The 121,896-nt window shown below is 34.6% G+C and overlaps 1 long non-coding RNA gene across 5 annotated transcripts; it reads right to left on the bottom strand.

Moving 5' to 3' along the window:
* Positions 1-274: 274 nt before the first annotated feature.
* LOC112671690 (uncharacterized) lies at positions 275-114,180 on the bottom strand. 5 transcript variants are annotated; one of them, XR_003143793.3, is made up of 5 exons: positions 112,276-114,180; positions 109,319-109,388; positions 105,201-105,295; positions 96,125-96,199; positions 275-480 (listed from the first exon to the last, which is right to left on the bottom strand). It is a non-coding gene; the product is annotated as an uncharacterized LOC112671690 (long non-coding RNA). The 5 variants fall into 5 exon arrangements; XR_003143789.3 differs by having other exon boundaries at positions 105,208-105,295; positions 112,276-114,174; XR_004811399.2 differs by lacking the exon at positions 96,125-96,199 and having other exon boundaries at positions 112,276-113,958.
* Between the last annotated feature and the right edge of the window lie 7,716 nt (positions 114,181-121,896).

The raw sequence follows: 121,896 nt of genomic DNA, 5'->3' as shown, positions 1-121,896 counted from the left end.
GACCTCTGCAACGTGGGTGGCATCTATATGGTTAGGTCTGCTGCATATTTACTGCCTTGCACTGGAGCTCCACCAGGGCCTGTCACATTTGCTACCTCGCACCTTCTTCTTCAACAACATCAGACCCCACATTTTCTCCATCTCCTACCCTGCGAAGGCAGGAGACCTTTCTGGGGTGATTCTTCTTTATGGCAGTCTGGTGCAGTCTGGCGTTCTGGCTCAGGGCTCTCTGGGGTCGGATCAGTTTTATCCTGTATTGACTGTATTGAGAAAGTTATTTATTTATTTATTTATTTATTTATTTATTTTTAAGATTTTACTTATTCATGAGACACACACACACAGAGAGAGAGAGAGAGGCAGAGACACAGGCAGAGGAAGAAGCAGGCTCCATGCAGGGAGGTGGGACTCCATTGGAGGACTCCAGGACCGCATTCTGAGCCAAAGGCAGCGCTAAACTGCGGAGCCACCTGGGATGCCCTGAGAAAGTTAAAGACAAATAAGGTAATCAGAATAACAAAGAAGAGAGATGAAAAATCTCTCCACTCTTGCAGTTTAATAAAGATGCAATTAAATCTGTTCTTATACGTTCTTTCACTTTTATCAAGAAAAAGGAGCACATAATAAGTTAAGATCAACGAAAAATACTTATCATATCAAGTAGTATAAAAAGGATAAATTACTCTGTTAATACAACTAGATTGGATCTAAAAGCAAAAGCCAATAGTAACCTGTGTACAGGAGGCAAAAATTAAAACAAGTGACCCACAAGAATCGAAAATAAAATTACCATTTTTATTCTCAATGTAAAAAATAAATGCAATAAAAAAAGGTTGGGATATTAATATTAGGGTAGAAACTAAAGCAAAAATATATGAGACACAACAATATCATTAATTGTAAATGGTAACCTTTACAAAGAAGATTGTATATATTTATCATATGATTAAATAGGATGTCAATATATAAAGCAAACACTTCAGGAAATGCAACTGAAAATGAAGGATTAAGAACAATGAGATATTTTAACTCACCTTTTTCAGCCACTAAATAATCAAATAGATTTTTTTTAAGAGCAAACAGGAAGTCTAAATAACATAACAGAGTGGATCAAAAAGATACATTAACCTCTATATTCTGAAAACAAAGAACATACCTTTCTTTCAAGTTCTTATGTAGTATTTTAAAATCTGACTCTATATCATTCGAAGAAAATATAAATTTATTATAAAATGATTAATGATATAAAATTATCTGATCATAAATTAATACAAATAGGAAATAAAAAAAAGAAAATACCAAAAACATCTTTTGCCTGGACAGTATTTTTATTTTGATTCATAAAGAAAGTAACTGAAATAGCCAACCATCCTGAAAACATAAAATATAAAAAAAAATCATAATAATAACATATAGAGAAAAAAATCTGTGGATTTAGGTGCTAATTGTAGCAGAAAAGAAAGTCACTAAGTGAGTTAATCATTCAACACACACACACACACAAATAGAAAAAGTTAAAAAAATAAAACCTAAAGAAACAAAATGAATTTAGGGGAAAAAAAGAATAAATCAATCGCAAAATACTTCTTTGAGAAAAACAAGCAAGCAAGCAAAAAAAGAAAAAAAAAATTAAGCCCATATCTAACCTAATTGAAAAAAAGAAAAGATACAAAACACAGAGACATACATGTGAAGAAATTATTATAGATAGGAAAAATTAAAATAGTAAGATAGTTTGCTCAAATATATTTAATTAAATTTGACAACCTGGAAGAAAGTAGATGCCCCTTTCCTTAGAAAATTGACTACAAAAGAAATAGACACTGAATATTATCTAACATTTGTCGAATGAGAAAAATAACAGAGCTGTTCTGTAAAAATCATAGAGATGAGATAGTTCACAAGTGAAGTCCATTACACTTTCAAGGAACAAGTAACTCCAATTATCTAAAATGTTCCAGAATATGTCAGAAGGAAAGCTTCCAAATGCTGTCTACGAATTAACTATAACATTGATCACAAAACTAGATGAAACAGCAAAGAAAGAAGAAAAAAATCACATTTACTAATATTAATGCAAAATATTGGCCTATACCTTTGACTTGGAGAGTAGAAAGATAATATGATCTTGGATTCATTCTAGAAATGAAAACTATTATGATATTACAAAGCTCTCTTAATATAATTCACTATATTAATAGTGTGGCAGGTTTTGTAGACTGCCTCTCTCAATAGCCACTTAAGCTCTCTTTGGGGTATGCTTTCCTTGTACTTCAGAGGCTGAGAGTCTAAAATCTGCATTTCCCAGGCACACTTGAACCTATGAAACAGGTGTGATTTTTGGTTCTACTAATCAAGCATGCAAATGAGATTTTTGAGGCTTGAATTTGGAACCTAGTTAAACAAGAAGAGAGGCAGAGAATGGGGATTTGTGCTATAGTTTGAAGTAGAACTTTGTGGACCAAGGGATACCAGTTTCCCGATTCACCTTCAGTTAAAAGGCATTGGCAGCTGCTTTCCAGCTGAGGGCAGCAAGTATGATACAAAGAGATGAGACCTTACTTGGAATCTCAACCTTGAGCCAGAAACTCTAGCTCTTTAAAAGATTTTGAAAGCCATGAAATATCTGGTGTGAAATCCTTTTCTGCTGCTTATACTAGCTAGAGTAATATCTGTTGCTTACAATTGATAAATAGGTCAAAGAAAAAAACAAAAACAAAAACATAGGACCAGGTTTCTTGATGTCACAAAGACTGAGAAAATGCAACTATCTTAATTCCTGTTAGAATTTCTTAATGAAATTGTGGTATAGATGGATACTTCCTTAAAGAAATAAAATATATGTCTTTAAATCAAATTGATATTATGCTTACTGGATGAACACTAAAAGTATTTTCATTAAAGTATAACATAAGATTGGCCATCTCTGCTAGAATTTTTTTTTTCTTTTCAAGAATTTTTTAGTTATTTTTTCTAGAAGTACTAGCCAATACAACTAGAGATGTGAAAGGGAAAAATGCATAAAAATTGAACAGAATAAATAAAATGTTTATTTTCATAACTAGAAAATCCAAGAGGATCAACTAAAGTTACTAGAAAAAGATTATCTAGTTATTAATATATAGAAGTCCAGCTTCTCTATTTACAAATAACTACACAGAAAAAATGGGGGGAAATCTCATTTATAAGCCACCAAAAAACAAAAAACAAGAAAAATAAACAGAACCTAGAAATAAACTTAACAAGCAATATGGCAATTCTAAATGCAGATAACTTTAAGACTCAGACATAAAAGACTTGAATAGACTTTTTTTTAAGAGATCTTATTTATTTGAGAGAGAGAGAGAGAGAGAGAGAGAAAATGAGCAAGGAGAAGAGCAGAGGGGAGAGAGAGGGAGAGAGAGAATCTGAAGCAGACCCCTACTGAGTGTGGAGCCCTACTCAAGGCTCCTTTTCAGGGCCCTGAGATCATGACCTTCATGGAAACCAAGAGTCAGACACCCAAATGACTGAGCCATCCAGGTGCCCAAATAGATAGTTTCTTATTGCATATTATTACTCAGTATTTTAAAGACTTCTAAACTGTAATCTGCACATTTTATATGACTCCAATAAAAATAACAGAGTATTCAATATCCATTTTTTGAAACTAGTTTAACTGATTAAAAAGTTTACAGTGAAAAAACCATTCAAGAAAAACCATAAAAATTCTGAAATGTTAGAGGTAATTTATGACAATACTTAGTAGTTATGAAAACACATTTGGTGGTGACAGTCATTAGATATGAAGTACTTTTATGATTAGATGGTGAATTTTTAGAAATAGCCCTAATAGAAATGCCAACAGTTGGTGTATGATAAAGGTGGCCCTGCCAATTAGGGAGAAAGATTTTTATTTATTTCGTAAGTTTTATTTATTTAAGTAATTAAGAGTCAGATACTCTTCCAACTGAACCAGCCAGAAGCCCTGGGGGAAAACAATTTTTTAAAAAATTTCAGATAGAATAATAATTTAAATGAACAAACAAAAAACCCACAAAAGTACTAAAACAAAAAAATGAGGAAACTTTAATGCAATCTTGAATTAAGGAATTCCTTTTTTAAATAAGACACGATACACAAAAGCCATAAGGAAAATTATTGATAATTTTAGGTAGATAAAAATTCTATATGTTAGCAGCATTATAAACTAAGTACAAAGTCAAGTAACAAAATGGAAAAAATATAATCATAGCATTAGTCAAAGTACAAAGTGATATTTTTACAAGAACATTTTTTCAAAAACTTTTTAAAGATAGAATTCATATACCATACTGTTAACTATTTAAAGTTTTTAGTATATTCAGGGAGTTGTGCAACTTCAAAGCAATCAATATTTTCATAACCCCAAGAAACTTGCATCTATTACAGTCACTCCTCCATTTCATCCCAACTCAGCTCCCTCAGCCCTAGGCAACTTTCTGTCTCTATAGATGTAGGCTATTCTGCACATTCCATTAAAATGGTGTAGTATTTTGTTGTCTTTTATGATTGACTTTTTATATGTTTTTGAGGTTCATCCATGTTGTAGGGTAGCATGTGTCAATACTGCATTTCTTTTACTTGATATTTCTTTTTATTAATGACAATGTTTCATTGCATGAATACAACCATAGTCTATTTACCTATTCATCAGTTGATGGACACTTGAGTGGTTTCCACTTTTTAGGAATTATGAATAATGCCACTAGGCACATTTTTGTACAAGATTTTGTGTGAACATATGTTTTCATTTATCTTGGGTATATATCTAGACACAAAATTGCTGGGTCAAAATTGCCATTTTTAAACTTCTGAGGAACTGCCAGAGTATTCTCTAAAGTGGCTGCACCCATTTTACATTCCCACTGGAGTGTAGAAGGGTTCCAATTTCTCCATAAACTTGAAAACAATCGCTATTATCCATGTAAAATGTTATGTGGTTTTAATTCACATTTCTCTAATGGCTAATGATGTTAAGAATTGGTTCATATGCTTTTTTGGACATTCATAAATCTTTGGCGACATATCTATTCAGATTTTTTTGCCCATTTTTAAATTATATTGTTTTTTTGTAGAGATAAAAGAGTTCTTTAAACGTTCTATACACTAGTCCTTTAACAGAAATATGATTTGCAAGTATTTTCTCAAATTGTGTGGGTTGTCTTTTCCCTTTCTGGATAGTGTCCTTTGCATTTGTTCTTCTGGACTTGCCTTTCCCAGCATGAAACCACCCTATGAGTGACCTGGGCTGCGGACAATCAAAGTCCCAGTAACCTGGGCCTGCCTCACTTGGGGTAGAGCCTCCATTCCATGCATGGGGAGGGAATGAAAGAAATGAACCCCTAGCCTCTTGGTTACATTTTTTTCAGAATTTTGCCTCTTCACCTTGGTGTCAGAGGGAATGAGAAATGCTGGCAGCCAACTCCTCCAGGTAAGATACTGTGTCTCTTGGTTAGAACTGAGAACACCTGAAGCCTAATCTAGTTGGCCACACCCACCTGGAGGGGGTGAGCAGGAAAGCAGTAGGTCATGGCTCATGTGTCACAGACATTCTTTTTACTAAGATTTGGCACATTTTTTTTCAAATAAATGTTTCCTCATTTGCTGTATTTGCTTAAGACAATTTCAAGAGATTTTAATTGGTTGGTTTTTTTTTTTTATAATTTTTATCAATTATAGTTATTTCCCTAGGGTCTGATCCACAGGGTTCCTAATGTCACCATTCAGGAAGTGGAACTCTACTAGTTGACTTTTTAAAAAGGTTCAAAAAAATTGTTTTAAAGAAGGTAACAGCCGAGGTGCCTGGGTGACTCAGTTGGTTGAGTGTCTGGCTCTTGATTTTGGCTCAAGTCATGATCTCAGCATCCTGAGATTGAGCCTCATGTTGGGCTTTATGATGGGCATGGAGTCTGCTTAAGATCCTCTCTCTCCCTTTCCTTCTGTCCCTCCCCCCCCTTAAATAAATAAATAAATAAATAAATAAATAAATAAATAAACAAACAAGAAAGATAATAATTCTCTATCTTTAATTTGGCTATTCTACCTATTGCATCTGAATCACAGAATGTTACATTTAAAAGGAACTTTTGCAATTTAGTGTTACAGTCACCTCATTTTAATAGATAAAAGACTTTGCTAAGGTTCACATAGGTACTCAATGCCAGAAGGAATACAGGATCTGTTGCCACTTGATTTACACATTTTTAATGTCAACATGAGAAGGAAGTCTCTATGTAACCAACTTTCTAAGCCCAGGCATCCTCATTGCCTTCTTTATGTGTGTATCATACCTTCATCACGTGCAGTCCCTTTGTTTTCTTTGCAGAGTGTTATGTGCTATGAAGACAGGAAAGCAAAGCAGTGTCCAGGATGCATGAGAATGTGTAGGAGGTGGTTGGAGCCACTGCTGCTAACATTTTTGTCAGCAGCATAGCTGATATTTTTTAATAGGTATTTTGGACAGATGAGATAGTAATCCTTTCTTAATGAGAACATGAAGGAAATTATTTTAGCCACTAATTTTAATCTTCTTTTTAAGTCCAATTTTAGTAATTTGAAATACTCTCCTGCTACTTTTTCTGCAATCAAGTTTAGTTTGTGATTTCAACATGTTTTGTACTAAAGATTTTTTCTGATCCACGAAGAAATCTTAGGTTTGACTGGCAGCATGAGGGTAGTTACATAAGTACAAGCAGGACCAATATGCTGGGGATTTAAATGTGCCTATAACTAAATATTAATTGCTAAAGATAGCAAGTAGCATCACGGATAGGATGCAGATAAATATATGTTTTAAAACCTCACCAAACTTCCGACAATTTTATCAGCCCACTCTTAATGGTCTGATATTTACTTTCCCATTGCTATCTCTGATCTGAAAGAACATAAGCATATGCCTACAGATGAAAAAAGTCATAAAATCTTCTCTTCCTCCAAATCTCTGACTCCCTCAGCCAGGCAACATGCCCAGCTGCCTGACTTTGAGGTCAGGTTGCAACACATATTTATGTAAAATATCTCCTTGAGGCTAGCAGTTTTAATATAATATTTCCAGTTTTGAATTACTGCTGAGTTTTGTTTTATTTGATCCTTGATGCAGTTTTTGAAAAGATACAATCAAAAAGCAACTAAAATGTAATATAAAAGAGGTAGAATGGGATAAGATAAAATAATGACAAAGCACATTTAAAAGAAACACATTATTTGAAAGAAAGAAGACAGAGAAAATTGGAAATAAAAAATACAAAAACATAAGAAGGGATAAAATGACTAAGAGCAAAGCAGACAACAGAAGTGAGAAAAACTGGAAAAGATGAGAAAGCCAATAAAATGACTGGAAAGATGCAAACCTGTAAATAGTATAGTTTCAACTGCTTAATTGTATACTTCCCTGTGCTCATATTTCTACTCCTGTGAATCATCATCGCCACTGTTATTTCTGTCTATTATTGGCAAGAATATAAAGACTTGTAGATATAAGCAACAAAGAATGCCTTTTGGATAACTTTGTGTTATCATTCCCAACTTCAAAATAACATTCATTGCTGATTCAAAGTAAAAACTTGTATAGATAATTAAATGATATAATGTGTTTAATATTAGGCTACATATTAAACACATAGGAAGGAATTTTCTTTATAAAATATTTAGGTTAGAGTAATTGCCTCTCTCTCCCTGCACCAATTCTGACCTATGTCAAGGGGTGTATTTGTTCTTGAATCAAGGAATATCTTTGGACAGTAAAATGTAAATATTAATAAAATCTGGATAGATGCCTGAGAGACTCACCTATAAGCTAAATACAGGAGCTCTGTGGCATGATCTTTCTAAGATTTCTTTTTGCAACTAAGATAATTTTCCTGCAAAGTTATAAGAATAACAATGTCCTTGCTGCATCTTCCAAATTAAGAGATCTCTGCGTATGTGAAGAGCCACTGAATTCTTCCCAAATTGTCTCCTGTCAATAGGTCAACAGAGCTTGGTCATCTGGTTTTCCTACCTACAACAAACTAGAAGACACAAATGAGAAAGCGGGAGATAACACTTCAAAACAGACACAACTGCTCAGGGATAGGTGAAAAGTGACAATGCAAGATGTGAAAAAAGACTCTCCTGGAAACTAATCAGGGGGGCAAATTTTTTTAAAAAGTATGGAACTCTGGGAGAAATGAGACATAGTACTTTATAGATAGCCAGATGATAGATAAATGAATAGATAGGTGAAAGAGAGAGAAAGAAAGAAATGAAAGAAGAAAGAGAAAGAAAAAAGAAAGAAAGAAAGAAAGAAAGAAAGAAAGAAAGAAAGAAAGAAAGAAAGAGAAGAAGAAGAAAAGAAAGAAAGAAAGAAAGAAAGAAAGAAAGAAAGAAAGAAAAAGAAAGAAAGAAAGAAAGAAAGAAAGAAAGAAAGAAAGAAAGAAAGAAGAAAGGAAGGATGGAAGGAAGGAAGGAAGGAAGAAAGAAGAAAGAAATAAAGAAAGAAAAGAAAGTAAAAAGAAAGAAAGAGGGAGGGAGGGAGGGAGGGAGGGATGATGAAAGAGAGGGAGGGAATAACCTCTGGAAATAGGTTCATATCCCCATAGAATGAGGAATTTCATGTAGTTCATCCATGGAGTGACTGGCTTATCAACTCTAACCCTTTGCTGTTTCAAATTCTCAACTATTGCCTATAGCTTCAATATTTTCCAAATTTCTGGAATATATCATTTTGTTGATCCTTATTTGCTTAATAGGGATCTGAGAAGCCACCCTAACTTTTTAATTCCATTCTTACCTTTCCACTGAGGATTTAGTCTTATGTTCCACTTGACCCATGTTCAGTGATCCAGATCCTCTGAGACCCTGCCTCATTCTCTAGTTTTCCAGGCTTGATCCCTCTCTGTGGCCAAATTCCTATCCTTTCTGGCCAGAACTCCCTGCTGCCACAGTCTCATCTACCTGGATTTCAAACTACTGCTTCCTGCCAGGTTAGCTTGATGTGGCTTCTCTATCATTAGTAGGCTGTTTACTGTGGCTCATCACTGATTTCCATGTCCCTTTGCCTTCTCCCGCTACTGGCAACAATACTCATTCTACCCTGACGGGTCAGTCTGACCTTAGACCTCTGGCCATCCCATCCTGCCATCACCTGGATTATAACATACTGAAACATGGAGAAGAGCTCATTTCCAATTTTTAAAAGGCAATGATCAAAGAAAGCATTGTCGTAAGCTGTCATTAACAAATATTAAAGAAAACATAAGGATCTTCAGTGAGTGCATTTCCAGATCTCTGGAAAAAAACATTCATGCAGAAAACTTCAATCTTCAACAATTTAAGTACAAGTAAATTGACACATTTGTTAATTATTCCATTTGGCACAAACATATTTAAGATAAGCACTTAAAGTACCACTTTCATATAAGTCTAGTACTAGGTACAGAGACATTAAAGTCCTCTTTCACCTCTAGGGCTCTGGCCTGAGCAGGGAGCCAGGGAGGAGTTGTTTCTCTTACAGAAATAGAAAGAATATTACCAGAAGCAAAAGTCTCACTGTTCACATTATCTATTGCACCTAACCCAACATTTATGTGAAAGACAGAGGTTACACCCTAAATCATCCAGTCTAGATACTTTTCCATATTTAGTATTTTCTCTTTTCAATGTCTTCACAAACTGTTCCCAGGAAAAGCCCAGCAAACAATCAGGTCATCCTGCCACTAATGGCTACACCATTAGGCTGTGCTCAGGTTTAACAGATTTGACAAAAGTTTTCTGGTAAGTACACCCCTGAGGCTGCCCACATGAGTCTATGGCCTGCACAGTGGCCTACTTCAGGTTTCAAGCACCTTTATATTATTAGAGCAATGTGCCTTGTCAAGAAAGTAGCAACAGACAAAAGCCAGTGATCCTATTACTTTTGCATTGCTCTCCATTCTAAGATGCAAAATAGCACACTCCTCAGTGAAGAAAAAATAATTCAAACATGTGTTATGATGAAGTCTTTTATTGAGAAAAAAATCATTACAAAGCCACTTAGAGAATATCAAGAATTTTCTCCCATATTTGGAAAGAAATGCATCAAAGAAAAGTTTGTCTTATTTCTTTTGGTCTCTATACTTTTGGTTTTGGTCTATATTGGTCATCTTTATTTTATTGCTGTATTCACCTGATTGGAGGATCACCAATAAATCTCAATTTTGTTCAGAGGTAGCATCATGATTGAGAAGATTGAAAAGTAAGATCCATATCATATGATCAAGGCAACCCATTTATCAAAAATATTCTAACAGAAAAGAAAGTGAACTATTTTGTGCTATTAATCATGACCATTCAGGGTCAATGCCAGTTAGTCTTGAATTGCTCTTCAAGGAAAAAACCAAGTAAATTAAATAACCTAAACAGAACACATTAAATGCAATGATGAATGCAAATATTCTCCCTGTCTCATAAATAACTTTTACAAATTTGTAAACATGTCCTCTTGAGCTATTCTTTGAGTATTAATTTACTATATATTTTTTTTAACTTTTTCCCTTGTGTCCTTATAACATAGTAATAAGATGCCTAAATACCAGACAGAGACAGAACATGTACTACCACCAAACTGCTATGTCCTTCACACTGATGAGACATAGAATCATCAAATGACTGACTGATTAGTGAGCTGATAGAGTCCATGCGGACTTGATGCCAGGCACTGTACTATTTACACCATGACACGTTAGGAATTGCGCTATCAGCAAGACAGAATTTTGCCTTTAGAAGGAGAATTTCACTTTGACATGTCTTTGACAGCAATGGTGGATTTTTAATTCCACCCAACGTGTCTTCTGTTGTCTGAAGACAAATATCAATGCCAGGAAGAAGACTCATTTTAGCTAGAGGATGAAGTTTTTGATTGACCAAGCTTAAGTAGTATTATAAGATACTCTTCGAATAAGAAATATACTGAATTTTAGTAACTCTAAGCAGATTTTTTTTAGAGTTTACATTATGAATTATGCATTATGCATACTTCATATTGATGTTCTCAAATTTAATGAAATGAGTCAATATACACTAAAATTGCCTCATAAACTCTAAAGCTTTGCAGGTAAAAATGTGTCTTTGTTATGTTGGCTTTCATAAGAGAGAAAAAATAGAACAGTTATACTTGGTTAGTCAATACTGACAGTCATTCAATCATTACAACACATTACAGGCATTCAGATTTATAAGCAGCTTCATAAGAATAAACATGCTGAAGGGTTCTGCTGGAAGAGTGACAAGTTGTCTAACATCTGCAAAGATTCACATATGGGAACTCTGGAAACCAAGTATTAATGGTAGAGCCACTGCATCAATATGTGACTACTTACCTCTGGGTTTTTATTTAAGAGACAAACTTTCATTTAATTTGAGTCTCTGTATATTGAAGTCCCTTTATCATAGCAGTTTAGCCTGTCTCTTAACTCATACAATTTCTAATCAGCTACTTATTTATTTAAATATGTTTATTCTGGTGCAGCCACTGTAGAAAACAATATAGAGGTTTCTCAAAAACTTATAAATAAAAGTACGCTGCAATCCAACAAATGTACTAGTAGGTATTTACCCAAAGGTAACAAAAATACAGATTCGAAGGGGTGCATGTACCCCAATGTTTATAGCAGCATTATCAACAATAGCTAAACTATGAAAAGAGCCCAAATGTCCATTCACTGATGAATGAATAAAGAGGTGGTATATGTGTATATTTATACACACACATACATATATATGCATATATATAAAATGGAATATTACTGAGTCATCAAAAATAATGAAATCTTGTCATTTTCAATGACATGGGTAGAGCTAGAGTTATTATGCTAAGTGAAGTAAGTCAGTCAGAGAGAGACAAATACCCTATGATTTCACTCATGTGTAGAATTTAAGAAATAAAACAGATTGAACCTATGGGAAGCAGGAAAAAAAGAGAGGGAAACAAACCATAAGATACTCTTAACAACGGAGAAAAAACTGAGGGTTGATGGAAGGAAGCGGGTGAGGGATGGGCTAGATGGTTGATGGGTATCAAGGAGGGTACTTGTTATGATGAGCACTGGGTGTTGTAAGTGATGAGTCATTGAATTTGATTCCTGAAACCAATATTGCACTGTATGTTAACTAACTAGAATTTAAATAAAAATTTGAAAAGAAAAAAATATTTATTCTAAAAAAATATATAATGTCTTATACATGGCTTTGGAAATACACGAAGATTATTGTACTACAGACATTATTCTATTTTTATCTGTTGACCCAATAACAGTGTAGTGAACATTTTTGCATAGTCTTAGTGTGTATCTTTCTAAGAGTTTTGGGTTTTTCAGTTTATACTAAAGATTTTTTTTATAGCTAACCATTTATTACTGATTTTTAATCACATTACATTTTGGTTAGGAAATTAGCCTGTATAATATTGGGGTTTTTAAAATTATTGGAGCTTTTCTGGAAAACTAGCATTGTCAATATTTATAAATATTCTATACATGTTTGGAATGAACATGACTTTGGTATTTATTGATTAAAAAGATAAATTTATATGTATCCATGAATACACACAAATGCATACACAAGCTTATTGATTTTGCTATTGAATTTTTCTGTACCTTTACATATATTTGTTTGTTTGATATATCATTTTCTGAGTGAGTCCTCTAAAGAGTTTTCAGTTCTTATTCATAACCATAACCTGCATGCACTATTCTCCATGACAAATGGGATCAAACAATGGCTTCCAGAAACTAAAAGCTAAACTTATACTAGCTATGTATTCTAGTACATGTAAATTTTTGGCCAATATTCTTAAACACTGTCTATGATATGTACCTAAAGATTAATTTAACTGTCCCTTTGAGGAGATGGGAATTCAGTTGTTCCATTACTACAACCATTTTTTAATAAAAGAAATTTTAAACGTATCATTTAATTAAGAAATACTCTCTGGGAAGACCCAGTTACTATGAAACAAAATAACACTTTTAGATTGAAAAACATTATCTATGCACTTTAATAAGAAAGAGTTGAAAAAGGAAAAGTAATTAGATGATATATTAAAATGTCTTCATATTGATTTCTTCTTTGCATTTTCTAACCAATTTCCTATAAATTATGGTAGCTTCATGGTAAAGAAACCTTAATTAAAATGCCAAGTACAAAAGGACAGGATTTGGCTGACATATGTAAATGCAAATAAAAATGACTATAGGGAAAGTGAGACTTCATCGAAGGTGACATGATTGCGGAAAGAAGATGTGCTGAGCAAGCACCTCAGCAGAACAAGCAATTTGGGGCAGTGCCATAAGCTGCAGGCATTTCAGAAAAAATACATTGAAAATGTAATTGAGAACAGCTTGGGTAATTAGACCCCAAAATGGCATCAATCTTTAGGACTGCAAAGGCAAAGGAAAAGAAATTGGCAATCAATAAAAAATGGAGATAATGCAGAAAAAACAACAAACACATATGTAAGGAGAGGCACACCTTGCTTTAACTTTTGAGTAAACCACATTATAAAAGTCTGTTTTTACATTAAATGTATATAGATGTAGATTTATACATATTTGTGTGCCCCTTTGTGCGTGTGTATGCAAATGAAACAGATATGCTAGCGTAACATAAGCTGTCTTATGCAAAGTGGTGTTTTGCAGCCCTCAGATTTTGTAAAAATATTCTGAAAGGATGTCTTTTCTCTGTAACAGAAGTTGGGATGGGGAATCAAGACAACAAGACTTTACAGTGTAGGAAGTCTTCCAAAAGAAAAGAAGTCATTCTTGTTAGTAGTTCTTTTCCTCTTAATTAATGAAGTCTTGTTACAGACAAAACAAAGAGAAAAGGGAAATTGTTATTGTTTTAAAAAATAACATGGAAGCTATTAAATGAAAAAACGCAATCAGTGACAGAAGGAAGACTCAATAAAAGAGGTGCTTTTCCATTCAGTTTGCCTAAATGGCACCTAGTTTAGAGACTAAATAACTCTGTTTCTATTTTAGAAAATGATCAAGCCACAGATATAATTATATAATCCTAGGGCTTGTCAAACACAGACTACTTGAGAATATCACATCTTTGACTATACTTTCCATTTGACATTTCCCACTTAAACTCTTTATATTTCCTTTCTCAGATGTGGGTATATCTGAACAACAGTTAAAAGTCGTATTCCAAAGGTGCTTTGCCCAAGGCTAAGCACATAGTATAACAATAGTCACTAGGGTAGCCCAATAAATAAATTATATACTTCTCTAAAACTAGAGGTAGCATAAATCCCCTCAATGAAATTGGCATATCTTCCCTCTCTCAAGTATGAGATTATCTATGCCATCTACTCTAACAATTCACTCATTCAAAAACTATCTATTGAACTCTTAACTATGTTTCAGGTACTATGATAAATTCAGGGGATAGAGAGCAATGAAAAAAGAAAAACAAAAATCCCAGTCTGTTTGGAATTTATATTCTATTCTAGTGGTAGACAGACAGTAAGTGAGAAAAATAAGAAAAAGTATCTAGTACATTAAATGATGATTATTAAGGAAAAATATTAAAAAAGGATGGAGATGGGCAATAAGGTAACAGAAATTTAATAGTAGCTATGTTTAGGATGTAAAATATAATTGGCAAAATAAAAAACAAAATTAAATAGAATGAGTAAAAATGGATATGGTTAAAGAATGAGCTAGTAAGTTAGAAGATTGGAGTAAAAAATTTCACCCATAAAATGGTAGAAAAGGACAAAAAATGAAAATGTAATAGTTACGCAGTAGAACAGATATAGATCTGCTTATATCTGCATAATAAAGTCCTATAAGGAGGATTATTTCTTGAAAAAAGGAAGAAATCTTTGAAAAAATAATGAGGATAAACTGTGTTCAAGTAAGGGTTACAATCAACAACTTCTCATTGCTCCCATTACTACAACCTTAATTCAAGCTATCACCTCGGTCTGGATAACTGTCATAGCCTCCTAATAAGCCAAATAGCCTCCTAATACCTTCCACTCTTTCCTTCCTATAATCTAGTCTAACACATTAGTCACAGGAAACTTTTCAAATTATAAATCATAATATATCACTCTTCTCTCAAAACCCTCTGCCAGTCTGATAAAAGTCAAAATTTTTACATATAGTATCCAGATTTGGTTTCTAAACCATTCCCCAATAAAACTAACAAGGGTCCCATGGAGAAATGGCTGATTCTAGAACTGGGGCAAGAAACACACAAAATGAACTTGAAGCATCTTATAGTGCCAGAAAGTAAGGAAGTATTCAAATTAAACACAACAGGGCAGCCCCGGTGGCTCAGGGGTTTAGCGCCACCTTTGGTCCAGGCTTAATCCTGGAGACCCGGGAACGAGTCCCATGTCGGGCTTCCTGCATGGAGCCTGCTTCTCCCTCTGCCTGTGTCTCTGCCTCTCTTCTCTCTCTCTCTCTCTCTGTGACTATCCATGAATAAATAAATAAAATCTTAAAAAAAAAATTAAACACAACAATGGAGGCCTGTCAAAGGGACAAAGGAGCCAACTGGAAGAGTTCTCAATGGCCAAAGTTAGAATTCAATACTACATTATTTTTTTTTGCATAACAAAAAATTTAATGTAGTATTGACTTATAACCTAACGTGAAAAAAATCTAGGAGTCCACACTGATATAAATATTTGAATAAACAAATAAAGTAGAAGAAATAGATTTCAGAAGAATCCCAAGCAATTTATGCAGATATTTGCCCTCAGGAAAGATGGAACAGGTGAGACATAACAATAATATCAGGTGGAACATAACTTCTATTCTTTAGATGTGGGCTATGCACAGTGACTTCCTAGCAAAGGGTACAGCTTGGTTATGAGAGAGAAAAAGAATAACTTTACAGTTAATAGACCTGATAATCAGTACTTCAGTCAGGTGATCAAGATCGAAAGCAATAGTGGTAAGTCATGTGGATACAATGTATCAGTAATGTGATATAAAAATGGACTTTATTTCTGTGGTCATATTCCCCAAACAAATAACCTAAATCTAACCATAAGATAGACATCAGAAAAGTTCCAATTGAGGAACATTCTACTAAATACCTGACCTAGACTCCTTGAAATTATTTAATTTATCAAAACAAGGAAAGCCTAAGAAACTGTCACATCCAGAGAAGCCTAAGTAATTTTAAGTGTTGAGTAGATGTGTTGTGGTAACCTGCAAGGTATCTCAGAACAGAAAAAGAACATTAGGTAAAAACCAAGGCAAACTGAATAAAGTATGAATTTAGTCCTTCACAAGTTGTTCTCATTATCCAGAACTCTCTTTCCCATCATCCCACGGCTTACTCTCTTACTTTGTTCAAATCTTGTTCAAATGTTACCTATTCCATGAAGCCTACCCTGATCACTGTATTTAAATTGTAATCTGGTCCCTCCAACAATTTCAGACTACTTTAACCTTAATACTGTGTAACAAACTATATACTATACTTATTTATTATGTTTATTTTCAATCACTACTCCTCAACATCTTTCCTCTCAATCAAATTATAAGTTCAACAAGTGAAAGATATATAGGGCTGTTTTGTTTATAGATCTATTTTAAATACAGAACAATGACTAGATAGAGTAGGTGTTTAATACATATTTGTTGAATAAATGAATAGATTGCCAAACAGATGGTATAAGAAAAAAACACACATAGAACTAGTCCAGAATTTTTTTTTTCTTAAGTAGTCTTCATGCTGAATATGCGGCCTGAACTCATTCATGACCTGAGATCAAGAGTTGCATGCTCTACCTACTCAGCCAGCCAAGTGACCCTATTTCAAAAAATTTTAAAACATCACTATGGTTTGACAGTTTGTCTCCCCAAAATTCGTATGTTGAAATCCTAAACTTCAAAGTAATGATATTAGTGGATGGGGCCTTTGGGAGATACTTAAGTTATGAGGACAGAACCCTCATGAATGGAATTAGTGCCTTATAAAAGAGGTTCCAGAGAGACCTGTAGCCCCTTCCATCATGTGAGGATTCAGAGAGAAGGTGCAAGCCATGAATCAAGAAAAGGGACTTCACCAGAATGTGACCATTCTGGCATTATGATCTTGGACTTCCCAGCATCCCAAACTGTGAGGAATAAATTTCCGTTGTTTACAAACTATCCAGTTTGTATTTTGTTATAGCAGCCTGAATAGACTAAGACAAATATCAAATACAGTAAAGAAGATTCTAAAAAATTCAAGACCAAAAGAGAAAAACAACTACCAGAGAACAAGAACTAGATTAACATTAGATTAACTCCATGAAGAGCCACCTAGAGCATAAGACTACAGTGAGGAAATATGTTAACTATTAAATGAAGAGACCCTTGAAACCACAATTTCACATTCTGCAAAGTGTCAGTCAAATGAGAAGATAAATAAAAATATTTTCAGACATTTAAATTCTTTGAAAATTTGCCATTTGAAAAGAACATTTAAAATGGTTTCTGAGGAACTGTACCAATAAGAAGAGAAAAAAATATCTAAGAAATGCTGCAATACTTAGGGAAAGGTAGTAATAGTGATAAAAATATAATTGGGAAATCTGTCACTATCTAAAACAAACAAAAACAATTATGAAGAAAAGGAAAGAAGGAAAAAAGGAAGGAAGGAAAGAAAGGGAGGGAAGAAGGAAGGAAAGAAGGGAAGATGGAAAAGAGGGAGGAAGGAAAAGACAAAAGGAATTTCAAATAACCCAGAATTAAAATTCCAAATGATACTAACATTATTGAAGTGGGAGGGGGTTCATAGAATCCTGAAACATACCAAAAATATTTTATCATTCTTGTTTTCCTAGATGCAGATATAAACATAAATATAATAATAGCAAAGAAAAAAAAGGAGAAAAGAAATTTTGTAGAAGAGGGACAAACTGAAATGAAAAGTAAACAAGTCAGAAATAAGTCCAAAATATCTGCAATCACAATCAGCATAAGTAAATGCACTAAACTTATCCGTTACAAAATAGGAACTGTGGATGGCTGTTAAATTTCCAGCAACAGGACGCCTGGGTGGCTCAGTGGTTTGAGTGTCTATTTCAGCTTAGGTCACAATCCTGGGATTCTGGGATCCAGCTTCACATCTGGTTTCCTGCTCAGTGGGGCATCTGTTTCTCTCTCTCCCTCTGCACCTCCCCCTGCAGTTCTCTCTCTCTGTCAAATAATTAAATAAAATCTTAAAAAAAATTTCCAGCTACAGTTCAGTTAGAAGAGACTCAAGTGACACTTAAGGACATAAAAGCTAAAAGTAAGAAAACCGAAGGTAGGTACACACTATTCAAAACAAATCTGGTATAATCATCTAATTATCAGACAAATTCAATTTTAAGGGAAAACCTAATATTATAGATGTGATTGCTTCATGAAAATGAAAATTTCAGTTTATTAAAAATTATAACTATAAGTATACTGTACCTAATAAAAATCTCAGAATTTATAAAATCAAAATTAATAGACTTATGAGGAGAAATTGGCAAATTTGCCAATCAGGGGACAAGACTAAAACACAGCTTTTTAAAGGAAAAGTAGTTACCTCAGGATTATGGAATAGGTATCATATAGACAATATTATTTGACTGCAACATAATCAAGGTAGCAGTTAATAAAAATACAAATAAAAGTGTCTTCATATTTGGAAATGGAAAGAGCATACTTTCTAGGTAACTCTTCAAAGATAACAGAATGAAAACTGCATGATCATGAAAAAACTATATGGCAAAATTTGAAGCTACAGCAAGAACAGTATTTAAATACTGTTTATCGCAAATAATTACAAAATAAACTAACAAATGCCAATAATTAATAAACTAAACATACAAAGTAGATAGAAAAATTATTAAAGATAAAAGCAAATATTGGTGAAACAGAAGTGAGTCTCAAAAAGTGAAATTTTGGTTGTTCAAAAAGATAAACCACAAGCCTCTATCAAAACTGATAAAGGTGAAGAGAGAAAAAATATATATAAATAACATTTTGAATAATATGGAGAAGATATTAGAAATAAAACAAATATTAAAGATGTAATAAAAATATCAATACATTTATGAGATTAATTTTAAAACTTAGTTACATTGGATAAATTATTTAAAAACGTAACTTACCAAAACTGAGTCCAAAATAAAAGAATAATGAAGACTCTATTGAAACCATAGCTTAAAATCATCCTATAAGAAAATAATAGTCTCAAATGATTTACAAGTGAGTTCAACCAAATTTTCATGAAACAGATCATTACAATCTAGTGGAAACTCTTCTAGGCAATGGAAAAAAAGAGAATATATTTCATACCTGTAAAATCTTAATGCAAAATTTAACAAAGAAAATTGTAGGTTCTTCTCATGAATACCATGAGAAGTATTCTCATGAATACTATAGGTAAAAAAGCTCTAAATCAAGTAGTATATTTGAGTTGCATCTATGAGAATCATACATGACCAGGTAGGATTTCTTCTAGTAATGTAAGGATGGGTTAACATCTTATATGTAAATATCTAACATAGGAATAATATATAATAATATATAGTACTAATATATAAATGACATTGCTGATTATTTCAATAGAAAGAAAAAATTCATAGAAATTTAATAAAGTAAATTTAATAAAATTTAGCATGAATTAATAATAAAAACTGTTACTAAACTTGAGGAACAAAGCTGGAGGTATCACAATCCCACATTTCAAGATATGCAACAAAGCTATAGTAATCAAAACAAAATGGTACTGGCACCAAAATAGACACATAGAGAAATGGGACAGAATAGAGCCCAGAAATAAACCCATGCACATATGGTCAATCAATCTACGACAAAGGAGACAAGAATATACAATGAGGAAAAGAATACCTTCAATAAGTGGTGTTGGAAAAACAGGACAGCTAAATGCAAAAGTTTGAAACTGGACCATTTTCTTACACCATGCATAAAAATAAAGTCAAAATGGAATAAATACATAGAGATGAGACCTGAAACCATAAAATTCCTTAAAGAAAACACAGGCAATAATCTGTTCTGTTAGACACTGGCCTTAGCAACCTATTTATGGAAATGTATCTGCAGGCAAGAGAAACAAAAGAAAAAATAAATTGTTAGTACTACATGAAAATAAAAAGGTTTTGCACAGCAAAGGAAACCATTAACAAATCAAAAAGGCAATCAAGTGAGTGGGAGAAGATATTTGCAAATTATATATATCTAAGAAGGAGCTAATATCCAAGATATATAAAGATTTTAAACAAGTCAAGCCCAAAAACATCCAATTAAAAATGGGCAGAAAATCTGAATAGATATTTTCCAAAGAAGACAGACACATGAAAAGATGTTCAACATCACTCATCACCAGGGAAATGTTAACAACGGAATATCAACTCACATCAGTCAGAATGGCTAAGTAACAAAAAGATAAGAAATAACAAATATCGGTGAGGATGTGGAGGAAAGGGAACATTTGTCCATTGTTGGTGGGAATGTAAATTGGTATAGCCCCTTGAAAAATAGCATGAAGTGTCCTCAAAAAATTAAAAATAGAGGTACCATATGATCTAATAATTCCACTACTGGGTATCTACTACTCAAAACAAAAACATTAATTTGAAAAGATATATGCACCCTTATGTTTATTGCAGCATTATTTACAATTGCTGAAATATGGAAGCAACCCAAGTGCCTATTGATAGATGAATGAAAAGAAGATGTGGTATATGTATACAATGGTTTATTATTACTACTTAAGCATGAAAATAAATGAAAACTTGCCTTTTGTGACACTGATGGACCAAGAGGATATTATGCTAAGTGAAATATCTCAGAGAAAGATAAATATTATATAATTCCACTTACATGAAGAATCTAAAAACAAAACAGATGAACAAACAAATAAAAAACAGACTCTAAAATACAGAGAACAAACTGGTGGTTGTCAGAGGGGAGGTGGATGGAGGGATGGGCAAAATAGGTAAGGCACACTAAGAGGTACAAACTTCCAGTTATAAAATACATAAATCACAAAGATGAAAAGAATAGCATAGGGAATATAGTCATAACAATGTAATCACATTGTATGCTGACAGATTGCAACTATCCTTTTCATGGTGAACACTGAGTAATGTATATAATTACTAAATCATTAAGTTGTATACCTAAAACTAACATAACATTGTGAACTATACTTCAATGATAAACATTTTTTAAACTCTTAAAAAAATAAAATATAAATAAAAATAAAATTACCAGTCTCAGAAAGAAAATAATTAAAAAAATAAAACTACAATTTTGATTCAGAAGACTTAAAATTAACAACTTTATCACAGGACCATAACTTTGCTATTAATAGAGTGGTCCACAGTCTAGGATCTATAGCATCAACATGACCCAGGAGCTTGTAAGATTTTCAGAATCTCTGGGACCACCAGGACCTGTATTTGGTTGGTTTGTGTGCACATTGCCGTTAGAGAAGTCCTGGTCTAGAATAGATTTTCTTGCCTTCTCACTGTTGACAGTTGGGGCTGGATAGTTACTAGTGTTGAGTGCTGTCCTGTACATTTTTATTTTTAAAGAAAACTCTAAATGAACTTGAATTTACTCAAGAAGAGGAATATCTCAATAAATGTATGTTATTGTCAGGCTTATCCAACATTCATGAATGTTAACTATATTATTAAAAATTTAAATGTAGCCATGCATGGCTCAGGGATGATAGTGTACCACAAATCATATTTATTATTAAACTAATTCTAAATATCTGATATATACATTTTCAAAATAAAGGGAGTGTGGAGGCCAATGCTCTTTCCACCGAACTTTTTCAATGAGAAAATAGGGTAAGAGTGGCGGAGAGATGTTCTTCAAAACAGATAATAAAAACAAAAGTAAATACAAGGAAAGCTTCCTAATCATTGACATAAAATTATAGAATCAAAAATATGTCAGTTGTTCAATACAGTAAGATGTGCTCTGTAGATGTAATATTATTAGTGGTATATCTAAATTTTCTAACGAATCTGGCCTTCACTGAATTCAACTACAAAGAAAAAATGGGACAATTTTACTGTGTGACATGATGGGATATCTCCTACTGAAAGGCAACATCTATATTATTTAATACACTTTGTAAAGAACCTAACCCTCATGGTGGCACTTAAAAAGATATTTTGTTGCTTATGCCTTTAATAAATGGAACTCTAATCATATTCTCAAGCTGTAACAAAATGACATCCTGGCAGAGAAAAACCCATAACAAGTGTTTTTCTTTTCCTTCTTAAGGAGTCATATTTTACACACATCCTACTGAAAATGCAGTCTTAGTTGTCAAGATTTTTCTGTGCATAAAAGCCCATCTTTGTTTTAAGACTGAAACAAACCCTTGTGCTCACTGAAACTAGATTCCAACCACAAACTTCTCCATAATTGACTTCCTGTAAGGACCACCTATTAAAGTTCATGAATCTTATCCTAAGTCTGGATTCACTAGAAATGACTGGATTCACTAGAAATGACTATATCATTTTGTTGATTATACTGAAGTGGTCAGAGGACAAATTAAATCAGAACCAGAGGAAAAAAATAATGTGAAATAAAACATTTGCTCTTCTTTCTCATTAGTTTTCATGAATCTTTTTAATTCTTCTCTAATTTCCTGGTTGACCCTTTCATCTTTTAGCAGGATGTTCTCCAATAAAAATAAATAAATAAGGGATCCCTGGGTGGCACAGCGGTTTGGCGCCTGCCTTTGGCCCAGGGCGTGATCCTGGAGATCCAGGATCGAATCCCACGTTGGGCTCCCGGTGCATGGAGCCTGCTTCTCCCTCTGCCTGTGTCTCTACCTCTCTCTCTCTCTCTCTCTCTCTGTGACTATCATAAATAAAAAATTTTTTTTTAAATTAAAAAAAATAAATAAATAAAAATAAAAAATTAAAAAAAATTTGCTCTAAAAACTTTCTTCAGAAAACTGTATGTCTATACTGGATTTTCTTCATTAATATTCCAGAAATGACCACTTTTGGCTTTTTCTCCTGTCATTTTCTGATACTGAAAATCTTTTTTTGCTGTTGCTTTTTAATATTTTATTTATTTATTCATGAAAGACACACAGAGTGAGGCAGAGACATAGGCAGAGCAAGAAGTAGGGTCCTGAGGGGAGCCTGATGCGGGGACTTGACCTGAACCAAAGGCAGATGTTCAACCACTGAGCCACCGGCACCCCATGCTGAAAATCTTAAATTTTATTTACCACAATAGCCATTTCATCAGGATTTCTAAAAAAACTGACAGTCTAAACTGAAGCTCAGATATATGTAAGGAAGAAAAAGAATTTTTGATGCCACAAGGGGAAAGGCACTAGAAAGATTTCTCTAAACACTTCAATTTTTTAATTTTTTCCTGATTGAATATTACTAACTATAATCTGTTTCATTCTACATTACATATGATTTGAGTACTATCAAGTACATTTGTAGCCTAGGATTTAGGGGACGTTTTATCATCTTGGGTTTGTTGGTCTTTGGAGAAAATCTTATAAGCAAGAATAGTCCATGGCATTCTTATAGTTTGACCATGCTGATCAATAAAGGTATTCTCAAAATCTCCAAAAGCAATAATGTATTTTTTCAAGTCACAGTGTAAATCAAACTTTTCCTAAGATACTGTAAACAACAAAAGCTTTAAACAAAACTGCAGTTTTTCTTGCAACTTTCCTTGCTGCTAAGACTAGTCAATGAGATCCAAAGTGCTTTAATTTAACATGATATTCAAATATTGCTAAGGTGAGCAGGGCACATCAGAATATTCCAAAACTAGGCATCATATATTGAAAATGATATAGAACTTAAACAGTGGATAGAGAATAATTTTTAGGAATAAAAGGAAGTCTGTAGACTCAGCAATCATCTGAAAAAATTAACAAAAGATAGATAACTAAGATTATTGGGAAACATAAACTTGAACATCATGCATTTTATAACTGTTAACATTGCGCATAGCTATAATACAGTATCAAAACCAGGAAACTGACAGGGTTGCATAAACCATAAAACTTATTCATATTTTACCAGCTGTATATGCAGTTGTGTATGCCTGTGTGTGTAGCTGTCTAGAATTTTATCACATACGTAGCTTCATATAATCACCACAACTTTCAGTAATTTAAATGGGTTCTCCCCCTGCTTTCCAGACTTCACGATTTCTGATCATAAAACAGCTGTTGATCTTACTGAGGTTTTGTATGTGATAAGCCACACTTCTCTGGCTGCTTTCAATACTCTACCTTTATTTTTGGCTTTCAACAGTTTATGATGTCTTTAGGGGAGGATAATTTTGAGATTGTTCTACTGGAGTTCATAGAGCTTTTTGCATGTGCAGATGAATTTTGTTCATCAAATTTGGAAAATGATCAACCATGATATTCAAATATTCTTTTTGAATCTTTTTCTCTCTTCTTCTGGGACTCCCACTATACTTTTGTTGGTATGCTTGATGGTGCACATGTCTTTGAGTCTCTGATCTTTTTCTTTATTCATTTATCTTCCTGTTCCCCAGACTAAATAATCCCAATTGCTTTATCTTCTATTTCACTGATTCTTTCCTCTGTCTGTTCAAATCTTTTTTGGGCATCTCCAGTAACTTTTTCATTTCAGCTATACTTTCATCCACATCATCTATTTGTTTTTTAAATATATATCTACCTCTTTATTGATATTCTCTATTTGGGGAGACATCGTTATACTTTCCTTTGGTTCTTTGATAGCTCATTTATAGTCTTCGTCTAGTGAGTTGAACATGCGGGCTTCCTTAGGGACAGTTTGTATTGACCACTTTTCTCCCCTGTGTATGGGCCATACTTTCTTGTTTCTTTGTATGTCTTGTAATTTTTTTGATGGCAAAAAATAAACATTTTCAATAAAATGTGACAAATCAGGAAATGAGCTTGTTGGTTTTCAAGGCTATTATAGAACTGGAGAGGGAGAGAAAAGGATGGAAATTGGGCAAAATGAAATGCCACTAATTTGATACCAAGGTTCACTCTTCCTGAATAAATTCTCCACAGATAGTTGTTAACCTTGTTAATATTCAGAATTTGGAAAATTTTTTGTTGATGTTTTTTGCAAATGTCCTGTTGCTTTTGTGGAGGAAGGGATTTGTACAGGATTTCACTCTGTTATTCCTCAATCTGTCACCTCCAATTACTAAAATTTTATTGAGCATTTTTACATATATTTTAATAAGAGATATTGATTTATGGTTTGGTTTGTATGCATGCAGGTCCATTCACATATGCACAGTATCTTTTGTTGCCAAGGCAATACTTGCCTTATAAAATTGGAAGTTAGAAAGTGTTTCCTCCAGTTCCATTTTCTGGAAGATGTTGCATAATATTTTAATAATTCTTTGAACGTTTGCTAAAATTTTCCATTAAAACCACTTGGGCCTATATATTTCTTGTCAATAGCTTTAAATTATAAATTCAACATCCTTAATAGTTATAAAACTATTCAGGTTTTCAATTAATCTTGGCTGAGATTTGGTAGTTTGTGGTTTTTGAGGAATTGGTCTATTTCTTATAAACTGTCAAATTTATAAGCAAAAAGTTATTTGTAATATTCCCTTATCTTTTTAATGGCTATAGGATTTGTTCTGCTATCCTGTTTCATTTCTGACATAGCTACTTGTGTTTTCTTTCATCTTAGGTGTGGAAATAAAACTTTCCTAGATTTTTCAGTGTTCTTCCAAAAGGAATTAGCCTTCTGATATGTTTTGCATTTTATAACAATGATATTTGTATCCATTTGCCTTCTTAATTACAGTGATCAGTGAGTATAAAAAAATGTCTTTTGTTTTATGGAGAAAGCCAATGGACTAGATTATTAGGTTAAGTTCCACAGTGTAAGAAATTCTGTAACCTATCCCGTTCAGTATTTACATTTCAAGGAGGAATGAGGTTGGAAACAGAAACATCTATAGTTCTGAGACAAATGGGATTAATTGACTTTGGAAAATATTTTAATTTACATACCAAAGAGCTGTAGTAAGAAGGGACACTCCAAAGGGAGGTGGACAGCTTTCTCCTTTCCCTGTATTAAGCAATTAAAAAAAAAAAATCACTCTGCCTTTTCTCCCTGTGGAAGTATCCAGCTAATCAAGTAAGACAATTTACCTGACTCTTATCACATTGACCTAAGGATAAACACTACAGTAAAGAATCAGGAATGGTGAGAAAAACAAAAAAGGCTTATTATTTGCTAAAGGTGTTTAATAAAAACTCTCTGACCCGAAGCTCTCCATGTGCATACATTCAGGATAAAATAAATGAAGATGAATATTAAAAACCCAACATTTATCTTTGTGAATCTTTGTAGAGATTTATCAGTCACTGACTTATTTTTTGAGAACTAGCTTTAGATTTCATTAAAGTTCTCTGTCATTTTCCTGTTTTCAATGTTCTTTATTTTTATAATTATCTTTTTAATGTTTTTCCTTCTTCTTGTTTTGATTTTTCTTTTCTTTTTCTAGCTTGTTAAAGCAAGAAATTATTGATTTGAAATCTTTCCAATGTTTTAATGTAAGCATTTGGTGTTATAAATTTCCCTTTCAGCACTGCTTTAGCTGCAGCCCACAAATTTTAATATGCGTGTATTAATCACAGTTGAATCAATCAGTTCAATTTCAGGTGTAAAATATAACGATTCAACAATCCCATACATTGCTCATTGCTTTTTCTTTTTTTTTTTTTTAAAGATTTTATTTATTTATTTATGAGCGACACAGAGAGAGGCAGAGACATAGGAAGAGGGAGAAGCAGGCTCCCTGCAGGGAGCCAGATGTGGGATTTGATCCCAGGATCCTGGGATCACAACCCGAGCTGAAGGCTGTTGTTCAACTGCTGAGCCATTCATGCGTCCCTCTCAGTGCTTATCAAGATAAATTTACTCTTAGTCTCCTTTTTCTATTTCATCTATCGCCCCAACCCTCTCCCTTCTGGCAACAACCAGTTGGTTGTCTGTATTTAAGTCTTGTTTTTGCTTGTCCCTTTTTTTTCATTCTTTGTTTCATGTATTTTACTTCTTAAATTCCACATATGAGTGAAATCATATAGTATTCATCTTCCTCTGACTGCCTTATATCACTTAGTATCATAACCTCTAGGTCCATCCATGGTACGGCAAATGCAAGATCTCATTCTTTTTTATGGCTGATATTAATTCCATCAAAAATGTAACACATCTTCTTTATCCATTCATTTATGGATGGACACAGGTTGCTTCCATATTTTGGCTCTTGTAAGTAATGTTGCAATAAATGTAGGAGGGCATATGTCTTTTTGAATTAGTGTTTTCATCTTCTTTGAGTAAATATCCAGTAGTAGAATTACTGGATCATACGGTAATTCTATTTTTAATGTTTTAAGGAACCTCCATATTATTTTCCACAGTGGCTGCACCAATTTATATTTCCACCAACAATGCATGAGAGTTCCTTTTTCTCCACATCTTTGCCAACCTTTACATCTTGTCTCTCTTTTTTAAAGATTTATTTATATATTTCAGTGAGAGAGAGAGAGAGAGAGAGCAAAGGGTGGAAGGCAAAAGAAGAGGGAGAGAGAAATCAAGCAAACTCTGCTGAGGAGGGAGCCTGATGTATGCCTTGATTTCATGACCCTGAGATCAGACCTGAGCTGAAACCAAGAATCAAACACTTAATGGACCATGCCACCCAGACACCCCTTTTGTCTTTTTGAGACTAATTAGCTATTCTGACAGATGTAAGGTGATATCTCACTGTGGTTTTATTTGCATTTCCCTGATGATTAGTGATGTTGAGCATCTTTTCAAATGTCTGTTGGCCATCTGCATGACTTCTTTGGAAAAACATCTGTTCAGGTCCTCTGCCCATTTTTTAAATTGGATTGTTTGTTTTTTGATGTTAGGTTTTTTGAGGTTTTTTTCTATATTTCAAATATTAAACTCTTGTTGGATATATCATTTGCAAATATCTTTTCCCATTTAGTAGATTGCCTTTTTGTTTTGTTGATGGTTTCCTTCACTGTGCAGAAGCTTTCTACTTTAATGTAGTCCTAATAGATTAATTTTTTTGTTTCTCTTGCTAGAGGAGATATATATAGAAAATATATTTTGCATGTTTCTTTAGTGTTAGATTTCCTGTTTGACACATAGATTATTTAAAACAGTGTTGCTTACTTTCAAGTGTATGGAGATTTTTCTGTTGTCTTTATCATTGATTTCTAAGTTGATTCTATTATCACTAGAAAACTTATTCTCTTTGATTTCAGTTCCTTTAAATATGTTAAATTTGTTTTATGGCCCAGGATTTGGATTGTAGTGAAAGTTCCATTGGCACCTCAATTTAATTTTTGTTTGGTGTAGTGTTCTATAACTGTTGATGGTATCCTATTGATGGTGTTTTTTTTTTTTTTTAAGATTTTATTTATATACTCATGAAAGACACACAGAGAGAGAGGCAGAGACATAGGCAGAGAGAGAAGCAGGCTCCACACAGGGAGCCCGATGCAGGACTTGATCCCAGGACTCCAGGATCATGCCCTGGGTCTAAGCCAGGAGCTCAACTGCTGAGCCACCCAAGTGTCCCATTGATGGTGTTATTCAATTATCTATAGCCCAGTTGATTTACTATTATTTCTCTGGTTTCCCAACTATAGTTGTGGATTTCTTAATCTTTCAGATCTATGTTTTTGCTTCAGGTGTCTTAAAGCTCTACGTTTGGTGCATACTAATTAGGAATGCCATATATACTTTATCTCATATTAATGTAGTTACTCTTACTTTTTTATTTTTTAAATTAATGTTTGAGGGACACTTGGGTGGCTCAGCGGTTGTCATTCTTCAAGTCCAAAAGTCCCTAACTTGTCCATATTCTTCTTTCAAGCTTTCCAGTTGGAATTGTCTTCCAAAGTATAACCTTGCCAGAGGCTGATGAAGTGACTAGTCTAAGATTATTGACTAGGGCAGCCGGGGTGGCTCAGTGGTTTAGCGCCGCCTTCAGCCCAGGGTGTGATCCTGGAGACCTGGGATCGAGTCCCACATCAGGCTCCCTGCATGGAGCCTGCTTCTCCCTCTGCCTCTGTCTCTGTGTCTCTGCCTCTGTCTCTCATGAATAAATAAATAAAATCTTTAAAAAAATAAGATTATTGACTAAACCACTCCCATCTAGGTTTTCCTATCTTATGGCTTAGCAACCTCACATACATACTTTGAGATCTTTAAATAGATTGCATTTGATTCTTTTAATGAAAACATTAATAGATCTGGTAGATTGCTGTGATATCTCTATTAACAAAATTAATCTTTTTTGTGGCCTCTTATGTACTCTGTAGTGATTACAGAGGGTGTCAAAGAAGTGAACATGTTTGTTACTAAGTACAAATGTATATGTTTGTTAATATTTGATACCTTCATCCAAAATAACCAGAATATAAGGCTCCACCTTTTAAGATAAGTTTAAAGATGTATGTGTTTTATAATTAACAAAGTTCTGGCCTCTTTTCAAATTTTTTACACAGGAAAACAAGACTTTAAGTTACGAATACCAAGAGAAGATATGTGGTGCTATCTGGAATGACACAGCTCCCTGGCCAGGCAGTATTTAACTACCCACTTTAAAATGTTTATAGTTTCAAGACAGGCATCATTATGTGAAGGTACTGGCATGGAATTAAAAAATATTTACTTTCATGCCTCAAGAATTACTGCATTTCAAATGTGCCCTGCTGCTAATGAATTAAAATTAGCTAATGTTGAAAGTTAACATAGAAAACAAAACAAAAAAATCTTTATATTTTCTTAATATTATTATTGTAACTCTTTCAGGCTATCTTATTATTTTTGGAAGTTTATTTTGAAGAGACTATCTTTGAACAATAATATTACTGAATACTTTATATGTGCTTTTTGCACTTAGAAAGCAAATGGGCACATAAGTAAGGGATTTAATGAAACATGTTTTTAAATATTTTAAATGGCCACTGTAAGTCCTTTTAGTTTTTAGTAATAATTTAGCTAGGTTTTCAGGAAGTAAGCCAAGACTTAATAGTAAAAGGGTCTGACTAAACTATTCCTTCAGCTTTTGAAATCCACCCTGAAATAACATTAAGTAGCTTTAAAGGTTCAAGTAATGAGGCATTAACAAGCCAAATTCATGAGAAATAAAATGGAATGTTTCAAAATGGTAGATATTTTAAACTGAAGATGTAAAGAATGAAATACACTCAGTGAATTTATCTTTTATAAGTTTTCTTAATGTTTAGTTGATGTAGAATAAATTCTACACATTTAACTTGTCCAATGTGACAAATTTGCATATACATATACATCCCATGAAACCACTGCTGCAAAGTATTGAATATTTTCATCAACTCCAAAAGTTCCCTCATGTCTTGTAATTTCTCATTCCCCCATAAAAAAATTCTTTTGGCTATTGTAGGTCCTTTCGATTCCCAGGTGATTTTAGAATCAATTTGTCAATTTCTACTAAAACAAAACAAAACAAAAGCCTATTGGGATTAAGTTGAATTTATAATTAATTTGGAAGGAACTGACATGGTGATAACTCTGTGTTGTACATCTGTGGATGTGGTATATCTGTTTATTTAGAACTTTAAATCTCTCGCCAGTACTTTCAATTTTAAGTGTGTATGTCTCAAATCTTTTGTCAGATTTATCTGTAAGTATATCATAATATGATGCTATTGTAAATGGTGTTCTTTATTTTAATTTTAATTTCAAATTGTTCATTGCTAATACATAGAAATACAATCTCAGAAAACTGATGGTAGGGAGGAAGTTACTTCTTCAAAGTCACATGTAGAATGTGGCAGAGCTAGGATGACAACTCAGTTTCTGAGTGTTCTTTCCATCACATTTCACATTTTCACAAAGCAAAGCATGGTTAAGTGGAGAAGTCAGGTTATGAAGTAAAATTACCTAGGTTTCAGTTCCATTTCCAATACAGTGAACTCATTTAAATAATCATGGGCAAATTATCTTGGAAATTAAACTTCCTCACTTGAAACACAGGGATAATGACCCCTTCCTTATTCATAAGATAATGGTTAGAATGAATTGAAACTATGAAAATAAACGAGAGGGAGGTGGGCAGGGGAATTAGGTAACTGGGTGACAAGCACTGAGGAGGGCACTTGATGGGATGAGCACTGGGTGTTATACTATATTTTGGCAAGTCAAACTTCAAGAAAAAATAAAAAAAGAATAAATAAATATATGTGATCAGAAAAATAAATAAATAAATAAAAACAAATAACCAGCCTGGAGGTGTAAAGCACTATGAAAAATTATGCATTGCCATTATTCTTTCCTCTTCGTTTTACTTTTTCCCTAAAAAGTAATTAATAGTCCACTGAAAAAAATTAGAATTACGATAAAATTAAGATTATGGTGTTTGAGGATACCCCAAAGCATTTTTGACTGCCTTGGAAATGCTATACCTTCCTTTAATTTAAATCTTAATTGACCTTATTCTTATGTGAATTACCTATAAAGTCCCAAAATAGAAGGTTATCATTGGCCTTTATTTTTGTCCATATGTTGAGTTCATGATCTTCTATAAAATTTTTGGTTTATGAGAACAATAGTTTATGAAATAATAATAATCAGAAAAAATGAAGCTTGATCATTGCAAATATTTTTGTAACTATAAAATTTAGATACACAATGAAAACATTTATAACGGAAGTAAATATGTAAACATCTACATTCCAGCCATATTCGATATGGGCCTGTTAGAAGTTTTAATTTTCCCAAGGTCAGTTTGAGTTAACAAACAGCAATTATTTTAGTTTTTGAATAACTAATTTAGGAACAATAACAGGAAATTTCAAGTCCCAGTACTTTCCTTAAATCACCAGAAATGAAACCAGCAAAAGGTTAACTTCAAAAAAGTATTCATGTGTTTTCGACCTTAGGCTGATTCAAACTAAATTTTTTTCCTAAAAAATTAAACAAACATACTAAGGTGGATGCTTGTTTTTAAAAATGCCAATGCAATTATGTGCCTCAATAAGTGATATATCAAATAATAAGCCTTCTCTGAATTTGTTTTGGACCTAACAATTGTCCTGCAATGCATTTTAAAAATGCTTATTTATAGCTTTCAGACTTTGTGGTTCTCATTTGGAGGTAAATAAAACTGTTTTTGTGTTTGCTTACCAACTATATTTCAACTTTAATTTGTTCACCTGGAATGGCTCTAATATTTATTACAATGTCTTTATTTCACATGAAAATTCTTCAGCATATATAGTGTGATATTGTGTGTGTGTGCATGTGTGTTGGGAAAGGGGTTTGTTAGATCAAGCTATGCTCCTGGAACATTCTAATCCTCAATGTACATGTACAGTCTACTGAGACATGTACAGTCTACTGAGAAACTAAGGGCATTCGAATCCAAATACACAGTCCAAAAATTTATACATCAAAATGAATGGTGATAGTAACAGATTATGTAATCCATAGAACAAAATAAGGGCCACAAATCCATACTTATAAAAGTAAATATGAAATGAACAATTTAATAGGGAGGAGAGAATGTTCTTTCAGTAGAAAGAATAAAGGATTAGAAAATCATTGGCCAACAGCAAAGAAACAAACAATCCAATCATGAAATGGGCAAAAAACATGAACAGAAATCTCACAGAGGAAGACATAGACATGGCCAACAGGCACATGAGAAAATGCTCTGCATCACTTGCCATCAGGGAAATACAAATCAAAACCACAATGAGATACCACCTCACACCAGTGAGAATGGGGAACATTAATAAGGCAGGAAACCACAAATGTTGGAGAGGTTGTGGAGAAAAGGGAACCCTCTTCCACTGTTGGTGGGAATGTGAACTGGTGCAGCCACTCTGGAAAACTGTGTGGAGGTTCCTCAAAGAGTTAAAAATAGACCTGCCCTACGACCCAGCAATTGCACTGCTGGGGATTTACCCCAAAGATACAGATGCAATGAAACGCCGGGATACCTGTACCCCCATGTTTCTAGCAGCAATGTCTACAATAATAGCCAAACTGTGGAAGGAGCCTTGGTGTCCGTCGAAAGATGAATGGATAAAGAAGATGTGGTTTATTACAATGGAATATTACTCAGCCATTAGAAATGACAAATACCCACCATTTGCTTCGACGTGGATGGAACCGGATGGTATTATGCTGAGTGAAATAAGTCAATCAGAGAAGGACAAACATATGGTCTCATTCATTTGGGGAATATAAATAATAGTGAAAGGGAATAGAGGGGAAGAGAGAAGAAATGGGTAGGAAATATAAGAAAGGGAGACAGAACATGGAAAACTCTTAACTCTGGGAAACGGACTAGAGGTGGTGGAAGGGGGGGTGGGGTGACTGGGTGGCGGGCACTGAGGGGGGCACTTGACGGGATGAGCACTGGGTGTTATTCTGTATGTTGGCAAATTGAACACCAATAAAAAATAAATTCATTATTAAAAAATATTTAAAAAAATCATTTGGCAAACATCTTAATAATAATTGTTTTCTTCAAAAATTAACCATAGATGTTAAAATTAACAACTGAAATTTTATGAGAAGCAAGACATTTTTATGGGCTCAAATCATCTAGCTACAAGACACATATTAACTACAAAAGGAAAAATAATAATTTTACAATGGAAACACCGGACAGACACCACAAGATTAATTCCTGATATAATGCATTGAAAAGGAAACAATATCACAATATCAATATACCAAAAATGCATAATCTGAACCTAATCATGAGGACACATCAGACAAACATAAACTGAGGGGCAGTCCACAAATTAATAGTTAGTACTCTTCAAAATGGCAAGATTATAAAAGACAAGGAAAGACCTAGAAATAACCCTGGTAAAAGAAAACCAAGATAAATACTAAATGTAAAACCTAGATATAACCCTGGTGAAAGGAAATGAAAATAAATACTAAATGTAAGAACATTTTTTTTCCCTTTTGCTATTAAGTTCATTAGTAACACAACTGGTCAAATTTGAAGAATCTAGGTAAGATGAATCATAATAGCAAGGTTTAGATAATTATGTATATATATTATAGAGAATGATAAGAAAATGTGGTAAAATATCAGCATTTGGAAGATCTGGGTAAAAGACATACAGGGATTCTTTATACTGTTTTTTCAGTCTTTATTAAGTCTGAAGTTATCTGAAAGTAAAAAGATATTTTAAGAGGAAAAATTCAGTCCAAATATGGTCTGTAAGTGTTCTATCAGAAAGTCTATTGTACTTTGTGGAAGATTGCTGCAGCTCTTTTTGCTTTTGTATCTTGGCTGGCACCAAATATTGCATTGTAAAGATTAAGGGCATTTTATTGGTAAAACTTATGGCCTTATAAAAAGCCTGCTGAATGTTCACTGGTAAATGAAGGGTGTTAATATGAATCAACAAAACAATTTTAGACTTTGCCTCACCAGCATGGAAAAAGTACAAAACTTCAATAAGATGTTATCTAAATTTCTAAACAAGTCTTTGCTTATCCACAAACAGGAGTTTGGTTGCCTGGTACTCAGCTATAAGGATGAAAGCATCATTTGGAATTTTGGCTTTTATTTCTAGTGAGCTTTACTGTAAGTTGATTTTCAAATACCTAACTGACTAGAGAGCTGATACTTACAGAAGAGGTAAATAAACTGTTTTTGTGTTTGCTTACCAATAAATGTTTAGTCACTGTTTGTGAGATTTTTTTAATTTTTTATTTTTTTAATAATAAATTTATTTTTTATTGGTGTTCAATTTGCCAACATACAGAATAACACCCAGTGCTCATCCCGTCAAGTGCCCACCTCAGTGCCCGCCACTCAGTCACCCCCACCCCCGCCCACCTCCCCTTCCACCACCCCTAGTCCGTTTCCCAGAGTTAGGAGTCTTCCATGTACTGTCTCCCTTTCTTAGATTTCCCACTTATTTTTCCTCCTTTCCCCTTTATTTCCTTTCACTATTATTTATATTCCCCAAATGAATGAGACCATAAAATGTTTGTCCTTCTCCAATTGACTTATTTCACTCAGCATAATACTCTCCAGTTCCATCTGAGATTTACCTTTATTATAACCTGTAGCAATGGGGAGTGGCTTGATTCTCAATCACTTCAAACTCCTTTGGTGGCTAATGTTTATCTATGGAAAAAAGCTTAAAATTGTAGGCACCCAAATTGGCTTAGGAGAGTTTGCAACAATGTTGAAGTCAGAATGAAAATCTCAAAGTACATTCCCCTCTACTCTGCACCTACAACCTCTGCAATGAGAAGAAAAGAAGTGGATTCCTAACCGCCAAATTACCAAGTAAGATGCGGGACCAAAAGAAATGGGGATTTAAAGGTTTAAGCTCACAGAGACTCCGTATTTTCATAGGATAATGGAAGAATTAAACATTTATAGGCAAAATAGGGCTATCAGTTCAGCATTTTGCTTTTCTGCATGTTAGGTAGCTTTTATTTCACTTACGGTTTTATATAACAGAAGTGCTCATGAATGGGTTTATGTGTCTATACACACACACACACACACACATATGTCCTCTTTTGTCTGAAGAATCTAGGTAGTTTAATTTCTGTTTTAAAAATAAGGAATTATAACATGATATTTCATTCATTTATTTAACAAATACTTATTGAGAACTTACAATGTTCCAGGGATTATTCAGGTATTTAAGATAAATCTTTTATAAACCAAAAAGACACAAATTCTAGCAATCATGCAGTTACATTGTTTTTTTTACTTAAGAAAAATTTTCCAGCCTGGAGAGGGAAGAAGGTATTCAAGTAGAAAGACCCTAGGCTCCCCTCAATCCACAAATATAACTAGAGAACTATCTAATCATTCAATACCTTAATTGACCTAAAGACTGGCAGAACAAACTGTACAACTAAAGGTAGAGAAGAGGCCACATTAAAGTAGGAAGTAGAGAGACATGGTTTAGGACAGAAATGGATATGGTCACTGCAGTCATAGAGAAGGGCAAGAGATAGACTAGTACACAGGGGAGGTGACACAGGAAAAGATGAATCCCATATAAATCGGCTTGGGAAGTGAGAGGAGCCGAATTTCATGAGTTCTTGCAACCAGTGGAGCTTAAAGCCTGGATTTTTAAATTCAGTGGGCTTGGCTTGGGGAAAGCCTGGGACAATGGGGCTATTTTTAGAGAGAAGGCAGACAAAATGGCCCACAAACATACATCGTGGAAACAGTGATCTGAAGAGCACCTGAGACATTGTGGGGAGGTTATTTGCTCATCTTGAGCATGTCCCAGAGAGGCAGCATTCATGGAGAGACCTGTCCAGGAACAAAGGAACTGGCTAGTGCCATTTCCTTCCCTCACCCCTCAGCATAAGCATAGGGCCACCAGTGGGAACCAGAGCATCACAGACACTGCTACCTAACTTGCTTACACCAAGCCCCACCCCTCACACACTGGTGGAATGGCTCTTCTCGGTCACACTTGCCTCAGTCACAGTGTGGCAGATCTCCTCATCAAAAAGACCAGCCCAAACCCCTGCAAAAGCTTCATCTCCGGGCCCAGGAGTTTAACAGAGCTTTGGTTCAGCAGCAGTAGTGACAAATCTAATTTCACAAGCAGACCAGAGCACATCCAGTTAGAATTCACCACATTCAGGCTAGGGACCAAATACTGCCCGCAGTGAACATCATACCCAATGAGAGAAAAACCAAGAGCTTTCCTCTAAGGTCAGGAACATGACAAGCATGTCTACTCTCACCACTGTTATTTAACATAGTACTGGCAGTCTTAGCCACAGTAATTAGGCAACAAAAATAAAGGCAAGGCATAATTCTTGGTAAGGAAGAAGTAAAACTTTCACTATTTGCAGATAACATGATACTATATATAGAAAACCTTAAAGACTCCACCAAAAACTGCTAGAACTGATAAATGAATTCACTAAAGCTATAGGATACAAAATTAATGTGCAGAAATCTGTTGCATTTCCATATACTAATAATAAAGTAACAGAAAGAGAAATTAAGAAAATAGCCCCATTTACAATTGTACCAAAAATAAAATACCTACAAATAACTTAACCAAAGAAGTGAAAGACTTCTACTCTGAAAAGTATAAACATTGATGAAAGAAACTGAAGATGACACAAGAAGTTCCATGTTCATGGATTGGAAGAACAAATATTATTTAAATGTCTATACTACCCAAAGGAACCTACAAATTTAAGGCAATCTCTATCAAAATACCAACAGTATTTTTCACAGAACTAGAACAAAAATCCTAAGATTTATATGGAATCACAAAAGACCCTGAAAGGCCAAAGCAATTTTGAAAAAGAAAAGCAAAGTGGGAGGGAACACAATTCAGAATTCAAGTTATATTACAAAGCTGTAGTAATCAAAACAGTATGATACTGGCACAAAAATAGAGACAGATCAATAGAATAGAACAGAAAATGCAGAAATAAACTTACAAGTATATGGTCAATGAATCTTCTACAAAGCAGGGAAGAATATCCGATGAGAAAAAGATAGTCTCTTCAACAAATGGTATTGGGAAAACTGGACAGTAACATGCGAAAAAAAAAATGAAATTGGACCATGTTCTTTCACCATACATAAAAATAAATTCAAAATGGATGAAAGACCTAAATGTGAGACCTGAAACCATAAAAATCCTAGAAAGGAGCATAGGCAGTAATGTGTCTAATATCAGCCATAGAAACATTTTTCTAGATATGTCTCCTGAGGCAAGGGAAAATCAAGCAAAAATAAAATATTGGGACTTCATGAAAATAAAAAGCTTCTGCACAGCAAAGGAAGTAGCAAAACTAGAGGCAACCTACTGAATGGGAGAAGATATTTGTAAATGGCATATCCAAAAAGAGTTAGTATTCAAAATATATAAAGAACTTAAAGAAATCAACACCCACAAAAAAACAAATATTCCTATTGAAAATGTGCAGGAGAAATGAAGACATTTCTTCAAAGAAGACATTCAGATAGTCACATGAAAAGAGATGCCCAACATCACTCATTTTCAAAGAAATGCAAATAAAAACTACAGTAAGTTATCACCTCACAGCTGTCAAAATGGCTAAAATAAAACACACAAGAAGCAACAAGTGTTGGCAAGGATGTGAAGAAAAAGAAACTCTCTTGCACTGTTGGTAGTAAATGCAAAGTGGTGCAGCCACTGTGGAAAACAGTATGGAAATTCCTCAAAAAAAGAAACCTATGACCCAGCAATTGTACTACTAGTTATTTACCTAAAGAATACAAAAAAAAAAAAATACTAATTCAAAGGGATACATGCATCTTGATGTTTATAATATATACTTGTATATCTTATATATAAATAGCCAAATTACAGAAGCAGTCCAAGGGTTCATAAACAGATGAATGGAAAAAGAAGAGTTGGTATACAATGGAATATTACTCAGCCATAAAAATGAATGAAATCTTGTCATTTGTAAAGACAGGGATGAAGCTACAGCGTATAATGTTAAGTGAAATAAGTCAATCAGAGAAAGACAAATACTATACGATTTTACTCATATGTGGAATTTTTAAAAAGCAAATGAGCAAGAGTAAAAAGAGAGACAAGTCAAGAAACGGACTCTTAATTATAGAGAACAAACTGATGATTACCAGTGGGAGGTGGGTGAGGAGATGGGTGAAATAGGTCATGGGGATTTTTTTTATTGTATAATTATTACATGTATACATGTATGTATAATTATTTTTTATTTTTTTTGGTCATGGGGATTAAGGAGCATAATTTTCATGATGAACACTAGATGATATATGGAATTGTTGAAAATTGTTGAATCACTATACTGTATACCTGAAAGTAATATTTATGTTAATTATAATGGAACCAAAATGTAAAAAATAAAAAAAACTTTTGCCTTAGAATCAAATATGTTATATAAATATGTTAAGTTTGTTATAAAAAAATGGAATAATTCTTCTTCCTATCCTCCTCCCCCTCCCTCTTCTTCTTCTCCTTCTCCTTCTCCTTCTTCTTCTTTAGAAAACTGAAATTCTTTTAGGACTTTTAGTAATCCCTGTTACTTTGGGATTCCATGCCAATAAGAACAAGATAAAGTTAAAAGAAGGAAGAGGAAGGAGAAGAAGGGTTAGTGCTATTGTATCTCAGATATTCAGTGGTCTAGAACCTATAAAATTAATCAGACAACCAAACTGGGATATGTAACAGAAGTAAAAACTGATGAATAATAATAGTAAGACTAAAATAGAAAGGAGATTAGAATTAAATACTTCAATTGGCAACTTCTGGACCTGGGTAATTTGGGAATACTTAGGGTCAAAATGCCTCTAAAATTACCTTTACATTAGGGATGTAGTGATGCTGACCTCCGTCTGCCATATTCACCTGAATTAAGAAGCCTGAATAGTTCATTGCAAATCGTACCAGGTACCAAAACATCAGGTTGTTTCTGCTTCACTCAAAGAATTCAGAATGGAAGTGAAGTTTCAATCATGTGGAAAATGCAGAGATAGAATTAAATTTTGTTTCATTATTTCATATCCCATACCTCTTTCAGGATGTATAATTGAGATTATTAATCTGTAGATATCAGCTACAGTAAGTCTATAAAAAACAAACTGCTGACTGATTTGAGTTTACATTTCTCATTTAAATGCCATTACTAGGGGAAATGTACCTTTTTATTCAGATGTTCAATTACTAACATTACAGTAACTTTTGCAGCAAAAATAAATGTTAAAATTAGTGGACAAAGTTTGAAGAAAAACAGGATATTTGCATAGTCTTCGAGTGTCTCCCTCAAGATAGTTATCAATTACAAGGAAAAGAATAGTGACACTGAAGACAGCCAGTAGCTTACCTCCTTAATCAAATGATCTAGGTTAACATTGCCAGTAAATAAAATGTACCACCCCAATGTGCTTTTGATAAGACACAGTGAGACAAATGGACATAACATTATTCCTGGAGTATTCTTACCAAAATTGTACAGTCTCAATCTAATGAGAAAACATCAAATAAAGTCAAATTGAAAGACATCCTACAAAATAACGCACATATTCATCCAAAATATCAAGGTATGAAACAAGAAAAAACTGAGGAGCTTTCACAGACTCACAGGCTGGAGAGTATGGATACATAACAAGTAAATGTAGTGTGGAATTTTAGATTAGACTCTGATATGAAAAAAGGATATTAGGAAGAAAAAATGTTGAAATGTGAATGTTTTCTGCAGCATAGTTAATAATATTGTACCAATATTAATAATAATTATTCTGTGATTAAAATTTTAACATTAGAGGAAGCTAATGTAAGGGTATATATAAAATCTGTCATTTTTTCACAATTATTTTATAAGTCTGAAGTTATTTAAAAAAAGAAAAGAAAGAGAGTGTATTAAATTGTGGAATATTTAATCCAAAGCAAATTATTAATTCAATAACATATATTGTGGTATTATGCTTTCTAGAATAACCCTGAACAAGTTAAATTTTCTCCCTTGGATTCTTCCAGATTGAGACCTGATATGCCCCAATTTTCATTCAGCCACATATTTGTTGACTCAAATACAAATACTCCTTTGTAATGGCAAATACATCTTTAACTAAAGTATGATTTCTGTTACTATAATCATTTTGTATCATTATCAAAGCAAGCTACACAGATCAAACAAGGGGTTTACATGCTGAGGTGTCCATTTAGCTCTTTCCAGATAGATTTCATTTTGGCAAAGAGAATATAGTACCTAAACCTTATAATTACTTTTATTGTAAGCACATGATATATATGTCAGAAGGTTCTCTCTGAAACTTCTTGTGTTTCAGCCTTAACGGAGCCTGTTAATACACATTGAAAGTGAAAATTTCCTCCTTAAAAAAATACCATAGAGACTTTGCACTGAAGAATATCTGAACCCTAATAATCATAGACTTTAAATATTACTCTTCAGGGAAGAGCACTGCTTGGAGGACTGTAATGAGAAATCTTAAGACTTGTGAAATGATCTGAACTCCAAATAAACTGGGATCTGCTCGCCTTTTCTTTAATAGCAAATATTTAGTTTTTTATTACATTTTTTCTCTATACATGCTCAGCACCAAGACACTTAGATAATTTAGGTTACTCAGTAGGATCCAAACCTCCAAAGTAACATAGACAGTATCTGATTTACAGCTCTTGATCATTACTGTCTGGTAATTTCACCACTTCTTAATTTACCCATATCACAAGTTGAAGACCACAACATTTCGACTTGGTCATTGTGATAATCTGTGTATGTTTCCTTTCAGAGTTCATGGTACTACCACATTTCCATTCATCTAGATTTAGTGATAAAGAAATATATGTCCCTTTTCAGCTAATATTGTCAATCAACATATCCAGCCAATTTTAACATAAAAACATTTTAAGATTTGACACTTTCAATCTACTCACTTTTTATTCTCTCAGATACTTATTATACATACATTTGTTGATCTAAAACCAGAGCTTTTTCTAAAGTGGATTATAACCCCTGTCCCATTCATTCTTTCTAATGCCTTTTATTTTTTATCATCTAAAACCTAGATCTATTCTATATCACAACTATTCTTCAAAAAAATGGAGATAATTCACATTACAAAAAAATAGGATAATTTTTTCACAGATGAATTTTGGGTGTGTGACCTAAGCATAGTCTAACTGCAAAAGTTATCATCTGATATACCTCTTATGCTACACCATAATCTCTAGCCATGCTGAACTTCATTTATCTGCTACTGTCCTTGTGCATATACTCATGATCCTTTTAGGATCACATCCTCCTGTTACATCAAAGCCAATTTTTTTAAAGGTTTATTTAATTGAGAGAGAGAGAGGGAGACAGCACAGGCGGAACAGAGTGAGGGGGAGAAGGAGAGGGAGAGAATCTCAAGCAGACTCCTTGCTGAGTGCAGAGCCCCATGTGAGGCTCTATCACACAACCCTGAGATCATGATCTGAGCCAAAATCAAGAGTGAGAGGCTTAACCTACTGAGCCACCCAGGCATCTCCAAAGCCAACTTTTTTTTTTTCAGAGCCAACTTTTAATACTCAGATTAAATGTCTTCCAGATTCAAATTTGTTTTATGATAAGGGAGTACGTTGTACAACATTATAGAATAAGCCCAGTTTACCTTTATTGGAATTTTGTATGCACTGGTGGTCCCATATGGGATTGTCACTTTCTGAGGACATATGTTTTGATACAATTATTCATATTATGACCTATAGACTGGCTGCATCAAAATCACCTGGATTGCTTGTTAGAAATCAGATCCTGGTGTCCCCTTTTGAATCTAGGGGACTATCTCTAGAGATAAGGACCCAAGAAACTGATTCTTAATAAATTGGTATTTATACACTAAAGTAGAGCACTATTAATGAACTGAAATAGCACTGACTTTGGAATAAGGTACATCTTTGTCTTTGGATGTATTACCTCTCAGCATAGATTTTCTTACCCATAAAATGAGAATAAAAATAATATCTAGCACATGAATTAGGTGGGAAAAAACAAATATAATAACATATGCCTAAAATAGCATAGACATTTAATGATACATAATTTTCCTTCCCTAACTCCATTCCCCAAACCCTATATACTCAGAAATGACATATTGATATTTTAAATACATTTAGCAAATAATATCTATTATAATAGCTTATATATCAGAAGGGCTATAAAAGTTTACTTTCAGAGATGGCAGTAAGGAGAGAAAAATTCTCCCTAGAAATACTGTATTAGTATGCAAGACACTGGGGCACCTAGGTGGCTCAGTTGGTTAAGCATCTGTCTTCGGCTCAGATCCTGATCCCAGAGTCCTGGGATCCAGCCCCTTGTCAGGGCTGTTGAGCAGGGAGCATGATTCTCCCTCTCTCTCTCTGCTGCTCCCCTGCTGTGCTATCTTGCTCTGTCAGATAAATAAATAAAATCTTTTTTAAAAAAGTATGCAAGACACTGTAATTAAGGCAAATTTTAGAAGACTAAAGATCATTTGTGAGTACTTATGAAACCTACCAATGATAATGAGAAATAGTAATGAATCACTACCAAAAGTCATGGAAAAGTACTTTCACTTTATAAAAGAGTATTGTGGGACACCTGGATGGCTCAGTGGTTGAGCGGCTGCCTTCAGCTGGGGGTGTGATCCCGGGGATCAAGTCGTGCATCAGGATCCCTGCAAGGAGCCTGCTTCTCCCTCTATATCTCAGCCTCTCTCTGTATGTCTCGCATGAATAAATAAATAAAATCTTAAAAAAAAACCCAGAGTATTGTACATTTAGATATGGGTGATGGCAAATACACCGTGCTTTGTGGCTTAAGCAAGGCATTTAACAATAATAGAACAATTGCCTTCTAGGTATAATTGAGAAATACAGGTATGGTGATTGTACTGCTGGGTATATTGGTAGATGCCTAAACAGCTGTTTTATAAACAATTAGATATTGCATAAGGGGTAGCCACTGGGCATTTAAAAAATGTACTTTGAATCATGGCACTTGGGAGATAAAGAGATTGAAATTCAGCTCACATTCAACATAGCAAGCCATGTGCCTAAGGTGGTGCTATACCCACCTGCAAGAAGCACATCTACAAAAGTGTATTTTTGCTTTCACAGCTCATCTGACCAAAGGGAGTGCCATTCTTTAATATGTTCAAAACTCTGTAAGGGGGTCTTATAGATTAGTCTCAAGTTGGCTCCTACAAACAAAAATGTGGAGATGTGGGAGACAGTTTCCCATACACAAGGAACAATATGATTCTGTATATCCCAGCACAGTCACCAAAGTGATAACCTTAGTCAGATCCATAGTTTCCTGAATCCCTAAACAGTATAGGGAAGGAACGGAAGTAAGCTGGACGACTGGCAAGGCATAGTGCTTGGGATAAAGGATGACCCAGTAGCTACTTACAGAGACCAGTAACTAAAGACAAAATGGTAATGAGGATAAAACTGCCGCTGCCACAAGGATAGAGAGGACACTAAGTAACAGACATCCTCCCCTCCAACGGCCACCTCTGTAAACCTCCTGGAACTTAATGGAAGTCCAGGCCAAAGCGTGGATGAACCTGAACTAAGATTAAATTTTTGCCAGCTGGCAAAATAGGAGATGAACATAAAAATTAATTTAAGTAATTAAAAATTAATTTAAGTAAAACATTGCATGGCCTGAGAGTCATACCTGCTATACAAATGTAGATTGAATTTGACTATTTTAAAGCTAAGGTAAATTGGACTATATTTATGTAATCATTGCACTTATCACAATTAAAAGGAAAAACAGACAACTCAGAGAAAACTCCATATAGTTGATTGGCTTAACTGCTATCTTGGAATATATAGACATTTCTAAGAAATGCCTTTATCAATATTACTCCCTGTACTTTCTTGCCTTGTGCAAAAGACTATCCTTGTTTTGTTTTGTTTTTAAGATTTTATTTATTTATTCATGACAAACACACAGAGAATGGTAGAGACATAGGCAGAGGGAAAAGCAGGCTCCAGGCAGGGAGCCTGATGCAGGATTCGATCCTAGGACCCCGGGATCATGACCTGAGCCAAAGGAAGATGCTCAACCGCTGAGCCACCTAGGCAACCCTATCCTTGTTTTTAAGCACCTGCAAAATATACTTTTAAAAGGATCTGTGCAATAGCACAACTGTTTTACATCAGTGATTTTATTGCATATGAATGGAAAATTAAGTGAAATGTAGTGCTGCAAAAATTCTAAAGAAAATTAGACTTGCAATTATAAACTGAACTTTCAATATTACACTTTCTACTGTTTCCAAGATTATATAACTAAGTCTTCAGCTTTTAGCTAGGAATGTCATTCCCTTTAGGGCCTGACATATGCCACTGGTTAGATCCTAAATCATTCAAAGAAAGATGCAGAAGCCTAAAACCTGGTCAGTCTCAGTCCTGCTTTTCTGTAACTTGAAGATAATTAGTTGATGTTGTATCTGGCCTCTGTACCAAGGTTACAAATTGAATGGAGTACTTATGGTTCTTGCTTAAATGGCAGAGACACCCAAAATTAATGTCTCCTCATTGCTTTATGCTAGAATTATATAATTTGACTCACTCCCTGTACATGAGACAAGATTTTTTCTTTACTTGTTTTTCTAAAAACTTAATTACTTAAATCTGAATGGAATAAAAATAACTCTCTAGCATATGAAAATTAAAATGATGTGGTTAGTAGCAGTAGAAATTGCATAAAGGAAAAGGATCATGATACTTTGTCACAGAAAGGCAAAAATGAAAGTTCTGTGAATCTGAGAAACTTATCTTATAAAACAAAATATCAATATTTCCAGAATATCTTTTATCTTTTAAAAATGACAAATACGTGGGTGACTGGGTGACACAGTCCGTTAAGTGTCTAACTCTCAGTTTCTCCTCATGGTCGTGATCTTAGCATTCTGTGATTGAGCCCATCATGCACTCCACACTCAGTGGGGAGTCTGCTTAGGACTCTCTTTTCCTCTGTCCCTCCCCTACCCCCCGGGCACTCAGGGTTCTCTCTTAAATAAATAAACAAATAAACAAATTAATTAAATAAAAATGACAAATACTTTTTTGCTGATTACAGAAACATGTGAAAATCCAGAAAATAAACTAAGTAAACTTACTTATAGTTTACCTACAAGTATAAAAATTCAGAAAATAAACTAAGAAAATTAAACATAGCTTACCTGCAAGTGATAGAATTCCATATTTTGATGAGTTCCATTCCATTCTCCTCTCAGGGAGAAAAAGTACACAAAAAGTACATTTAAAAAAGAAACAGATTTATCTAGTTTGGGAATTTTTTTCTTGATAATGTATTATTAACATCTTTGAGTATAATGAAATATTTATCCACAGACCATTTTTAAAGGCTGCACTAGATAAAATACCATTGTAAAATTTTAACACAAATTGATTAGCCCATCTCTTATTGTTAAGCTTAGTTGGTAAATTTTTTAGCTCTGATAAATCAGGCTTTGATAAATAATTGATGTAATGGAATATTTATGAGCATCCATAATCAAAATTCTTAAGGATCAACTCTTAGGGCTTAATAGCAAACCACAGAGTACCCACTTTTATTGTTTTCTGTTATTGTTGTTATGGCCAATTCATCCTCAAGAGACTCTCTACCAGTATTAATCCCCTGTCCAATATTTCAGAGTGTTCAGGTTTCAGAAACTTTACTGACATGGAGCACTTCTCTCATTTTACTCCTACTAGTTTATGATATATGCCATATCCATTTTACTTTGCACTTGTTTACTTACCAATGACATTTAACATTTTGTAAATATTAATTACTTGTGTATATTCATATATAATTTTTAAAATTTTTGTTCTTTTTACATATTAAGTGGAGTATTTATCTTTTTCTACATTTTGAAGAGCTCTCTTTGTTAATTAATATTTTGTGTAAGGTATATTGCCAATATTATTTTTACCAATTTATTATTGCTCTTTTGAACTCTTTATTCAGGTGTAGTATAGGTACAGGAAAGTACACAGCTTAATAAATTTCACAAACTGTATCCATTGGTGTAATTAGTAACCATATATGGAAACTGAGAACCCTGACAGCAGAGACCTTTCTGCTCCTTCTAGTCCTTATTCTCTCCTCCAAAGGTGATTAATATTCTGACTTCTTTGTTTTTAATATTCTGACTTCTAACAGCTACTTCTGTTTGTTAGTTTATCTCCATTTGTTCGTTTCTTTTAGCTTCACATAATTGGAATTATACTATATATGCTCTTTTGTGCCTGGTTTCTTTTACACAACATGATATTCCTGAAATTTATCCATAAGGTTGCATTCATTCCACTGAATCCCACTTCATTCTACTGTGTGACTTTATCTTATTGGTGACAAGCATTTGGGTAGTTTTCTTTTTGGAGCTATTAAATATAATGATGGATATTAAACATATATGATTGTCACAATTCAAAATAAGTAAAAGAGTTTAGGAAAGCTCCAAGAAAGTGGAAATAAAATTAAGAGATAAAAAATGTGAGGAAAAAACATAAGAAATCCAGAAGACAAATCTACGAGATGCAACAACAGAAAATAAAACAACCCCCGCCAAAACCCATCAAATTGAGAAGATAAAATCATTTGAAAAATAAAATAGAATTTCCCCAGCAGAAGAAAAAATAACCATTTGGATTAAAAGGGACTACCTTGCAATAGTAGGACATGTGGAAGCTGACCCATAATTGGACATAGCAGTATGAAATTTAACTATCTCAAGAATAAAATCATCCTTAGGAGGCAGGGAGGGTGGTTGGGTGAAATGGATGAAGGGGGTCAAAATGTACAAACTTCCAATTATAAAATAAGTAAGTCATGGGTGACTATAGTTGACAAAACTTATTATATATTTGAAATTGCTGAGAGTATATCTTAAAAGTTCCAATCACACACAAAAAAATTGTAACAACACATGGTGATCAGTTTTAATTAGACTTATTGTCATGGTATGATAATTTTGCAATATATACAAATATTGAATTATGTGAAACTAATGTTATATATCAATTATCAATACATATGCATAATCAATATATCTCAAGTTTTAAAAAAGAATGACATCATCTAAAAAGACAAAAACACATTATGTTCAAAGCAATAAGAAAAACACTGGCATCTTACTGTCCAACTGACCTACTGCAGGTAGAACACAATGAAGCAATGCCTTCAAAAATGTAGAAAAAGCTCTATCCCAGAATTCTGTCTCCGTTAACATCATTACTAAATATGTAGGTAAAATAAAGATATCATTATTAAATATATAAGTAAAATAGAGATATCATTAGACACGCAAAGTATTTGAATATTTATCTCTTACCTGAGTAATTATTTAAGGACTTACTCTGGAAAAAAAATGAGGATGTAAACCTAAAATAGGAAACAAAGGATCTAACCAATAAAGGGAAGCAGTAAAGGGAAGTCCCAGCATTTCAAGTGTTCAACAAGTCTAGAGAGCAATCACTTTAAAGCTCCAGGAAAGAAAAAGAATATAAGATAATCAGAATCCATATATAAAGAAACTATTCAAATTGGAAAAGGAATTCAATGGCCTTCAATTAAGGGCATGAAACAGCCCAAGCAATAATGCAAGAAGATGACTCTCAAATTTTCTGCTTTTAGAATCAACTTTTAAGAAAAGCTGTGAAACTTATGGTTATAAAATAGATGGCAATTTTTTTCCCACTTTGACCACATATATGTAAAAGTACAGGAGACAGCTGTTGGGAGGTAGAAAAAGAAGGAAAGATGTAGAGAAAAACAAAAAAAAATATTTTCATCTTTCAGACTGAGAAAGAGAAAGACACTGAATAATAAATAGAAGATTGAATATATAATTTGTATGGAAATATAAACTCACTACCACTCAGCAGTACAAAAATAAGGTAGTTCTTTTTTCTAAAACTGGTCTAATCTTTCTGACAAAGCTCCTGTTAAATCTGTTGTTTCCAGTTTAAACTGTTGTGTTGTTGTTGTTGTTGTTATAATTCAGCTTATTCTAGGTAAATGCCTTGTCTGCAAAATTTCTTCCCCCTCATATACTTTCCTTCTCTCCTACCTGAACTTGATATCAAATATAAGTAGGAGAGGGCTATGTGAGCTCCTGTACTGTATTCCCATCGGTCCTCTGGCCCCCTTAGGGTTATTCCTTAATGTGCCTGGATACCCTACAGGCTTCCTCTGCTAACATTTGCAATGAAGAATTGTGTTTTGTTCTCTTGGCTCCCTTGAGGCCGATGAACTTCTTTTTTGACTTAACCCCACTTTGGCTCTTTCCAGCAGCCCATTCCTCCAGGTCTCAGTAAAGTCTCCCTCTGGCCCTTGGCTTAGTTCACACATCCAAACATTTCAAACCTCCTCCTTGCAGCCCCCATAGCAGGCCAGCTGGTTTTCATCTCAGCTACTTCCCTGTCCCCACAAGACAGGAACTTGTGAATTGATTCTATATCACAAAGTCCTAAATTACACCCTTTCTCTCCATAACCACACTGAACCCCCATGTGTGCCCTGCTGTGTTTGTGCAAGAATACATTTCCGCAGACCTCACTGTCTTTGGCTTTCCCTCAGCCACACAGTCCTCCGTCCTCTTTCCCCAATGGTGGAGAGTTAGGGCAAGTGTGCATATAGGTGATTTTACTGCTTCTTTCCCACTTCTCTTTCCCACAATCCACTGACTGCAAAGGGTTTTCATTTACTCTACTTCTTATCTGGCAAGCACTTCCTCTACATCATATTCTCCATATTCCATTTGACTTTCTTCTTTAACTATGACAATAGAATTGCTATGGGAGAAAAAAGAAGGAATAAAGAAAGATATTAGTTTAACGGTTTCAAAATAATTGACGACCTGCTTAAATTTGAAAAACAGTGTTATTTTTAAAGAGTGGTATATACAACTGTATTTGGGAAGAAAAAGTGCATGTGCCAGAAGAACTGAAATAAAAATGCTTAAAAGTATTATTCTGGATATGTGAATCAGGAGTTAGGAGGAGAAGGGCATGGGACAATTGTTTTTTATTATAAATTTTTGTGTACTATTTAATATACTGTTTCACAATCCAAGTTTTTATTTCTTCCTACTAATTAAGCCATGAATTCATCAGGAATAGGTTCCAGCAGCTCAGCCTCCTTGACATTGATCCTCAAAATGAGTTGCTTTCTGTAGAGCATGATGGTACTTCAGTTGAACCCAGAGACTCACTTATTTCTCACATTTCCATGATTATTTTCCTTCATATATTTTTGTAATCAATCTCAACTCATAGAGTACTTAATATAAAATACACATTTTCTTGTCAAGAATCATGACTTTAACTTACTTAACATTATCAATCCTTCCAATGTAATATTAGTGGAGCAAATGTTATAGGATTTTAAGAAAATTATTTAATCTTTCTAATTTCACTGTCTTCATCTACAAGATGGGGATGACAGGCGCAATGAGAGGCATTAGAATAGACACAAAGACATAGCAAAGCTAAATTCTTGTACCTAAATGTCTTGAGTGCTTGATTAATTATTCCATATTTTTGAAAAAAAATTTACCACAATATGTCTAAGGTATTTTTTAAATTAATTTTTCTTGGTAAATAAGGAAAAATTTTAAATCATATTCAGATGGTTTAACATTCCTTATTTCAGAATATATTCCTTTTATTGTATTTTACATTGCTGAGTTTTATATTTGTTTTGTTTCTTATTCAGAAATACATTTTTTCTTATATTAGATCACTAAATTAAGCCTTCTTGATCCATAATAATCTTTCTTACCATTTTCCTTCTACCATACTCCATTTTGTTTCAGGAGATCTATCCAGTTTGCTTATTACATCACTGATACAATTCTATGTAATATTTATTCTGTTCTGTAGGTTTTATGCACATTTCAATTCTATTAATTTTTAGTTTGCTACTAAAAATTACAATATTAAAAAATAAAAATAAAAAAAATAAAAATTACAATATTTTCTTATCTCTCAGCATCCTTTTTATTTCTTTTTTTTTCATCCTTTTTATTTCCATCTTTCATATTAATGAATAGTTTTTTTGCTCCTTTCACAAAGTCTTATTCCTTGAATTATTTTACTAGCTCAATGCAGAAAGGTTGTAAAATGTATTTTAATTTTCCTGTAGTAAATCTTTTTTTTTAAGTCTGTTTTTTCCACATCTTCTATATTATATTCCTTTCAATGTTGAAGAGTATTCCCATAGACCTCAACTTGTTGGAATATGCTCTTCCTCTGTTGACATCCAAGAATAGAGAATGATTTATCCAGGCCAGATGTGGGCCATAAACAGACAGAGGGCTCTCAGAACCATTCAATGACCACATGATTGCTATTAGAACCCTATTCTCAGGTATGAAGCTTCAACTGGAGGTTGGTTGATAAAATTTCACTTCCTTAGTTAAGTGAGCCTGGGAGCTTCAGGAAGAAGCCAGAGCCTTTGAAAGGCAACTCAGACTCAAAACACATTTCTCTTTTTAGTGAAGCTGCTGCACTAATTTCTAACTCTGATTCCCAACTTCTTTGCTGTCCAGCCTCTCTGTCAAGAGACGTCTGACTCCATTGCCCTTTTTTCTGGTTATGACACCTGCCAGATCAAAGAGGACCTGCATCATTCAGCTGGATTTCTATAGTATCTGCATAGTAGAGCTATGACTTCCCTCATAGCTTCTTTTTTAATATAGCAGCAAAAACAAATGTCTATCCTTGGTCCTTTGCACTTGACCTTCCATTTTAGAGAATTTTTTTCTCTTCAAACAAGAAAAGTAGATCACATTGCCATTAAAAAGTTTAGATGGTATTATAAAATTTTTTAAAAGATGAAATTTACTATTTTTTCTCTACATATTTGGTAAGACATATTTTCAATTTGTTTAAGTTGTCTGTAGGAAAAAAATTGGATTTCCTAGAACTTGTATACTATATTCAGAATGTTTTTTTTTTTAATGTTTCTTTTATTTATTTTTGATAGTCACACAGAGAGAGAGAGAGGCAGAGACACAGGCAGAGGGAGAAGCAGGCTCCATGCACCGGGAGCCCGACGTGGGATTCGACCGCGGGTCTCCAGGATCGCGCCCTGGGCCAAAGGCAGGCGCTAAACCGCTGCGCCACCCAGGGATCCCTATTCAGAATGTTCAAGTATTAATAAAGAGTTAATACATGAGAAATACACAAAACATTTGTCTTTGGCTCACAAATTATATTGTTTAATTAATAATCTTGACCTTTCCAGGGTCTGTTTGCAGTGAAATCCTTCCACCTTGCTGCTTTCCTTGCTTGCTTTTGTGTCTTAGGGGTTAGGTTGCTGTAGGGGTGGAAAGGACCAAGTCCTGCCAATTGTTCTTCTAGGCTTCTATGTCTCTTGGCTTCTAGCTAGTTCTGATTCAGCACTAGTGGGTCATTGGTAAGTGGGAATAAAGAGACAGCCAGCCAGCTCTATTTCCACCTCTGGGCCACAAGTGGCATTCCCAGTACATTTTTACTCTCTTAAACTGCCAATTCAACTGATAGACCTATTATGACTGCATTTTATCACTGGTGACCCTGTGCTCTGAGCTTTGGTAAAACTACTTCTCTTTGCCACTCCAGCCCAGGGATGATGGCATCCTGCAGTTATTAAATTCTGAGTTGCCTCCCCAGCCTGATGACTTATTAATTCTTTATCACCTATGTAAGTAATCACCTACATTAAATTACTTCTGTTTCTAATACTTAGTGTTTTCCATTTAATACTCTAACTGATATCCAAGCATTACATGAATATATATCACTATCTCAAATTTATATCCATTGTAAGTTTTTCCATTTTAGTGTTATGTTCTCTTTATGCCTTTAGTACTATTGATGATGTTGATTATAATATGAAAATAAATGCATATTTTAACTCCCTTTCTCAGATTCCTCCTTAAAGGAAAAAAAGTTGTTAAAACACTTATGAAATGTAAAACTGCCAAAAAATAAAGATAGTAAACAGCAAAAAAAATAAAAAATAAAGTTTTTCTAACCTAGATAGGAGTTTGCATTTTAAAGGGCTATTTAATAGCAGTACAAGGCCAAATACTAACATTTGTGTAATTTTTGCTTTATATGGAGTAGTTTTCACATTGAGTACAGTTTTCTATTGCTGTTTAACTGTTTATTGAGACACTGAGCAGCTAAGCATCCAGACTTGATTTAATTACAGAATCTTAGATGCCAAATATATGCCAATTAATTAACAGTTGAATGCTAATATTAAAAATAATTTTTAAAATATTAAATGGTATGATGTTATTTTCTGAGCAACAGTTTTTTCATGATATTATCTGCAAAATTTTTATTTTTTTATAAATTTGAAACAATTCTCAATTGAAAAAGTGTCAGCTTTTATCTCTATGTTAAGCAAAGGTATCAACTCCTGTTTTGCAGTTGGATAATGCATAATTACATATCTTAAGCATTGCATTTTATAAAAATCATGTGTTCTGGTTAAAGAGAACTAGAAATTCATAGTCAATAAAACCTAGTATGAAATTTCCCTTAGAGTCACTTAAAAACTGAACCAAAGCCAACAGGTCTTGCCTTATACCTATAGAATGGCCCATTTACACAACTTCTGCTAATGCAGTAAGACTTTCAATGGGCCAAAGTCTTCTGAGTTTTTGCCAACAGACGTGGAGATTTCCTGTAATTACTACATCTGGGTATTTTGCTGGAATGATGTATGTGAAAAGGATCAGAAAAGTTTATGGGTAAATTGATATGATAATTGCTACAGCTTTGTTACATTTAATCATTTTATTACAGTTTATGAGTTCAGCTGCTAATGGCTTTGGTTATTTTCTTTGTACAGGGATTGAATTTTTTCCAGGATAGGCCTTCTGCTCCTACCTACATATCATGCTTCTCCAGAGAGAATCATCCATTGTATAGTATAGAATTTTTCTCTAGCTAGAATGCTGTAGACAGAACAAATTAACACCCTGACACAGTGAGAAAACAATGTGCATACCTTGCTTGATCCACATTTTTACTTGTATCATAACACAAACTGTCTAGGTAATTAACACCTACAGATTCCCAGAAGTTACTTTACTCACTGCCCTATGGCATTACTCAATACACTACTTTGTGATATCAGTGTATCCTCCTGGTAATCCACCTAAGAAGTCTTCAGAAAGCAGTTAACCCTAAATTAACCTAACTTCACTACCATGCTGGCGATAAAACTGGCTTTCCTATATAGTTTGTAAAATATTTTAACAGAAAAATAATGAAGTAACTAGAAGTAACAAGCAAATTGCTATGATCACAGTTTGGGCAAAGCAGAGGATGGGAGTGGAGGAAAAGGAGAAGTGGGGATCCCAGGACCTTGGGAAAAGTGTTAAAAAAAAAAATATATATATATATATACTCTATAAGTTATTCATCTATACATTGTTTATAATTCCAAAGGAACTCAAATATCTGCATTAGAGGATCAATTATCATAATACTATGAAAAATTAGAATATTAGAAAACAATTTTTACTGACATTCAAAAAAATCATTTTATTTGCTCAGAAAACCCAAATATATATGCCTTATGATGCTATTATTAGATCAGCTGTCCTTTATGAATATTCAGAAAGATGCTAGAATGATAGAGGCTATTTCTGAATGGTGAAAGACTGGTGATTTTGAAAATCTGTACTTTTGTATTTTTTTTCCAAGATTATATTTTTGGTTGATTTTTTTTTTCATTCTCCTTGCCTTTCCTTATCTGTTCAAATGTAGTACTGAAATTACTATGTGCCTCAGTTTTCTCAATTCCTAATCAGATTGCAATTTTGTAATTGTTAATCATTTGCTTTTTAAGTTTTTACACAATTAGGGAGAAGTGAATTTAAAAGCTAAAGCTTTTAAAATTTAAAAGCTTTTTTAATTTAAAAATTAAAATATTTCACAAAACTAAATCATGCATTCATAAATTTCATTTTTTTTTATGTAGCAATTAGGGAGTGTCTACAAATTACTTCATCACTGAGAATTTTCTTTTCCTCTCTCTAAATTAAATCCTGGGGGGTGCCTGGGTGGCTCAGTCCATTAAGCATCTGTCTTCTGCTCAGGTCATGATCCAGGGGTCCTGGGATCAAGCCCTGCTTAGGTCTCCATAGGGCTCCCTGCTCAGGAAGAGTCTGTTACTCCCTCTCCCTCTGCCCCTCCTCCTGCTCATGCTTTGTGCTCTCTCAAATAAATAAATAAAATCTTTAAAAATATATTAATTAAACTCTGATTCTGAGCTAGTTCTTTTTTCAGATTAAATGATTAAGGAAATAATGTGCATTATTTGGAGAACAATTAGCTCCTTATATAAAGTTATATATGTCACATTTACAGTTTACCAAATATACAGATGTTTACTTTGCAAATAGAGTTATTCCTTTTTCATTTGCTTTATGATAGGATTTTAAAAGCATCAAAATTAAAATATCTAAGCTTTTTTGAAACCAAATAAAGAATTCTTAAAGATATTTCTCTCTAATATCAGTAGTCTTCTTTACAGGAAAAAAATAATAAATATTTAAAAGTTCTATGTAATTGTCAACCTAAAATATGTAAATTTTAGTCAATAATATAAGGAATTTTTTTCCTACATTTCCTGAGCATACTATACAGAGTCAGGCACAGATATATACATTTCCTCAGAAGAATCTGTATCAGGACATTATTTAAGCAGAACAAAAAAAAGACTTCTATTACTCCATAGTGTTGAGACAGAGTCACCAGTGTTTAAAATGAAAAAAAAATATATTGAAGAAGAATGGAAAGCCTTATCAAGTTAATTTCATGCTATTTCACTATAAATTCCTTCTAGTCCTCTGGGTTTTATATATTATGGCATGCTAGTAAAATATATATTAGAAGATGGTTACACCATTGAACAGTTACTGAGGGCCACATTAAACTTAATAGATGCTAGTTGAAAGATTTGCCATTTAGGGATCCCTGGGTGGCGCAGCGGTTTGGCGCCTGCCTTTGGCCCTGGGCACAATCCTGGAGACCCGGGATCGAATCCCACGTCGGGCTCCCGGTGCATGGAGCCTGCTTCTCCCTCTGCCTGTGTCTCTGCCTCTCTCTCTCTCTCTGTGACTATCATAAATAAATAAAAATTAAAAAAAAATTAAAAAAAAAAGAAAAAAAGAAAGATTTGCCATTTAAATGCCACTTTCTAAATTTTAAGAGAAGTATGCTTTGGTTGGTTATATTGGAGGTGGTTTTAAACTAGCAGAGGAATTAACACAACAAACAACTAGTAACATGAAAGAGTCACAGTAAAATTGTATATGCAAAGCTTTCTTTTATTTGATGGTGAAACTGAAAAAGAGTAAAGAATTTCAACATAACTAGAAGCAGATATACATACACCCAACTACTTTTCCTTGTATATAAATAGGGAAACAAGCAAATTCAAGAATAAAGTATCCTTGAATATGTACCATCTTAACTGCAAAATCACTTGGGAGAAAAAATATAAGTATTGTGGAGAAAAACTAGAACTAATGATTTTAAAATAAAAGCTCTTTGTATTGACTAATTCAACTGCACTGTTCTCTTACAAAATCAAATGTTTTATATCAAGTTAAATTGCAATTTATATCTGGCATCTTTCCTGACATTCCTTTATCAGACAATGTAGGTATATCATATCTGTATTGGTATCATATGAATTTTATCCAGTCTATCAAGCAAAATCAAGTTTTTCCAGAATTAAAAACAATTTTTCTTCCAATGTCCATGCTTTTCTTTATTGTAATAATTCACAACCTTTTATAAGTGAAGAAATTACACTTAAAAAAAAACCTTAAATGTTATAAACTTGAAATTCTCCAAGGGAATGACTGTGTAATGGATCCTTTACCTATACAGAATAAAAACAGGTAGTTTTTATAAACTGCCTAACCCAGTATGCAGCAAATGAACCATTCGTGTTAGTATCTTCTAAAATCACTCTAAAATCAGTTATTAAAAAAATAAATAAAATAAAATCAGTTATTTTCCTACAGTGTGAGAAAAACTAAACTCAGACTTTGAAACTTTGTTGTGATTTATTCTGCTTGGAGTTTCTAGTCAAGGCCTTGGAGAATATGTGACAGCTCTAGTGTCAGAAAGGATGGATGAATTGAGCTTTCAGAGCCTGAAGACTATAACTGCACTCACTTTAACGCCAGGCCCAGGCAGCAGCCAGGTACTACGCATAAGGAGAGATTATGCTCCTTCACAAACATGACTATCCAGTTAGTTTTTCTTGACTATGAAATAACTGATCTTGGAAACTTCTTCATTGTTTTTGTTTATGAAATGAGGCAGAAAATGGAAACCTAACAAAAAGCCTCATTAAGAGTGTTCTTTAAGGAGTGCTATTAACCTAGTTTTCCTCTCTCAGCAGCAGAACTGCTGCCCTGTTAGTCAGAAAAGGTCCTCTCAGTTCATCTTGCTACCGAAAAACAAATGCTTAAAATCTGTTGAACTTACAATCTATATTAAAAATTATATATAATTTACCTATCTGTGGTTATGTATAGAAGAACTATAAAGAATATACAAAGTGCAATTCTTATATCAGGATATAGCCTCTCCTTACCTAGGACTCATGACATTTTTAAACTTAAAGTATTCTGAATTGATCTAGTTCTTTTTCTGCTGGTCTCACATCACTTCTACCTCATTCAGCTAGTACTGAAAAGTATGCTTCTTGTTCTAGGTTTTTAGGAACCAGACAATGTAATGCCAATCCTCTGTGTTTATGGTCAGACTGTGCTTGATATTTTTATATTGGTTCATCATTCAACAGCAAAAGGTCTTGGAAAGTGGGTGTTAAAATATCTATTTAAGAAAGAATCCATTCATAATAGGAATGGAAGCTGAAAAATAAATGAAATACTAGACTTATAAAATGAACACAACTATATTTTTTTTTTGCTGTAGTAAATACTGTTTACAATTCCTGTCCATAATCTAGAACAGTATCCGAAGTTTTACAGAAGTGAATTACTTCATGTTCACTACCATTGGGTTTGCATTGTACTTTGACCCCATACAAATCATAGTTACTAAGCACCTTTATAACTAGAAAATATAACCTTTATATATTTCATATTTAACTCACCTCACCCCTTCCTCTTTTTTAAGAGCATGGACTAGAATAATAACTGGTGGATCTTTTTTTGACTAGCATTTCACATACTTAAAGATAGTTCTAGGTGATGGGTGTGAAAGTACAGGCACAGAAGCCCAGATAAAACTCTGAATTATGTTAGAGTGATTCAGAGGTCTGGAAAAGGAGCCATAGAAAATGTGTGAGGACTGTGTTGAAAAAGAGAGTCAGTGACTAGTAGCTGAAGAGGACCTAAGGGGAGAATAATTGCAATATGAAATTATTTATGACATTATGCAAATAATTTATCTTTTTTTGGCCTCCCTGACCTGAAAAACTACTCTGGCTAAAAATATTTTACTTTATTTGCTTGTAATTTCTCCCTCTCTTTTACATTTTAAAACTTTTAATCATTTTACATTACGTATTTTGAGACTATGGCTTTTGGAACATGAATGTTTGTGATATATTTTTTTTAAGATTTACACCTAAATTTTATTCTGAGAATTTTATAATTGTAGCTCTTGGACTTAAGTTTTTTATTTATTTTGAGTTAATTTTTGTATGTGGTGTGGGGGAGGGAGTCTGACATTCTTTTTCACATAGTGCATATGTGATATCTATATTTTAATTGTAGACTGGATGTTTTCAAGTATGTAAAATTCTCTTTGACATTTTTAATACTTTTTGCCCTGAATTCTTATATCATCTGTCACTAATACTTCTGCTCTTGATTTCTTTATGCTTTCAAAGACCGGGTAATACTTGCAATATTAATTTTAATTTTCTCTTAGTTTAATATTTTATTCTGCATATCTCATAAACAGTATGTCACTGAATTATTTTGTAATTTATTTATTTCAATAATATTTTGAATTCAATCATATTTATTACATTATATTTATTATGTGCTTATTTGCAATTTTATTTTATATTTCCTTGGCATTTGTTATTTTTTACTTAATTTTTGTTTTTATCTTCAAGTATTAAATATGGTTTATTAGCTCATGCTATTTCTCTATTGATTCAGATGTTCGTTACCTTTTTTACCTTCTTAATAGTTATCTTCATATCTTTGTAAAATGTGAATGCATATTTCTTCAACTTTATTAATATAGAAAAAATAACTACCCACTCCTCCATTTTAAGATAAAAACTTTATTCTATCCCAATCACCAGCCTCATACTTCTTTTGTTGTTGTTTTGTTGCAGTAATCCAAGAATTTAGCTTCAGATTTAATTATTACTTAACATTATTTACCTTTACTTTTAAACCATTTGATAGCTTCATTATTTTATAAAAATATTAACAACCTATAAATAACTTTTAACTTTCACTGGTCTTATTATATTATTATTTTATTATTATTATTATTATGCTACACCTTTCCTAATCTTGAGCTTTTTTTTTTAAAGATTTTATTTATTTATTCATGAGAGACAGAGAGAGAGAGAGAGGGAGAGAGAGAGAGAGAGAGAGAGGCAGAGAGAGAGGCAGAGAGAGAAGCAGGCTCCATGCAGGGAGCCCGACGTGGGACTTGATCCCAGGTCTCTAGGATCACACCCTGGGCTGAAGGTGGCGCTAAACCACTGAGCCACTAGGGCTGCCTCGAGATTTTTTTTAAATTCAATTTGCCAGCGTAGAGAATAACACCCAGTGCTCACCCCATCAAGTGCCCGGCACCCAGTTACCCCATCCTCCCACTCACCTCCCCTTCTGCAATCTTTTGTTTGTTTCCCAGAGTTAGGAGTCTCTCATAGGTTGTCTTCCCCTCTAATTTTTCCCCACTCAGGTTCCCTCCTTTCCCTTATGGTCCCTTTCACTATTTCTTATATTCCACATATGAACAAAACCATATGATAATTGCCTTTCTCCAATTGACTTATTTCACTCAGCATAATATCTTCCGGCTCAATCCGCATTGATGTAAATAGTAGGTATTCATCCTTTCTGCTGGCTGAGTAATATTCCATTGTATATGAATATATACCACATCTTTGGGGCACCTCGGTGGCTCAGTAGGTTGACATCTGATTCTTGGTTTCAGCTCAGGTCATGATCTTGAGGTCCTGAGATGGAGCCTCACACTGGGCTCTGTGCTCAGCTCAGCATGGAGTCTGTTTACCTCTTGAGCTCTTTTTAAAAATTATTTCTCAGTTGGCATAGTTTTTCAATGCTTTCCTTTTTTTTTTTCTTTTCAGGGAGACTAAAGGAATGATGCTCTCATTTCACACATTCCTGAGAATGCCTTTTAATTGCACCCCTCCTCCAATAAATGACAGGTAATCTTCAAATAATAGCTTTCTCCAAAAATTTTAGAGATTTTTTTTTCTCCCAAAGAATTGCATTAAAGCATGATACTAATTAACTGTTTCCTTTCTAGGCAGTCATTGTATTATTTGAATGACATAGGATTTTTCTCCACATTCTTTACTATCTCTCCAGGCTGCCTCTACATAGTTCCCCCTCATCTTATGCCCTAATGGCCCTTTTTGGTTGCCACATTATTTCACACATGAGTCATATATTTTTCCCAACAAATCATGAGTAGTTTCAAAACATAGTTGATAAACTACTTCCTCTAATAAGCCTTCTTTTATTGCTATTAACCTGTATTAAAGTTTACTCAAGTTTGAATCCTAACTGTTCGCTGTGTGACTTTGGACACATTGCTTAACCTCTGTGCGTTGCAGTTTCCTCGTATGTAAAATGGGTATAATATATACATTTTGGGATTGTTTGAAAGATTAAGAGATAATAAACAAGGTGCCTTGTTTAGTAACTTAAAATGAACACAGTGACCATATTCTTTTAAGAGGCAATTTTATGATAATTGTGATATGATATTACCAAGGTATATTAATGTGGGAGTTTGGCTAGACTGAAGTAATAGCTATAACACTTAGTGCCCTGTGACATAATGGTGTTTTGTTTTTTTGCTGTTGTTTCGAATAGGACTCTAACCATTGTGCCTAATAATACACAATGACAACACATTTGAACCAATGTGAACATGTGTGCAGTGATGTAAACAGCATGATATTTCAGCTTAGGAGGGGAGGTAATAGCTACAAGAATGCCTCATCTTCCTGTTCATGAATCATTAGCAGAGGGGGATGCTTCATGTTTCCACAATAGAGCATAACATGTCTACATTACTTCTTTCCTGGCAAAATTCCACCAGACAAATCTGTTTGCTATTTCAAAATGATATGGATATCTTCCCAGAATTGATTTCAGAGAAGAGAATTAAGCATATTCTCAGATTTTAAAGATCATTTTCTCCAGTTTGTCATGACCAGATTTTAAGGATACTGTTATAAAAGTCTGCAGGGAAAAAAATTCTTCTCTGAGAAATCTCAGTTTAAAATTACTTCATCTAAAAGAAATCCCATTGCCATATGTTTGCTTGGCCTAGATTTCATTCAATAAAGCTTTCCTCCTCGTACATTCTTCAGAGGGAAACAAAATTAAGAGCAGTGTAGGTGCCAGCCATGAAATGCCTATGTCCTGTGTCAATTTTTAATAAGATCTTGTCAGTAACTTTTAATGGACTCTTGTTTTATAACCTTAAATGGTAGAGAAAGCAACGTGATTAGAATTTATAAGGGCAAGAAATTATTAATCTCTGTTTTTCTTTCTGAAAAATATTGCCTTTTTCCTTCCTTACAGAAATTTAAAGTTCCTTTCATGTTCACAATCCAAGATTACTTATTTAAAATGCGTGCGATGTCTTCTTCTTTCTTGTTTTAATGTTACCTTTGATGTTTTGGTTACTTCTTATATTCATGTATGGATTAAGCACTGTTGTGAAAAATCAAAGATAATATGTGGGTCAAGAACCATGACCCACAGTGTACATTCAATGTTGAATTAACATGGAAGAGAGGGGGCAGGGGAAAAGAATAAAAAAATTAAAGCATTGGGTGAATGAATTGATACAAAATTATCACTTCTACTTGAAACTAAATGATGATGGGGAAATTTTAAGAGTATAGTATTAATAGCTGAATTGCCACAGATAAATTAATCTAATATGATTGCTTAAAGTATAATTATTGTAAAATGGTTTTTTAAAAAACTTTGAAAATTTATACTGTATTAGCATTAAAAATTATATTTATGAAAGGCTATTACTGTTACCACTGGGCTGAAGTTTACAAACAGAGCATCATATGTGTCTTGACAGAGGTTTTAGAATAAGAGCTTATCATAGCTTATCATGGCCATAATGATCATGCAGTAAAATTAAATCTTATTCCTTGTCCTAAGCAAAACTTAGTTACTGACAGAGTTAACAACCAGAATTCACATCTTTTGTCTCCTGATCCAATGCCCGCCTCCATGACTCAGATAGATCCAACCAACAAGAGGTCCTATCTGTGTCTCCAGGGGAAATTAAGCTTTCTGCATAACTCTATGGCACATTTTACCCTTATTCCTCATTGAAGTTCAAATGTATGAGGTATCAAGTCAAAGAGCACATTGGCTAATCATACCAAATCTACACAAAAAAACTGTTCAAGAAAACACGAACTGAAATTGCAGTAATGAATCATATTTAGATCTATATTTAGATTTAGATCAATATTGTATTTCAATGTAATAGAGCTAAATTTATTAAGTACTTTCTATGTACCAGACTGTTTTAAGTGGTTTACATCAATTCCCTCCTTCACTGCTTGCAACTATGAGGTAGATAGTCTTATGACCCCATTTTACAGATATGAAAACTGGAACAAAGATGATATGATTAATTGCCCAAGGTCACATAGCTATGAAGTAGTAAAAGTTAGGGTTAGGGTTTGAATACAAGCAAGTCTACACCAGAGTACTCATTCTTAACCACTCCTGCAAATTTCCAATACTTAGTACATAATAGTGAATCAGTGTGTCAAACTGATATTGAAGTTGGAAGTGTCACCATGTGACATAATCCCTAACTCTCTCTTCTTCTCTGGAGCACACTTATGCTATCTGCCCCATGTGAATGGCCAGGACTTCTCTTACTCTTCCATTCTCCTTACAGAATCACTGGCCATGAAGAATTTTTCACCACAGAACTGTGAGCTAGAAAATTTTGGCTGACAATGATTATCCATTATTTTGAAATAACATTTAATCAGTTGTTAAAAGTCAGGATCCTTCTGGTTTTAAGTTTCCCTTTAATTATTCATAAGGCCACCAGGAGTTTCCCTGGTAAGCTACTTTTACATGCTCATAAAGACCTCCATGACTTATAAATTTTCTACTTCATTTCTCGCCAGGATAATTTGCCCTTCTGAAATCAAAATGTTGGTAATTATAAGCTACCATACCTTGACACACAGGGATACATCTCATAGGCATTATGAAGTTGTATAATAATTCTGGTGTAGAGTACTTTAAAGACGTTTCCTACATATTTCTATAAAACTCTCCTGGTTCTTTGGTGTACAGGGGACTTAACCTGTCATGTTCCATATACACTACTCAATGCTGAAGTTGAAGCACAGAGTGAAATAATATGGTTTTTGTTAACTAAGAGACCCCAAAACATGTGTTTTTACTTTTAGAGATCAAAATCTTGACTTTCAACTGGGTTTATTTCTGTTAAACCAACCTAAAAGACAAATGCAGGGGAATGATTTATTTAATGACCCATGCATATGCTATACTAATGCCAAAATACCAATAATTTGTCTAGGCATTTTCTCTTTGGCCTTTGTTCCAAACATTTTTAGTTAAAAAGCATCTCCCCAAGCTCTTTAATAAAGATAGAAGAGAAAGATGCCAATTATTGCCTGCTATCCTCAGAGGAATTCTTTCTAATTGCATTTTGAAATTAACAACTAATGAAACGTGAAAATGAATGCAGAGCCCTAGAAACAGAAGAAAAATGAAAAGTTGGAGGATTCACCTAAAGGAATAGAGAAAATATGAAAAGCAAGTACACTCCAGAGGATTATGCAAATAAAACATTACATAGTACAATATGAAACAAGTGGTTTATGACAAAATTGAGTAATAGTTCATGGAATTTGGACCACTGAAAAAAGGAAATGCATTTTTTTATGAAGGGTTTTTTTTTTTTTTCCTTACCCTTTCATTGTCCCTTCATTTTTAAAGCAACAAAAAGAAATCATTGTAAGACCTGCTTAATGATAGATGACCTGGGAGCTGTTGAGCTTTCTGAGTCCAAAGATAAGAGACGATTGCTAGGGTAGAGCCATGAGAGGATTATAGGGAAAGAGAGCAAATAAGATGTGAGAAAGTGGTTAAAAGACAACAGAACAATTTGCAGCAAATTGTGTCTTAAAAGTCAATTATTGAAAATGATGATCTCTAAGGGATAGTTCAGAACATTTTTTTTTTCAAAATCTAACTTAAAATAAATTATTTAATAAAAAATGTATTAGAATCTCCATTTGGTCTAATAAGCTCTTTTATGATATCAACTCTAAAATGCTATTTTATACTTAAAATCTCCCTCTTCTATTATTTCATTGATTATACTTTCGATTCAGTATAGCTTACAACAGAATCCTGACAAATTATCATTCTTTTCAGACCTTTGGAAAAAATTTTGAGAGGTAACATATTAGAAACAAATAAATAAAAACAACTAGTTTAAAATAATTCTTATCCATAGATTTGTTTTTCATCATTTCCAAAAAATAAGGTAGTGTATATTATCATAAACAAAGATTGGTTACTGAGAACAATTTCAAAAAAATATTATAGTATCTTTCTCCAAATAAAAGTAATGCATATTTACTGACTCAGTGCAGAAAAATGGAGCTTATTTTTTCTAGCTATGTAATACTACGAAACTGATTTAATACAAGTTCTTACCTGTAAATTAGGGGTAATCACCCTTATTTTACTTGTCATGAGGTCAAAATGTGGGAGCCTGTGTACAGAGCTCTATAAATATTAAGTTTCAGTAAAATTTTGTCTCCTTGCCTGTCACTTCTGGGCAAAAGACTGTTGCATCCCTCCTAAGTACTCTTTATTGACTATGGAGGTTATATTAAGAGTTTCAATTAAAAATTTTTAATTCTAAGGGCAGCCCGAGTGGCTCAGCGGTTCAGTGCCACCTTCAGACCAGGGCGTGATCCTGGAGTCTCAAGATCGAGTCCAGCGTCAGGCTCCCTGCATGGAGCCTGCTTCTCCCTCTGCCTGTGTCTCTGCCTCTCTCTCTCTGTGTGTATCTCTCATGAATAAATAAATAAAATCTTTTTAAAAAAAATTTAATTTCAAAATTAAAAAATTAAAAACGCAAAGTTTTAAAATTGGCAATTATGAAAGAGAAAAAAATTCAATACATTTTAAATGAGTGATCTCAGTGCCACTAAACACATATTCTTATTGAATACGGTGTAAAAAAATGTGTTTCAGATTTAGGAATAATCATTTTAATTTAGGTGGCTTTGGTGAATTAAAACAACAACAACAACAACCACAACAGACCAGAATCTGAGTGTTTACAATGCTACAAACTGGCCATTAGTCCAACAGTTCGGACTATGGTCAGTGCCAATGAGCAGATAATGGTTTGATGGCTTTCTCAGAGAAATATTTAAAAAGAAATTTGAAAAAAACTAAATTGGTTCATCTATTCCCACGAGTTTCCTTTTGAACAGCGTCGCGTCTAGGGAGGATCAGAGCAAGGTGGTGCCTGGGACACCCCAGTGCCGTCCCCGCAGGTGTCAGCGACGACACGGACGCCCACAACCACCACAGTCTCCGAGGGGTCTGGAGCCCACGTGGAGGCTTCGGAAACGCGGGGGAACTAAGAGCCTGCGCGGGGCCACACGCAAAGAGGAGGAGGAGAGCCTCGGGGCCTGCGTCATCCCCGGGACCAACCCGGCGCCCGAAGAAGCCCTTGCGGGGAGAAGATCCGTCCTCCCGGGCGAAGGGCGAGCTAGGGAGGGAGCAACCCGCCGCCCGGCCTCTCGGGACGGAAGGTGCCGCCCGGATTTCGCCCCAGTCGCGAGGCCGAGGCCTGCAGAGACCGCCGGGGGCACGGGAGAGCGGGAACGACCCGCGGGGCCGCGAGCAGGACAGGCCCTCAGGGAGCTCTTCCGCGGGCCGCTCCACGTTGTGCACCGCAGGGTACCGGGGGCCACACGGCGGCCACGGACCCCCGCGCATCTGAGCGGCCTCGGCCCGCAGGTGACCGCGTTGGCCGACGTCAGCCGCGTCCGCCCCCGGCTGCTGCCCCCGCCTCCGCCCCGGGGCTCGGACCCGCGCCGGACCCGCCCGCTGGCCCCGCGGCTCAGGCGCAGGCTCCCGCCCCCCGCGGCCCGGCTGACCGCGCTGCCCCCGCCCGCGCTCCCCCTCCGCGGCTGCCAGCACCGGGAACAGCGGGGTGCCTGTAGCTCCGAGGGCGCCCCTGGCCGGTCCCAACCTTTGCCGCCGGTTCTGGCCCACACCCCTACGTCTGTGCCCGCACCTGGTGTCTTCCACTGCAGAAGCACCTGCAGCTGACTCCTGCCACTGCGTGTGTGCCTCCCGCCACTTAGGGCGACGGCCACCACCTGCCCTGAGCCCTCGCCATTGGAAGTGCAGGTGCCCCTAGGAGCTTCAACAGACCTTGGGGACACGATAGACACACACCCCCACCCCCACCCCCACCCCGAACCCCAGCGCAGCACTCACCAAGGACCATGAAGTTGTAGATGCTGTGGACCCCAGTGGCTTGAGCTGAAAAGACATCCCTGGGTCACAATACACTCCAGCATGCCCCCACCCACTGAAAGTCAGAAAGACCAGTCAGTCCATAAGGTCTAGAACAGGAGGCTGCTATTTATATCTGATAAAGAATTAATATCCAAAGTATACAAAAAACGCATACGGCTCAGTAGTGAAACAAAATCTGATTTTTAAGATGGGCAGAGGAAGTGAGTAGGCATTTTCCCAGAGGAGATATCAAAACGTCTAACAGATACATAAAAAGGTGTTCAATATTACAATTATCAAGGAAATGCACATCAAAATCATGACATATTGCTTCTTCATACCTGTTAGAATGGCTATCATTGAAAAGACAAGATTACAAGTGTTGGAGAGGATGTGGACAATAGGGAACCCTTGTGCACTGTTGATGGGAATGTAAACTGGTAGAGCCAATGAAGAAGGCAGTATGGAGATTTCTTAAAAAATCAAAAATAGACCTACCATATAATCCAGCAATCCCACTAATGATATATCCAAAGAAATAAAAGCTGAATATCAAAAAGATCTCTACTCCCATGTTCATTGAAGCATTATTCATAACAGGGAAGATATGAAAGCAACCTAAGTGTCTATCAATGGATGAAGGATACACGTGGTATGTATATATCCAATGGAATATTATCGAGCCATGAAAAAAATAAGGAAATCCTGCTATTTGTGACAAAATGGATGGCATTATGCTAAGTGAAGTAAGCCGGCAAGAAAAAGACGAATACTATGTGATCTCACTTATATGTGCAATCTAAAAAAGCTAAACTCATAGAAATAGAAAGTAGAATGATGGTTATCAGAAATTCAGGAGTAGGGGAAATGGGGAGATGATGGTCATAGGACACAAACTTCCAGTAATAAGATGAGTAAGTTCTGAGGATCTAAGGTGCAACATGGTGATTATAGTTAATAATATTGTATAATATACTTGAAAATTGCTAAGATAGTATATCTCAAATGTTCTTACCACAAAAATGAAATGGTAATTACATGACATGATACAGGTGCTAGCTAATGCTATGGTGATAATCATTTTTTGCTGTATATATAAGTGTATAAAATCAATAAGTTTACACCTTAAACTTACATAGTGTTATATGTCAATTATATCTCAATAAAGCTGGGGGAAAAAGAAAACAGCCACTTTCTGAATATATTATATGAGATGGAATACAGGGCACAACTAAATAAACAAAGAAACCAACAGAGTTTAGAATCGGTTTCTGTTGCCTGCTTTCTTCTCATCTGTGGCCTGTTTTTTGACTACAGACACTGATGTTAATCTCTCCAACTCATAATAGAACCAAGTAACACATATTTATTTCATCTTATACTGGATGAAATAGTATATTAAGTCAATGTTCTTATGTACACACATGAGCTTTAGGAGGGGGGAAAAACTTCAGTTCTACATCCTTAAATATCTATTTTCCCTCTCTATGACAAAAAAAAAAAGCCTGTTTATTCATTCTTTCAATGCTCAGTAAATTTTACTGGGTACTAAATATATGCAAGAAACTCTTTTAGAAATTGGATGTACATTATGAACAAGACAGAGTCCCTGCTCTAGTAGAAATTGCATTCAAGTAAGGGGACACAGAAAAAAAAAGTATATAATATTAGTGGAGATAAGTGGTAGAAGCAATCTAAAAGAGAAGACAAAGAGTACAGTGTTGTGAGAATCAAAGAAGTCTTCTTTGAAAGGTGGCATCTAAGCAGACACCTGACTAAAATGAGTAAGCTCTGTGTATCTAGAAAATATGCTGTGGGGCAAGCTATCTGGAAACAAAACATTCCAGGAAAAAAGGAATATAAATGATCTGAGCAGAAACTTGCTTAGAGTGTTAACAGAAGGCAAGTATAATTAAGCAGTGTGAAAAAGGGTATATATGTTTTCTAGGGTCACTATAGCAAAGTACCACAGCCTTCTGGCTAAAATAACAGAAATTTATTTTCTCCTAATTCTGTAGGCTGTAAGTCCAAGATCAAGGCATCAGCAGGGTTGGCTTCTTCTGAGGACCTGTCTCTTTGGCTTGTAGAGAGCCACCTACTCACTGTGTCTTCACATGAGCTTTCCTCTGTGTGTGCCTGTGTCCTATACTCCTCTCCTTACAAGGATACCAGTCACCAGCCATATTGGATTAGTGCCAACCCTAATGACCACATTACATAAAGGTCCCTATTTCCAAATACAGTCACATTCTGAGCTACTGGAGATTAGGACTTTAACACGCAAATTTGAAGGGGAAAAATTCAATCCATAGCAGAGAGGACAATTATGGGATTGAAGATCAGCTTTTATATGTGGTTTTGTTTTGTGTGTATATATAAGTGAAATTTTTGCTTTTGTTTTTGTTTTTGAGTGATTAAGAGTGAGCCCAAGAGACAACAGGAGGAGAAGTGGGAGAGTGAGTTTGGGCAAGTCTGTCATGGAGTTTTGCTGTAAAGTGGACCAATAAAATACGACAGTAAACTAAAGGCGCATGGCCAAAAAAGAGGGCCCTTTTTAAGCTGAAAGATTGTATATTATATTTCTGTTCTGATGGGAAAAAAAGAAGAGATAACTGTAGGGAAAAGACTTTTTGCACACAAGGTGAGCATAGAATCAACTTCAGTCATGAAGTGTTTGAACTCAATAGGAAGATGAACAAGTGATTCCTTCTCTGTTACTTCATTCCTGGGTTTCTCCATCTGTTTAAGTGCATCACAATCTTCTACTCTCTCATATTTTAAATATTTTAAAAAGCAAATAAAAAAGAAAAATGCAAAGAAGGAAGGGAGATAGGAAGGAAGGCAGGTTGACTGTTTACTGGCTTATGAAGTAGAATTTTTTTTTTCTTAACAGTTGGCCTAATAATTCTTAGGAAAGGAATTGTCTTTGCTTGAAAACAACCTGTTTTAAGAGTAGAACTGGGATTCTGAAGGCCTGCATACCAGCTAGAAGAGCTAGAACTAGGATTTAGGGGCGGGGCGGGGGGGACAGAGCCAAAACAAAAGGAGAAGGCCTTTAAAAAGAGAGAAGAACAGAAACTGAACATCCTTAGAGAAGTAAGCCAAGGAAAGTGCAGTGGCTAGAAAGCCAGAAAGCAACTTTTGAAGAACAGAAAATCCTTAATACAAGTTTTTGAATTGTTTTGTTACTTCTTCTAGCCAAGATGGATTAACAGGGAGCAGATTTTTCCTCCTGCCAGAAACAGTGAAAGAACTGGACAAAATAAGAAAGAAATATTTTTTAGGCAGTGCAAGACAGTGATCAGTGGAAAAGAAGAAACAAATGAAACCAACATTCATAATTACTTCAGTTATTGACTACAGAGTTTTGAGTGGCAGCCTATGGAGTGGAAATCCAAGCAGATCCCAAAGACCCCTGAGAGGAGGAGACAGAGTCTGGAGTTCAGAAAGGCCACGCTGGCATTTGAGAGGCATAATACTGGAGAGACAGTTGCGTGCACGCGCACACACACACAGAGGAAGAGGGAGAGAGAGAGAGAGAGAGAGAGAGCGAGCTGCAGAGGAGTCTCTGAGAGCATATGTACATGAGGAAACCACCTAATGTCAGGGAAAGAACTACCAAAAAGAATAATCCTTAAAACTCATATTGGGCCAGGAATGGTTTATATTTTCACTAGTCAGATTGGGAAAGCTTTGTAATTCACAGGGCATCAAGTAAAGTACTTAAATAGTATAGCAAATTTAGCTTTAGAATAAAGGTTTCTCTTGGTCTCAGCATAAAAAAGGAAGAAAGAAAACCTCAAGAAGATCAAACTGTTTCCACCAAAACTAACTGCATGCCAGATCAAAGTTCAAAACATCCAACAAGGGAAAATTCGGGGTCTGCCATCCATTCCAAAATTATCAGGTATGATTTGAATCAGGAAAACAAACCCATATGAGGAAAAAACAAAACTCTATCAATAGACACACTCTAAAAAATAACAGAGATGACAGATACATGATAATAGGTTAGGACATAAATTATTATGACTTTTTATGATTTCAAGAGTAAAAGAGTAAGGGTAGAGAGCACATTAAGTAGAGACATGGAAGATATAAAAAAAAGACTCAAAAGTGTAAAGGATAGAAAGACTATATCTGAAAGAAAAATACACTGCATGGGATTAACAGCATATTTGACATGACAGAAGAAATAATTAGTAAACTTTAAGACATAGCAATGGAAACTATTCGAAATAAATACAGAGAGAAAAAAACTGAAAAAAAAAAAAAAAACATGAAAAGAGCAGTGAGCTGTGGGACAACTTAAAGTGGCCTAATATACATGTAATTCAAGCCCCAGAAAGAGGGGGGTGAAGATAGGGTAAAAATACATGAAGAAGTAATAGCCAAATATTTTTAAAATTAAATGAAAGCAAAATCCACAGATGTAAAGAAGCCAAAAAAGTCTCAAACACAAAATGTTAAGAAAACCATACCAAGGCATATCAAAATCAAATTGCCTTTAAAAAGACATAAAAAGAAGTCTGAAAACAGCAGCCAGAGGGAAAAAAGAGATACATCATTTACAGAGGAATAAATAACTAAACATTTCATGTCAGAACAGACCAAGACAGAAAACAGAAGAGCAGTATCTTTAAAGTATTGAGAGAAAAAAAAAATTCAACCAAAATGCATACTTGATAAAAATAATTTCTAAAAAAATAAAATAAAGGTATTTCCATATGTAAAAAGCCTAATAGTAGACCTGCACTATAAAATTATATAAGTTATATAATTTTATTATGTTATATATAAATTATAAAATTTTATTACTTGATAATCCCTGTATATATTCTTTTATAATTTAATTATTATTTCATGTATTTTATGTACATATGAAATCCTTTAGGCAGAAAGGAGATGATAATAGATGGGAGTCTGGATGTGAGGACTTTTTCTCCAATTGTCAACTATTTTGAGGTGTGTGAGAGTTTACCCTGCTTGTAAGCTAAAAGGTTAGCCTGCCACAGTTTCATGGATGCTAGCAGAAGATGTGAGCCTCCTGGGTCAGCAACAAAGACTTGATTACTCAAGATACTATAGGAGGCACCAGCATGAGCATATTTCATAGCAGTTCTTAGAGTCCCAATCTCCAGAGGGCGATAGGAAGAGTATTTAACAACTGCACACACTGGGATTCAATGCAAAAGAGAATCCTGAACTTAGGGAACTCAAATCTTTTACTATGAGCTCTGCTCATAGTTAGTTAGTCTGCTAGTTAGTCTGCTCTCTGCTTTATATGAAGACAATATCTCTGTCTTCCAAGGCCGTGCCTATACAAACATTCTCGTAAAGATGTCCAGAACGATGGTTAGGCAGTGCCTCTGCTCATAAGATATGCAGAAACATGAGACAGCCATAAGGTCTCCCAACAATATCCACCCCTCACTTCTACGTCATCTTAACTTCTGGTGAATCTTTTCACGAGTATGCATTCCATTCACCACTCTGATAAATCTGACCTCTAGAAGGTGGAACAAAATCCATTTAATTGTTCCATAGAACATTTAATTAGAGCTACTATCACAGGATGAGAGCAAATTAGAACTACCATATGATCTAGTAATCCCACTTCTGGGTCTATATCCAAAGGAGAAAATGATATCACCATTTCAGAGACATATCTGCAATCCCGTGTTCATTACATTGTTGTCCACAACAGCCAAGATATGGAACAATGTAAACATCCATCAAAGGATGAATGGATAAAGAAGATGTGGTATATGCGTTACACTTGTTATAATATATAAAATACTTTAATATTATATAAATATAATAAATATAACTATATAGGTATATTAATTACTATAATATAATGTTATTTATATTATTAATTATATTGATTATAATTATAGATCATAATATATGTGTATAATATGTAACATTAATATGTAAATGTAATTTATGTATAATTAAATTACATTATGTGTAATTTATGTATAATTAAATATAATTGTATTTATATATTTTAATATAAATATATGATATATACATTATTCATATATTTTAATATTAATATGTATATGTAATTTATGTATCATTAAACTACACTATGTGTAATTTATGTATAATTAAATACAATTGTACTTAGATAATATTATAATATAATATATAATATATACATTATTCATATATATCTCATCTTTATATACATAAGAATATATATATGAAATTATTCAACCATGAAAAAGAAGGAAATCTTGCCATTTATAACAACATGGATGGACTTTGAAAACATTATCCTAAATGAAATAAGTCAGACAGAGAAAGACAAATACTGTATGATATCACTTATAATCTCAGTACTTTTTCTAACTGGGTGACTTAAATTACAGGGATTACTGCCAACAAGGTATATGTATATAATGAGTCAGTTTACTTTCCAGGAAACTCCCCTGAGAAAGTGAGGGTAGCTGCATTTTGGAAAGAACCCCACAGTCATCTGAAAATCACCTGATCTACTGATGAGGTTTCTTTAAGTGCTAGAAAGTCTCAGATGATAGCTTCAAAGGTATAATTAGCTATGTGTTCAGGAAAGAGATAAATGAATGCCTGAGTTCCACACAAGAAGTTTAGTTTGGAGACACACACATGGCGCCCCTAGAAAGAAAATGTTAAAAAAAAAAAAAAAGAAAGAAAGAAAATGTTTACAATTGTTAGGCCCTACACCATTTGGGGGAGCACAGGTTGATAGAACCTCTAATGTAGCCTGATGGTTAGCGATGGACCTTAGGGTTTCCAATTCAGTTCAAGTAACTGAGTCCAGTCCTTTTGTCTGGAAGGATTATATAAGGTCGGTCAGCCTGTTCAGTCATTTTGCCCTTCACCACCAGCAGAGTCAGATTTGTGTGCTGTCCAGAATGACTGAACAACAGCCACAGGAGTGGGGCTAGGCCTGACATTCACGGATGATGATAAATATTTTGCATGAGGGATCCCTGGGTGGCGCAGCGGTTTGGCACCTGCCTTTGGCCCAGGGCGCGATCCTAGAGACCCGGGATCGAATCCCACATCCGGCTCCCGGTGCATGGAGCCTGCTTCTCCCTCTGCCTGTGCCTCTGCCTCTCTCTCTCTCTCTCTCTCTCTCTGTGTGTGTGTGTGTGTGTGTGAGACTATCATAAATAAATTTAAAAAAAATTAAAAAAAAATATTTTGCATGAAAGATGTGGGAACTAGGGCCACGCCATTCTATTTCCAACAGGCTTCTTAGTAAGAGTAAGGGGAATGATGATCAAATTGTAGTCAGAGCTGTCTGGCAGAAGATGGTAGCCTTACCAATAAGTTAAATATTATTGCAACCATTTGCCACTCTAGGTTGTTTCTCTTCCATAAGAAAGTCTCCAGGGCTGATGCTAAAAGAAAAAGATTTTTTGTGTTCTGCCCTCTCTTGTACCTTCCAGGGTCTGAGGAACTCCATTTCCAGGTGTTAAAATTATTCTTTTCCCTCTACTGAGACAAAATTGATGTGCCCTGTTCCAGTAGCTATAACTTTAATTTTCCCCATTATTCCCTAATCATATCTGGTTCAAGAGCAAGAGAACTAAGAGCTTTCTTGTAGAACTTACACAGACCCATTACATCCTTTGTTTTGTCCCTCATGGATCTCTGGAAAAGAATTCAGCCAGCAGGCATATTCAACAAGTAGTCATTCTTTTTATGACTGAGGACCATGTCAGTCCCATGGGACAATGCAGATGGCTGAACCAGCATTAAGTTTGAATACACTAGCTTTTCGGCTAAGCTGTACCTGGAAAGTATATCAATCAGGCCAATTTGGGATTGTAAGTAAAGGAAAGAAAGAAGCATCATGTCCAGGGAAGATCAGTTTGGAATTCCAAATTTTCAAAATTGGCTTATAGAACCCTCCTGATCATTACTCGGTGTATTAGTTTTCTAAGTCTGCCATTATATCAAGGAGTATGTATTATTACAAACTCGTTGGATTAGAAGAGCAGAAATTTATTCTCTCATGGTTCTGGAGGTTGAAGTCTGAAATCAAGAGGTCAGCAAGGTCATTCTTCCTCTGAAGTATCTGGGGAAAACCCTTTCTTCCTTTCCCAGCTTCTTTTGGCTCCTGGCACATTTTGGCTTGTAGCAGCATAATTCCAATCTCCACCTCCATCTTCATATGGCCAGCTTCCCTCTTTGTCTTTCTGTGTCCAATTTCCCTTTATTTTCTCTTTTAAAGACACCAGTCATTGACTGTAGGGTACACAATTCAATTGAATATGCCCAGGAACCATGCAAGAGAAGATAATAATACCTTTCACATTCAGTAATCAAGCTACTTTACAGATATGTGGACCAGAAGGAGGTAAGAGATAAAATCAGAATATTTTTTAAGCCAATTTTTAAAGAGGTCAGTACAGTTTACCACTTAGCTTAAACATTAGTGAACCAAGCTCCGGCAGTTAGGGGAACCTCTGTGAATTGAGGCCCCATTAAGCCAGCAATGTTACTTCAAGAGTCTAAGTAGAAGTTTTCTCCTAAAGGAATAGTTATTGGGATGCTTGGGTAGTGGAGTAGTTTGAACATCCTACTCTTGGTTTCCACTCCGGTCATGATTTCAGAGTCATGAGATCAAGCCCCCCATGTCGGGCTCCATACTTAGTGAGGAGCCAACTTGGGATTCTCCTTCCCCTTCTGCCCCTCCCCCTATGCTCACTAGGGCACCCATACACACTCTCTTTCAAATAAATAATTTTTTTTAAAAAAAAGGAATAGCTGTTACTTTTTAACATAAAGATGAGATGCCATTGGAGCTAGACCAACTGTTTTTGGTTATTCCATTTCCATTTGACAAGAGATGTATATTGAGCCCTTTCCACCTTGTTAGTCAGAATCTAGTTTACCCATCCCAAAGTGAGACTATCAGCTCAGAAAGTCATAAAGCCTCAATAGACTAGCATTCAATTTCTATAAGACCACAGTAGCAAGCAATAGGTGCTTTCTGGAAGAAGTTTACCAGATAGCTGTGTCATAGAAGTGACAAATATAAATACAACCCAAAGAATGCTTATGAATGAAGGCTGTCACCCATTTCCAAGAGGCAAAATAATGAAAGTATCATAATAATCAGTCACAGAAACATTTAGCTCATAGGAACAAACAGGTTGTGGGGCCCCAAAGGTATTAACATTCTCTATATGTAGTTCTTACTGATTGGAAGACTCCTTTCAGGCATTTATGATATAGAGGGGTAAGCATATAGCACATTAACTACTACTGTTCAGTCAGATACGATCTACAGCAATAGAGCACTAAGTTGGCTGCATAGGACAAATTCTATGAGGTCACATTAGTTTCCTATGACCACTGTGGAACTTGCCAAGACCCCATAGGTTGAATTTGGATGTCCCTCCCAACATGAAACAGGATGAGATGGAGACTCAATTGCCATATACTACTCAAATCCTTATTTATGATTTCTAATGAGAATTTATCTATCTCCTAGAACTATTACTGAGAACACTGAAACTTCCTTATAGCAGCCACAACCCATTGCAAAAAACCCCCCAAATTTCTGAGAACTATTATCTCTGAATGGGTCTAAATTTGGCATGATCCACTGTCATAACACAGCCCATCTCTTGCCATTCTTCTTTGATGAGCATTACACACCTGACCCTCATCTCCCAGTGACTCAACTAGTTATAAGGATTTGCCAGACTTCTGACAATAGATGCCACAAATTTCCCTCCTGTTGCATTCAATATAGGCTCATATCTTCTAACTTGTCTGGAAGGGGCTATATTAGGAATCTCCAGAAGAACAGAACCAAAAAGTATGAGGGACAGGGAGGTGGGGGTTATTTTAAGAAATTGGCTCCTGCAATTGTGAAGGATGGCAAGTCTGAAATCTGCAGCACAGATAGGTAGGCTAGAGACCTAGGGAAGAGATGACATTGCAGTCTTGAACCCAAAGGCTTGTGAAGGTTGAATTCCTTCCCCCCTGGGGGACCTCAATCTTTTCTCTTAAGGCCTTCAAATGACTAGATGAGGCCCACTCATATTATAGAGGGCGATTTGCTTTACTCGAAGTTTCCTAATTTAAGTGTTAATTGCATCTAAAAAATACCTTCACTACAACATCTGGACTGGTAGTTAGTCAAAAGCTAGATACCATGGTATAGCTAAATTAAGACATAATATTGACCATGATAGCAGCAGAACCTTCTGCTTACCCATGAAAAATCTTTAAACTATTTTTTACAATAGAGTAGAACTGAGACCATGATAATGCAGAAGTCTTCCTACCTAAAGGAGTAGGAAGTAGTTGTTACAACAAGCAAGATGAAATGAGGTGTGCAATCAACTTCCTCAATTCTTTCTCATTAACAGCCAGTAGAGTATTTATTGCCCACCTGATCATTCAACTTGGCCAAAACATTTGCTACTATTCCTATGGATTATTCGTATTTCATTAATTGGCACACATGATCCTCATTCTTGTTCTAGAAAGCCATGTGTCTATTAGCATCCCATCTTTACCACTGCCAAAACTGCCAAAAACTCTGAAGGCCATGAGATTTTATTCCAGTTGTAAGCTAACTTACCAGTTTGAGACAAAGGGGTTTATTACTCATCCCACAGTGTCTTAGTCTTAGTTCAGGCTGCTATAACAAAAATACCATGAACTGGGAGGCATATAAACAATAGAAATTTATCTCTTACAGTTCTGGAGGCTGAGAAGTTCAAGATCAAAGCAGATTCAGGTGGCGACTCGCTTCCTGTTTCATAGACAGCTGTCTTCTTGTGTCCTCAAATGGAAGGAGTGAGGGGGTTTTCTGAGGGGTCATTTATAAGACACTAACTTCATTCATGAGAATTTGACCCTCCTAAAGACCCCACCTCCCAACACCATCATACTGGGGATTAGATTTCAACATTTCAATTTTTTTTTTAACATTTCAATTTTTAGGGAACACAAACATGTAGTCTTAGCACACAAGTAGCTAGACTATCAGCATATTTTTGCAGCTTCGGTGAGCCCCAATTTTCACAGATGGAAAAGTAGGGCCAAGTCATACCTGATTATGCAGTGATTTACGTGATAAGAGATAAATCTTTAGTTCAAGGAACCTGAATCTTTTATGATAAGCTGTAAACACACCAGCCTGGGCATGCCAGGCGGCTCAGCGGTTTAGCTCCGCCTTCAGCCTGGAGCATGATCCTGGAGTCCCTGGATCGAGTCCCATGTCAGGCTCCCTGCATGCAGCCTGCTTCTCCCGCTGCCTGTGTCTCTGCCTCTCTCTGCATCTCTCTGTGTTCCTCGTGGATAAATAAATAAAATCTTTTAAAAATATAAAAATAAATAAATAAACACACCAGCCTTCTACTCAAGAGGGAGACACCGTCTCTATCCTCCAAAGCTCATAGACATGCAGAAAATGCAAGAGACTCATAATTATCTTCTTAAATTTTTTTAAAGATTTTATTTATTTATTGAGACAGAGAGAGAAAGAGAGAGAGAGAGAGAGAGGCAGAGACACAGGCAGAGGGAGAAGCAGGCTCCACACAGGGAGCCCCAGATGTGGGACTCGATCCCGGATCTCTGGGATCCCGGATCTCCAGGATGCCGGATCTCCAGGATCACACCCCGGGCTGCAGGCAGCACCAAACCACTGCGCCACTGGGGCTGCCCGAGAATTATAACACAAATAACTACCCTGTACTTTATTCCCAAAGGTGGATGGTCTTTTTCATGACTTTTTCTTTTTAAAGTAGATGTATTCATACGTCTTCTTGGAAAAGAGCACCCATCATGGGCCAAAAGGATAAATTCTCTTTCAATGTGTCTACAGTGTATGAAGGATAGACACATAAAGTAGTGGGCAAATTAAAAACTGATTTTCTTACTTAGATAATATGAATCAAGAACAAGTGAGTGGAACGCAAGCACAGGGAAGTGTAGGAATTAGCAAGCAAACAATTAGACATTACAACTTTGTGAGAGAGTGAAAATACGGACCCAAATGTGGCAGAAATTACAGAATTTAAGTCATGACACATAGGGTGGGGAAAAAATCTGACAAACATATAAGGAAAAATTAATATTTATTATTAGTCATTTGAAAAAAGATCAATTATTTCTCTTCTAGAAAATGAAGCTTGTTTTCTACAGCTAAATGACATTTGACTTCTGAATTTGGTCATAAGACTGCTTATGAAATACTTTAGCAGCTCAAACCTAGCTTGAGTTTCACATTACTGTTATTAAATCCAATACATCTGATGAAACAATAAAAATGAGATTCCAAATTATCCTTTCTTATGCCACTTTTCTTTTTTAAACCTCCACATACATATTCACACTTTAATATACATGTTCTTGATACAATTTACAATACTAAAAAAGTATTAATTAAAAGGAATTTATATATGTAATGTATATTTTATTAACATTAAATAGTTAATTAAATAGTAACTAAATATGAATGACACGTTGTAAGAAAATCTATAAATGTTTTGTCTTTGTTATTTCCTTCCATCTTATAAAGCAGACAATAAATATTACTTTTCTGATGTAATGAAACTGAGACCTAGAATTGCTAACCAGGTCCAATTTCCCTGACAGTATATCCAATGTTCCATTCACTATTATTATGATCCTGGAAAATCAGTTTATAATCTCACCAGTTTCTGGGCATAAGTTAGCAAACATTAATATATACATCAAGTGATTACATCACTGATTATATATGAATACACAATTATTGCATAGCCCCATGACAGCTGCGTCAAATGTACAAGGACTATTAAAAATCTATTCCTCATTAGTTCTTTATAAACCATGAAAATACAAACACAAATATATTTTAATGAATAGATACCTCACAGCAATTTCCCCAGCCCATATATGAAACATTTTTTGTAGTTAAATATCTACTTTTATATTACATAAACTAGTAAACATATATGCCATAAATTATGAAGTAGGATTTTTTTCTCAAGAATTTCAAAATGAATGCTTTATATACATTTTTGAGATTTTATAAAATGAACTAGCATTAAAGCTAAGCCTTTGATCTGATTTTTTAATTCCCTGCTTAAAACATTTACTTCCAACTTTTATTTCCCCTACCTATGTTTTTCAAGACTGTTTTGTGTCAATTCTACTTGTATGGGTGAAAATCTAATGAAATAATTACAAATGGTAAGTTAAGCTAAACTTACCTTTACTTTTTTAAAATTCAGGACCCTACCACCTTAGAGATCATTATGTCTACTAAATTCATTACTGATATTGAAGTCACCTTAATTTCTTTAAAATATAGTTTTGGACACGTTACTGTCCAGCTTTTAAACTTGAAATGGTCCATATTCACACACACACATTCATTCATTCATATATAGATGTATACACCCCAACCACCTAAGTCAGGTAATGAGTCTTCAATGGCCAGGAATCGCCTATTAATTCTTATTTAGAGAGGAAGCTACTTCCTGTCTCCTTGAACTGTCTAATTCTCCCATCTTCTTAGCACGTGTTTTTTTCTGCCTTTGGAATACTTCCTATTACCTTATCCTTTGAACCCAAGCTTTTGTTATCTCCAACAAAATTGGTCTTTTAAAGGTTGAAAATATCTCTGTGTTTCTAATTCCAGTAGTCAATTCTCAATCCTCACCTTATATGACTCATCAGAGGCACTGAACCAGTAAATCTCCTTCATCCTTGAAACACCATCTCCTCATCTCTCCTGAGACAGCTGTCTCTCCTGGCTGTCTTCCCATTATATTGGTCGCTTCCTGTATCTCCTTTGCTGATTTCTCCTTATCCAAGTGTTGGAGTGTCCTGGAGCTCAGTGCTGAACCTCTTCTCTATTTGTTCTCACTCTTTACTGATCTGATCTCATCTAGCCTAATGGATTTACATACTACATACATGCTGACAACTTTTACATTCACATCCTTAGTCAAGATTTAGTCACTAAATGATATAATTTTATATGTAACTGCCTACTTTATCCCTCTATTTGGCTATCTATCTATCACCTTCTACTTGAATATCAAGTAGACTTCTCAAACTTAATATGTCCTAAATTGAAATTTTCATCTTCCCATTAAAAAATGTTCCTCCAAAGCTTTTCTCAAATTAATAAATGAAAATTTCACCAGTTGAATTTCATAATCCTTAAGTTATTTATGAATCTTCTCTTTCTCTCAAATTATTTTTTTTAATTTTTTAATTTATTTTTCATGAGAGAGAGAGAGAGGCAGAGACACAGGCAGAGGGAGAAGCAGGCTCCATGCAGGGAGCCCGACGTGGGACTCGAGCCCAGGTCTCCTGGGTCACGCCCTCGGCCGAAGGCAGGCGCTAAACCGCTGAGCCACCCAGGCTGCCCATTCTCTTTCTCTCTACATCAATTTCACTGGCAAATTTTATCCATTTCTCCCTCTTTTGTGTGTGGATGCTTAACCGACTGAGCCACCCAAGCACCCCTATTCCTCCCTCTGTTAACAAAATCTGTCTTGTATGGAGGACACATATTAAATACAGAATTTGGTAATTGTTTTGATGTTGTGGAGTACCAAAGAAGATTTCAAAAGGGGACTGGAATCTGGGTGATGATTCATGAATATAGTTGCCTACAAACTGAAACTTACATGGGATTCTTAGGAAAGTTCTTAGCAGCTTCTTTATAGCTTTTCAACAGTAGCCTCACTGAGAAGTTTCTAATCAGACATATAAAACAGGCAATACATTCAGTTTCAAAGAGGCAATAAAATCAAGATCACAGACTACTAGGCCTGGGTTAATGTTCCATCTTTGCTACCCAATATCCTTAAGCCTCTGTTTCCTCATCTGAGATGAGGGGATAATGACTGCACCTTCTCTACAAGGTTGTTTGAGGCTATCAGTAAAATAGTTCACATGGGACATGTTATAGAAAGCATTCAATATTTATACATTAGTTAATATGTGTAGAGAGATTTGAACATCTTATAAATGCTTGAGAAAACACCATTCCTGAGGAATGAACTCTCATAATACGACTTCTTGTCAAAAATTTGTGATAATCTCGTGATTAAATATTAGCATAAGGCTTTGTTTCATTGTTGATATAACAGAATAAAAACCAAAAATAGTTGATCTTCCAACGTATCTAAAAGCATTACTCATCACTATGACTACACTCATAACCTCTACATTCAAAAGTGCCAATAGCACTATAGCATGTTCAACTTTATAGAAAGATGTGCAGTAATAACCGTTGGTCTATTTTTTATATTGTGAAATTGCATTATGAATCAAAGGAAAGTACTATCATCATATTAAGAAATATTTACCAAAATAAAATCATCAACATCATGAGGGCTAAGAGTTGTACCATGCAGGAAGATAATCATCATCTTCTGAGAGCAAAATATTGAAATTAGGCAGCAGAGTAACACAAGAATACAAGGAGCAGGTGACAATCTGAGCTCTGGCCAGATAGTAATCACAGATGTACTTAAGTTAATGCAGGTGTTCTGATTAAGATATCTAAAATTCTCAGTTTTAGGTCAAGACTTCTTCCCTCTTGAGAGCACATTATAAGACAGTAAGTTAATTTTCAGAGGGGAAACAATTCTTAATAGTGAAGAGCATAGAAGATGATATTGGAGTCACCAATAGAAAAGATATATTAAACAATTTCTGAAATTCAAGAAACAGACACAAACATGGGAAGTGAGCCATAGTCCAGGGACGTATGCTAAGAGCTCCTTCTACAGTTGTTGATTTGTCAAATTCTAGAATTTTTTACAGTATATTAAATTTGAAATTATAGTAGAAGAATAAAGATCAATTTCTTCTACATTATCTTCATACTTGCTATCTTTTTTTAAATTTTTATTTATTTATGATAGTCACACACACAGAGAGAGAGAGAGAGAGAGAGAGAGAGAGAGAGACACAAGCAGAGGGAGAAGCGGCTCCATGCACCCGGAGCCCGACATGGGACTCGATTCCGGGTCTCCAGGATCGCGCCCGGGGCCAAAGGCAGGCACCAAACCGCTGCACCACCCAGGGATCCCCTTGCTATCTTTTTCAATATAGGAAATTCCTCCTCTCCTTTCATGGTTTTGCCTTGATGTGAAAACATTTTTATTTTGCAGTCAGAGTTTAGTTCTTTGGCATAATAAAGAATTTTAGTTTAAAAGAATTTTCTTTAAAAATTTTAAGGGCATCTTACATAATCATTTATTTCTTTGTTTTTCTCATTACCTTCAGGATTTTCTCTTTAGGTTTAAAATTCTGAAACTTTACTCGGGTTATCTTCATGTGGAGGCCTATCTAACACCGTCTGGTACTAGGTGAGCCCTTTTAATCTAAAAATGTATTTCTCTTTCCAAGTCTGGGATATATTTTGCCTATATTTCTTTGAAAATTTTCTCTTTTTTGTTTTAGTTCTCTTTTTTTGAAAGCCCTTCCTCAGATGAACACAGGAATTTCTGTATCTATTCTTCACATTTCTAAATACTTCTCTAGACTTTCCACTTCTTCATTGTATGGATTACAAACTTCCCAGGTATGAGCTTCCTAATTGCTAATTCAGTCTTCCTTTGTGTCCACTCTCCTGTTATTTAATCTATCCAATGATGATGTATTTTTAATTGAAGCAATCACATTTTTCATTTTAGTAATTTTTTTTCAAAGCAAGTGTTTTAGTTTCTTGGTTTATTTTATAGATATGGTATGTCCTGTTATGCTTATCAAAGAATATTCTATTTATTTTAATACCTTCTGTTTCTTCTATTAACTCTGTTCATTGACATTTGTTGACTTCAATGATTCTTGGTTTTCTGTTCATTTTTGTAAAAAAAAAATTTAATATATGCCTACAGTAAATAATTTTATAGCTGGAATGTGTTTCTTAAACTCATAAAATAAACACTGGTGGTTTAGACTAGAAATAAATACATTTCTGATTACCAGAGCTTTCCACATGCAATGTCCAAGTGGACATGTTGTTTCTGAGGTGGAGGTGCTATATAGCCCCTTGACAACCCAAAATTAGTTATTTAGAGCAATAATTATCAAACTTAAAAGTTCCAATACTTAGGCCGTCACCAAACCATTAAATCAGAATTTTCTGGCATGGAAGCTGGACTTCAGTAATATTCAAATCCTCAAGTTGATTCCAGTGTGAGGCCAGATGTGCTTACCTGATTCCACACACATTCTGGAACACTTCCTATCAGAATTCTGCCGTCAGAGTGCTATTATCACCTCTGTGCCAATGTAGTCATCAGCTACATTGAGTGGGATTCAATTAGTTACTTTTCCCCAGGTTCTATAGTCTCTGACCTTGGAATTATTCCCAAAGTCCATCTGGCAAACTCCCACATCATAGTGTCCTCTTAATTATCTCTGTGAGTTCTTACCCTTGTTGAGTCTCAACATCACTTCATTCCTGTCAACATTTTATCTTGCAGAAATTCTGCACTATTCCACTCTGTTAGTGACATTATCCTAGAATTGCAAATAATACTATGAATTTATATCATCTTTCTTCATTTTAGCATGAGAGGTAGAAATCTATTCTCTATAGAACCTCCAAGAAGAGATATTCAGGTTTATGTATTTGTTCATTCTTTCATTTATTAAATATGATTTGGGTCCCTGCTCTATGTGCTAAGTTTAAAGCAGAGAACAAGACAAATACAGATACTGCCTCACATAGCCTGCATTCTAATGTGTTTTTCATAGTAGCCAACCACCCCTAATCGGAAGCAATTCAAATATTTAATAATATATTGGTGGTCGGATAAGTTAAGATAATACACATATAATGAAGTATTACCCAGTTTTTAAATACACTTAAAATTATGACATGAAAACATCTTCACAACATAATGTTAACTAGAAAAAAGAAGGATACATAATGGTGCATATAATATAAAAAAAAATTAAAGGTTTTTGCCTCTGAATTGGGACACCCTGGATAATTAATATATTTGTCTTTATATTTTTCAGCACTTTCTAATACCAACAGATTTATTTTCTATATATAATATACTGTTTAAAATAGTGAGATATGTGCTTTTTTATTATATTCTATTTTGCAAGTTAAAATACAAATAGCAGCAGAGTCTAACTATCTCACTTTATCAGGAGGCACAGATCTAGAAAATAAAGCTTGCAACTCAGAAATCAAGAAGACTTTTTGAGCTTCCTTACGTATTTTTACAAGGTAAGCTTCCTGAAGATAAGTGATTAACGTCATTTTTGCTTTGTTTTGTTTTGTGATTTTGGTATAAAGCCTTGCTAACTCATGTGATTCATTAAAAATTACTTTAGCAAAGACAGATGATATGTTTTAAGTCAGAGAATTGTTGCCTCACATAGTATCGGTATTCATGTTGGGTCTCTTGTCACAATATAGGGGTTTGCTTGAAACCTTTTAACCTAAAAGCCTTGGGTGGTGACATGCCTTGATGTCAGTTTTATTCTGAGTGGGACAATACTTCATGGAATTTGGCAGAGCCCCTCTCCCAACACATTATCAATAAAGCAGAAAAAAAAATATATAAAAAAAGATAAAGGGATGTTTGGTATATTGTTACTATATATTAAAGGCTTCGGACAAAGTTGACATGAAAATGATTTCTTAAAAGCTCAAAACTGGTGAAAGACCCTAGGAAGGAAGGCTCCTTCAAATTTTGGTTAACAAACCTCTCCTCATTTTGTCAGCCAGCTAATGCTACTCCACCCAACTTTTAAAAATCTAGACAACCCTTGAGAGGTAAACATTTTAAAAGAAAAAAAAAAATGTCTGTCACTTGCTACCCATTTCCCTCCAGAGCCCATTTCTTCAAGTCTGATATGAAGTCATGGCTACCCCAGACATAAAAGCAATCTGATCTATAAAAAGCTTGGGCAGGGCTGCAAAGATGCAGTTGCTTTGACTCTGAAAAAGTTACTTTATATTCCATGATGTGCCACAAAAGATACAGATATTGCATGAGCACTTCAATGGTACCTCATGAATATAATCTCATTAATTTAACAGAGCATAGGTAATATCTGACTAAATGAAAGACCAAATGCTACACAATTTAATTATATAAAAACATCTATGTCAATTTTATTCTGTTACAAATTACCTATAAAAATTATCTTAATCAAAAATTGTCTTTTTTGTGGTAATGTTTTGTTGTGTTTTGTTTCTTGTATGGTGTTACCACTCAGCCAATTTTGGTCAAAGGTACTTTTTCTCACAATGTACTACCAATGTTATACATATGTTCAAATATTTTCTTTTTTTTAAAATTTATTTATGATAGTCACACAGAGAGAGAGAGAGAGAGGCAGAGACACAGGCAGAGGGAGAAGCAGGCTCCATGCACCGGGAGCCTGACGTGGGATTCGATCCCGGGTCTCCAGAATCGTGCCCTGGGCCAAAGGCAGGCGCCAAACCGCTGAGCCACCCAGGGATCCCTCAAATATTTTCCTTACAAATAATATATAATAGATTTTTGGAGGGGCATTGAGTTTACCATTCATTTTAATGACAAAAGATTCCTCTTGAAACTTAGTTTCAAACCATAAAATATATCCTATGCACAATAGTTCTTAAATATTAAAGTGTTTCTATCACTATAGAGTAAATCATTCTACTGACATTGTGATACAATAGATATTTTAATACTTAATAATTATTTTCTCCAAATGCAGTTTCCATAGAAACACTACACTTTACTTATTAGACAAAGAAGGATCAGAACTCACTCTACCTACACTATGAAGTCCTTTTCAGCTCTGATTTCACTAAATTTACACATATGTTAAAAATCCATTTCAAATATTTAATATATTTTGTCTTGAGAGCATAAAATAATCTCCAAATTTTCTTGACAATATAGAATATTTACTATATATTTAGTATATGGACATATTTGTTTATACACATTTATGCAAATATACTTCGAGGAGGCAGGTTAAGGACAGAGAGTAACGATATATTTTCCAAATCTATTAGTTGCTCTCTCAAAGGATGACACACTTAGGGGTGTCCAGGTGGCTCAGTCTGTTGACAGTCCAACTCCTGATTTCAGTTCAGATCATGATTTCAGGTCACGAGATTGAGCCCTGTGTCAGACTCCACACTGAGCATGGAGCCTGTTTGGGATTCTTTCTCTCTCTCTCTTGGTCTCCTGCCTGCTGGCGCTCTGTCACTCTCTAAGGAAATAAATATAATCTTAAAAAAATAAGATAAAAAGATGACACATTTAGAAATACATCAATGAAAAATGATAGTAGTTTTGTTCTACATATTTTTAGAGTTGAATTTTTAAGTATTTAAGATTATAAAATGACATTATAGTATTTCAGTGTACAAATGCTCATTTAATGGCATCATATTCATCCATGTTAAATTGGTGAAACTAGAAATGACTGACAAATATTTGTTCCCCGAGGGGTGGAGTAGGGGAAGACATATGGAAGTAGCATGTACTGTGGCTTTCTTTGAAAGTGGTACTCTTAGTTCTCCTCTTTTTAGTACTCTAATACATCAAGTGGTTTCTTGGTCATTTAGAAAGTGTTAAGTCAAACTACCTGTCAAAATCTAGAATATACAGTGGTTATAAATATTCAGAATTATCTTCATTCACTCATTAATATCTAGTCTGAGAAGAGATTGGATTATCAGTTTTTCACAGATGGAACCACCCTTCCTTTTTGGCATACTGAACGTGAATGAATAAGCATATTGCATTGGAAACGGCACAATAAAATAAACAGAAATGGTGATGTAATTTACCTCCTGTCCTCAACATCAGTACTTATTAGGAAGTGGTTCTGTAGCCGAAAGAAATCTTTTTTTTTTTAGTTTTAATTTGGTCTTGGTATGAGGTTGAGTAAGGCAAGTGAGTGCATTGGATCAAAAGAATAGAAAGCAAGTTTTTAAGTGTGATGTGTAGCTCACCAGTTCCCCTAAGGTTAGGCAAATGGCAAAGTATATAAACTTATACGAGAATAAGTTCATACTAAGCATTAGAATAAATGTCTCGATTACGACGGTTGTTTAATAGCAAATTGAGGAACAGAGGAAATCATGGAAATGTTACTAACCTAACAAGATCAGCCAAAGGCACAAACATGAATTAAGTGAAGTCTGTCTATGTACCATGCATGCTCTTCCTATCCTTGACCCTCACTTTCCTATCCCTGACCCACTTGTGTTTCTCTAGGTCTCCCCCCATCAGATGCGACTGAGCAATGTGCAGCTAAACTGCACTGATAGAATCCATGTCCTTTGATTCATGTGTTGTCCTATTCCAACAAAATGTAGCATTTTGTGAGGAATTCCCTAAGGTGACTCTCCAATTAGAGGAGGCTAATCGGAATACCTACACCAGAAAAATATGTTCATGATTGTCAATAGTTTCACGTATATTTTGAACTATAACTATTAGGGTGAAAAAGATAAATCTCTTTCCTTTGCAAGTGTTGAAATTTCACTTTAGATAGTTTGAGTCTCATAAAAGTCCTGTTGTTGTCTGATTTAAAGTATTCCTGTACTGCAAAAGACTCAGCTCTGAATGAGATATTGTTTATATGCTGATTTGGATTTCTAAAACCGTAAACTGCATTGATAGTGAGATCTTTTCTACCAATTGACTAAAGAGCAGCCTAAATTAAGCATTCTTTATGTATGTCCAGGGACTATTACAGAATTTTAGATTTGATAAAACACACATGTGTTAAAGCAGGAGGAACTAAGCAAAAATATTTGGTCACATTTTAAGTTATTTTGATTTATTGAGTGACATTATTTTTAAAAATGTAATGTTTTTTATTTGTGGAGTTAGAAAATGGCCAAAAGTGATCCAATATTTATACTATCAGATAATTTGAAGACATAAAATAGGCCAAACAGATTATTACCTAATAAGCACTTTCATAAAAATAAAAATTAAAAAATAAAAAACCCAGAAAAGTAATATTTAAAGAAGCAGGAGGATTTCTGTAACAGAAACATAAAGCTCTAACTTATCTTCAAAGGAAGTCGATGGATAATTGTTTCTTGTACACTTAGGTAAAAGCGGATCAACGTATGCATCTCAGTGTTTCAGGCAAGCCTCATTTAGTGAAACCTTGGTCCCTGGCCTGGAATAAAAATCCCAGTGAGGATTCCAAACCTGTGCCAGTATTAGCTTCCATATGTTTTTAAATTTTTAAGAAGATGTACCACCACCTAACATATACATAAGGAATTTATACATAAACAAAAGGCAATAATCAAAGTCCAAAACTCTTTTAGTTAGCAGTTTTTAAAAAATACATAGGAGAGAAATAAAAATTGATCTCTGATCTTGATTTTAGCCTCTTTTTCACCCCCTCTGTTTTTGCATGTATACTCCCCTTCAGTATTAGTCACTCACTTCATCAGCTCTTCTCTACCCATAATTCCACCACAGAGCTTCTGGCCCCTCTGACAAACCAACACAGTGCCCCAGTCTGAGTGTCAGTCTGTGGAAGATAGCTGTTTGGGATTTGGCTTTACACTCCAGGTAGCCTGTCTCTGAGACCTAGTGATTCCTTAATGTTTCTGTTTTTTTCTGGGCTTAGAAATCTGGCTTTTCAACTATTCCCCTGAAGTCCATTATTTCTGATAGAGATTTTTCACCAGAGCCAAGGTTTTAATCTCATAGCGGTCTCAAAGGCTGAATAGAGTGGTTCTTCTTACCATGTGTGATCAAGGATACTAAGTCTGAGGAGGAAGAGAGAAACCTACTACTTTCCAGGGTTGGCCCTAGCCTCTTTACATGGCTTTCACTCAAAGCAACAAAGTGAGTTATGATTATTATTCCCACTTTCCAGCTTAAGAACTCAGGATTCAAAAAAAAAAGTTTTTATAATTTAAACTACGAAAATGTCAGTTTGAAGCAGAGGTCTACTTTTGGCTCTGCCACTAGATAACTTTGGTCAACTAACTTAATTTCTTTAGCCCTCAAAAGCTACATCTGTAAATTATTGTCATAATATTGGGCTGATACCTTGGGGACCTCATAGGTCTTAAAATTTCTTAAACTATGATAGAAAAGATTAATTCTCTGCTCAAGGTTGTTAAAGCTTGGTAAATGAGTAATGGAATTTCAGTATACTATTCTCTCTACTTATTTATACAATTAAAATTTGGCATAACAAAAAGTTTTTTTAAGTACTCTTTTGTTATCTAAAGAATAAAATACCAACTGATCTTCACTAAAATATACACATTATTGGCAATATGGAAATTATCTTCATCATCTATTTACTTTTCACGTGGAATAGATATGCAAAAACTGCTCCTAATGGTAAGTGAATTTTTCCATTTGTTCCACATTTTGTAAAAGCAAACTCCTATGTAATAAAATCAAACAAGAATATTCTTCACTTAAAAAAACAAATCCAAATTTTATTTAATAATTGCGATTTTCCTTGAGGGGATAAGCAAGCATTTAATTCCCGTGGGAGCCCATTTTAGTGTAACTCACTCCTGTTTTATTTACAATCCTGCCAGACCTTGCCCAAATTCGTTTCTTTAGGGGGTGCACTTACTGGACAAGAGTTCCATGGTCTGACAGACACTTTGAACTTGGAGTATGGTCGAGAAGAGAGTCTGAATCACTGAAATCTAGAAAATCCACTTTAGAAACCACATCATTTCTGCTAGGGTAGGCAATGTTAACCAGAAATGTTTCAGCAAGTTTACTGAAGGACAAACAATTTCCCACATTCCTAAGGTTCCATAAACAGTGTGATGTTCTTTTTTGAAAGATCAGCATTATGAACAGTTACAATTATCCCACTTAAGTATTATTCATTCAAATAAGAAAAGCTGGAAAGCTTAAAATATAAAAAACCAGCAAAACTCAACCAGATGTTTTACCATGGCTGATTTCATTCTTTTTGTAGTCCAAAATCCTCAAAACAATGAAGGAGGAAATAAATGTTCTAAGTTTTAAAAAGTTTCCTTTACATTTCCATTTAGTTGTTAAACTTCTAAATTCTATCTTATATACATTTGGGAAAGAATGAGGAGTCTTGCCAGTTTTAGGACTATAGTTCTTTTGGAATGTCAATTCCCCTGGACTATTCAGAATTCAATGTGAGGCAAACAACATTTGATTGGTGAGGGGCTTTCTTTGAAATGGAAAGGTTAAAGAGGTAGTATTTTATTGTGTCTTAAAATATTTGGAATCCCAAGTTAACTTACCATTTAAAACTTGTTTCTGATTCCAAAATAATTATACATTAGATTTCAGATATATGATTTTGGTATTTCAAACTCTATTGGCTAACAACCCCACACAGAAACACAAGACTGAACAAAAACAACATCTGCATTCCATAGCCATTTTGTTGGCACCAGTTCTTTCTCAACATGTAAATGTAAAATACACAACTTCGGACATGAAAAAAAAAAAGTATTCAGAAGTACTCTATTGTAGAAACAAGTCAATGGATTTAAAAAGAACTGTTGCTGCTGTGGGGAGGGTACATATTTGATTACATGACACAGAAAATAATAAAAGCAAATATAATTCTTTTGCAAAATGGCTGGGATTGAGATAAGGTACTTCTAAATTATTTTCATCCCACCAAAGGAAAGGACAGAAATACTCCCTGGTCAATGCTTGAGAAAAAAAGACAGACATGAGCCATTTTTTAATGAGGAAGAGTTTCAGTGGAATGATGTTTACTCACCCAGTAGAATCTTGCAAATCAGAGTATTTTAATTTTATTTATTTTTTGGTTTCTTTGAACCTAAATGCTATAAAAGTAGCCATGCTGTATGAAGGACTTCAAGTGACCCACTTTAAAGAAAGAATTGAAAGAATGGAAGGGATGATTCAGACTATAAGAATTCAAAACTGGAGACAGAAGTTCAACTGAGCTTCCAGTGATATATAAGAATAGAGTTAGTAAAATATAGAATAAGATCCATGTTTGAAAGAAATTTGTGAGATCCTATAAACTTGATAATTTTATAGCTTTTGTTCATTTTCCTCTTACAACCAGCAGCAATGTACTTAAGTTGTAAAAGACCTATATTTTGACTATTTTCATTAATCAATTTTCCTACTCATCATACTCTCTCCATCTTCTTTTTGCTGCTTGTTCTCCAGGAGGCCGTTTTCTGTGGCATACCCCCATAGCTGCCACCCACTCTGGATTTTTTTTTTAAGATTATCTATTCATTCATTCATGAGAGAGAGAGAGATAGAGAGAGAGGCAGAGAGAGAAGCAGAGGGAGAAGCAAGCTCTGCGCAGGGAGCCCGATGCGGGACTCAATCCCAGGACTCCAGGATTAGGCCCTGGGCCCAAGGCAGGTGCTTAACCACTGAGCCACCCAGGGATCCCCCCACTCTGGCTTCTTGTTGGTTTGATCAGTGGGAAGCACCAGCACTTTGGGAGGATAGAGAAGGATGAGTTCAGGGCAGTATATATCCTCCCAGGTCCATCCCTGTTGGATGCTGGGAATTGGCTCCAGCTTCACTGAAGGTCCCAACTTCTGTCAGATGGCCCTTTCCATATAGCTATTTTCTCTGCTTTCAGTAAAGCTTCGCCTCCTCTCTTTCTCTCCCCACCCTCCTCAAAGTACAGCAATTCAAAAGTGATGCCACATTCCTGGGTCAAATGAAAAAATTAGCACCATAACAAAATATTTTTAACAGGAGAAGTTATTTATACCACATGTCCATTTCAAAATCTGTTTAGCTGGTATAGAAGTTTGATAGGTCTTAGAGACTGAGCATTACCACAAACTTAATCTGCCATTGAGGATTATGAAAAATCACTGTAGTCTCCAGTTGCTAGTTTATAGCTGTTGACTCAACCTATTTTTTAATCTAACAAAGATAACGGAACAACATATACCAGGTTTGAGTTGTCAGTTCTAAGTGGGTTCTACATCAAGAAAAGGCTTCATGGCAGGTCCAACCAACTTTCTCTCTGTGTTTGTTTGTTTGTTTTGAGAATTAAATGTAATAATCTATATAAGTCACCTAGTACAATATCTACCACATAGTAACCCCTCATTAAATGATTGCTTGAAAATAATTCCCTTACAGAAATACATTAGAGGATGGAGGGAGTTTTGGGCAGGGAAAGAAGTCAGGGTGGTTCACAAACATAGATTTTTCATAACTTACCCAGTGCCCTTAGTTTGCTGTATTCTAAGTAGACTCATCTACATATTGCATTTTTAAGAGTGCTTTTGAATGCCAGATATTTAGCTTTGAATTAAAAAACATGAGTTAGCACAGCCAAGAAACTAATTGCCTGCCACCATGCATACAAAAATCAAGCTCTTTTAGTACAAATATTTTCATTTAATGTATAAGCTTCCAACCAAGTCTCCTCCTACAGTCCTCAACCCAGATGGTTTATTGTACTTCTCTTGTTTTTATATGTTATCTAATGGAGTAATGCTTAAATGAAGTACAGGATACATTTTTACCAAATTATCACCACTTATTTTATAAGTTATTGTACATTTTCCTCTTTATTTCTACAATTCTTAGACAGTAAAAGGTACCTGATTATGAGGGGGGGAAAACTACGTATTTAAGAAATACAAATCACACAACTTCTAATAATAATACAGGTACCACTCTTTATTTCTTAGTGGAATCAACTGTCATATAAATAGAGAATTACATCAAGATTAATGTCATCTCAGAACATGAAGACTCCTAACTCTGGGAAACGAACTAAGGGTGATGGAAGGGGAGGAGGGCGGGGGTGGGGGTGAATGGGTGACGGGCACTGAGGGGGGCACTTGACGGGATGAGCACTGGGTGTTATTCTGTATGTTGGCAAATTGAACACCAATAAAAAATAAATTTATTATTTAAAAAAAAGATTAATGTCATCTGCTCCTGTCATCCCCTATGCAATTCTTTATAGCTTCACACCAAAGATACTGTGAAGAAACATTACTTTGGTGTTTATGATATTGTGCTTGGGTATACTGTCATTGAGTATACTCATGACCTTGGCAAGTCACTTCACTTCAGTTCACATCTGTAGTGTGAGGTTGGAGGAAACATCCACAATGACTCTTAGCTTTCTAGATAGAACCTTGCATCATGTACAGACCCACCTGCTGTATATACCACAACAGGTGTGTACTATGCCTATACTTAGGCCACAGAACATTGACTTATGTTGATCAAGGTAGATGTAAGACAATTTCAAACATGAAAAGAAACTGATAAATAACACTGCTCTTCAAATGCACTGAATTACTTATTAAGAATATTTTCCCCAGTTTTATAACAACAGGCATAATATAGCTAAGTAAAAGGCAAATAAATATCTTAGTCCATTTAGGCTGCTATAACAAAAGTATTGGGTAGCTTATAAACAAAAGTAGTTTATTTCCCACAGTTCTGGTGGCTGAAAGTTCAAGATCAGGTAGCCAGTATGCTTGAGTTCTGGTGAGAGCCCTCTTCTGGATTATAGACTACCAGCTTTTTGCTGTGTTCTCACATGGTGGAGAACAGAGAGAAGAAGCAAACTCTGTCATGACTCTATAAAGGCACTAATCCATTCATGAGTTTTCCACCTTCAGGACCTCATTTAATCTTAATTATTTCTCAAAGGACCCACCTCTTCATACCATCACATAAGAGAAAAAGGATGGGGTTTCAACCTATGAGTTTGGGGGAATATAAATAGTCTATAACAGTAAATACCATTTCCCAAGAGGCTGTCTTGAAATACTTTATATTACCTATTGGATGTTTGTATATAATTTGGAACTCATTCGCTACCTTTGACCAGAGTGCAAATATATATTAACCTAAAAAAGTAATGGCAATAAAGCAAGAAACCTCTGTAATGAAGTTCAGTAAAACAAAAGATATTCTCAAAAAAAAAAAATTCTAACAATGGTTGTTTAATTCCACTGCTATTAATATTCCTACATAGGGCAGATAAATACCTTTATATATAACTGGAAGTGTTAGAAATCCCAGAAAACTCAACTAGTAGTATTAAAGTATCTCTGTTCCATGTACAAAATGCTTTGTCCCTGGTGAGACTGTGTTAACAAACCTATCAATAGCACAGCAGTGGCAAAGAGACACCTGCATTGGCATACATCTCCCCCACCCCCCGGCATAAAGGGGGGAAAAAAGAGAGTTTTTCACCTCAATTACTACTTATCTATATATCCAAGAAAATGTAAGTTCACTTAAGAATAAAACTTTCTTTGTACTATATCCATCAAAACCCTTAAGTTTCTTGCCATACACAAAAATAAACTAGAAATGGATTAAAGACTTAAATGTGAGACTTAAGAATCATAAAACTCCTAAAAAATATGGCAATTATCATTTTGATATTAGCCTTAACAACATTTTTCTAGACATGACTCCTCAGGCAAAAAAACCCCACCCAAATCAAAAATAAACTATTGTGCCTGCATCAAAATAAAAAGGTTTTGCGCAGAAGAGGAGGCCATAAAAAAAGTGAAAAGTCAATGTACTCAACGGGAGAAGATATTTGCAAATGGCATATCCAATAAGAGATTAATCTCCAAAATATGTAAAGAACTTATACAACTCAACACCAAAAAAATCAAATAGGCAGAAGACTGAAATAGGCAGAAGACTGAAAATATGTTTTTCCAAAGACAGCAGAAAGATGGCCAACAGATATATTAAAAGATGCTCAACAGCACTAATCATCAAGGAAAAGAAAATCAAAACCACAATAAGAGATTACCTTCCACCTGTCAGATGATAGCTAATATCAAAAAGACAAGAAATAAGAAGTGTTGGTGAGGATGTGGAGAAAAAGGAATACTCATGCACTGTTGGTGGGAATGTAAATTGGTGCAGCCACTGTGAAAACCGTATAGAGGTTCCTCAAAAAATTAAAAATTGAATTACCAAATGATCCAGTTATTCCACTACTGGGTACTTACCCAAAGAAAACTAAACCTCTAATTCAAAGAGGTGTTTGCATCTCTATGTACATTGCTGCATTATTTACAATAGCTGAAGTAGAGAAGTGAACTAGGTATCCACTGAGAGATGAATGGATAAAGGAAAAAGAAAATATGGGGTGTGTGTGTGTGTGTGTGTGTGTGTGTTTGTGTGTGGTGTATATCTATACACAATGGAATGTTACGTAGCTATAAAAAGGAATGAGATCTTGCCATTTGAAACAACATGGATGGACCCAGAGGGTATTATGCTAAGTGAAATAAGTCAGATAGAGCAAGAAAAATACCATGGAGTTACACTTACATGTGGAATTAAAAAAAAAAAACACAAATTTAAAAAGTAGAAACATACCCATAAATATAGAGAACAAAGTAATGGTTAACTGCCAGCAGGGAGTTGGATGGGGGATGGGCAAATGGGTGAAGGGGAATCAGAGGCACAGGCTTCCAGTTATGAAATGAATAATTCACAGAAATAAAAGGCACAAAATAGGGAACATAGTCAGTGGTATTATAATAGCATTGCATGATGACAGATGGTAGCTACACACCTGGTGAGCATAGCATAACATACATAGTTGTCAAATCACTATGTTGTACACCTGAAACTAATGTAATATTGTGTGTCAACTATGCTTCAATTAAAAAAAAAAAAGAATAAATTCCCACTAGCAAGAAAGGCCTACAACAGCACACTGGAATCCTTACTTTTTGAGATGTTTGAAACCAGAAGTGAACTTAGCCATACCTTAGACTCCAACACAGTCCTCTCCTAAATCAATTCTCGGCTGAATGGAGGTGGTCAGCCTTTCATCCTGTGTGCCTATAGAAAAAAGTTTGAGGCATTCTATCTCTGTACTTGTAGACACAGTGTCTGCCATATTAGTAAAACAATCTTGATAAAAACATAATAAAATCTTTACTAGAGGAAGTTGACCAAATGTAAGTGTTACTATAAAATGTTCTAGGATGACAAATAATGTTAATGAGTGATAGATAATACATGATGCGTTCAAGGTCAAAGTGAAAAAATAATTTGCTTGTGTGGGGATTTGCATTATTATTTTTAAGAGGAGAGGAAGATTAAACAGTAGCCTTTCCACAATGGGATTAGGTTGATTCCTTCTTCCTGTTCTCTTCTTTTTCCACACAAACAAAATCTGAATCTTCAAGGAGAAACTTCAAGATTCTCAACTCTAAGTAAAAAGATAGCTTTCAAAAATTCTTGCAAAAAATAAAAATTTAAAAAGTCCCTGTGAATGCAGGAAATACTCTGCGGAGCAGAAATTTCCAGGAATTACCAGGAAAGAATGAAATCAAGGTTTAATAGTACAGCATAAATGAAGAATTTGGGGCAGCCCGGTGGCTCAGCGGTTTAGCGCCGCCTTCCGCCCAGGACCTGATCCTGGAGACCCCGGATGGAGTCCCACGTCAGGCTTCCTGCATGGAGCCTGCTTCTCTCTCTGCCTCTCTCTCTCTCTCTCTCTCTCTGTCTCTCATGAATAAATAAATAAAATATTTTAAAAAATAAAATAAAATGTTTAAAAAATAAATGAAGAATTTCTCATAAATGCAAAAAGGAGTTAAAGTATTTTTCATTAATTTGAAAATAGTGGATAAATGGATTGTATTTTAAAAATATGGCCATGTAAAGTTAAGGATATTTTTTTTCAGCTTCTCCCTTGAGTGATTTATATGCATGTATACTTTAAAGTGATACATATATAATTTATATATATAGATACAGATATAGATAGAGATAGAGATAGAGGGGGGGTATTTTGTATATATACCTCTGTTGCAAAATAATTACATTATATCAGGACTATTTTATATCCTCACTTGACTCTCATGGCAAATGAAAGGTAGTCATTATATTTGAATGAATGAATGATTCATAAACAACATAAAAAACTATGTGAATTTTATCCTCAATATATTCAGCATTACCTTTCTTGTTTACATAGTTCCAAACTTGCCTACAATTATACTTTCAAAAAGGGGATTTTTAGCCATAAAGAAATAGTTGTATTTATGTTTCAAAAACAACCACATGATTTTTAAAAATATGTAAAGATGCCACTTGCACAGCATAAAAATTACAAATACTCAAAATAAATGTACAAAATATGTGCAATATCCCCACACAGAAAATTGTTAATCTTCATGGACAGAAATTTTAAAAGATAGCAGATGGTGGGTATTTGTCATTTCTAATGGCTGAGTAATATATACAAAATGAAAAGAAATGCTATGATAATATTGAAAGTGTCAATTTTATAAAGACGTTGATCTAAGTTGATTTATAAATATATATAATTTTTAAATTTGTAAATGATTTTTTCACGTGCATCATCTAATTTAATTCCCTTGACAATCTTGTGAATTTAGTCTTGTTAATCCTTATGGTAAAAATGAAGACTCACACAGGACAGACTCCTCAGGTTCTATCTAGTCTTATTATTAACTCAGGTCCTGGACTCTGAAGGAGGGGCCCAATCCCCTGTATCATAAACTTTTCCTGGCACTGAAGCCCCACCAGTCTATAAGGTACAGGGTTCCCAGGAAAAATATTCTGATAAAAAACCATTATTGATGAGATTGGCATATTTTCTCCTGGAATGTGAACTCCATGAAGGCAAGGATTTTACTTTCTTTTGGTCATTGCTATATCTTCATCATGTAGAATAATGCTTGTCTCATAGGTAGCAGTCAAAAGTTACTTATTGTTTGGATAAAAATGAAGAATGAAACTTTACTCTGAAGTAGACAAAATGAAGAATGAAACTTTACTCTGAAGTAGACAAAGGTAAAGAGAGACTTAAATATGACTTGTTTTTATACTTAATCTAAACATTCAAATTCAGTGCAAGAATTAGAGATGTGTGCATGGCAAGGGGTAGCCTGCACAAATAAAATAATTACAGGCATTTCTTTGAACTTTAATGGTAAATTTACTTTGCTAAATTTTTTCCTCCTATTTCCAACCTAGGATCTCAATCACACTCAATAAAGCAATGAAAATACATTCTCCTTGTTCTTTACCCAAAAGGAGTCAAAAACATATCTCCACACAAAAACTTGCACATGGATACTTAAAATAGATTTATTTATAATTACGAAAACTTGGAAGCAGCCAAGATTATCCTTCAGTAGATAAACTGTGGTGTATCCAGATGACAAAATATTATTCAGTGCTAAAAATAAATGAGCTATCAAGCCATGAAAAGACATGCAGGAATTTTAAATACATATTACTAAATGAAAAAAGCCAATCTGAGAAGGTGACATATTATATGATTTCAACTATATGACGTTCTGGAATAACAAAACTATGGAGATAATAAAAGAATCAGTGATTCCCAAGGTGGGGAAGGGAAGGAATAGATTAGTAGGCAGAGCATAAAGAATTCTTAAGACAGTGAAAATACTCTGTGTAATATTATAATGATGAGTGTATGTCAGTATACATTTGTCCAAACTGACTGAATGTACAACACCAAGAGTGAACCTTAAGATAAACTATGGACTTTGGATGATTATAATGAATCACTTTAAGTTCATTCTTGGTAAAATAAATAATAAATAAATAAATAAATAAATAAATAAATAAATAAATAAAATATATATATATATTATTCTGGTGAGTGATGTAGATAACACGAGGGGCTATGCATGTGTGGGGTGGGATGATATGAGAAACCTATTTTCCTCTCAATTTTGTTGTAAACCTAAACTGCTCTAAAAAAAAAAAAGTATAGGGCAGCCCGGGTGGCTCAGCTGTTTAGCACTATCTTCAGCTCAGGGCCTGATCCTGGAGATCCAGGATCGAGTCCCACATCGGGCTCCCTACTTGAAGCCTGCTTCTCCCTCTGCCGCTCTCTCTCTCTCTCATTAATAAATAAATAAAATCTTTAAAAAACAGTATTAAAAGAAAAGAATAGTTAAAACACTTTTGAAGGAAAATAAGGTGGAATTTTTTCTACTGAAATCAAAACACTATAAAGCTGGAATAACTTACACAATGTTGTATTGGCACAAAGCATAGAAAAATAGGACAATTGAACAGAACAGAGAGACTATAAATATACACATTTGATTTATGTCACAGTGACCCTATAGCACAGCGGAGAAAGGATGGACTTTTCCATAAACGGTACTTGTGTAATTGGGTACTCTGTGGAAAAAAATTGAATTTTAACCCCTACCTCACACCACACACACACAAAAAAAACAATTTCAAATAGAATGTAGATATAAATATGAAAAGGAAATCAGCATAGTTTGATAAGAATATAAAATCATACAGTCACAATCTTGAGCTGAGTAGAACTTTCTTACACAGGAAGCAAAAAGTTTTAACAACGAGGGATAAAGTGATAAATCAGTTCACTTTAATATGTAGGAATTGTGTTCATCAAAAAATGGCATCAAGAAAGTTAAAAAAGAAGCCAAAGAAAGGAGCAAATGTATTTACAACACATATGACTGAGAAACGGCTTATATGCAGGACAAATGAAACATACATATGAAATTAATAAGGAATAAAACACATAACTGAAAAAAAGGTCAAGAGACAGAGTCAAATGACAACCTATGAAAATTTGTGGAACATACTAATCATCAGGAAAATTAAATTAAAATATAATAAGTCACTATTGCACACCCACTAGAATGGGTAAAATCAAAAAGACTTTTAGTACCAAGATATGGCAAGGGCACGGAGCAACTAATTCTCATATTCTGTTGGCTAATGTTAAATTGATACCAAGAATTTATAAATCTATTCAGTAGTATCTTCTAAAACTGCACACAAACATTCCTTATAAGATAGCAGTTCCATTACTAAGATATTCCCAGTAGAAATGCTTGCACATGTATCTCAAGAGGCATGTAGGAGAACTTTCAGCATTATTTACGAGAGCTAAAAACTGGAAACAAATCCAATTTCCATCAACGGTGAAAGGAAGAGATAAATTGTGATACTTCTGTCCAGCGTAACAAAAACCAGCAATGACAAAGAATAAAATATTACTACTCATAACAACATAGGTGAATCTTAGAGGCATAGCATTGTGAGAAACAAGTCAGGCACAAAAAATACATATTTTATGATTCCATTTATATAAATTTTAAATCAAACCAAACTATAGTGAAGGAGGGAAAGGATAGAAATAGGAAATGCTGAGGGGTTAGGTACTCTGCAGTGCTGGTAATTTTCCTTCTATTTTTCTTATTGCTTGTAATTTTCTTTTTCTTAATCTGGAAAGCGGATAATCATTGATCTCTACATTCATATTTTGTGCACTTCTTGATAAGTGGATTATATCTTACACAAAAGACTCAAAACCATGGTAGATAATATTTTTTGTAGAAATGTTTGACAACCATAGAAACCATAGGGACAGCTATGAATCAAGTTCAAACATATGAAACATTTTGATAAAATTCAGAGGGGAAATACCTTCCTGGCTTATCAAGAGGAAAACTGTCTGACTAATCTAAGCTATTTAAATTTCCAAAAACCACTGAAAATTTCCACATCAAAGACTGCAAAACAAATTCTACCAAGATGACCAGGGGTTAGAGGAACATTTGTCATGGATAGGAAATTGGCTCAGAACAAGGAGAAGAAAGACAGGGGAAGAGCAAATTATACTCTCCAGATGAGTTAATATAAGAACCTGTGCAATTTGGCATTTTTAGAAAATAATCTTAACAAGGTAAACAGCATATCATTTATATTTACTTGCTAAGCTTTGTTTATCACTTTGACTTCACCTTCCCTAATTTTTTCCTCAGAATTTTTTCTATATTGTTCATTTTGTTCATTTATTTATTTGTTAATTTTGTTTCATAATATTTACTGGGGTTTATGATATAGGATTAATGTGTACAGATAGTGTCTTGGGCATTAAAGTTTCAGTGTAAACAAAACAGAAGATGCCCTCACTGATTTTGTATTCTACTGATGGATGTAGACAATAAGCAAAGAAATAAGTCAGTAAGATAATTGCAGATTATAAAAACTGTTGTGAAGGAAATTAAAATGGTATGGGATATCATTCAAACGATAAGGGATAAAGTGCAATTTAATCTTGATGGGGAAGAACCTTAAAAACAGTATTTAGGAAAAGCCCATCTGAGGAAAGGAAATGAATCACTTTAAGTTCACTTCCCTAAGGGAAGACCTTAGGGATGAAATGTAATCATGCATTTAATTCACCAATGCATATGGAACACCTAAAGTGTAACAGGTATCATTCTAGGTTCTGGGAAATCAACAATGAATAAGAAAGACAAAAATGCAACTTTAATGGCATTGACATTGAAACCTACCAAAAGAAGACTTCCATGCTGAAGCAACAAGGACTACAAATAATCTGGTTGGAAAAAAACTCGATGGGCTCATTAAACTTTTAAAAGGAAAGACTATCAACAACATAGTGAACCATTTCAGGAGGGGCCTGCAATGGATTTAAAGAAGTAGGCAGGGACTGGAATGTGTGTGATCTGTGGCTCATGAAAATGAGGCTGCTTGATATTCTTAGTAAAATTAGAAGACATTGATGGGTTTTAAGCAGAGGAATGGTATAATCAGATTTAATTTAAAATCGTACTTGCTGTTTTATGGGAATGATATGAAAGGGATAATAGCAGACCTAAAGAAACAAATTAGTAAGCTATTTTCCAGGCAAGAAAGAATAGTAAACTGAACTGAGATTAAAAAAAAAAAAAAAAAAAAAGTGGAGATGGAGAGTAAACAGATTTGGAGAATAATGTAAGGATACAGTAATCAGAATTTACTGAAAGGTTGGGAACACAAGAAACAGCTAGATGGATTTTGCTGCCATTTGCTAGGGTGACAAAGGAGAGGAGTTTAAGGAGGAGATTAGGGTGGAAAATCATGAGTTTCTGTGCTCACTTCAGCAGCACATACACTAAAATTGGAAAATCATGAGTTTCTGCTTTTATAATAGGTATGTTGAAAGGTATATAAAGAATTGAATTGTGGTGTCAGATAAGTAGTTCGAAATACAAGTTCAAGAACCTAGGGATAAGTATAAACATTTGAGAGTCATCAGAATAAGTATTGAATTTATATCTATGCCAAATGAGGAGATCACCTAGGAAAAGTATATTTATATTTAAGAGGCAAAGAAAGGGTGCCTGGGGGGCGGGCACAGTTGGTTAAGTGTCTGACTGGATTTTCGTTCAGGTCATGATCTCAGAGTCCTGAGATGGAGCCCTGAGTCCAGCTTAGAGTGGAGCCTGCTTAAGATTCTCTCTCTTCCTTTGGCCCTACCCCTGCTGATGCTCGATCTTTCTCTAAAATAAATAAATAAACAGTACACAAACGCACACCCCACACACATACACATGCATGCGTGCACACACAACCATGCCAGTAAATATGATTTATATATTTAATATGCTAAATTATTCAACTTCTATTTTAATTTACCTAAGTTTGCATTTCTTCTTGACCTAAATAATAGCAATAATAACGTTTATTGTATTTTGTATAAATTATATAATTTATTTTCATACACATTATTATAATTGAGCTCAGCGGGACAAATGCAATATTAAAAGTATTCTTTTTTTGTTTTTCTGTACAGAGGTTTCTAGGTTCTTATTTTCTTTTCCTAAACATAATTACAATTTTTAAAAAGATTTTATTTATTTATTCATGAGAGACACAGAGAGAGAGAGAGGCAGAGACATAGGCAGAGGGAGAAGTAGGTTCCTTACAGGGAGCTGGATGTGGGACTTGATTCCCAAATTGGGATTACGCCCTGAGCCAAAGGCAGATGCTCAACCACTGAGCCACCCAGGCATCCCTAATTACAACTTTTTAAAAATAATTTATTTATTTGAGAGAGAAATGGAGAGTTTGAATGGGAGGAAGGGCAGAGGGAGAAGGAGAAGCAGACTCCCTGCTGAGTGGTGAGCCTGAGGCAGAGTTCAATCCCAGGAACTCTACCCGTAACCCCTCCCCTCTTCATGACCTGAGCTGAAGGCAGATGCTTATGTGACTGAGCCACAGGCACCCTGATTTTATTTAATTATACAGATTTTAAGATTACTGTAATAACTGTTAAAAGTTATTTATGCAATTTAAAAGATAGTATAACTAAATTTTCATTTGTTAGAAGTGAGGCATCAGCAAAATAAGTGGTATCTAACAATTGATGACTATGCACTAAAAAAAAAGAAAAAATATCACTTTTCACAAATTCCATGAACCAACCATATGGAAAACATTTGACTTTATTTTTTTCAATAAGGTATTTTGACATATTGACATATATTGACCACTAAAAAGATGTAGGTAGAGTCTACAGTCTTAATATATTTGAATTGTGACAATAGAAAAACTTGAATAAAAGTGTCAGAAAAATAGATGGTGGTATGGGAAAACGAGATATTTAAAACCAAGGTTACAGAAGTGTTATATTTTCTGGGCTGAAAAAAAAAAAAAAAACAGTATAAAAATGGCTGTCCAAGAGAAATAAAAAGAAATTTGAAGATAAGACCAAAAAACCCAAAAGGTAGCATTCTGAATGATTTATTTATGTGGATACTGAAGTCACAAATACACAGGATTTAGGAATCTATACTCTTGAATAAAAGAGCTTTAGTAGGTAGGCAAATAGACAAGAATAACAGAAAAAAATGGAGGAGGGATATAATTAAGTGGCATGAACCTCAAGAACAGTAGTAGGTGTCTGAAGGAGGGGGAATAAAGAGGAAGTAGTGGAAACAGAAATAAAAGAGGACACCAACCCAACCTCTTATACCTCATTTAGTATGAGAAAGAACAAAGCAGCCTTATTTTGAGAGGCCCACATTAAAGCTAACAGTATAAAGGGACAGGCAGTTTTTTGGATAAGACAATAATATAAAGAATGTTCCTAGAAGAGATCGAACATATATGGTAGTTTTCTGATAAAGAACAAAAGTTTTAAAGGAAAATAGGATGGGAGTAGGAGGAAAATTAAGAGCTGGTCAGACCAGCATGGAGTTTTGTGTTTTTGTGAACATGAATGTCTTGTAATCAAATTTCTAGTTATGACTGAGCTAAACAGGGATATGACATATGATAGCATTGATCTATGTCTTGGAGAAAGAAGGGCAATGAGAACTATTAATCTGAACAGAAACACTACCCTCAGTGATATGGAAGCTTGTTAGATAAGAGTCCCACAAGGCTCGAAAGAATTTGACCATGGACAGTCAAAGACTCCATGGCTTCAAGGCTAGGGGTAGTTGATAGTATTCCCAGGCTGGTAGCAACTTCCCAGGAATTTGAACCATATAACGTCCCATCAGCTTCTAAGCATTTTTCACAACTTTTCTCAGTCCCACCTCCTTCAGTGAAAATTTTCTTACCTCTTCAGACTATAGCATTTGAACTCCTAGGGCACTTACTACTATCTGCACCATTCTTCTCATTAATTAACCACATATCAACTAGCTCTAGGAATTGTCGCATATATATGCAACTTATTATTTCAAGTATTTAACATGTTCATAAAGTGCAGTACCACATTTTATCCTTAGGATGTACATCTGTCAAACTGCAAATTAAGGTCTACAAATAGCATTTCTATTTTTCCACAACTACACTCAATCTTTGCCCATTTTTCTTAATAGAAGAAATTTAATATGATCAATTCCAGATATAGTCAAATATTTATGGATTTCCTAAAAACACATAAATAGTACTTATAGGGTATGTTATCTAATTCTAGAATATTGGGTTAGGGAATTATGCTTAAAAATTTGAAGGCATAAATTTAAAAGAAATTAAGCATTACCACATACAGCTAATAATGGAATACTTCATCTCAGAAGGATATTCAGGCCAGTGATTCATTCAACAGATATTAGTATCTGCTTTTAATTCTGAACCCTGTAATAGACACACAAAGGGAACAAAATTAATAAGAAACAATTGTTTGTATCAGAAAGCTTTCAATATATTAAAACAAAACATTTCTTATAAATAATGTTTTTGTGTATGTATTTATAACAATGATGAATCTATAAAATGATATTCATATATGCTGTCTAGGAAAAAAGAGAAAGGAAGGAAGAGATGGAGAAAGGAAGGAATTTGAAGCAAGTTTTCTACTTTATTTTTTTTAAGATTTTACTTTATTTATTCATGAGAGACATATTTCCTGTGGGTTTTTCACAGATGGCTTTTAAGATGTTGAGGAATGTTCCCTCTATCCCTACACTCTGAAGAGTTTTGATCAGGAATGGATGCTGTATTTTGTCAAATGTTTTCTCTGCATCTATTGAGAGGATCATATGGTTCTTGGTTTTTCTCTTGCTGATATGATGAATCACATTGATTGTTACGAGTGTTGAACCAGCCTTGTGTCCCGGGAATAAATTCTACTTGGTCATGGTGAATAATTTTCTTAATGTACTGTTGTATCCTATTGGCTAGTATCTTGTTGAGAATTTTTGCATCCATGTTCATCAGGAATACTGGAGACACAGATAGAGAGAGAGGCAGAAACACAGGCAGAGGGAGAAGCAGGCTCCATGCAGGGAGTCTGATGTGGGACTCAATCCTGGGACTCCAGGACCATGCCCTGGGCCGAAGGCAGGCGCTAAACCACTGAGCCACCCAGGGATCCCCTAGTTTTCTACTTTTGAGGATGGGGTCAAGAAAGAAAAAACACACTCTTCCATATGACCACCACAATTACTGTCATTAGCTAGTAGACTCAGAATGAACAGATCAAGAATGGCAGATCCAGTGTTCTTAGATCCTCAAGGCAAATATTTTCAATAAGAGTGAAGTTTATCTGTTTTCATATGGAATGTAGATACAAGTCACAGTGTGTGACTCAACTACTTTTGAGTAGTTTTCAAAACTTTTTTCTCAGATGCCTGGGTGGCACAGTCAATTAAACATGAGACTCTTGGTTTCTGCTCAGTTGGTGATCTCAGGGTCATGTAATCAAGCCCCTGTGTCCAGCTCTGCACTCAGCATGAAGTCTGCTTAAGATTCTCTTTCCTTCTCTCTTGTCTCCTCCTCCAACCCCCATGCTTTCTCTTTCTCTCCCAAATAAAAAAAAAATCTTAAAAAAAAGAAACTTTTTTTTCTCAACAAACTGCTACATTCACCACGATATTACAAATAAGCTATTAATTGAAAAAAAAATCTACCAGACAAAACATGTGTAAATGTGGTAGGCCCCATATATGATTGTTTAAAAATGATAAACTGAAAATCTGGGATTTGTCTAAATTATGATAGTTACATTTAAAAGTAGTGCTCATTTATTCATCCAACAAACACTACTACAATTCTATTATGCATTAAGTACCTAGAAGATCTTAAAATATTTGTTTATACTGATTTATATTTCCAAATAGTTTATTCCAATCCCAAGCCAAAAATATTTAATTTTTTCTCCAACTCTTTAACACACAAAAATTACTATCCTACCCAGGTATATAAGCAACAATAGCTGATTTTAAAATAAATATATGAGAGTAGAAGGAAAAAATGAATTTAGGGGTTTTTCAAAATTTATTTTACACAGTAGAGACAACACAAAATTGCCACAATTTTAGTATACTAGAATATTCTATGAAAGACTTCTGTTCCTTGGTTTAAATGATGTAATTTTGAGATCAAACCTGTGTTTTAACAAACATAAAAAACTAATAGACCATGGAAAAAAAACTAGAAGGGTCATGAAAAAACTAACAGCAACCAAAACAAGCAGATTACAAAGTACGCCTTATTCAATTAAAGTTCGGATAAACTAGGGTACACATACTGCAAATTTAAGATGTCCCTAGGCATTAGTAACGTGTATAACTAAGCCTTACTTGGTTGATTTTTTAAGGAATTCTAGCATTACCACAGTTTATAGTCAATGTGCCTTTCATTGGGTTTCTCAATTCTTGCTCTTTGCTCTATTAGGTAAGTGAGCCAAGATATTAGTGAAGTAACTGCCTAAAAAGTAAATGGTAATGTTACTTGATCTTTAAAGGAAAAGATCAGTGAAAACAACATGTAGGTTGGTACCTGCAACCTTAGATATGTGTGACCTCATTGAAGGAATTATCATTTAAATTAATTTTTGTAGAGTTAATCATTACCTAATCTATATCTATGTCCTATGCTAAAATGGATACAATAGAAAATAGATAATAGATAAACATACAGTATGGCTTATCTCTAATATGTAATTGATATATATGCATATGTAAATATATATACGTGCAGAAATCTTAACCAATAGAAATTTTAATGGCATTCTTAGAGCATCATAATACTATTGTGCATTTATTTAGTGGGTTCCCCCTTTTTGACTAAATTTGCATTTTGAATTAGGATTCAGACTTCTTTCTGATTGTCAAGAATGAAAGAATAAACATATCCATATTCATGAGAATAGAGAAATTTATATCAAAATGTAAGGAAGTAAAACTGACTGTACCTACACTTAAACAGGGAGCAAAGGGTAGTAAACTTTCTAAGTCAGGCCAGTATAAAGGATGCCTTGCAAGAATATGTTAAACAAATATATCCTATGGAATGGATGCTCATTTTCATTCACTCCATGCTCAAAATATCACAATATTTGAAAGAAAAAAAAATCTGAACTTCCCTTGTGTATTTACATGTCCATGGGGAAAATGGTGAATACTTTAATAAAATATACATATTTCATTTGATAATTAAGTCAATTCCATTCAGAACTAAGCAACATAAACTGTGAAGGACCTTGTCAGTTACTGTCAGAGATGGTTTCTCTTTGTTCTTGCAATAATAATACTGATACAATAAATTGCAGTAAGCTGCAGCTGGTCTTCTGGCAAGTTATAGGTAAAGGTGGAAGTATGCTCTCTTTATCCTCCTCATTCATTCTCCAGATTAACTCAGCAGTTCTCCCAAGAAATAGTACTAATTATAAAAACCATAGTAAATTCTCAGTCTGTGTTCATTATTATATTAGCTTGCTGGGGCTGCCATAATAAAATACCACAGACTGGGTGGCTTATATCACAGACATGTATTTTCTCACTGTTCTGGAGACTCAGAGTCCAAGACAAAGGCATCAGCATGTTTGATTTTTTTTTTCCTGAGGCCTCTCTGTTTAGTCTGAAGTGGCTATCTTCTCTCAGTGTCCTCACATGGTCTTTCCTCTTGTTGGAGCATGCTTGATGTCTCTCTATTGAGTCCAAATTTCCTCTTTTTATAAGGACTCCAGTTGAGTAGAATTAAGGCCCACCTTAATAGCCTCATTTCGCAACTGAATTACTTCTTTAAAGGCCCTATCTCCAAATACAGTCATTCTAAGGCAGTGGGATTAGGGCTTCAAAATATGAATTGTGAGAGGAATACAATTCAGCACATGACAGTTATTCTTAGTATTATTATGATTATTAGTTTAAAAATACTATTTTACTTAATCTTCATAGCTACACAGAAAGAAAGGTTAAGTATTTTTATCTCTATTTAACAAAAGTTTCTAAGACCTGAATTAAGGTTTCTTAAGGACTAGAATGCCTTCACTGAAATTATGCTTCTTCTGGAAAGTTAACTACCAAGAAAAATTTCAATGTAGATTTTCTTCCCTACCATTATTCTTTCCAGCCTACTGCTAGAAAATTCTAACTTGTAGCTAGAAGAAATCTTCCTTTCAACAAAGCAGAGCACCCGCACACAAATAAACAACCATAAATAGTGGTCTAGCAAAATTCTTCAGTCCTTAGTTTCAAATTCTTTCCCCTTTGCTCAGAAGAATTCAATGTTGATTCCGGGTAGTTGACGAACATTTGTTTTTCATCACAGGACTTTTTACGTCTGGGTTTGGCTTTAATCTTTAGGAAAGAAAAGCCACCATGTTGAAAATGGCCAAAAGACTTCACTAAGTATATAAGAATAAAACAGTCATACTTGCATGGAAGTGGTAGTTTCCATGGCAGCGGCTTTGGAAAAGGAGACCAGCAGCTACAGATTTCTTTAACTGTACTTAAAAAAAAATAAAAACATGAACCAGATATTCTAATACATTTTAAGCTATTCAATTAAGCTCAACAAATATACTTTGGGACCCTACTCTGTGGCCTCCATATTTGGGAATGTCTTTATTTTACTTAGACTAAGCTCTTTTCAGGAGAAAGGAGTACTTTCTCAAGTCCATAGGGATCTCTCTCTCCACAGGCCTCTATATCACATTATTCTATAAGACCACACAGATACCTTTTTTCTTGCTTCTTTTTGCATTTTTTTATTTCATTCTTTTCCTTTTCTCCAAGGAATAAAAAAATATATATTTTCTTGCACATACTCAGGCAAAAATCTAATGAATTATGTTGTTCCTATTGAGAAATATTTAGATGTAACCAAAACCTACTAAAGAAATATATCAAAAGCTATGATTAAAATGCTCTATTTCTTCCTTTATAACATTCATTTGCTTGTATTTCTTTGTCAGGAATAAAGGCATATAAGAGGGATCCCTGGGTAGTGCAGCAGTTTGGTGCCTGCCTTTGGCCCAGGGTGTGATCCCGGAGACCTGGGATAGAATCCCACGTCGGGCTCCCGGTGCATGGAGCCTGCTTCTCCCTCTGCCTATGTCTCTGCCTCTCTCGATCTCTCTCTCTCTCTCTCTGTGTGACTATCATAAATAAATAAAAAAATTAAAAAAATATATTTTAAAAAAAGGCATATAAGAATCTCTAATGAATTAATCTGGCTGAAAGTGTTTGCTTGTTTTGTCATAATATGTTTTTGCCAGTTCAAAAACTATTAAATGATTTTAATGTTCTCTTGCTCCTAAATATAGTAGGATAAAATTTTGCCATATAATAGAATAGAATTTTGAATGAATCTCTCCTACTGGTATATATAAATGGTATCTATAGATATTTTCTATATTTTTCCAAATGGATGACATTTGAGCAGGTAATACAATTTTCCTTTAAAACAACATAACAGGGCAGACCAAGTGGCTCAGCGATTTAGCGCCACCTTTGGCCCAGGGCGTGATCCTGGAGACCTGGAATCGAGTCCTGCATTAGGCTCCCTGCATGGAACCTGCTTCTTCCTCTGCCTGTGTTTCTGCCTCTCTCTCTGCCTCTGTCTCTCATGAATAAATAAATAAAATCTTTAAAAAAATAAAAAATAAATAAAACAACAAATTGGTTATAGAAAAAAATTCCATTTCAAAATGAAAATCAGTTCTGCTATATAATAATGATTTAGGACATTTATGCCCTTTTTGCCCATTCCATTCTTCCACTGTTTTATAAATGCTGTCTTTTCAGTTGACCCTAAGGAAGACGCAATGTTGTAGCCTCAGTGATTTTTTTGAATCTGCCCAGAATCATGAAATGAGTGGTCCCTGTGATCTTTTCACGATAGACTTGCTGTGAACTGGTTTGTTTTCACACCTCCACTCAAGTTACAGATCTAAGGTAATTCTCAGGCTCAGATGTGGCACAGTGCCTGAAAACACCAATTGATTTATATAGCCTATTTGCTTAGTTGAAAAGAAAAAGTAGACTGAGATTAGATCTTGCATATATATATACATATATATATGTTATGTTTTACCATGTTTATAAGATAAATTGTCTTCATACAAGAAAATACGTACAAATGAACCAGTTAATTTGTAACAGAACTTTATTAGCAAGTCTATGAATTGGCAGATGTTCTTTTCTTACATATTGTTCAATGCTGGCATTAAACTGAATAATATTATACAAAACTGTAAAATTTGAGGTATTTTTAATACAAAAACCCATATGCTGACCTTTTAATATTTTTTCTGTTGGCCAGAACATAGAAAATCAGCAGTAAATTCTTAAAATATTACACAATCAATCTATTGGTAACATGTTTTCATGATTTCTGCCAGTTGGCACCACCATAAGAACTTTACTTACAATAATAAGCAAAAGTTTAGTAAACTTATTTTTTTGAAAAAGGAGGTGGTTAGATCTGAAGGAACAATTAATCTAAAAACTCTTACTAAGCAGAAATCACTGGACCGATCTTAAGGATAAAATATGGTCTAAGAAGGAGAGTGTGCCTTTAAAAAGTTTACAAGATACTTTAGGGGAGAAACCACATAAATGTAAAATAAACCAAAAACTAATCACTAATTCCTATTATTTTGAGAAATAGGACATTTGAAAGATCAACATTCTCTTATATTCTTTTATAATGAATCTTAAAATATTTTTTTCTAAGAGTATCCTACATGTGTAAAATAATCTCACTCCTACACTAATTATTTTTCCATAAATCATTAAGAGCACAACATCTTGGGCTTGCTAGATTTTCAAGACCCTTAAAAAGCTCATTGGCTAAAAAGTATGAAAAAAATCATAGTTATTAATTGATAATAAGATGTATACAAAACAGTACATTATATAAAACTATTCAACTGCATTGAAAACCAATTTAATATAAATAATGTTTAATGTGGGAGCATATTAATATCTTTGATATGCAGTAATAGAGAATCAAATCTCTAAGAGCTCCTAGACTCTATGAAAGCATTTAAATGGTCATGCTAAACATTTAAATGGCATTCCTAAACACTTTGAGTAAACAACAATGAAATACAATTAAGTAGCAGGGTTAAAATCATATGAACAATGTAACAAAACCTCAAAAAATTTCCTTCACCAAAAAATTATAGAAAGAACACAAAAGCATAATTTAATATATAATACTCCTATGATCTGGACCAGTTAGTAAAATTTCAGTAAGTGCAACTCCCAAATCAGGATAGCAATAATATTCTAATTTTTCTATTTTCAATCATTTCCTTCACTTCCAATCTATTAGTAACTGTCGGTTGACCAATTTTCTCTCTGAAAGGACACTGCCATTCCTACCTCCATGTTCCAGTTCATGCTCTCCTCACAAGGCAAGTGTTTGCCTTTCTCTCTCAGATCCAAAGCCACCCCATTTTCCCAACCATTGCATTGAAAGAAAACCTACTATGCTAATTAGCTAAATTGTGGCATCATATTCTTGTTACATCATATTTCTTGTTTATGAAAACCTACTATGCTAATTAGCTAAAATGTGGCATCATATTCTTCTATCTCTTCGTGTTCTTTTCAAATATGAGAAGGATTTCAACTGCCATGTTCTTTTGTTCAGTTTCTTCATATCCACAGAATGGGAAGCAAATGGGGAAGTATTGTGACATCATAGACACCATGGTCCAACTGCCTGTGCTTACCCATGATCCATAATTATGAACTTCTCACTGCCAGCTCCTATCCCCTAAATCTAGGAAGGCTGCTCCAACAGTAACCTAATGCTAGACTGTGTGCTACACTCATGTAGGTGGCTGGTTCTCCTTGATCCAGGACTTTGATCCCTGGTGCCCAGTCTCTGCATTGGTTCCTGGAGCTAGAGTTCAGGGCCTATCTCCCTAGGTTTTGGATTAGTTGTCTCTCCAATCTGATCCATCAACATTATTTGGCAATTTGGTTCTCACTCTCTTCATGGCTCCAATCTACGCTATTTCTGCAGCCCACTTTGGTGCTTCCCGCATCACACTGAATTGCTCATCTGCTTCCTCATGCACTATTTTCCTTTGTTATTATTTCTTAACGCTTAGCTTCTGAACTCTTGTCTAGTCCTACTTGGCAAATCCTGTTCAATTGACTGAAGTTCATCTTGCCCTATAAGATCTATCATCAATTTTTAAAATAGTGATTATCTTCTGAGTAGCAATTTTTGGCAGGTGTTATACATATGATTTACTCTAATCTACATAGCAGGTTATACATATGATTTACTCTAATCTACGTAGCAGGTTATTTCCCCCCTTTTAATGATGAGAAAAGTGAGACTCCACAAACTTAGCCTTAGTTTCTCTTCTTAGACTTCAAGTCTTAGACTTCTGGCCAATACAGTAGTAGCTCCCATACTAGAAAGATTTCTAAAATAGGATTCTGAGGATATATCCTAGAACTTCTTTTTTTTTTTAGAACTTCTGATTTTACTGGTTGCAAGGGCTATGCCAAGAGATTTCAACAATGAGCCAGGTTTGGGAGCCATGCTACTGCACATATTGCCTCTACCTACCTGTATGTAATCTGTATTGTAAAGCACACTACCCCTGAAATGAAACATGGATCATTCTTAAAACTGGCAGTGTGTTCTTACAGATTTATGGGGTGCAATTTTACTCAGGGTACTTCCACGTATTATTCTGCTTATCTGAATAATATGATATACATTCTAGAGTATATGTCATCCATAGTCTCCTCTTTTAACCCAGACCTCAAATTTGCAGAGCAGTTGGTTAACACCAGTAGTCTTGGAGTGGGAATTTTTCTTCTTAAGCATAGAAGACCTACATAAAGACAAAAATCATGACCATGAGGTCATAATCATATAGATACTATATTATGTATTAGGAGAAATTAATAATACAGTGATAGTATCCTCTTTTAGTCATTAACACAAAGAAGTATATGCAACTGTATTGTTCCTATAAAGAGATCAAACTTTAACCTATTTTAAAATAAACTTTTCTACTAGAAAATAAATATGAACATTTTTTATGACTTGAGGATATACTTTATTGTATCACTATATTCCAACTAAAAACAGGAGGCAAAAATCATTTATTCATTACTCTGAAGTCATTTAGGTGCTTCATAGCTTAAAAGTCAAAAGTTAAAAGTATCAATTAAAATACGTAGGATAGCTACAACTCATATTGCTACTTGCACTCTTGAATCAAATGAATCATTAAACACTCAGATGTGTTAAGGGAATACTGAGTGAATCTTCCTACTGATGGGTTTAAATATAAGAACAAAACAACTAGGGATCCCTGGGTGGCGCAGCGGTTTGGCGCCTGCCTTTGGCCCAGGGCGCGATCCTGGAGACCCAGGATCGAATCCCACGTCAGGCTCCCGGTGCATGGAGCCTGCTTCTCCCTCTGCCTGTGTCTCTGCCTCTCTCTCTCTCTCACTGTGTGCCTATCATAAAAAAAAAAAAAAAAAAAAGAACAAAACAACTAGATAGCTATTTTACCAAACATGATGGTGACCATAATTTTTTCCACATTTATGCAAGAAAGAAAAATAAGGAATAGAGATATCTAGTAATCCTCTGAATCAATTAAGAATTTACTGGAAGACACAGAGAGAAAACCTGGGCTATATGACTGATGATTACTCACTAAACACAGCAGTGCCTCATGATGCTCACATTAATGTTCCTACTTTGCTTTCCCATTGTTACAGAATCCTCTTAGTTGACATTATCAATTGTGTTTTTCCTACAGGTCAATAAATAATTTAAAACCTGATGTTTAAAGTACAAAGTAAATCAGCACAGCAATGGAAACCATCAACACAGTGAAAAGGCAACTTATTGAAGAAAATATTTGCAAATTTGGACATTAGCCTCTTATCAGGGGCTAATGTATAAAGAACTTACACAACTCATATTAGCAAAAAAAACAAAAAAACAAAAAGCAAAAAACCCAAACAACCCAATAAAAATGGGCAGAAGATCTGAATAGACAGTTTTTCAAAGACATACAGATGGCCAAAAGGTACATGAGAAGATGATCAACACCCCTAATCATCAGGGAAATCCAAATCAAAACCACACTGAGATATTACCTCACATTACCAAAGAGACAAGAAATTACAAGTGTCGGTGAGGCTGTGGAGAAAAGGAAAACTTGTGGACTGTTTATAGGAATATAAATTGGTGCAAAGGCTATTATGGAGGTTCCTCAAAAAATTAAAAATAGAACTACCACATGATCTAGCAATTTCACTTATGGGTATTTATTCAAAGAAAGAAAATCAGTAACTCAAAAAGATATAAGCTCTCCCATATTCATTGCAGCATTACTATCAATAGCAAAGATGGAAACAACCTAAGCATCCATGGACAGATGAATGGATAAAGATAATGCGATGTGTGTGTGTGTCTGTGTCTGTTTGTGTCTGTGTAGTGGAATACTATTTAGCCGTTAAAAAAGATGAAATCTTGCCATGGATAGACCTAAAGGGCATTATGCTAAGTGAAATAAGTCAGACAGAGAAAAATGAATACCATACAATTTCACTTACATGTGGAATCTAAAACATAAACAAAAGCTTATAGATACAGAAAACTGATGGGCAGCTGCCAGAGGTAGAAAGTGGGAGAATGGGGGAAATGGGTAAAGGAGGTCAAAAGGTACAAACTTCCAGTTATAAAATATATAAGGGGTACCTGGGTGGCTCAGTTATTGAGCACTTGCCTTGGCTCAGGTCCTGGTCATTGGGTCCTGGGATCAAGTTCTTCATCAGGCTCCCCACAGGAAGCCTCCTTCTCCCTCTGTCTATGTCTCTGCATCTCTCTGTATCTCTCATGAATAAATAAATAAAATCTTTAAAATAAATAAGTCATGAGGATGTAATGTACATCATGGTGGCTATAATTAAAACAATGTTAGGAGAGTAGATCTTAAAAGTTCTCATTAAGAACAAAAAAAGATCATTTGGTAACTAAATGTGACAGATGTTAACTAGATTTATTGTAGTCATCATTTTACAATGTATACAAATATCAAACCATTATGTTGCACACCTTATATAATGGTATATGTCAATTATACCTCATTAAAAAAAAGTATAAAGACCAAAGTATGTTGCTTTTGTTTGGTTATTTTACCTGTGGTAGCAGTATAAGAAAATAGATCTGGACCTTGGTTGGTCAAGGCTTCACATAAAAAGTTCTGAGTTGAATATAGTTGATTTTGGAATAAACCCAAAGAAAGAAGAGGATCTACTTTTGAAATGGCAGCCCAAGAGGGCACTATGCCAGGAAAGAGTTTAAAAGCCAGGAAATGAATCAGGCTTGTGAATGGACGGAGTCAAACACATCACTAAATCAGGAGGTCCAGACAGATGGAAAACCAGAAAAAAGTACCCAACTTTGAAAAATGCCCATTGCAAAGGAGATTGGGGTCAGATGGGCTGATGTTTTACTGGTTTATTCATTTATTCCATCGTTCTTTTAATGCATAACATGCTGGGTCAGGGTAATTTCCATAAAGCAAGGCATATGACTTATGTTATGTTGTATTCCTTTAACAGAGAATCCATGACCTGTTGTCTGGAATTATGCCTTTTGTGAACTCCAAAAAATATGCTAAGAGGAAGATCACAACATTTAAAAAATAGCATCTTTTTTCAAGGATGGTAATTTGACATATATGCTAGTGTTGAATTTCTGAAAATTATTCATTCACTTATTCAAATAATGTATTTTTCCTCTCGACAAAGCAGGATCCTGTTAACTGCATATTACCAAATGGTCACACCCTATATTTAGTAACATGAATCTCAAAGGAACAAGAAATTCCCTAGTTCTTCACTCATATTAATATTGCTTAAAGCAAACTGTTAGATATAAATCTGAGCAAAAAAAAATTAATCTGTGCCTTGGAGAGTGAAAGAAAAGGAGAATGTTTCTAATTTGTTTTGTTTTGTTAAACTCCATTAGCTTTACATTTTATCAAAAGATTGCCTTCTTTGCATAATAACTTGATAGTTTTATAAACCTTACATTTACAATTTGACATTTGGACAAGGCATCTCTAAGAGGTATTTCAGGATTCTTATTAATTATTTTATATATCACAAAATTAGTATCTGATGTCTTTTTAAGGTTTCTCTGCAAATCTGTAGAATCAAATCTTCATCTTGCTGAAACAATACTATTTCCTTATGCCATAAAAATTCTCCAGTTATAAAAAGTACGTATACTATTTCGTCTGTTATGTTTTCTCTACTTCCATCTATAAGCTTTAACACTTTCGCTGTTCTGGGAGAGTGGTGAAAGAGGATGTCTAAGCTTTGCTTCATAAAGCCTTAGAAAATGGGGGTCTCTAGGCAGAAAAACGTTCCTTTGAGATACTTAGGAAGCCCAAACCAAATTAAATCCTGACATTGGGAGGTTTATTATGGTTTCTTTTATTTAACATATAGTCACTGTTAAAGTAAAATACTTTTAAAATGGATCTTTGAGAGTCAAAGATGTGCTTACTTCTCCTCTAATAAAATGGTGGGGAGATCTGTAAATTGAGGGGTTTTTTTGTATATGTTTGAGGTGTGTTTAATTTCCTACTTTTTAAGTTTTCTTTAGAGTTTAAATTTTCTGCTTATTATAATACTGTCATATAAAGTGCTTAAAATAGGCATATATATATATATATACTTTAAATCCTCACAATAATCCTATAAGATAATTAATTATTATTCTTATTTTATGGATTAAGAAACAGAAATGGAAAAAATGTAAATAACTTGTCATGAAAGTTATTGGGTTGTATTTCAACAGTGTCACTGATATTCATTGTTTAAATATCACAGGTAAACTATTTCTTGGAGGATTGTCATGTAATATAAAAACAGAAAGAGAAATTTTCTTCCTAATCATTGATTTTTGAAGTTAAAATATAATTGCTGATTTAATATAATCTGCTTCCTTGAAGTTGAACAACCAGATACAATGTGCATGTGAGTTTAGAATCAAACTCAAGCAAGTCATTTTCATTAGAAATTAACAGATCCAAATATAAGTCATTATTTGAAAATTTTTTACCTAGCATATATAAATAGCAAAGATTTTTATATGAAGTAAAATAGATACAAGTATCTTTCTTTCTTTCCCTTGTCTCTTTTCTTTCTAGAATTGATTTTTCTTTTTTCAAATATAAGTATTTTTAAAATTCTACTTGTTGACTTTGCATCTGCATCAAATACAAAAAGTATTGAATTGTTAACCGTAAATACTTGTGTAAAGGCAATTTCTTATTGTTAAAGCATCCATCATTAATAAGTATTCCATAATCACATATGGTCTAGGCAGGTCTTTCATTTGTCAATTTTAAAATAACACAGTCCTACTCAGGATGTAGTAAGAATGCAAAACTCCATCCAGGTGTGGGATATAAAGCATGATAATTTCCTGAGAGAGGGATTCGAGCCCATTCTTCCCAGGTGTGCTTTATTATTTTTTTTAGCAGTCTTCTATTTGCTTCTTCCACAGGGAACAGCAGAATTCCAAGCATCTCCCTTAAAACTTTCAAAGTAAGACTTCCCATTGTTTGCAACAAACGTTGTGACTTTAAAAAGCTATCATCAAAAGTTTTAGACTATTTACTAAGAGGCCATTGTGAATCACAGGGTATCATTTTGTTGCCAAATGCTGACTCTAATAATCTAACTAGGTTAGTAGGTCATTGAAAATTTTTTCCCTCATTTTAAGCAAATCTTTTCTGGGGAGAGAAATGCCTAACCAAATATCGATAGATCAGTTTTTCTGTGGTTTTTAAGAACTAGCTACAGAAAAATAACATGTCTATGAACTGTATTTTAGAGCCTGAGAAGAAGCCACTGCTTTGCTCAGCTCTCTTTACGTATGCTAGCAATCAATAGTAGAGTGACACTCTTTTTCTGCCCCTCTCCTCCTAATTTACTTTATTTACTGGACCAACTTGCAACATAAATATATAGCTTCTGGTCTTATTTTATCATGATAATGGTGGAAAATTCTTAATTTTTCTCTTGTTGCTTCTTTGTCCTTTTATATTTTTTAGCACTGAGACTTGTATATGCTAGGTTTCTCTCTTTACACAATTCCATTGTGAATAATCTGATTGATCTTGTTTATTTCAAGTACCTCCCTCCACTTTTATAAATTCTCTGTGAAGGTAAGATTCTAGCGTTCCTTTTGTTTTCAATTAAAAGATAGAATTATCTATTGAACAAGAGAGGAAAAAGCAGGAAATGTGGTCAAAATCACACTGGACCCAAGGGCAATTGCCTGAGTCTAAAACCCAACTCATTCATTCAGACTTGGTCCACAAGTGTTTTTAAATTTCCAATTCTATATCAGATAATGAAATAATATGGTACACAAAGTATTTATTGCCCTCACTCTTGTGATGCAATGTGGTGAGGAGCTCAAGTGGTAATCAGATAATCACACAAACAAATATGTAATTACAAAACATGATAAATGCATTAGGATGTAGGAGAACTTGACTGCAGCAGAGAAGCTAAAGAATGCTTCCTGGAGGAAGCAACATTTAATCCAAAATAGAAAATAACAGGGTAGGATCAGGACCAGGGAAGATTGGTCCAGGCAAGGGAAAGGGTAAGGAAAAGCCTTGAAATAGAGTAGTTTAAATAAGGAATTCTAGGTCCCTAGATAAGAGGAAGAGAGTTTCCAGATATCACAGAAGATACCTGTGATATTTTGTAGGATTCAAGAAGGACTTTTAGTGATTTTGGTTCAATGTTAATAGCAATGTGAAAAAATTGATGTGATTACATTTGCATTTTAAAAGAATTACTGTGCCAAATCTGTGGAGAATGGATTAGAAAGATACAAGAGCAGAATTGGGGAAGAAACCATTATAGAAATCCAGAACGTATATCATGGCCATTTGAATCATCAGGAAGAGAGAAAGATAAACGGATTCAGAATATACTTCACTTGAAAAGTAAAATCAGTAGGATTTCATGATAGATTGGATGTGGTGGATGAGAGTGTCTGCAGGGACTTGCTAATTTGGGGCTTGCATATCACCACTGACTGAAATAGAACATGTTTTCAAGGAGATCATGAGTTTGGCTTTAGACTGCTATTGCTTCGAAACTGAGGCTCCTTCTCAAATTCTTTATCCAATTTCTTTTGCCAGTGGTTCTCAGACACTTTTACAGGTCTCTTTACCATGGGGAAGAAGGAAAGTGATAACTAAGAATTGGTAAAAACAAAATGCTATTAAAAAGTAGAAACGGGGATCCCTGGGTGGCTTAGCGGTTTGGCGCCTGCCTGCGGCCCAGGGCGCGATCCTGGAGACCCGCGATCGAATCCCACATCGGGCTCCCGGTGCATGGAGCCTGCTTCTCCCTCTGCCTGTGTCTCTGCCTCTCTCTCTCTGTGACTATCATAAATAAATAAAAATTAAAAAAAAAAAGAAAAGTAGAAACGTAGGGGGACCTGGGTGGCTCAGTCGGTTAAGTGTTAGACTCTTGAATTTGGCTCAGGTCATGATCTCAGGGTGGTGAGATCAAAGTCCACATCAGGCTCCACACTCAATGGGGAGTCTGCTTCCCTCTCTCTGTCTCTGTCTCTTTCTCTCTCTCCCTCTGCTCCTCCCTCCACTTGCACTCTCTTCCTCTCTAAAACATATAGTAAATCTTAAAAAAAAAAAAAAAAAATAAGAAAGAAAAGAAATCAGACACAAAAATAAAAGATCATCAAAAGTAAATTTTAAGGTCAAGTCTACAAATGTATTAAATATTAAATAATAAATATATATTAAATAACATATACTAATGCATATATTCCAGGAAGTATAAATCAGGGTTAGTTCAAGGCAACACTACATTTGTAGTGATAATACAAAGTACTTCCTGAAAATGTCAGTAATTCCAACCACCTATCTACATGGACATGTTAAAAGAATTTGGCTGCTTTGGTAAGCAGCCTCTAAGATAGGCCTCAGTGATCCCCATTTCTTGGAATCCACACCTTCAAATGAAAGCTGGTCTTTCTGGAAACCTAACTCCATATCTAACTAAAAAGCAAGAGCCCATCAGAAAAATCTTACTTACTGACACCATATGTGGAGCAGAGCTAAAAAATAGATAAAAAATAGATAAAAAATAGATTTTTTAGCTGTTCTCTGAGAGATTCAACTGTCATGGAAAGAGGCAGTGCAAACTCTAGCTATGACCTAAAACTTTTAATTACTACCCCAAAACCATACATCTAAAATATACCCCCATTTTCTCTCATGAGAGTATCATTCATTCCCATCTGAACTTTGAGAAATCTTGAAAGGATAGAATTAACATGTTAACATAGTAATCGCACTTTGAAACTCCAGGGATATGCCAATTATTTCATATAATTCTCACAACTTCATAAAGAACATTAATTAGCACCTTTAAAAAAAAACCTAGGACCCTTAGACAAGCACATTATTCAAGGTTTCATCTAGCAATTGATAGAGCAGGGCTTATATATGAGTCTATCTATCAGATTCTGAACCATCATTTCCCCATGGCCCTATTTGCTTGAAGAAGGCAGCTCCCAACTTCCCAAGGGGTCTTTCAGGTCCTTTCAAGTGTCAGCAGCTATCATAAATAAATCCTTGTTTCCTCACAGAACGGTAGCATATTTTCTTGCATCTTTCATTATTGGCAATGGATTTGATTGTTTTAGAATTTTCCAAAAAGTGTTTAGATTATCTTTTCAAAGGACAAACCCCTGCAAATGATGTCTTTCCAGGGGTACAGAACATCTTTTCTTTGTATCTTCTTTCAATTTCTTCTCTTTCTCTCTTTGTGTCTCCTATTGCCAGATGTGTATTCCTTTCATATTACTGAAATGTTCACATTCTATTCTATTTTTGTTTTATACCCTCCAGTAACTCTAGCAACTCTTCCATCTCTAGACCTGCAGTG

The sequence above is a fragment of the Canis lupus genome, chromosome 32 (assembly GCF_003254725.2).
Source record: "Canis lupus dingo isolate Sandy chromosome 32, ASM325472v2, whole genome shotgun sequence".
Classification (NCBI taxonomy): Eukaryota; Metazoa; Chordata; class Mammalia; order Carnivora; family Canidae; genus Canis; species Canis lupus.
The sequence above is the reverse complement of the archived record's forward strand: the minus strand, read 5'-3'. Positions and strand labels throughout refer to the sequence as shown.